The sequence below is a fragment of the Chanodichthys erythropterus genome, chromosome 18, assembly GCF_024489055.1.
Source record: "Chanodichthys erythropterus isolate Z2021 chromosome 18, ASM2448905v1, whole genome shotgun sequence".
Taxonomy (NCBI): Eukaryota; Metazoa; Chordata; class Actinopteri; order Cypriniformes; family Xenocyprididae; genus Chanodichthys; species Chanodichthys erythropterus.
The window spans coordinates 11,668,882-11,813,060 of NC_090238.1; the positions used below are offsets into that span (position 1 = coordinate 11,668,882).

The window sequence follows — 144,179 nt, forward strand, 5'->3', positions numbered from 1 at the left end:
TCATATTTGGAACCATCCTCAAGGACCCCAGAATAAAAGTTGTTTATTGGTATCATTAATTTCTTTGTGACGACCAAATGCAATAAAGTAAAATTTACTACTATATTAGTTGACTTGTCCTATATATTTAGTCATATCATCAGTTTTATTAATACATATATTACCTTTTTTTATGGGAACATGTCAAATGTCAAAATATACAAAAATTCATATTCAGATAAGTGATATAAGGACCCCCTGGCATTATGTCAAGGACGACTAGGGGTCCATGGAACCCTGGTTGAGAAACACTTCCATAATGTACAAAAAAAATATTTAAATCAGTTCATGTGTGTACAGTGGTTCAATATTAATATTATAAAGTGACAAGAATATTTTTGGTGCACCAAAAAAACCAAAATAACGACTTATATAGTGATGGCAATTTCAACACTGCTTCAAGAAGCTTCGGAGCATAATGAATCAGCATATTGAATCATGATTTGGATCACGTGTCAAACCGCCAAACTGCTGAAATCACGTGACTTTGGCGCCCCGAACTGCTGATTCAACACGCTGATTCACAATGCTCCAAAGCTTCATAAAGCAATGTTTTGAAATCGGCCATCACTTTATAAGTCATTATTTTGTTTTTTTGGCGCTCCAAAAATATTCTCATTGCTTTATAATATAATAAGTATTATTACGTAAACTTATTGTTTAATGTTTTATGTTTATGCTCACTGGAAGCAGGGCTTGCTGACATCTTTGAAGTGACGTTAAATGACGGGTATCGATATCGATATATATCCCAAGTTCACAGGTAGAATGTCTGACTTTGAGTGGTGTTCCAGATGTTATTTCCAAGAATGAGGTTGGGAAAATCCAAATCCCGAGCTGTCTGGAATACAGCATAATCACCAGGAAAAACTACAACAGACTACAAACATGGCACTCGGGACAAGAAGTAACATAAAGGTCCAGGGACAAACACAGAGAAAATATGACACGTCGGTGAGAATAAAAGACATCTTTCGAAAACATTAAAAAAATCTTAAAGACCCCAAACTGTTGAATGTTAGTGTAAACAAAAAAAAAAAAAAAATATATATATATATATATATATATATATATATATATATATATATATATATATATATATATATATATATATGGTGAGGCTATATTTCATAAATATCAGGGCTATTTGTTTTTACAATTTTATTGGGGGAAGTTGTCACATGCATTTCATATTTTGCAATTTTATCCAATTGAATACAATTCTAAAACAATAGTTGGATACTAGTTGGAAAAACAGGGCTTAGATTGAGCCAGGATTAGGCCATAGTTCAATTAGGACATTTAAGTAGGCTAGATTTTATAAACATGCTTTAGAAACAAAAAGATGTTGCTTTCAAGTTGCTTTCAGTTAAAACAGTGTCAACCTGTGAAAACGTGCCCCACTAGTATCTTGTCTTGTGGATTATAAAAGTTAAAATGTAATTTTATTTTATTTAAATTTTTTTGGCAAAAATCTTTACAAAAATGTACAGTACTTGATTCAGGAAAATAAGTAAATAAATCAAAGTCAAGGTTGGTGCTATAACTAAATCTTTGCACTGTAACTATTAGGAGTTAGTTTTCATAACAACAAACAAAATGTCTTTTAAAATTAACTAAGCCACGCAGAGTGAAAACTCTCTGAGAGGCAATGAGTGAAAAGAGGAAGTGAGGTTTTTGGCTTGATAGAGCCTCCAGAGTCATAAACACTCAAGGTTGTCGGCCTTATGCACGGATGAATTCACTCAGGTCCACTTCACTAATGAAAGAAGTCATGACTATTCTTGAATATACACACACACACACACATGTGAACACCCAAACACAAAAACTCACATAAACACCAGAAGCTATCAAATTAATTTCTAAAGCAGTGCAGTTTAAATCTGAATCCCTTCTGCAGCCCTGACCTGCTGCCAATGTATATTTAATCAAGATGAATGACCTTTTTTTGCAGTCTTTGTGTTTTCTGCAGCCCGACCAATGAAATACATGGCCTTCGCTTTAAGTGATTGCTTCTGGAAGGCGAGGGAGCAGATTCATTCATTTCAGGACATTGAAATGTTTTCACAAGCACGGATTCACTGTTGTGGTAAGAAGATTATCACAGTAACCATTTGAACCAATAATGCAAAGAAGGTTGGGATATGTCTGAGGAATCTCATATCTGCCATCTCCCCCATTCTGCTTATAAGCTTAAAGACATGAAACAGAAAAACATCCAAATATAGCTGGGTGTTTATGCATGCTATTGCATGTCTGGAGAAATGTAGCCTACTCCTCTGCTCTACCCTGTCAGGGTTTATTTTGTGATAATGACAGGCTGACATTCCCTTATCCAGCTTATTACATGGCTACTCACCAAATAAATAAATATAAGGACATGAAATATTGATTTGAATTGAAACTGGAAAGCGAGGATTGAGTGGATATGACGTCATTGACATGGTCTGTGTCCTGGTTAAAGTCGCTGATTTCTCTGGATTTAAACATTGTTGGAAATGTTTGGTATAATCCAATTACACAAGTCAACTAAATATGTAACATTGTTCCAGTGGTTTTTGGATATTTTAATCTAAAAATCTTACATATTGTACCTTTAAGAAAACAATTTTGAAGGCGCAGCCTAAGCCTCAACTTGCCAACATGTTTGCGTTTGTTTTGATGGTAATTTTTTTTTATTTACAATAAAACTAGCTAAACTGCAAAATACATCAGCACTGTACAATTACAAAAAAATATATCACTCCATAAATTGAATAAAAACATAAAAATGCAAAAACACCTAAATGCACAATCTTTATTCATCATTTTGTAGAAGTAGATTTTTTGGAAGGAATTGAATGCACCCGACATCGTAATTACGACTTCCCAACTCGTAAATACGAACTTCCCAGAAGGAATTTAATGCACCTGACATCGTAATTATGACTTCAGAACTTGAACGCACCTGACAACGTAATTACGGCTTCCCAACTGGTAAATACGAACTTCCCAGAAGGAACTGAACGCACCTGACATCATAATTATGACTTCCCAACTCGTAAATACGAACTTCCCAGAAGGAATTTAATGCACCTGACATTGTAATTATGACTTCCGAACTTGAACGCACCTGACAACGTAATTACGGCTTCCAAACTTGTAAATACGAACTTTCCAAAAGGAATTGAATGCACCCGACATCATAATTATGACTTCCCAACTCATAAACACGAAGTTCCCAGAAGGAATTGAATGCACCTGACATCGTAATTATGACTTCAGAACTTGAACCACCTGAAAACGTAATTACGGCTTCCCAACTCGTAAATACGAACTTCCCAGAAGGAACTGAACGCACCTGACATCATAATTACGACTTCCCAACTCGTAAATACGAACTTCCCAGAAGGAATTTAATGCACCTGACATTGTAATTATGACTTCCGAACTTGAACGCACCTGACAACGTAATTACGGCTTCCCAACTCGTAAATACGAACTTCCCAGAAGGAACTGAACGCACCTGACATCATAATTACGACTTCCCAACTCGTAAATACGAACTTCCCAGAAGGAATTTAATGCACCTGACATTGTAATTATGACTTCCGAACTTGAACGCACCTGACAACGTAATTACGGCTTCCAAACTTGTAAATACGAACTTTCCAAAAGGAATTGAATGCACCCGACATCATAATTATGACTTCCCAACTCATAAACACGAAGTTCCCAGAAGGAATTTAATGCACCTGACATCGTAATTATGACTTCAGAACTTGAACGCACCTGACAACGTAATTGCGGCTTCCCAACTCGTAAATACGAACTTCCCAGAAGGAACTGAACGCACCTGACATCATAATTACGACTTCCCAACTCGTAAATACGAACTTCCCAGAAGGAATTTAATGCACCTGACATTGTAATTATGACTTCCGAACTTGAACGCACCTGACAACGTAATTACGGCTTCCCAACTCGTAAATACGAACTTCCCAGAAGGAACTGAACGCACCTGACATCATAATTACGACTTCCCAACTCGTAAATACGAACTTCCCAGAAGGAATTTAATGCACCTGACATTGTAATTATGACTTCCGAACTTGAACGCACCTGACAACGTAATTACGGCTTCCAAACTTGTAAATACGAACTTTCCAAAAGGAATTGAATGCACCCGACATCATAATTATGACTTCCCAACTCATAAACACGAAGTTCCCAGAAGGAATTTAATGCACCTGACATCGTAATTATGACTTCAGAACTTGAACGCACCTGACAACGTAATTTCGGCTTCCCAACTCGTAAATACGAACTTCCCAGAAGGAACTGAACGCACCTGACATCATAATTACGACTTCCCAACTCGTAAATACGAACTTCCCAGAAGGAATTTAATGCACCTGACATTGTAATTATGACTTCCGAACTTGAACGCACCTGACAACGTAATTACGGCTTCCCAACTCGTAAATACGAACTTCCCAGAAGGAACTGAACGCACCTGACATCATAATTACAACTTCCCAACTCGTAAATACGAACTTCACAGAAGGAATTTAATGTACCTGACATTGTAATTATGACTTCCGAACTTGAACGCACCTGACAACGTAATTACGGCTTACAAACTTGTAAATACAAACTTTCCAAAAGGAATTGAATGCACCCGACATCGTAATTATGACTTCCCAACTCATAAACACGAAGTTCCCAGAAGGAATTTAATGCACCTGACATCGTAATTATGACTACCGAACTTGAACGCACCTGACAACGTAATTACGACTTCCCAACTCGTAAATACGAACTTTCCAAAAGGAATTGAATGCACCCGACATCGTAACTACGACTTCCCAACTCGTAAATACTAACTTCCAAGAAGGAATTTAATGCACCTGACATCGTAATTGACCCTTCGCAAAGACCCGCCCCCCTTAGTTACTGTTGTTTGCCCGACAAGCCGTGGCGCTGTCACACCACACGCAGTGAAAAATACATGACAGAGCAAAGAGGACACTGACAACACGCCAACAGACAAAGCAGGTTACTTATGATATTAAACAAAGTCCCAGCTTTCAAACTGTGTAGTTTTTTTTTAAGAAATTCAAACAATAAAAACTGTTTTGTGGCTCTTTAATGTGTCGAGACAGATTGCTGTAGTGTCTCAGATCAACAGGCTCGTAAACCAGTCATCTCTTCCTACTAGTTAATTTATAGCATCAAATAAATATGAAAGAACATCAGAATGAATGTTGTTTCAACCACGGAAAGACGTCAATACACACCATTTTTCAAGTTTAAGTCCACCGAGGTTAATCTTCTAACTCCTGACTACTTTGTCGGACAAAATGGCGGATTCGCCGTTCTGATTGGTTAGATCGCTTGTCAATCAAACTCCCTGCAAAGGGTCAATTACAACTTCCCAACTCATAAATACTAACTTCCAAGAAGGAACTGAATGCACCTGACATCATAATTACGACTTCCCAATTCATAAATACGAACTTCCCAGAAGGAACTGAACACACCTGACATCATAATTACAACTTCCCAACTCGTAAATACAAGTTTCCCAGAAAGAATTGAATGCCCCGTATATAAACTTCCCAGAAGGAATTGAAAGTATCATGATTTATCCACCTTATTTTGCAATGCAAAAGAAAGCCATTTTATAGCTTATAGATAAGCTATAAAAGATAACAAGAAAAAAAAAAAAAAACTATTTATGTTACAAACCAGTGGTTTTCTAACAGCAATACATTAAAATAAGAAATGGCAGTTTGCAATATCATCAAGCAGCATAACAAGCTGTTTAGTACAGCTAAAATTAACTAAAATTGGATGACACTGGAAGCCAGTCACATTCAATTTACAAATGGTCACGTCTGCACTTACATTAAAAATAAGGTGGACACAGCGTTGTCATGGGAGACAGTAAATATTGGAAAATATCTGACCGCTGAATACCGCCACTGACCAATCAGAATCAAGCATTCAAGCGCTTAAATAATCCAGGTGGCATACAGCATACCTCTTGCAATCCCCTATGCATTTAACCATCCATTCTAAAGATATTCTAGTCACACCCTATGCTCTGTAGGGAAAACAAGAGGAACATGACCAGATCTCTGAACCAAGTCATAGGCTCTTGTATGGATACCTATCACTTCCTATAGTCTTCTGTTGCTCAGTATAGTGTAATTTCACACCAAGCCAGACAGATTACCCATGTGCATAAAAAAAATAATGAAAGGTATTTCTATAACATCTCTATTCCTATTCCTATTGTCCACATTCAATTGAGCTCTACACAGTCAAAAAGGAGATAAGGCTAAGTCTTTCAAAGCTGTATCCATGTAGATGTACAGAAAGGTTACGACCCAAAGGGGGAAGAAAATGTGCCACGAATACATAACCACATAAGCAGAGAATAAAAAAGACAAATAAGTGCCAGTGTGAGCACAGAAAAGATGTCAGGCTGACATTAAAACATTTATTCATATTCAAGTGGAAACTGCTTCTCTCTTGCGCAACCCGCCTTACTTGCATACAGGGTCAGGCAATAAATTGTTGACCAACTGTATAATGCATCAATGTCTGACTTGAAATGGTCAAAGAGATCAAGTCGACTGTCTCTGGAATAAAGAATAACCTGCTTTCTTCTGCAAGCGTGTTGCCATTAACATTTGAAAAGGGCACAGAGAAAGAATAAAACACACAAAAAAAAAGGTGAAGAATGGATGCAAGCGAGGTCACGCCGGTGATTTAAGAGCCATGTACACCTTCATGCTGCTAAAATTACATGGCAGAGGTTTTTATTTTTGCACTATGATATCAAATAGATGAGATGTAAAAAGACACGCCCTAAAACCTCATCTCAGCAAGGTAACATGGTGAAGTAATATAGTCATCTACACCCAACAAAAACTGAGGCTCAGTGTTGACCTGGGAAATTACCACAAAAATATATATTTCAGTGCATTAGATAAGCCAACTGCAAACATGAGATGCTACGGGGGTTTTTTTCCCCCCAATACTAGTTATTTTTGTTCTGTTTTTTTTTTTTTTTTTCTCTCTCTCAAAAAAAATATGCTGATTTGAATATAGTATCAGTTATGGTTTGGTTTGATCTAATGCAATAGCATTTATACATTTTTAGGTGTCCAAATATTTTTTGGGGTCACAAAAAAGCCATTTAGAGAACCTAAAATGTCTTTGAAAATATCTGTTTCAATCATTTCTGATCTAATCTAAGTGTTTTAATTTGGCCTTGTGTTATACAATTAAAAGCATCTGTTCTCTGAAAGTCATTGTAAGTACTTCCCAAATCACCACTGTATAATTAAGCTTCCCCTTTGCTTATGCAACACAAGTTTTTGTCCTCTTCTTTAAGATATCCCCAGCAGGATAACATTGTGTGAGCAATTAAAGGAACCCCTGATGTAATTAGGGAGCTTGATACCAATCCTTGATCATAAAAATGAAGACGCAGGTTGGAAGAAGCCTGTGGCAATGTCTGTGTAATATCAGTTACGTCGCTTGTAAATGGCCTACTAAAAAATAAAAAATAAAAATAAAAAAGACAAAGAAGAAGAAGAAGGGGGGAAAAGAAGAAAAAAATCAATTGTGAGTCACTTCTGCCCCCTTGTGGTTAGACCTTGCATTGGATTTATTAACTTGATATTAAATACATGATTTTTTTTGTATAAAAAGACATAATTATGCGTTTAAGCATAAATAAATATAGTTAGACATCTGAGGGAAAAAAGGGTATGTATTCCTTTTACAGTATTTCAGTATTGAACTTGAAAATATACAATATAGCCTAAAAATCTATAATCAACTACATGCTACAACAACAAAACAATTCAATTCCTATTGTCATTTTGCAACCTAAAAAAGATAAAATAGTTAATCTCTAGAAATAAAACTCTGCAGCTATTTTTCTTCCTACATTGCTATCAGATAGAAACTCATATTTCTAAGATATCAAACCATCAATCAATAAACCAAAATCCTATCTCTGATGACCTTGCTATTCCTTCCCCCAGAGAAGGCTGATAAATGAGGTACAGATTGTAGAAGTTTAAAAATCAAATATAAGTAATCAATGTATGCTTCCAATTGTATTATAAGCCTCCATAGGAGAACGCTGTAAATAAAGTAGTCTGTAAAGCTGACTTGGCAGCCCCACAAATCTGAGAAAATTCTTACCATCTATGAGAACTCCCTTCACATCTGACTCGCAATGAAAACGTAGACTGAGAAATGAAATGGTTTATGAAAGATGACATGTTCTGTGTGGATACTATCAAAGAAAGAAAGTGAATATTAAATTTATGCAATGCTTTTCTCTCCTCTGAAATTGTTTCCCAAAAAAACTGAGGAAAGACCACATGGCTCCATCATGCCTTACATACAGGAAAAAAAACAAAAAACATATTACCACAAACATACACCCCTTATGTCACATAATAGGATGGGCAAGGTGAATCTTCAAACTGCTATTAGATTTCAACCGGCATTGTATATATTTTTCATCAAAATCGACCAAAGAAATTTCAATATTCAGTTGTAAGTCATCATCTGACATCAAGCATTATAGTATATACATTTTCTGTTCATATGCTGATCGACTTTGATGAAAAACGTGTGAGCCCAGAGGAAGCACAGCATGACTTTTCTGTCTTCCAAATGTCTATCAAAGTCCATTTTAAGACAAGTCATTTCACTCGGCGGCCATCTTTGAAACGCCTCTCTGGCATTCAAGTGCAGCTCCTATCTCTTTGAATGGAGAAACATCAAATTCTCCTGAGCTGTTTGCCAAGCTTTCGATTAAATTTCATATTTGAAATCACCAATGAAATCTGACAAAAACTGTCTCATAAATTGTGTTTCTAAATGCTCGAATCATAATTAAAAAAATATATTTTTCAGGCTGGATCAAGCTAATGCGCAGTCCTAAACGCACGTCTCTTGTGTCGGAGGCACGCGTCTGACTGTTTCTAAAGGAACCGGAGCTTTTAACGGCCGCTGCAGTGACACGATGACTTTACCAATCGGCGATTGGCTCTTATTTTTGAAGGCAGGACTTATTCCGCCATATTGCGCGTTGCACTTTCTCCCATTCAAAACAGTAAGAGTGAGGTGTATTGTGTTATTCTATAGTCTTTATGCCTATGTAACCAACCACAAAGCAACAAACCAATAACAATTAACATAATTTCTGTATTTATTTTCAAAGAGGACTGCTTTACAGTGACAACTACCACAAAACATATCTACACACAAAAGATATCTTTTAATAATTAAAGGGATGTTGCAAATGAGACTACTCGGATAAAAAGTGGAAAGAAAACATGATTCATTTCAAACGTTTGACAAGAGAAAGTAAAAATGAAGAAACCTAGTTCTTAATAAATTATTAGTTTACCATCGAAATGTGCATAGAACAGGGAACATGGCAGACATAACATCAAAAACATTTCTTCAAACAAAATGATTAATTAATGTTCTAATGATATTAATGTTCACTAAAATTTGTTCAATCTTTTCATCTTTAAAAACAAGTATAATATTGTTAATAATATTATTTAATAGGTCTATATTAACGTATGATGGAGTCATGAACATCTACATAACAGAATGACTTCTTTCTGAAAGCAAACAATCTAACAAAATTAATCGTTTTCCCCAAAACGAATCATTTGTTTCCCCCGCGACAAGCCACACCTCCGTAGATGACGCACGGCCACTGTGACCACAGACGCTTGAGAGGGGCGGTGTTATGGGCGTGGTTAGGCTCATCAAAGCACCACCTATCGCGGAACACGCAAGTCAGCTGATAACGCTGCAGGAGCGCACGAGATAGAATGAACGTAGAAAACCAGCGTTTTGTGTTTTTGAGTATTTTTATCTTTATCAGCATTTGTTTAGGCGAGGATTACGATATAGATGATAATACTGGATTTGGACGATCGTTTGATGGAATTGGTGGTTTAAGCGGTGGTGGGGTGAGTGTTTTACTTTAGTGAGCTTCCTTTTTCAGAGTTTCTGAAGTGCTTAGTTAGTAAAACTGCTCACAAAAAACGCTAACGTCTGTGTGAAAACCGATGTGTTATATTCGTTTTTTACAGGCAACCTCGCGTTTACTTGTCAATTATGCTGAACCATATCGGAGTCAGATACTAGACTACCTATTCAAGGTGTGTTTGCTTAGAAAAGAATTTTAATATTATCTGATTTTAACATTATGTGTATAATATATTTACATCATGGACATGTCAATGTGTATTTAACAGCCTAAATGTGGAGCCTCATTACAAATACTGAAGGTTGAAATTGGAGGCGATGCTCAGACTACAGGTATATAGAGTAGTTTCAGTTTTAAAACCTCTGTATAGTGAAGGTATGTTTGCAGTATCCATATGACCTATTTAATATAATGATTAACAGATGGAACTGAGCCCTCACACATGCACTATGAAGACGATGAGAATTATTTTAGAGGATATGAATGGTGGCTTATGAGGGAAGCCAAGAAGAGGAATCCAAACATCATCCTCATAGGTAAAAATGACCTGTGGTTCAAACAGGGAAAACATGTAAAAATACAGCTTTGTATTAATAGCAGCTTTGATGAACATTCAATCTCAAAATGTATTTTGTATTGTATTTACCTTTTTTATATCAATAGGTCTTCCATGGGCCTTTCCAGGATGGGTTGGGAATGGTGAAAACTGGCCTTATGATTTCCCTGATATCACTGCCTCTTATGTGGTGTCATGGATTCTTGGGGCCAAGCAGTACCATGACTTGGATATTGATTATGTTGGGGTAAATGCTTTTCATATATTCCATTAAAGGGTTAGTTCACCCAAAAATGAAAATTCTGTCATTTATTACTTACCCTCATGCCTTTCCACACCCGTAAAACCTTCATTTTAGTTGAAATCCGATGGCTTTGTGAGGCCTCCATAAGGAGCAATGAGGATCTTGATGGATCTTGAGAGAGGAAGTGTCATTGCTCCTTATGGAGGCCTCACAGAGCCATCGGATTTCAACTAAAATATCTTAATTTGTGTTCCGAAGATGAACGAAGGTCTTACAGGTGTGGAACGACATGAGGGTGAGTAATAAATGACAGAATTTTTATTTTTGGGTGAACTAACCCTTTAAATTGTCCTTTTTTTTCTGTGGCCATATTCCTCATTAATCTGAATTTTGTGTTCATGTTTGTACAGATATGGAATGAAAGGAGTTTTAACAGTAAATACATAAAGGTAAGAGCTGTAAACATGTCAGATTCATAATAAACAATTTCCATAATAAATGTGTTTTTGTTGTTGTTATTGTTGTTGTTTTACATTTAATCTTTTCAGCTGTCTGCATTCTGGCTTCTTAAATTCTTGTTCTGTTGCTCCCCTCAGAATGACATGGTTTAGCAATAACTTGTTTGTGCTAATATAATCTTTTCTGCAGATTTGAACAACGTTTGCTAAAGTTCTGTGGGACAATTTAAATGTAGTTCATCTGAATGTGACGGTTGTAGACTCAAACCTACATTATAATATTACAATATGAAACAGTTAAGTTGATGTGGATGAAAGCATATGTTAATTTAATATATGTATACTACTGTTCAAATTTTTTTTTATAGTTCTATTCAGCAAGGACACATTAAATTGATCAAAAGTAGCAGTAAACTAAATGTATTATGTATTATAACTCATAATGTGTGTTTATTTTAAAAATTATATTAAAAATGCTGTGCTTTTTGAATGTTCTGTTCACAAAATTATCACAATTATCAATCAATAAGAGCAAATCAGCATATTAGAATGATTTCTGAAGGATCATGTGACACTGAGGACTAGCGTCCTACAGCTTTGCATCACATGAATAAATTACATGTTTAAATATTTTAAAATAAAAAAGTAATTTTAAATTGTAATGATATTTCACAATATTACTGTTTTACTGTATTTTTGATCAAATAAATGAAGCTTTGGTGAGCATAAGATACTTCTTTCAAAAAACGTAAAAAAAAAAAGTACAGACTTTAAACTTTTGAATGGTGCCTCGTCTATTGTTGTCTGTTAACATTGGTGCATATACAGCATATGAAATTTAAAGTGCTCCTATTATGCTTTTTCGAATATTGCCTTTTATACAATGTGTAACAAAATCTTTACGATTGCATCTCAAATCTCTGAGGTCTAAATGTGATTAAGATAGGACAATAGCCACTTTATTTAGAGCAACTTGCTCCTCAGAATCACAGCCTGTAAGTGTTCAAATTTCGTAGTTTTGTGTTTTATATTGTGCTTTTTTATATTATATCCAGCTAATGCACGTTATGACTGTCTTACTGAAATACTTCTACAAATCAGCTGTGGCTCACTATTACCTAAAATTGTGTCCATTACTAATGTTCTTACTACTCTGAGCAAGATTTGTTTTACAAACTTTAATGTTACATCAGTCATTCATGTTAGTGCTTGGCTAACCTTAACACTATTATTGATACAGTTAATTATACAGTTCCCACATGTGCACCGCTATAAATTAGAAATATACATATCATTTTGTTGATGGACATACACTTGTTAATGATGATGTAGAGCAGGGGTGTCAAACTCATTCAAGGTTGAGGGCTGGATGGGAAAAATATAACCATGTGCGGGCTGAAATGTTTTTTTAAACTTTAGTGAGCTGACAATTACATTATAATTAACCATACAAACTACACATTAGTTTGAAAAAAAAAAAAAAAAATCACTGCTCTTTGAAAACTGCATTTGTTTTTACTGCGAAAAGACTTTATTACATTTCTAAAATAATGTTTATTTAATATTTTTTATTATTGCTTTTTTATGGCCAATTGTTGTTTATATGTTCTAAAAATATGGGTAGCCATTTGGTATACAGGCACCACTGCATTTTGAGCATGAGCAATTGTTTTTTTATTTAAATTAGATTGTATAATTTCAAGATTTACAGAAAAAAAAAAAAAAAACAGCATGCTCTGACTTTATAGCTTTGTGAAATTATGCTAAATAAGACAAAGATCATATTATTATAGGGAGATAAGAGGGTCTATCTCTTACCATTGGAGAAAGCGTAACGGCTAACTTAATCATGTGCGGCACCTCTCAGCCTATCGTGTCGGCGTTCAAAACTCCTGCCTGCGTACCGCCAGTTAGCATTAGCCATCACGCTTTTTTGGCTAAAGGTTGCTGACTTGCTTTCCAGTGGCTTTGCATAAGACACCTGCACAAATCAAAAATAACAGACGGACTGAATGAAAATGCAAATTCACTCTCTAACAGTAGGTGGCGCTTGTGGAACAGCAACGATATAGCGTTTCCTTGGTTACAGCTGTACACAAAGCAGCGAAACTTTTCTCATGACAGTTCCCTTCTAAGTTACATCCATATAAAACCCAATTCAATATTTTTATTTTACTTCCTATATTTCACAAACTGAGCTTGGCAGTTTACAGTTTTTGCTCTGCTGGCACGTCCGTGTTCTTCTCTTTGCGTCCGTATTCAACATGTGGCTGTGTTAACATTTACAAACTTAATATTGTAATTTTCCACACAAATGACAGTTTAGGAAATTATTGCAAATCAGTTTGTTTGCAAGTCAAGAATATATATTGGCCAAAATAAAACTAATTACTGTTTGAACATAACTGTTTTATGTTATTGTTCAAATCATCCCCCAGGCTGGATTGGACACGTTTGTGGGCTGTATTTGGCCCCAGGGTTGTATGTTTGACACCTGTGATATAGAGGAATTACAGTTGCAACATCTCATAATATACTTCAATCAGAGTATCACTGAGAAACGTCCTGCTCAAGTCGTTCTTGCAATTGGAGGTTCATGTGGAATAACTAGTTCTGCCAGTGTGTCATCATCGGACTCGTGCTCGGATTGATATGGTAAAATCGACGCCATCGTTACTGTCTTTACAGTGTGTACAATTGCTGAGCTCCGGAAGCCTCCGGAGCTGAATCAGTTATGGTAATGGACTTTTGTTTCCGCACGCGGTGTAAGCGGTAGACCAATCGCAACAGACTGGGCCGTCTGACCAATCAGAGCAGAGTAGGCTCGCAGAAAGTAGGGATTTAGAGAGGGATTTAGCATCGGGCGAGTTTTTTTTGAGAATCATTGAAAAATGTGGTGCTGTGCAATGTATATTATGAGAATGTTTTTGTTATAGGAGGCCTCAAATACGAAATTAAGAACCTTTAAAATAGAATAATGGGGCACTTTAAATGAAATAATTTCCAGTCAGAAATTACTTTTTATATCTTCTCTCTCTGACCTGTTTGCTAGCTTTTGCGATACACACTGGATAAAAGTGGCTTGGAGAGAGTTAAAATCATTGCCAGTGATAACCTCTGGGAGCCGATCACTTCTGTTCTAATTGATGACAAACAGCTACAAGATGCTGTTGAAGTCTTAGGGTATGTTGATTTTTTATTTTTTTTTTTTAAACAAATGATTACTTATTAAAATGTACACATCCCATTTTTAAATATGAGTGAATGGAAATAAAATACACTTGCAAGACATGTCAATAAATGTGATGAAAGATCTTGCTGTTGGAATTGTTTGACTGACAGGGTTCATTACCCTGGAACCAACACTGTGCCTGAGGCCCTGAAGACTGGGAAGAAACTGTGGTCCTCTGAAGACTACAGCACCTTTAATGACAACGTTGGCGGAGGCTGTTGGGCCCGAATTCTCAACCAGAACTACGTCAATGGCAAAATGACAGCGTATGACAACTCTAAGAAGTCATTTAGCATTTCCCTTTTTATCATGCATTCATTTCACAGAGATAAACGTGCATTCGACATTGAGAAAAGCAATAGTTTGTGTTCTCTTATAGGACCATATCTTGGAACCTCATTGCTAGTTATTATGAGGACCTTCCCTTTGGAAGAGATGGACTAATGACTGCAAATGAGCCATGGAGTGGAAATTATGTTGTTGAGTCCCCGATTTGGATAACAGGTAATGTATTTTTATGTACTCTATATATGCATTAATTTTATATGCAATCTATATAAGATCATTTGTGATGTGACTAACAACGTATATGATTCATAAAATCCTATAAGCCCACACAACCCAGTTTACTGAGCCTGGCTGGACGTACCTTCAGACAGTGGGACACTTTACATATGGTGGGAGTTATGTTGCACTGACTGATAAGAGAGGAAATCTAACAATAATCACTGAAACTATGGTGAGACTTTTTACAATTTACTTTCTAAACAATTAGTATAAGATACACTACTGTTTAAAAGTTTGGGGTTGGTAAGATGTTTTTGAAAAAAGTCTCTTTTGCTCACCAAGGCTTTTTGATTAGAAATACAGTAAAAATAGTAATAACATAACTTTTTTTCTGTTTTAATTTATTTTAAAATGTTATTTATTCCATTTATTTTCAGCAGTCATGATTTAATGTATTCTTGCTGGTTAAGTGTTTATTAATTTGATACAGTGTTAACTAATTGGATACATTAACAAAAGGTAGTGTACATACATCTCTTAATAGTCACACATTATAAAACAATAAAACACATTAATGTATTTTACTGGCTTTTTTTTTTTTTTAATAGAGCCATGACCATTCTGTGTGCATAAGACCTCCTCTGCGTCCTTATAATGTCACAGTCCAAATTGTAACATTCCATCTGAAAGGGACTTTTGTAAGTGCTTGTTTTTTATTATTATTATTTTTTTTTTCCTAAATGAGTTTATAATGGATAAAATTACTTTAAATTTATGGAAATACATTTTTTTAACAGGCTTCAATCAGTGAGCTGCAGGTGTGGCATTCAAAGTTTGATTTCAAGACAAACAAGACGGTCCTCTTCCAAAATCTCAAACCTATTAAAGTAAGTACATACTCAAAATCAAGAAAATTAAAGAATGTTTTCATGATATAGCCTCTTTAAAAATACAGTATAAGGAGATGTTTCATGATGGGTTTCATAAAAAAATATCAATTGGTTCAGTAGATTGATTTTTCTAATAATTACTGATGTGTGTTTCACAAAATTATATCTGATGTAATATTTTTGTGTGTGAATTTTGAATGCTGTAGGTAATTAACGGGTATTTCAGCATTGAGATTGATGTTGACGAGGTATACACATTTACTACTGTAACAAACGGTCAGAAAGGGAGTTACCCAGATCCTCCACCCTCTGCTCCCTTTCCTAAAACATACAAAGATCATTTTGATGTTCGTAAGTAGCTTTGTTGTCATTTTTCCCCTTATTTGATAATTATTGTAATACTTTTCACACAACAGCATGTGTAACTCTAACAACTTGGCTTCCTATCTCTTAGCTGGAAATCCATATTTCTCAGAGGCTCCCAACTTTGCTGACCAGACTGGGGTCTTTGAATATTTCATTAATGTGTCGGATCCTGGACCTCATGTTTACACTCTGCGACAGGTGGTCACTCAGCGTCCGGTGACCTGGATTGCAGATGCTGATCAAACAATAAGTGTTATCGGTGATTATAAATGGTGAGTGCAGCACTGTTCTATATGGTATAGATGGGCGCTTTCGAAACTCTGCTTCATGAAGCTTTGAAACCTTACGAATCTTTTGTTTCGAATCAGTGAGCACCCTAAACCCTCACGGTCTTCCTCTGAGACCGCACTTTCATAACGTAATGCCGCTTTGACTGCCGGGTAATGTTCTCTACGTAGCTCACAGTCAGCAGGAGTGGGCGCATAGCAGTCGCAAAGGGGGCGCTCACGAGCACCCTTCTTTAAGCTTAAATGATGAATGGGACACCCTACGGACTTAATGAACACACACACGCGTCCACAAGACAGAAAAGTGCACATGAAGTGTGCCATTTGGGACAGGGCCTTTGTCGAATGCACGAGCGTTCTTCTTCATCAGCATTTGAGCGTGTGGTTAAAACTAGCCTAGAGCACCATCTGCTGTTAAAAACTAAGCTCAGAATCGATTCGAGAGAGAATCGTAAAGCATTCGGAAAATCTCAGAATCGATCCACGAATCGAGATTAATCGATTTATTGTCCCAGCCCTACAGATTATGTTGAAGAAACATTGCAGAGCTTCCAGGCTCTACGTCAGAATGCAGACATATTATTGGCCGGCAATTGCGACATAACATTGAGCTTGAACCACTGTAGTCACATTGACTATTTTAACTGTAAAGGTGATGATACACGGGGCAACTTTTTGAGCAATGTTGCCGAGCAACGTTGCTTGGGCACTTTCCCATTGAGAATGAGCAACAAATTTATATCTGGATACGTTAGATCGGTTGTGGGCAATTTTTTGAGATCCTCCAATCAGAATGTTAGCAGCCGATCACGTGACCGGTTCGGAGATTTCAGAAAAAATTCAAACAAGATGGCGGCCTCTCAGCGGCAGTGGAGCGGAGAAAAGGAGTGTGAACCTTTATCTTTTTACGCTAGTAAGTTGTCATGCGTCAACCCAAAACAGGGAATTTACCTCATATATTGCTTAAAATACCAACAACTGTCCGAAAGTAATGTGTGTATGCTGTAATGAAGCTATTGAATGATTTCAGTTAAATACTAAAATGACGGTATTTTTCAACGTCTGTAGTAGCGTAGGCTGTAGGGCGTTTGACATTTGAATAGCTTTTGATGCGATCGACGCGGGTTCGAATCCGCCTTTTGCCGAACTCGCTCTTCTCCCTTTTCCTGTCACAAATCAGATCGAAAGGAATTTATTTTTAATAAAAATGAAGAAAATATTTGAAAAGTTGAAATAAAGTGCCTAATAAGTGTTTATAATAAAGTATTTATTGAGTTGGCAATAGATTTGCTCCTCTCTGATTGGTTGCTACCAACTGTCTGTTTCCCTAATTAGTTGCCCTGTGTCTCATCAGGTTGCCCGTTGACGGCAACATTGCCCAGCAACATTGCTCAAAAAGTTGCCCCGTGTATCATCACCTTAAGGCCCGCCCAATCGTCCCAATGGCGGTTTCCCACAGGATGGGGAAGGTTTTTTGCGTGTTCCGTCTTTTCAGCGTGGCAAAGTAGTTTAATTCCAAATAATCTTTTATCTGACTCCATGTTATTGTGACCTCGAATTTAGTTTAGAATGTCAATTGATTATTGGTCAGTTGTATAATAATTTGGCTTTACATTTGATTATTCTATTTAACTCTTTACACTTATTGTACTCGTTCATTCGGTTCTCAGTGTCGCACAGGGTCCTCGCACTGGCCATTCATTAATATGCGGGCCCACGATCACAAACTCGTCAGTCTTGGTCACTAGACAGAGGTAATTGACTATACTAATAGAGTGCCGCTCTCATGCTTACTTTCTCTAAAAGTATTTGGTTTAGTCCTGTAGATCCTTATAGTCCTTTTAGATCTGTATACACTTGAATTAAAGTAACACTAACTCTAGTCAGAGGTCATAACCACTACTACAGATAAGCCGACCAATATTACTTCTCTTATGCTAGCTTTGGTTTGGTTATGCCATGGTTTCCCATGTACACTTAGCTAGAGTAACGTTACAATAAACAGAGGTAAGGCTCACCCTATTTAGGTTGGTCGATCAACATTTTGTTGTCCTAAATGGAAATTCCCTTTTAGCCTTTACAGTCTAAGTACACTTGAACTAATGCCAAGCGTTAGTCGGAGCTCTAAAATCACCTTTGGTGTGCCCCATTCTCCACTCAACTGGACTTTAGTCCGTTACTAACCTGACGCAGATTTGCGTTAACAATGGATACATCGTAATCTACTGAAGTCAATAATTTCAGAGCAAGTCAGAATAAAATCAAATGTTACAATTTATTAGTCAGGTAAATGTATCATGCCAATTACATAATCAATTCAAAGGTGATCAATACAAACATCAAATGCTCAGAAATAGAGTAAGATGCATGCCTGACATTATAAAAATACACATTGCTGAGTGTCCTGGACACTCAGCTACGTGGGCTTCATCTGAATACAGAGTCGCGCCGAGCCTTTTGCAACATTTCTTTAAATACTCAGACCAACCCCCAATGTGGGGCATGAACTTACAATCGGAATTTGCATTTACTAGGGCCACAGACCTAGGGGCTTCGCACCTTGCTGTGGAACAGGAGGTAGTTTGGATGAAAGACCCTGGGAAAGGGGCACACCCACAGTTGTAACCAAAGTATCTGTAAACTCTTAAAACCTTTAATACCTTTGGTTTACTTCCATGTAGACGAGACCATTGTACCAGTTGCACTGAGACATTTCGAATGATACCAAACATGACTGTTAATTCATTTGCATTGACAGAACATTATAATTTGCATATAATCTTAAGTGAACTGAGTGATGGGAAGAATGTGTAAAGGGAAGGAAGTGGGGGAGAAGGAGCAAATGCGAAGGAAGGACAGGATGGAAAGACGCTTTCCCGCAACTTCACGCTGTGGGGTGTGGAGACAAATGGCTGTATGCGTTTGTGCTGTCCATATCTCAGGAGATCAAAGTATCTGAGGATCTGTTGATCTTACATAAACAATGTCTTTACTACTTTTCTGGACCTTGAATGTGGTAATTGAATTGCTTTCTATGGGAGATAAAAAAGCTCTATGTATTTTATGATTATCAGGCATGACCTGATGGTGTCATGTGACGTGTATATGGAGGCTGTGCACACTGGTGGAGTCTTCATTGCTGTCAGAGTGGATAAAGGTGGAGGAGAAGTCCGAAATACAAAGGGAATCTTTTTCTGGGTGTATGCAGATGGCACCTACAAAGTCACCAATGACCTCAGTAAGCATCTAAAAGAATAAAAGCCTTTTTCTTCCCCTACTGCTGTAAGTTTGACTAGGCCAGGTCATATATGCAAAACCTTTGATCTAACAGGTGGAATGACAGTTCTTGCTGAGGGACTGTCTGGAACTAAAGCGTATGTATGGTACACACTGACCCTTACAGTCAAGGTTTGTTGAATTTTTTAATATATATATATATATTTTCCTAAACACATTTATTGCTGAGTTTTTCATCTACTTTAAGTCTTATCTGCTGTGACTTGAATCTCATTTCCCAGCACTGTGGAATGAGACTTTTTCGGAAATAAACGCAGCTGATTGGTTATTTCTTCTCTGTTTTTAGGGAAACTATGCATCAGCAGATCTCAATGGCTATCCCCTGTGGAAGAATGCAGTCCTCTGGGAGCCACGGCATGGATGGGCGGCCATTGGCACTAGTTCTTTTGAACTTGCACAGTTTGATAATTTTGCTATACAGGCTTTTGCCTGATCTATTTTGGTTTGGCACTGTACTGACACTGTAAACAAGCAGACTGGAAACAAACATATTGAGGTGTGTGACTAATGTGATTTTTATGATGCTACACATAATGTGCCTTAATAATAATAATAATAATAATAATAATAAACATAATATAATTTAAACCACTTCTGAAAATTGACAATAAGTATTCTAAAACCTTTTTAATGTTATTAATTTCATTTGAATGCACATTTTTTCCATGTAAATATGACTCTAAACTGTAAAAAAGGTCTTGCATTAATTGTCATTTGAAGTGGAGTGAGCAGTCCAAAACTGTGAGTTTTTGGTACAGGTTTATTCAGAATTAAGATGAATATGATGAAGTACTGTATGATTATGATGACACAACCCTCCTGAATGTAAATGTATAGTGAAGCAATATTTAATTTAATGCATATTTGATGATAATGATAGATTTTGAACACATTTTTAAATAAAGACAGTGAGAGAATGAGCTTAAATTTTTTTTTGTGCTGTTTAAATCTGAAAAACTAGACCCCCCCCCCCCCCCCCCAAAAAAAAACAAAAAAAACAAAAACAAATATATATATATATATATATATATATATATATATATATATAATACATGTTATACCTGCTCTAACCAGATTGTCTACCAAGTCTCTGCCCAGCTTTGACCAGATATGACCATATCATACCCGTCTGCCATCAGAAATGTATGTAATGTCATGTCTTAGGAGAAATATTCAAGCTCTACCTATTGTTTTACATGTTAGCTCATAATAGTATGATGAATATAATCTTAGGCTAAAGCTTGACTTAAACAGACCTTATTTACAGCAGTGCCATCTTTAATGGGAATGACATTGAGGCCATGAGTAATTCACCATAGACTCCAAGTGGGTTGTACTGTTACTTAAAAGCACAAGATTTTTAAAAAATTTGATTAAAATTTCCAAAAACCACTAGAACAGTTATATTTTGTTGACTTGTGTACTTACATTATCCCAGATGTTTCTAAAAATGTTTAAATCCAGAGAAATAAGCAATTTTAACCAGGACATGGACTGTGTACGTGCGTTGCCTATCAATAGCATCATACCTTCGTCGATTTCCGGTTTTATTTTGTAGAAACCATGGAAACGCCAAAGATTTAATATATATCTTTGATTAGACAAGGGAACAACTGTTTTGATACATTTATAGACAGAAAACTAATCACTGTTATATAGCGCAACATGTTTAGTCTTATTGTTTGAATTTTGTTTATATTTAGAATTTTGTTTATATTGTTTATATTTTGAGTTTTGTTGTTTATATTCATGTGATATTCTAAAATCGATCTATCTTACTGCAGTGTGCAACAAGTGTCTCATAGCAGCAGCCAAGCGAACGCACAGAGTAACGTTATAATTTTCCACTCACTCAAATGTATGTAATATGATGTAATAGCGCTGCGTTACCTCACATACGCTTGACAAGAAAAAGCGGAAGCGGCGCCTGTGATATTATAATAGGTTCCGCCCTGCTCTGCTTCATACTACAGTACACTCTAAATAATGCTGGGTTAAAAACAACCCAAGTTGGGTTGAAAATGGACAAACCCAGCAATTGGGTTGTTTTAACCCAGCGGTAGGGTTAAATGTTTGCTCAACCTGCTTGGTAGTTTTATTTAACTCAACTATTGTTTAAAAATTACTGTATTGCTTAATTAAAATTAACCCAAAGTATGTTGGAAATGAACATGTATTAATGTTCAATGAATAATTGTTAAACAATAAACATTTATTAAATTGCTTATTAATAAATTTATATTAATAAACTATTAAATTTATATTAATAAAATATTAAAGCTTATTAATAAACATTCACTTTTTGTCTATTATTGTTTTCTCTAATTGCATCTGGTTTTTAATTTCCCAACTATTTTGGGTTCATTTTAAGCTATAGCCATATAGCAATTTTTAAATAATAGTTGGTTTAAATAAAACTACCCAATCGCTGGGTTTGTCCATTTTCAACCCAACTTGGGTTGTTTTTAACCCAGCATTTTTTAGAGTGTTAATAATTTCATCCATGAATGATTTCTGCCTGAGTGAGTCCCGTCGGATTCTTTTCCCCTCGCTGTGAGGTGAAGATGACATCTCCCATGATTCCATGCTTAATCTCGACATCATCAAGCTATGCCTATGTTTTGAATAGGCGACCTCTAGCGGCGAAAATTTACATATTGTGCCTTTAATGTGTTTTGAGTTGATCTGCTGATGAGACAATGCAAACATATCTTTCCAAGAAATTTCAGTACACCAAAAAAAAAAAAAAAAGAAAAAATAATAAGTGATCTTGAGCTTTATACTGTTTTGTTTTTTTTGTTGTTTTTTTTTTTTGAACAGCGGATGCCATTAAAAAAGCCTATCCCTCACACACAGTTTTCATACCTGTAATGGCTCTGCTCAAAATAAGGGTTATTGCCATATATATATATGTAAAAAATAGAATAGTTAAAAATTTATATATATATATATATATATATATATAAATTTTTAACTATTCTATTTTTTACTATTCGTTACTTTAACTGACTATTCATTACATAACTGACTATTCATATTCATTTTTTTTTTGTAGATGATTTATATATCATTTATATAAATATTTATATATTAATTTTAGAGGCTTTTAAGCGCCTAGGCAAATTAACTACGATGCGTTCAGTTTTATATTTTAGTTATGTAGACTGCGAACCATGGGGTGCGAACGCATCCGTTTCCTAGCAACAGGACAACAGCAACACAGGATGGCGGACCAAACTGAGAAGAGACCGCCAAACTCTAGACGAGTTTTTATTAATGATGTTGATCACTATGCAACGAAAAATATCGCTAAGGTAAGATATTTGATTACTTTAACAATATTGTATCATTGCGCCGTAGGCTAATTGTTACAAGTGTTACAAATGCATTCCTCTAAATGTACCACATAGTCGATCAGTTTATTTGAGAAAACGGCATGTAATGCCTAATAACGTTACTTAAGGTGGAGTTTGAAGAATTGGGTAGCTAGTTTCAGATGAATTATAACATGTCGCATCAAGACACTGCTTGAAATTAGGGCTATTATGCCCACACTTTATTAACCTGTCTGTGTTTAGTTTTTAGACTCGTGTGTAGTTGGTGCATCTTTTGTGGAGTTCGGAGAGGCTGATGTTGAGGAAGAGGACGACAGGCTTCAGGATGAGCAACCAAAAATCAAAGATGCAACCTTCCAGATTGTGGGAACAGTTTCCAGCCAAACAGAGGAGAAGTTCAGTTTTATCTCTGAAGAGTACAGCGTAAATAAATCAACTATTTTACACAGTATTATGAAAAAGAAGACTTTTATAAGTTGTACCTTCTGTCACTTTACTTTATAGGCTTATTTGTTTTTTTATTAAATTCCTTTTCCTTCCTACCAGCGCTTGAAGCGTGAAGAGCTTCTCCATCATCTGATGAAATGTGATGTGATAATTTATGATATTACTCAGCATCCCAATCAGATAGATGAAGCACAGTGGGCTGTCTCAGGTATCACATTTTTATTAAATCCATGTGCTGCTTACTGTTATGAACCTTTTTCTTGAGCAGATGCTAGTTTAATTATGATCCAATCACAGCTCTTCATGAAGAAATTGACACGTTTTCTGGGCACAAGATGTTTATCCTGGTGTCAACCATCATGACGTGGGCTACGACTAAACCAGTCGATAAAGTAGGAATAATTACATTTAAGAACACTGTTGTCCATTAAATACTTTCTTCCGAAAGAGGATAAGGGCCAAGCAATAATATAAAAATAAAACCATCTCGAGATTAAAGTTGTTATATTTCGAAAAAAAATTGTTACATTTCAAGAAAAAAGTTGAGAGAAAATGGGAACAAATTCGTAATTTAACGAATTTGTTCTCGTAATTTAACGACTTTTTTCTCGTAATTTAATGACTTTATTCTCAACATTTTATCTCGAAATTTTTCTCTAAATTTAACGACATTTTTCTCATAATTTAATGAATTTGTTCTCATAACTTAAGTTTTTTCTTGTAATTTAACGAGTTTATTTTATCTCGACTTTTTTCTTGAAATTTAACAAGTTTTTTCTCATAATTTAACAAGTTTATTCTCAACATTTTATCTCAACTTTTTTCTCGAAATTTAACAACTTTAATCTCGAGATGGTTTTATTTTTTTACTATTGCTTGGCCCTAATAGTCTTCTGTACTTTCTTGATCAGCATGTAAACATGATTAAAATGTTGTACTAATTAATATTTTAACTTCTCAATAGGATGATCCAGATATTCCTTTTACAGACGAGCACTACAGGAAAAGAAACTCATTAAATTTCAAGAAAAAAGTTGACATAAAATAATGAGAATAAACTTGTTAAATTACGAGAAAAAACTTGTTAAATTTCGAGAAAAAAGTCGAGGTAAAATGTTGAGAATAAAGTAATTAAATTATGAGAATAAAGTCATTAAATTACACGAAAAAAGTCGTAAAATTATGAGAACAAATTCGTAATTTAAGGAAATTGCTCTCGTAATTTAACAACTTTTTTTTCGTAATTTAATGACTTTATTCTCAACAATTTATCTCATTTTTTCTCTAAATTTATCGACATTTTTCTCATAATTTAACGAATTTGTTCTCGTAATTTAATGACTTTTTTTGTAATATAATGAGTTTATTCTCAACATTTTATCTCAACTTTTTTCTCGAAATTCAACGTTTTTTCTCGTAATTTAACGAGTTTATTCACAACATTTTATCTCGACTTTTTTCTCGAAATTTAACAAGTTTTTTCTCGAAATTTAACAACTTTAATCTCGAGATGGTTTTATTTTTTTATTATTGCTTGGCCCTAATCCTCTTCCGTACTTTCTTGTTCAGCATGTAAACATGATTAAAATGTTGTACTAATGAATATTTTAACTTCTCAATAGGATGATCCAGATATTCCTTTTACAGACGAGCACTACAGGAAAAGAAAAGCACACCCCAACTTCCATGATCATATCAGTTTGGAGAAACTTGTGGTCAAATTAGGCAAAACTGTAAGCAAGAAGCCTTGTGGGATAATAATTTTTCAATTTTAGCTGAAAATGAATGCACTATTAAACACACTATTTATGGTAAAATAAACACTTCAAGTGAGCAGCTTTTAAAAGTGTGAAGTTCATATTTATTCATGAATGATTTTCAGAAAAGCTCCCAGTTCTCTACATACGTTATTGCATCAGGGCTACAATATGGAATGGGAGAACATATGTTTCACTTGTTTTTTAAGGTAAATCAGTGGATAGACTTTTTTTAAAAAAAATACTTTTGTTAATACTTTGAAACGTTGAAAACAGTTCGTTGTGTTTTGTTGCGCTATGTAGATGTCATGGATGGGTGAAGTCTCCAAGGTGCCCATCTTTGGAGATGGTTCCAATATTATCCCCACTATTCACATCAATGATCTTGCGGGGTTAGTATAATTGTGGAGCTTTTTATGACATCATCCATGCAAAAGCTAAGTTACCGGGCATTTACCTGTACATCCGTTTGATTCAAGGGTCATCCAAAATGTCATTGACCACAAGCCAAAGGCACAATACTTTGTTGCTGTTGATGACTCCAAAAACACAATGGAGGATATCATAAAGGTGAGATTTTACACATTCAGTATGTTTTTGTTTTGAAAATTAATGGTTCTCATGCAAGGAAATCTTCTTCCTCAAGGCAGTAACACTCGTGCTTGGACCAGGAAAAACACAGAATGTTTCAAAAGAGGAGATTTATCTCATACGGGAGCTGACCGTAAGAATCAATGTCAATATTGTTCTGACATTCTACAGCGAAGATTATAAATATTTACATTTCTGGTTTTGGATCAACTATGATATTTTTTTTACTTTCTTCAGCAAACAGATATTGATTCTTTGCTTGTCAACCTTCGTATTGAAGCACTGTATGTGAAAGAGAATTTTAACATCCATTGGGTGTCAGAAGATGGCATGGTTGAAAACATTGAGCAGATCACTGAAGAATACAAGCAGACCAGGGGATTGTTGGTATGCTGAAGGTTGAAATGCTCTAGTTGTTATTTTTGATACTTCTTTTATGTTGAAAATCACTTTGTGCTATGTTGGGCTTTTTGAGTAAATCTAAAGTTTCACAGTACAAGCACCTATGTTTGTGTGTGTCCCAGCCCCTTCGTATCTGCATCCTGGGACCACCTGCTGTTGGAAAGAGCACTATAGCAGAGAGGATATGCAAGCATTACAAACTACATCATGTTAAACTTAAGGAGACAGTCACTGAAACATTAGACAACCTGGTCAGTGTTATACAACACACAGCATTTATTCAGAAGAATCAAAGCATCTTTAAATAATTCAGATTTTATATAAAAATTAATAATAGTATTGATGTAAATAGCTCCTGCAGTGACCTTTTCTGTTTTTATACATTGAAAATGTACAAATTGTATAGATTTTCTACTGATGCTTAACGTTAGTTGAATTATTCAGGAGTTGTGTGTTCATACGGAGGACGTGGAAAATGATGAGGGTGAAGCTCAGGAGTTTCTGGACACTCTGAAGGAAAACATGAATGAGAATGAAGGTTGTATGTTTGTAATTTTTTAGGTGCTATATATGTTGAAATTATATATATAATTTGAGAGATCTTTGCAATTTTGTGTGTATATATATATATATATATATATATATATATATATATATATATATATATATATATATATATATATATATATATATATATTTTTTTTTTTTTTTAGGACGACTGGATGATCAATATTTGATTCGTATAATGAGGGACAAACTCAGAACTAAACCCTGTATGAACCAGGGCTTCGTTTTAGATGGTTTTCCGAAGACATATGAGCAGGCGAAGCAGTTATTTACTGGTGAGAAATTTGCCTTTTTTAGGTGATATATTAACAAATTAAATCATGATTCTGATTAATAATACATGAGTTTTGATTTGCTGCATTTATTTAAATATTCAACAGGTGATGAAGAGCCTGAAGACTTGCAATCTAAACATGAGAAAAAGATCATCCCAGGTCTGTAATTTATTAATATAATGTATAATGCAGATTAGAAATGCCTCCCTCCCCCCAACTTTTCCATCATAATTATTAGCCTTAAGATTTGAATCTTGCATGATTGATTTGAACTCATTTACTATTCAAAAGTTTCATGCTCACTTTCATGCTCACCAAGGCTGAACACAGTAAAAACCATAAAAATACAGTAAAATCAGTAATATTGTGAAATATTATTGCACTTTAAAATAACTATTCCCTATTTTAATATATTTTCAAATGTATTGTATTCATATGATGGCAGAACTGAATTTTCAGCATCATTACTCCAGTCTTCAGTGTCACATGATCCTTCGGAAATCATTCTAATATGCTGATTTGAAACTTTTCTAATCATTATCAATGTTGAAAACAGTTGTGCTTCTTTATATTTTTGTGGAAACTGTGATAAATATTTATTTTTTCATGTTCTTCGACGAATAGAAAGTTCATAAGAATAGAATCTATTTGAAAAAACCTTTTGTATCATCATAAATGTCTTTACTAACACATTAAAGTATCCTTGCTGAATAAAAACCTTATTGAGCCAATTTAGCTCTATTTTTACTTTTTAGAGATCTTTGCAATTTTGTTCAGCTCAGCTTTACATAATAGTACTAACTTTTGTGAAAATGCTCGACAAGAGATGTTGTATTTGTAGACCGAATACCCCCAACTATTTTAAAAGACTTTAAAAATCACTGTAATACTAGAGAGACAATCTTCTGTCTGTTCTTCAGAGTTTGTGTTCTCTGTTGATGCCACTGACGATTTCCTGAAAAACCGTGTTCTGAATCTACCCGAGACTGTTGTAGAGGGAACTTCCTACACCCCTGAACAGTTCCTACACCGCTTGGCCCGTTTCAGAGAGAGAAATGTAGAGGATCAAACAGTGCTGAACTACTTTGAAGACCTAAAGATTCATCCTGAGCACTTAGGTAACACTGAAGGAGTAAATCAAATCATGTTTTAATGAATTTTAGTAATACTACATCTGTTGAGCTAGCTAATACAGACCAAGCATAAAGGTACGGTCACATTTACAGCAAATTTTGCATAAGGGCAAAAGATTTACACATACCGGTTTTGCAGTGTGTTCAAGAGAAAGGTTTGTTTGGTTTATTAAACAGAAGTGACTTCTGTTTAAGATGCACTTCATAGGATGTGTTTACACTTGGCAGTTTGGTTTGATTAAAATGAAATCTAGTGCAATTTCTCTGTTAGTATGCTTCATTTGAATAAGTGTGAATGTTGCCATCCAAACCATGGTGTTAACATCAAAATGGAGAAAAAACGTGGTTTAAGTGACTGAATGTGACATGTTTATTGGTGCCAGACAAACTGGTCTGAGTATTTCATAAACTGCTGATATACTGGAAATTTTACGCAAATGGTCCAGTGAGATGAAGTCGGGTGCCACTCCTGTCAGCCAAGAACAGGAAGCTCAGGCTACAATTCGCACAGGCTCACCAAAATTGGACAATAGAAGATTGGAAAAATGTTGCCTGGTCTGATGATAACAGCAGGATAACGCCATGTCACAAAGCTCTAATCAACTCAAACTGTTTTTTTGAACATGACAATGAGTTCACTATAATCAGATGGCCTCTGCAGTGTGAACGTTAAATGAACCAGGACTAGATGTATCATTATCTTTTTTGGTCCGGACCAAAAGAACCAAGAGAAGTGAACTACAAGTGTGAACACACCCTTACATCGCTACACTGACAATTAAAATAGACCTTTTTGCCGATAAAATTTCAATAATGTGACCTCACCTTTAGGAGTGGTATTGAGATGTTTCAATAGTTTTTACAGGCATCTCACATGATACCTTGCTTGAAAAGTGTGCTTGTGCTATATTTCTTTACAATAAATAAGACTTGATTTGATTAACTAATGCCATTACTGTATATTAATTTAGTAATTAAAGTGTGGTCTAAGTTAAATTAAAAATTTTTAGACCTCTGTATATGTATTTTCCTATACTGTTATTTCAGACATTACAAGCAATGATGACAGTGAGTACCAGCTGGTCACAGAGAAGATTTGCAAAAAAATAGGCAAACCGAAGAACTATGGGCAGATCTCAGAGGAGGTGGAGGAAGAAGAGCGACGGCAAGCTGAACAGCAGCTAAAGGAACAGGCAGCACAGAGGGCCGAGGCGGAGCGACGGGAGGAAGAAGAGGCGCAACAGAGAGATCAGCGTTGGGGAGAGTGGGTAAGCACCTGCCATTAATTATCTGACAACCACTGTGGATTCAGTACTTCATATATACAGCTCTGGAAAAAATTAAGAGACCACTCCAAGTTCAGAAATCAATTTTAAGTGGTCTCTTAATTTTTTCCAGAGCTGTATATATAAAGTACTTCGGTTTGAATTATATATACACAGTACAGTCCAAAAGTTTGGAACCACTAAGATTTGTAATGTTTCGTCTGTTCACCAAGGCTACATTTTATTTAATTAAAAATACAGTAAAAACAGTAATATTGTGAAATATTATTACAATTTAAAATAACTGTTTTCTATTTGAATATATTTCACAAAGTAATTTATTCCTGTGATGCAAAGCTGAATTTTCAGCATCATTACTCCAGTCTTCAGTGTCACATGATCCTTCAGAAATCATTCTAATATGCTGATCTGCTGCTCAAGAAACATTTAATGTGTACAATTGTACAAAATATTTGTCAAATATTACTTTGTCAAATATATTTAAATAGTACACAGTTATTTTAAATTGTAATAATATTTCACAATATTACTGTTTTTTACTGTATTTTTAATTAAATAAATGTAGCCTTGGTGAGCAGATGAAACTTCTTTTAAAAACATTAAAAATCTTAGTGGTTCCAAACTTTTGGACTGTACTGTATATATATATATATATATATCATAGATGCAAACTCCTCACCTTTCAGTGACAACTCACCTTTTTGAGATCAAAATAGGTCACTTATGGGATTTTTTATAGATCCAATGAGAAAGTGTTTTTATAGGGGTGGGAGGGGGTCTTATAAGGGTACTTTGTTGTTTCAATAAGTACTGTATATTGTTTCCTTTACTCTTACTCTAAAAACAAATTACTTTAAATGTGTCTGAGGTGTGGGAACGGTGAAGAGAGAGAGGGCAAACAATTTGCAGCTAAGCTCAGTATTGCTGTCTAATCAGCCAATATTGTCTTAAATATCCTGCGTTACAGTATTGGATATATATACGATATTAAAAATAAATAAAAAAATCCCTTAAAGTAACTACAAATGAGCATGCAAAGCAATTTTTAATTTTTTTTTTAAACATATTGTGCGAAGCATGCCCCCGCCCCACGCGATGTTCTCACCTTTTTTCCCCCTTACCTGTTTGCAGTAATTTCACTTTGATGGCATTAAAAGGTTGTTAGTCAGTTATTGAAATGCCTTATTTTCAAAAATGTCACAGCTAAGTCCATGTGTGGTTTTTTTCGCAAAAACCTTTAAAGGGTTAGTTCACCCAAAAATTAAAAATTGACCAAAAATATTCTCGTCGCTTTATAATATTAATATTGAACCACTGTACTCACATGAACTGATTTAAATATGTTTTTAGTACATTAATGGATCTTGAGAGAGGAAATTTCATTGCTCCCTATGCAGGCCTCATGGAGCCATCAGATTTCAACAAAAATATCTTAATTTGTGTTCTGAAGATTAACAAAGGTCTTAAGGGTGTGGAACAACATGAGGATGAGTAATAAATGACAGAATTTTCATTTTTGGGTGAACTAACCCTTAATTTGTCCACTTTAGAAGATCTGCAGGAAGATCTTCTATATATATATATATATATATATATATATATATATATATATATATATATATATATATATATATATACTTTGATTTGCATTAATATCATTTTTGCCATTTAAAAGTACTTTTTTTTTTTTAAATTGTCATTTCATGTTTTGCAGTTGCAGAAAAAATATGTTAGGCTAGCTCATCAATAAGATTTTGGTGGTGTGTGTTTTAAGAATCAGCATCTTGAGGAGGTGAGGAGACAAGAACATGACTTGTTGGAAACTCAGTCAGGACATTTCAGAAACTACCTGATGAGGGATGTGATGCCCACTCTCACCCAAGGGCTCATCGAATGCTGTACGATACGTCCTGATGACCCCATAGACTTCCTGGTAGGTTGGTCCTCCTAATAGCTGCACCTTATTAGTTTACTTGAAGGTATTTTCTGGAAATTGTAAAATTGTCTCCGTTTGTCATTTGTATCTTTCAGGCTGAGTACCTTCTCAAAAATAATCCTGAAGCGCAATAAAATGCGGACGTTTTTTTGTCCTTGGTTTCGTCTGCAAGTATAACTTCTGTTGTTTTTTGTTCTAGAGAGTTTTATCTCAGTCTTAATGTTAATTTAAAGTCTAATTCTTTAATATACAGTCCATGATTTTTGAATAATAATTATGCAGTACTGCGTTAATTAATAAATACAATGCAAATCAAATATAAAAACTCCTTTCTTCTTATTATGTTTATCTACTTGTGCATTTAAAATGCGGAAAACATCATAATAAAATAAAAGCTTGGTAGAACGAAGCTGGTAATTGGAAGTTCATTTGTGAAAAGTATGTCCATCATGTCATGATTACTCTGATTTGTCCTCTGCTAAATGTTAAGGATAATTATTACAAATGGCAGATGATTAACAGACCCTTTTAGATAGAACATTATAAATTTCATTAGTAAAATAAACAAAATACTTCAGTTAGAGCCTTTTTATGATAATAAATGAACATACTCCTTAGCTCTAGTTTCTCCTTTCACAAACAGAATACTAAATAATACAATTATACAATGCAGAAGGTCCACAAAGTGTCCAGTTTACGATAGGCAATATTATTCTCCAAGGCATGAAGAATTATATGGTAATCGTTTGCAGAAGGTGGAGATTAAAAATAAAGTAGGTAGGAATTTACAACAAGTCAAGTGGAACGATAATAGATGTACAGCTGCTAAGGATGAGATTGTGTATGACAAAGCACAGGTGCATGAGGTTAGGCAGAAATATTGGCTTTCTGTAATATGGATGGGCCCCAGAGTGGAAACTGTTTATGAATCTGTTGATCAGCACTTTTGATGCTGCACAAACTTTTAAAACATCAGCCCTTTGGGTCTGTAAGAGTGTCAGTATTAAATTCAGCTACTCAAATAGGCAGACGTCAGTGATCGAAGATATGATAATTTAACATTTAACCTTCTTTGACCTTTAAATGTAAATATTGCATTAGGAAAAATTAATCATACGTAATATGCTAAAGATAACATTGTTTCAAAGCCAAAATACTTTATTTTTATAACAACATTTTATTGTAGCCTACATTTGCTTAGTTTACATTAAATGTTTACTCAAAAAATCTGTACACTTTCATATATACACTACCCTTAAAAACTGTCTGACCATTTTTTCTCTTTTGAAATATAAGATTATATTTGAAATATAGCCTTTTATGCTCACCAAAGCTGCATTTATTTTATTAAAATAAAATTAAAAACAGTTATATTCTGATATTACAAATAAAATGTAACTGTTTTGTATTTGAATGTGTATTTGACAAAGTAATTTATTCCTGTGATGTCAAAGCTGAATCTTTACTCCAGTCTTCAGTGTTGCATGATCTTTCAGAAATCATTCTATGATGATGATTTGGTTCTCAAACATTTCTAATAATTATCAACATTTAAAACTGTTAAGCTGCTATTTTTGTAGAAACCATGCTATATATATATATATATATATATATATATATATATATATATATATATATATATATATATATATATATATATATATATAGTATCATAGTAAAATCTGTACTGTATACTTTTTACAGCCACATTGTTTTCAAGACAGGCAGGTTACTGAACATACCACTAGATGGCACTCCTCCCCAAGCAATATAAGACATTTATAGTCTTTTCCTTTTAAGATTCCCTCCACAACCACTGAGATTGAGACTGAGTTGACCACATTCTGTACAAACATTTATGTACAGTATGTTGAACAATTAGGCCTAAAGAATATATATCTATAGCAAACTTGTATAAATATCAACATCCACTTTTTTTTTTTTCTTTTTGCAGTATTCAACTATTTGCACCGTTGTATCTATAAAACGTGTCTATTGATCATTTAATAAAATAACCAATTCAGCAGCATGTATGAATTGATCAGTTCTGAATATTATACCAAAATGTTACAATTAATAAATACAATGCAAATCAAATGGAAAAGCACATTTACTTAGCATAATATAATTATGTACAAGTTGCTTTTTTGTATTAATTATATGTATTTAATTACTTATAAACAGTGTTTGGGAAAGTTACTTTTAAAAGTAATGCATTACAACATTGCATTACTCCATAAAAAAGTAACTAATAGTATTACTTAGTTACTTTTTATGGAAAGTAATTCGTTACATTACTACTTTGTTACTTTTTCTCACCTGGTCTAGGCTTGCTTATTTGTTTTTAATAACATGTTTTATGTATGTATTGTATATATATGAAATTATCCTTCAATGATCCTGTGCACACAATGCACTCTACACCTTACTCCCAATTTTTCTCAACATGGGGACAAGAGAGGTGTGAGAACATTGCTTATATATATATATATATATATATATATATATATATATATATATATATATATATATATATATATATATATATATATATATATATAAACTAAGAGTAACAGGAGCTAAATGTCTCAATTTAAGTACAGAAGTCTGTACAGTTTTGTGTTTACCCACATCACTACATTGGAGGCCTGAATATCTGTGGCTGTAAACAGTCAACCAAAACCCTGTCTTCATTTGGAGGGGGGAAAGTGTTTTGTTGCTTAGGAACAGTTGTGTCTGTGTCGCAGTGGGGGTCTCCTTGTGAATATCATTATGTTCCCTTCAATCGACAAAAATGACACATTTTTCTTGTCTGCCAATATTTATCATTGGCTGCACTCACTTGCGGGCCTGAAAAATGTATTTTTATTGATTATGGGGCAGAGTCTGGGATTATAACTAACTTTGTATCAAAATAATATTCTAGTTATCTACAATAAAAGGTTTTTTCATGCTGACAAACTACGAGAACATAAGTAAAAGTAAAATGCATATAATTCTTATGGTTGTTTGGTTCAATATACCTTGTTTTTGCCCATAAAAAGCTTGGCAAGTCAACAAAGTAGTTTTACTACGTTAACTACTAATAACTCTCACTGTCTGAAAGAGTGAAAGAAACAGAGATTGATCCATTTTTCCCTGCAACAATACAAGAGTGATATGAATTAAGCATCGTTTTGAAGTTGTAAGATGTAATTGCAAATATTCTGTTGATCACAAATAAAACAGACGGAGCAGGTGAGGCCAGAGGACGTGGCGAGGAGCGGAAAGGTACCCGGCGAGTCTGCACCCTGCGACTGATTGTGCGCAGGATCATGTTGACAGGAGGAAGGAGGAGATGCAGCCACACATACAGCAGGGATGCTGGGTGCCTAGGCCGGAAATTCATCAAAATGGGGGAACACCTCCAAGAAATGTGCGTCAGACGGTGTGTGCTCCTCTCGCATCGTCCCTTTGGAAAGTCAGTGAAATTTTCCAGTGATTGATGATGGCTTGGAAGGGGGTCAAGTAAGAACAATGTACATTATTAATGGAGTTGGACTGTCCTCTATAATTGCTTACCTTGAAGTAAAAAATATGATAACTAGAAATTTACCTCACCAACACATTTTAATATACCTTAACATATCCTAACAATATATATATATAATATTGTTAGGATATATATATATATATATATAGAGAGAGAGAGTATTGATGAATAACGATTTCTGAAAAATAGATTTTTATATATATATATATATTTATTAGGAAAACTTTTAGGAAATCTTATTCAGCAAATCTGAAACAAACCAAATTTAAATAAAACAAAACTTTTTTTTTCTGTTTTTGTATCTTTTAGGGTTTTTTTTAATGAATTTGGTTTCATTTTTGTTGATTTTTTTTTTCCTGAAAAAAGCTATAATATATTTATTAATATATTATTATATATTACAGATTTTTTAGCGAAATGTATTTATAAAAAATCTCTATATATTCATATTATAATATATTTAGGGTAGGTTCTAATTGTGACAACTTACCCCACATAGTGACAACATGTCCTGCTTTTGGCCAACGTGTTAAAAAAAAAAAAAAATCCCAAGTCATGACAGTAGCTACATTTTATTTGTATTTAATAATTTTTTTTAGCCATGATTTTATTGAATTGACTTTCAAAGACAAAACCTACACTGAGAAATATTCACTGAAGTAAAAAAGTGTGACAACTAGCCCCAGTCTATATATATAATAGAAAACAAGCCCCCAATATCCTCCTGTCAATTACAAGTAGGTGCTCACTAACAACTGTCCAATTTCTTGGGCTCCGACTGAAAAATGTTTGACATTTTATCTTTGAGTACAGCCGTACACGCTGCATCATTCCCAGCGTCTGTGCATCTGTTTCCAACATCCTTGCGATCAGGTTTCAAAGTCTGTTTGTTCCAGAGCCGGGGTGGGTTGAAGCTGGCTGGGCGATGTTCGGCAGCAGAGTTGGTGAGATGGAAGCCTTTGTTAAAAACATCAGGTAGAGCGTGGGGGGGCTGTTGGCACAGCGGCGCTTGCCCCCATGCTGTTCTGTCAATCTGCCCCTGCCCCGTGCCGAGAGGAGGAGGGGGGCAGACACCAGGGGGGCCAATCCTCCATGAGACCCAAATCACGCCAGATGAGGAAAGATGGTCCCTGGCTAAATACAGTTATCCCCCCTCATCTGTCAATCAAGAAATCTTTGAGTAATTTGGGATTTGCCAAGAAAAGCATTCAAATCTCTGAGTGATATTACTGTAGTTTTTGATATGCTGATATGCAATGTGTGTGGAACAATTCACATTACTGACTTTCTTATTTTAGAAAGGTCTTTATTTTATTTGTATTTTTTATAAAAATATCTTCAGTTGCATTTTTTTTTTTTTTTTTTTTTACAGTTTAAAGTTTTTCTTTTGAAAAATTAATAGGTAAACAGAATTAATTAGAAATAAATGAATGGCATGTGTTGGAGAAATTAAATCTAATTGATTACACACACACACACACACCAAAAAAAAAAAAAAAACAAGCCTATTTTTAAACACTGTAATTACACACTTTAGTGTGGAAATGTTAACGGAAATTCAAATCAAATTTACAAACCCAATCTCACCGTTAACTCATTTAATGCATTTCACAAAGGTTGTTTTTCATTTACCAAACATATTCTTAATTACTTTGAATTTAAAGTCACGGCAGATGGGCAGATTTAGTGTGACTTCCACAAAAGCCGCCTATATTTTCAGATATAACACCTTTTCATGTGCATCCACAACTTAAACCGCACAAAACGGCGATTCGTCCTTTGTTGTCGGCTAGCGCCGAGTAGTGCATGTAAACTAAGACCCGCGCAGAGGTAAATCCCAGCTTCTTAAATTTAACATATGTTCTCCTTCCCACACATTGTGAGAAGCTCATCGATGTCGTCTTGTCATCCAGACGACGATACGCTACATTAGCAGACGCAGGCAGGGAAGGGGCCTCATACAAGAGTGTGAATATTAGGGGAGATGGAACCCGAGCAAACAGGATTTAGAGCACACCTCTGTATCAACACAGATTTAGTCAGCGTCACCCTCCGGGGACACGAGGAGAGATGGAGGGAGATGCTTCTCTTCGTTTCGAGATGATTCACGTTGGGAGTGGGCTTGCAAAATTGCTTTATGGAAAGTGGAGGAAGCCTCGGCGGGAACATTAGGCAGGAAACAGCAGGAGGGCCACTGTTTCATTAGGGAGAAAGGCTTCGGCTTTATTACAGGGATTTGGAGTTTTATGGTTATCGTTATTTGCCATAGAATTATTATGCTTATATGTCTTCTACTCAGCTGTTTGGGTGGGGAGTGAATAGGTGGTCTCGGCGCAGTCGGCCGGGTCCGGAGGAGCAGGCGGCAGAGCCGTCCCCTTGGCGGCCGTCGCGTTCACCACGCACAGATCGGAGATCCTGCTCAGCAGCGTCTTCTGTGTTTCAACCAGGAAGTCCTCCTATGAGCAACAGAAAGGGATAGAGCTGTAGCTTATTCATATTTAATGCAATACGGCCCTGTTTCTTCATCAGTGCTCCATCTGACATGACTTTGCCATTAGCTTGTGTGGAACTGACATGCGAGAGTGATAAGCGAGAGTAGAGAAACAATCCCTACTCTCGTTGGCATGTTCAATTTGGTGGTGACGGGCTACAAAATATGGGAAGCAAATCACAGCTGGCTTGTGAGGCTTCAGATGCGGTCACATTTACCATTGCTCTGCGAAAATTTGCGGGCAAAATCCAGTCATTCCAATAGGAATTTGAGCAATCGGGAGTTTTGTGTGTGGGCTAAAAAGTTTGTCGTACAGATTCTGTTCATATTCAACAATCGTGACACTAAAGAATGCAGTAATGGCTGCTGAAAATTCAGCTTTGAATTCACAGGAATAAGTAAAAAAAAAAAAAAAAAAAAAAAAAAAAAAATTATATATATAAATATATATATATATATATATATATATATATATATATATATATATATAGGCTACACCGATTCACCCCAACCCCCCCAATCTGACGATTTTATATCACGATTAATTTTGAAGACTTCCACAATCTACTTTTTAAGCGAATCGTGGAGATCGTGATCTTTATGACCTTGTCATAATGTTACAATACAGCAATGACTGCCTACTATGGCTGTGCTGACTAGCCAAATTATATCATGTGTTTTTCATGCGTGGTGATGCGTTTGAAAAATCGACAGCAGTAAAGCTGTGCAATTAATCAAACTTTAGTTTCGATTTCGATTTTGGCTTTCAACGATTATGAAAATGTGATAATCAAGATATAATCGTGATCATTGTGCCACATGCCGTTCCTTTCCTTTTTGCAGTCTACTGCGGAACATGCTTTATTTTAAAAAAAGTTATTAAAAGCGCATTAAACTGCAAAAGAGACTGATCCCCACACGCTTTTTGTGTGCGTGCTGCGAGACGGAGCGAAACACGGATGAGCAAAGTATACTTGGGGTTTCAGGCGCACGCCTAAACGGTCAAATGTACACAAAAATATGCCAAAATGTTCCTCTTGGCAAGTATTTACATAAAGACAGTCAGATATGTTTATTCAGATATGAATAAACAGTGTAATAAACAGGGAAGGAAATCGGATGCTTATTGGTCTTAAAGCCTAAAGCCACGGTCACATTAGACTTTGAGCATGCAAAATTTCTTCGGACACTGTAACAGTCGTGATATGATGTCACTCTTTGCAGCATCTTTTTTATAAACATGAAATCATGTAACAAATAGTAATACATTCAAAATGTAAAAATATACTGCAAAAAAACATTGTTCTTTTAAAGACCCCCTGTGGTGAAAATCAAGTTTTTAATGTTGTTTATATGTCTATGTGGTGTTTTTAATATGCTTTAAGACAAACCATGAGCAAATTCATTGGACAGCACCATTGCTGAGTATTTTATGTTTAAAACTGCAGTAAAGACTCGCGGTTTGAAATAGTGGGTGCTTGTGATGTCACCGACTACCTTGTAACCAATCAAGACAATATGCCGGCAGGCTTTAGCATATCATTAATTATGACTGATCTGAAGCAGAAGAGAGATGCCAGGTTATTTACTGTTGATATGAAAAATTGTGTAGATTTTGTAATATAGCAAGTCTATGATGTATATTATGATGTTATGATGAACTATTTGGTGACTTTCTCCACTGACGTTCAGAGTTGTTCAAAGCATTTGGGATACTGATTGTTAGAAGTCAGTGTCTAAATATTTATTATTAGCTATTTGATAACGTAGTCAAGCAAAAGGCTAATAATTTGAATTAATGTTATGTGTCCGACAGAACCGTTGCAAGGGCTGTGCCAAGTGTGTGAGCGCATATCACGGCAAAGCAAAGTGACAGCTGATTTTAAGTAAAGCCAATAAAGCTCATGTTTTTGACCTTCAAAATATTTTAATACTATAAAACATAGCTAAAACAATATTGGACGTGTGGCCATAATTCGTGTGCATATGTTAGTCAGTGTGGCATCACACATCAAGTTCGGTCCATTTTAAATTCTTATTTTGGCTAGGTCTGGAATGGATCAAACCATAGATATTAGCCTACCTGATGAGTTCAAGTAAATACGCTGGAAATCCTCGCTCATTATTGCATGTCGGCTACGGAGAAGGCACAGGCGCCTGCAGGATTTCAGATGGTAGGCCTAACGTTTTTTTTATTTAACACTATAAAGTTAAATAAGCATATATAGCTTATTTTGCAATATATAAGCATATATATATATATATAAGCAATATATAAGCATATATTGCTCGTCACTACAGCAACAGTAGTGGAGGCGGGGCTAATATGCATATTTATTGACCCATGAATTTTAAATTAGGCAAGGGTGTACAGTTATATTCAAGCTATTTTAAGGCATGAAGAAAAATTTTTCACTGGAAATTTTTTTTAAATATGTCATTTTGGTGATCAAAGATGAGTTTTAAGTGATAAAATAATTGACTACAGGGGGACTTTAATTCAGCCAAGGGGTCACACCATGACATATCAATCTTCTACTGGTTACACGTCTTCACATGATGCAAATTCGCAGATCAGAGTTCATCAAACTTAAACTTTTGAATGCAGCGAAACTGTTCGCATGAGCTTGCGTTTTTGGTCCGACGCATTTGCATACGTTTGAATGGAAGTCAAAGGAATGACATCTGCAGTGTAAACGCTCCTTAATGCAAATACCTGCTGCTACTGTGTCATTAATGCTACACAAAAGACAGACAAAATCACTCACTGCTCTTGACTGAAGAACTTTAGTAGTTTTAATGAGAACAAATGTATGTTTAATTAAAGACTATGCAGTGTTTTAAAGTTTAACTCAGGGTTTAAAAGTGCCATAGAACGTCTTTTTACAAGATGTAATATAAGTCTAAGGTGTCCCCTGAATGTGTCTGTGAAGTTTCAGCTCAAAATACCCCATAGATTTTTTTTTTTTATTCATTTTTTTATTCATTAAATATGCTCCGATTCAGCGTGCGGCCCCTTCAAATTCTCGTGCTGCCCGCCTCCCGAGCTCGCGCTTGCCTTAAACAGCATTAACAAAGTTCACACAGCTAATATAACCCTCAAAATGGATCTTTACAAAGTGTTCGTCATGCAACATGTCTGATCTCGTAAGTATGGTATTTATTTGAATGTTTACATTTGATTCTGAATGAGTTTGATAGTGCTCCATGGCTAAAGCTAACATTATATACTGTTGGAGAGATTTATAAAGAATGAAGTTGTGTTTATGTATTATACAGACTCCAGGTGTTTAAAAAATTAAAATAACGACAGTCTTGTCTCCGTGAATACAGTAAGAAATGATGTTAACTTTAACCACATTTAACAGTACATTAGCAACATGCTAACGAAACATTTAGAAAGACAATTTACAAATATCACTAAAAATATCATGTTATCATGGATCATGTCAGTTATTATTGCTCCATCTGCCATTTTTCGCTATTGTCCTTGCTTGCTAGTCTGATGATTCAGCTGTGCACAGATCCAGATGTCCTGCCCTTGTGTAATGCCTTGAACATAGGCTGGCATAGGCAAATATTGGGGGCATACATATTAATGATCCCGACTGTTACGTCACAGTCAGTGTTATGTTGAGATTCGCCTGTTCTTCTGAGGTCTTTTAAACAAATGAGATTTATATAAGAAGGAGGAAACAATGGTGTTTGAGACTCACTGTATGTCATTTCCATGTACTGAACTCTTGTTATCCAACTATGCCAAGGTAAATTCAATTTTTAATTGTAGGGCACCTTTAAAGACTATAGGCTATAGACTATATGCTCCATAGGCTTGTTCCAGTCTGCATATTTTCGATAGTACATCTCAAAATTTGGAATATCGTGATTGAGATTGTGAATCGTGATTGTTTATTATAAGTTGAAGTGATTTTTTTTTTTTTTTAATTTTTGGAAAGATCACCCCTAAGATGAGCTAATAAAAATTTGGGAAGCAAATCACAGTTGGCTTATGAGGTACGGCTTCAAGTGCTGTCACATTAACCGCTGCTCACCGAAATTTTGCAGGAGAAATCCAGTTATTGCAATAGGAATTTGCGCAATCTGGAGGTTTATGTGAGGGTGAAAACTTTGGCCACTCAGATTTCGCTTATGTTCAAGTTGGTCATGCACATTCTGACCAACAGAAAGCTGCTTGATTTGAAAATGCTTTATACACGTCTACGCTATTGACAATGGACTTTTCTTTGCACATTAAATTTCCCCAATGTGACCGCACCTTTCCTCTTCATAAATTATGAATGGGGAAGATCGGGCCACACCGGTGCGATTCCTAAAGGCAACGAAGATGGGCCCTGCCTGGAAGCAACGGTGTCTTGCGGTGCCAACCTCTCCGACCCCAGCGGAGCACGGTGCTGCGGTGTACCGTGCAGGCTGCCCACCCTCCCTACCGGGCGGGCCGTCTGCAGCAGAGCAGTTAATAAAGAGATTGATTATCAGCCTGTCAGGAAGTGACAGTTGGACAGAGCCACTCCCCATGAATGACAGAGGGCACGCACCGCTCGCAGCAGCCAAGAGCGCCAGAACCAGCACCGCGCCACCAGCACCTCCACACCGTGCCAACCTTGCTACGGGGAGGAAGAGCCCCACCGCGAGCACAGCCATCGCCTTCTGGAGCAGCAGCTACACGGCTGCTGACTTCACTTCCTGTGCCAGAGTCAGAGTTCAACGCCGCTGCCTGCAGCATAATGACTGCCGGGCTCCGAACACAAAACATGAACATTTTTTTTTTTATGAGATGCAACATTCACACAAGAGTAAAAGAAAAGAAGTATTAGTATTATCTACAAAAGTATCTTCTGAGTAAATATCTGAAGTGTTTCTTCAACTTTGGGTATGTAAAGGGTGGGGTTTTATTAAAAGTGTAACATTTTATTATATGAAAGTCGCATTACAATGGCCTGGGACACCTTTCAACGCTTAGTTTATTTTTGTAACTTTTCAAATTACTTTTATGCATTGATTTTATTTTTTCCAGTTTCAAATGTCCAAAACCATCATTAATTTTTTTTTTTTTTTTTTTTTTACACAAATCAGCAGATTTGTCATTTTGATCACAACTAATAATTTTGCATGTTTTTTTTTTTGTTTTTTTTTTTTAACCAAGTTAATGTACTTGAACCTGGGTGACAACAGTGGCAGTGAAAAGCATTATAATTTTAATAATACATCATGAACTCTTTATTTCATAATAATCAATCTCTTCATTTTCTAAAAATTCACAATGACAAAAGTCCTTGTTGAAGAAACAGGAAAATTTATTTACAACAAAATGTTGAATAAATGGTTGCAATTTACTATACACACTCACTCACACACATGAGTTTTCAGTCAAACCATTGGCCTAAAAAAGAGCTGTTATATATACAATGACACTGCTGGTTACCCATCATGCATTTGGCAGGAGTTAAATCAGATAATGTTTGATATGATTACCTGCTAGGACTATAAAATGCTATGAAATGTTTTTGTTTTTTCTAAGTTTACATTTCTCTGTAATATTTTTTAAGTCCAACAGGTTTATTAACGCGACTTCCCAGTCATGTTCATTACTGTATTAGTGTAACTTCAATGAAATAATCTAAAATGCAGAACTTTAATACATTTTACATTTAAATACTGTTCTTTTGATCTTAACATTTATCAAAGAATCCTAAAAACAATATATCACGATTTCCACAAAAACATTAAGCAGCACAACTATTTTTTTAATATTGATAATAATAAGAGATGTAAGTAATGGATGCTGAAAATTCAGTTTTGCCATCACAAGAATAAGTTATATATATAAATATAATAATAATAATAAAAAAAAAAACATTTTAAATTGTTATAATATTTCACAGTATTACTGTATTTTGGATCAAATAAATGCAACCTTAGTGAGACTTTTTTCAAAAACATTAAAACAATCTTACCAACCCCAAATTTTTGAAGGGTAGTGTACATAAGAGACTGCATTCCTACCAACAGCCTAAAAAGAAAAGTTAAAAACTGTAGCGGGAGAGACACTTTTGCTTGCATAATGAATTATTCATATCCAAAAAAATGTAGCCATGCCAATAGGTGTCAGTCCAACAACATTGTCATGTCACATTGTTTCCAAGTGTAATTTTAATTAGTGACACTGCTAATAAAGTTGCTTGTGTGTGTGTGTTTTTTTTAAGTCACTTTGGATAAAATAACATTCAATAATATTAAATAAAGTTTCTTGGATAGGTGATCTTAAACATATTCTAATTTAAACATCTTTATAGTTCTGTTTGTTCTTTTTTTTTTTTTTTGCTGATTGTATGCTTCAATGTATGGTGACCTCCACGAGTATACATAACTGTTGACCCACTCAGCCTGTTGGACTAGCTCGAATGTGGGACCATATGTTTCAATGTTCATGGATTAGCAACAGTGCATTAGAGAGGCAGAAGTGGCTTCCTTCTAATTAATGATTTAGCACCTCACAGGTACACACACACACACACACACAGTTCTACGCCTCATCCGGCCCTGCTTTGTCAGTCCTCCCGAATGAAGGGCTGTCTGCACGCTGTGGCAATCTCTAGACTGACTTTGTTTGAAGTCACTCTTGTCTGTCTCTTCACCGGTGCGCCTGTCTGTTGGTCGCGTCCCCCTTTTTTAATGAAACAGAAGCGTTAATAGAATCACTGGGAAAAGCAGGTGATAAAAGTCGATCCGTCGAGCGCGCCTGTATCCTGAGTTGCGAGCGCACTGTTCAAACAGAGCATTGTTCAAAGACAATGCATGCAAAAGACACACGCGCTGCCGAAGGAATAGAAAAAAAAGAGAGGGAGAGAAAGGGAAATGGAAAAAAAGCTGCTCCCTGTCTTCAGCGAGATCAAAACAACTCCAAGGTAAAATATACAATGAAGGGCCCCCTGATCTGACCAGCATCTCAGATGAGAGGAGGATGCAGTCTTTCTGACATGTTACAGAGGGAGAGAGAGACGGAAAGCAAAATAAAGAGGCCTCACAAAAGTTTGAGATATTCAGGCCTTATGAATGCATTCATGGAACATTGTACATGCATTACAAATGTCAAATTAACGCCCGCTTGAGCCGAAATGATATTCTGAGCATATGAAATGACCCTCAAAGAGATGAAAAACATCCAAAATGGGAGGTAAACGCGCTCGACTCGGTTCATTTCAGCCCTAATAAAGATATCGCATCCCGGCCTGACAATACGAATGAATTTCGGTCACATTCTGAGACGCATTTTTGAAACGTCACCCCGGGATATTTGCGATCGAGTGCTTTTTTCATACGTCGACGGAGCGAGCTGTCATTTTCTCATTGCGGGAAAAACAGAAGTCTCTTTCACACTTCATTGGCCATCGCGGAGATCAATACAGGCGCCGGTAAGAGGAATATCAACCGGGGATGGTGCAGAAGTATCTGTAGAAACGGCACCGGGGAGAACAAAACGAAAAAGAGGAGGAGTGGAGCTGCGTTAGAAGGCGACACAGATGGACAAGAGCCTTTATGGTGGCGGCTCCTGCTGGCATGGTGCCACCAGCCCCAGACTCCCTTTGTTTGCCAGGCTACTAAACTAATAGAGATAAAAGCAGGTTCCCGCTGGCCAGGAATTATAAAGTCATTAACGAATACAAATAAGGCTGAGAAAGAAGGGGCAAGGAGAGGAGGCTTTCTCTGACCAGCTGAGTCTGAGAGGAGGGACGCAGTTTTGGCGAATCTGTCCGAGGTTGGACGTCTCTGAGTGTGTAAACAACCCTGATTTCCTCTTCTGCTATTCGCTTGTCTCTAAAAACATGGGTTGTGTCATGTGGTGTGACATGATAGACCTAAGTTCAAACAGCATTTTTGCAAATTACTGTACTGTACTTTGTAGTGAACCGTGAATTGAGAGAATACCTGGAATATTTATGCTAACTATATATAAATACCTTTAAAAAAAATGTAAAAAGTTAAAATTTGTTAATTAAAAAAGAATAAAATTTTATTAAAAAGTAAAAATGAATAAAATAATCTCATGTACGCATCAGATTTCCATATACACTTAAGCAAAATGTGAACAAAAATTCACACACACACACACATATTATATATATATATATATATATATATATATATATATATATATATATATATATATATATATATATATATATTTATATGTGTGTGTGTGTGTATATACATATAATGTATATACATATACATTATATATATTTTATATATATATATATATATATAAATATATATATATATATATATACACACACACACACCTATTTTAAAAAAATTGAGAGGATATATGGAGTATTTATGCTAACTGTATATAAATACCTTTAAAAATGTAAAAAAGTTAAAATGTATTAATTTAAAAAGAATAAAATTTGATTAAAAAGTAAAAATAAATAAAAAAAATCTCATGTGCATGTCAGATTTCCATGGATACTTAAGCAAAATGTGAACAAAAATTCACACATACACACACACACACACACACACACACACCTACTTAAAAAAATACCTTGAGAAGTAAAAGTGATTAAAATTGGTTTAAAATATTATTACAAATAATAAAAAAAAAAAAAAAAAACATAAAAAATCTCATGGACATTCCCATATACATTCAAGCTAAATGTAAACAAAAAATGATCTATTAATCATAGCAATTTCTGGTTTATATCAGACAGATCAGTATATATCACCATATCATACATAGACAGTATTCTGTTTCATTATCTGGTCACACAGGCATTCATTTCTATTTTCTTTCTCCTAAAATCTTTTAATTTCCTTTTTTACTTTTATCTGCACAATAGATCCTCAGCATGTCTTCCCTTCCCTCGAGTAATCTCAATATTATTTAAGGTAGCCATTGCACAATGGCTGTGAAAATGGGAGTCATTTAAGCCCTTCTCCCCAAGCAGTGGTCTTGGCAACTAAACTAGCTCATTTGTTCACTCTGCATTCCCTTGGACAGCCTTATAAATGGAGGCACTATCCAATTATTACAGGGGATAAAACTAGAGCTCCAGCAAACCATAGCAGAATCTATTACCAGCGAGAGTTTGTGTGTGTATGTGTGTGTGAAAGAGAAAAGCTGTGCCCATATGCCTCAAAAACTACTCCATACAGGACAAGTGACACATCACCGAGACCTAAACACATGAATATTCTTCAACCTTGATGGCAATATGTTGGCTTATGATGTATTGGAATAAATCACTATGATGCTTAATCTTTAGTTTACCTTAAATGTTGTGGTTTATTTTTTATTTTTTTAATCCCAAAATTAAGTGCCCAAGAGAGCTTAGCACAAAAGTTCATGATGATATTTGACATCTTTCAAGATATATACAGTATGCTTGCTAAAAGTTGCGTTCATGTGCGCACATATGAAGGGATTTTTGGGAATGAATATGGATTCATTGCATATCTGTATGAAGCTGGCTTTAAGTTGATATTCAATGATGAAAAAAGGGTTACTTTGAAAACTCTCTGATAATTGGCTTCTTAAAAGCATCTCATTTTTAACAATGTCACTGTGGCTGGTGGATGACAATTAATCTGTTTTCCAGTGTTTTCTTGGCATCTGTGCCAATTACTTTATATGCTAATATATGTAAATTAGTCAGCATTTGAGATGCCAGTAAAAACTATGCTTGTATTGTATATTATTTTTAATTCATGCAATACCATTGAAGTCTATTTTCAAAGATAATATTTTAAATCTTAAATAAATCGTTTTTTAAAAAATATATTAGGATTGGAAAGTAACACTTACATGCCTTAGTAAAACAAATATAGCAGCAACTAAGCTCTTAAAAATAGTTTAATACTTTTCAAATAATAATTTCATACAACACAATCAGCTAATGCTTTGCAACAGAAAGAATCTTTGAAACAATCGGACTTGCTTGCATCATTTCTTTGTTTACCACTATGACAATGAGAATTAGTCACTCCACGTATGAACGCAGCTCCAAACGCATTTATTTCTGACTCGAACAGTCAAACTGCATTTTCACACTCACCATACATCCTATTTAAGTGCGTCCTGGATTTTGTATTTGTCATTGTGTCGGCACATTAATATTTTTTTTTTTTCTTTTCTTTTCCATCTCTGTTAGTGGGAAAGAGGATAATGACTTCACCGCTAAGTAAATGTTAATGAATGCACTTCGCCATCTGACTAGGTCTTTTCTCTTAACATAAATAGCTATAATTACCAACATATTCTCTCTCACTCCATCTCTCTCTCTCTCTCTCTCACACACACACACACACACACACACACACACACATACTATGACCTGCATCAAAAGTATGTTCTTCAGTGTCCTGCGTTAAGTAAAGATGCTTCTCATCTCTGAAGGTAGATGTCACTCTTGCACACTAAATGGATCTGTAAGCTTCAGCCTGAGAGATGATGGATGTTTAATGTTGGGTAAATTAGTATTAGCTAAAACAACAACAAGAAAAAAAAAAAACAATTGTGATCTCAGAAATATATTAGAAAGATGTACAGAATGCTTATTTATTGTGAGCAATATTTTAAAATAAATTATTAAAAGTATTCGTTTAGAAATGTATACAAGTTTTAACATTTTAAATTCATAAAAATAGACACTGGACTTTGAAAGAAATATTTTAGCTGCATTAATGAACGCTTTTATGTAATATTTTCCTTGCTAATTAAGATTTAAAATTCACTAATAATTTATTTGAATCTGTGTTCTCTTTATCTGCAAATAATCATTAATTAAATCAATGTTTAAAAATGAATTAATAATAAAGCTCCATAATTTTGCTTATTAACATCTTCCACCAATATATCAATTCCTTTTAGACAAAAATCAGCAAATCATTCACTGCCAGTCATATGGAACTAGTTGGTTCTGTCATAGACTACTAAACTAACACATATGCGTTCATAAATCCTGATACGCTGTTCCAAACCTACTGATGCAATAATAAAAACAAAAATCATAAATATTTTGTTCTGTGCAAGACTGATACATTATAAATTATCAAGTTCTTGTTTTTTTACATTTGTGTGAAACTGCAAAAATAATTATTCGATTTAGCTTAACAACACATTTTCATAATTACCACATATTACTCACGAGAAGTACAATGAATGCGCAATCTGATAATTATAATAAGCACACTCATATTGGAAGTGTATCAGACAAATGTGACATTGTGTCAAACTAAAGTTACAGTACTAAAGATGAGTGGCTCAGTCCTGAACATCATCATAAACATATTCAAACACACACACACACACAGTGAATCATATGAATATATATCTCCTGTGTCAGTGCCTTGGAGGATGGCAGCGAGCTCTGCGATCCGCAGCTCTCCCGGCTGATTCAAAAATGTATCTTTCAGGCGTTTATTATCAATTTGACTTTATCTTCTCTTTACCAGAGGTGTGAAATCTCAACCTCATACGTGTAATTAAGGTGGGCCGCCGTGCTTAAGAGAGGCTTGATTTGAAGCGATTACCAGAGGCGAGAGCTGAAAAGTACACCGCTGTGACCTCAGGGGCAGTCTGGAGAGCTGCTGGCTGAAGCCACAGCTAATTTAATTGATCTCCTCAGCTTTACATTTAAATATCATCACAGTAGCGATGAGCTCCAGATAGGCTTTGTTCTTGTGTGTGGCTGAAGAGAGATTATTCGCCGTGCAGATCTGACCTGATGGCTTCCCTCCCCACTAAACTCTTCTGTTTGTTCAGCCTAAGAGCGCACGAGACATCAATCCAGCCGTTTGGAAAGATGCCGTTTGGGTGATAGTGGTTTCAACTGTTGTTGCTACATGAATATGATTGTTGCTCTAAAAGGTGGATTTGCAGATGGAGGACAAGTCGAGTCAAGTCATGTTTGTTTATATAGAGCTTTTTTTTACAATACAGATTGCTTCACAGCAGCCAACTCTTTATACAATAAATTATTCTTGGACAGTACTAAACAAGAAAATAGCTGAATCAATGATGCAAACGTCATCAAATATGAGACTAGAATCTAATTCTGCTGTAAAGCCAGTTTTGAAATGATGGTTAATGGACAAAATTAAAATTTTGCCATAATTTACTCACCCTTAAGTTGTTCCAAACCTGTATGAGTTTCTTTCTTTGGCTGAACACAAAAGAAGATATTTTGAAGAATGTTGGTAACCAGACAGTTGATGGCACATGTTGACTTCCATAGTAGGAAAAAATGGGTGCTTTCAACTGTCAAGTTATAGACAAACTTTAAAATATCTTTCTTTGTGTTCAAAAAAGAAGAAAGAAACTCATACAGATTTGGAAAAACAAGATCATTTACATGAGAAAATGGTGACAGAATTTTCATTTCTGAGCAAACTATAACTTTAAGGAAACATTCCATTTAATCATTCTGCAAAGATTACGGCAATGTTACTTTTGAATGTTCTCTGAACATCCTGAAACAAGTAGAACATAAAAAAATTTTTTTTACAAAAAACGCTCCATGAGTGATGTATAAATAACGTTTTTGAGCTAATGTTTTGAAAACTTTCCATCAATATTACAGGAAGAATGTTCATTTGTAACTTGGTCGATTTTTGTCAATCGGATCACAAGTGGATGAGGGAGACACATACCCTTTTACACCTGGTGTTTTAATCCTCTTTTGTCCAATTTTGACCACTTCTGTCCTGATTTCTTCAAGCGGAGTTTCTATAGGCGGGTAAATGTATGGGTTTTTTCAGATCTTTCAATCTAATGGACAAAATAAACTTGCGCAATTTACAAATGTACGCGCCTGGAGACAACACACGGAGAGCAGCAGCTTTCATTTTAGCTGACAAAGTTTAAATCCTGTCTAGCTAGCGTGCTTCCCATAATGTTTACACATTAATATTTAGGCGGAGAGTCTTTAGTGGCTGTTCGAAAACATTCGACCACATGAGCGTTTCCACTATGAAAGCAACCTGGTTGAATATGTTTTCGACTACCTCTGGATTTGGTCGAAAGTGGACAAGTTCAAAAGGTTTCACACCCCATTTACACATGTATTTAGCGTTGTCCACTTGTGATCCGATTGACCAAAACGCATCTTAATACCAGGTGGAAACAGCGTCTTTGAGAACCCTAACCCTAACCTTGAAAGTTTTGAGAATGTTCACTGTTAGCTGGAAAGCTCGAGTCGATGTTGACTCAATTCAGTTCAATAACAATGTCGATGTCGCAAAATTCGTCAATTATGAAACAAATTAAATTTATAATATGATATAATTATTTAATAATTATTATATAATATATTTATAATATTATCAATTATATAATTTTAATTTATTTATTAATAGTATAAAGCAGCTCTACAGAATGGGGCTTATGCGCAACAAACTTCCGTATTCTGTAAAACAGGCTGCATCGCTTTCACTTCAGATCTTTTGTATGTGCTTCATTAAATATAGAGCTGTTTTACTCAAGATGCCTTCCAAATACCAAAGCATAACCGATATCCATCACATACGCAGACTGATATCCAAAAGATTTCGAATTTTCTTCTTCTCACTAACGTTTGGATATCAAATATGAATAAAACAAAACGATAAAAATAACTATCTAGATTAGCTGATTACACCAACAAGCGGATGCGATGAAACTTGTGACATTCAACATAAAGCCTATAGAGTAATTATCCAGCTCAAGTTTTGTTCTCATTCGATAATATCATAGTAGACAAAACAATATTATAGAATATTTAGTGTCTTTTAAACCCTAAGGAAGTCGAAGGCAACAGTGGCAAAGAATCGCTTCATCAGGTGACAGAAATAAAAAAGCCGAACTGCATAAATATGAAGCCGTGCTGTTGCATTTAAATATAAAAACAGAAATGAAACACAGCCTCTAATTCAAAATGCATTTCCCTCTGCTCAACTATGACAATAACATTCAATCAGACAAAGGGGGAAGCATTGAAATTCCACATTAAAAGAAAGAGAGAGTGAATTTAATAAAAGGACTAAGACATAGTAGAGGAGGAAGGAGAGAGGAAAACAGACACTGCCTCCCGCACTAGCCGCATTAGCCCGCGTAGTGCTGGGCGTCCTCTCTGCCGGTTTTGCCTGTGCTGATTTTAATGAGTCATTTCGATGCACGCTATGAAGATTAGGTGCCGGTGACGGCACTGCGCCATCTGTAAGGTAGCCGAGCGGTCACAGTAATCCATCTCACGCTCTCTGTCGAGAGTAGAGAGACGGCGGGACAAGGTCACCACAGGTGGAACCGTTAACGCAGTGACAGAACGTGGACCGGAAACCTTTTCTGAGAAGCCGCTTCTCAAAACCTCCAGGAGATTTGTTTTTATTTACCGCGAGGTGACTGTGTTTGAGATCAAAAACGAAAAAAGCAGTGTTTTTCTTCTTTTCAGGATCATTGTGCATCAATTTAGGGTCTGGGTGACCAGTTAAGATGAGATGTTATGAAAAGTTACAGCTTGAATTTCTTTCAAAGCACTAAACTAAGCCTCAATGTATATATGGAGTGTTTTTCAGTCGCTAAGTGGTGTCAAGGATCTTGGAGCAAGCTGTAAATCAAGGGTGCACCTTGGCTATTTACAGCAAATTATACAGCATGAATGATTCAGTGATTAGAAACATTCTGGCATTCATTACTTTCGCAAGGTCTGAAGGACTTAAACACTGCTAGCTCTTCACACTGTACAAATGCCCAAAACCTTGAGAGAGAGAGACGGAGTGAATCACAGGAACAAATTTATTTAAAATATGTGCCTGAAGCGGTATTAATAACACTTGAGACTACAGATCCTCCTTATTAGAAAGCGTTAAAGTTTTTGTTAGTAAGAAGCTTGCAAAGCTTACTTTTAGACTGGCTGTTGCTTAATGTGGATGTGTCAAAAAAAAAAAAAAAACTCACTTTTACCCACATGTATGTGCACTCCTAGTGGAAGGTTATTAATTTTTTTTTCTTTCTTCTTCTTTTTTTTTGTGTGATTAAAAACATGAGGAAGAAGGTAAGACAACAGCGGTAAAAGACGAAACCCTGACTGTCTGCGTAAATGCATACAAATTGCTGCTGATGAGGTCTTTACTGGGACAGTGTTTATCTCGTAATACCTCTAGTTTTAAAACAGCACACTGTCCCCGCTCTTCCGGTGTTTATTTGAATAGACCTAGCTGAATGAGTCTTTCTGTAATTGATCCCTGGGGGACGGGAATGTCTAGGCCCACCGAATCCACATTTCCCCCAATTACGGATGCCATCGTGCTCCAAAAACAGAATCAGAGCACACATCACAGTCAGAAACCCTGTGTTACTGACACAACCTCACAAACACTGGCTGCCTTCACAGGGTCCCTACGCAGTGTTCACTGCTGCCTGCGCACTAAGCAGAGTATAGATTTAGAAGTTAAATTGTTTAAACACACAAAACACTTGATTCACACAAATTATGGGTTTTGAGTAAGATGACAGACTTATAAGTAATTAGTACATACTTAAATATGCATATAATACATGTATTGTTTAATATATCAAATATTAAAGTATTATGTTTTTTACTGTATTATTAGTATTATATATACATATAAATTATTCATGTCATTCCTCCAGTCTTCAGTGTCACACAAACTTTCAGAAATCATTTTATGATGTTGATTTGCTGCACAAGAAACATTTTATTTATTAGCGTCATTTATATATTTTTTTGTGGAAGTTGACACATTTTTTCAGGATTCTTTGATGAATAGAAAGTTAAACAGAACAGATTTTTTTTTTTTTCTGTAGTAATTTAGGTCTTTATTTATTTATTTATTTGCTGAAAAAGTATACATTTCTTTAAAAAAAAGAAAAATGTACTGACCCCAAACTTCTGACCAAATATTAGGCCTATACATTACTTAAAAATCATTAAATATTATTAGTATTATAGAGTATATAATATTATGACATTAAAATAAATTATATTATACAAATTTGAAATGAAGTAAATGTACAATTTAAAGGATTAGTTCACTTCTGAATTAAAATTTCCTGATAATTTACTGCGTTCTTCAGTCGAAAAGAAATGAAGGTTTTTGAGGAAAACATTCCAGGATTTTTCTCCATATAGTGGAATTCAGTGGGGTTCACTGGGTTGAAGGTCCAAATTGCAGTTTCAATGCAGCTTCAAAGGGCTCTACGTGATCCCAGACGAGGAATAAGGGTCTTGTCTAGCGAAACAATTGGTCATTTTCTAAAAAAAAAAAATGTATATACTTTTAACCACAAATGCTTGTCTTGCATTAGCTCTGCGATCTGCGCTCATCATGAAATCACTTTACAGAGGTCATGCATGACGTAGGCAGAAGTACCGATCCAGTGTCTACAAAGGGAACGTGCAAAGATTAAGGTAAAAAAAAGGTAAAACAATGATATGGGACGATTTTGAAGTTGGAGAAGTTTTTTGCCCTACCGCAGTACTTCCACCTACATCACGTGTGACCTTTCAACGTAATGTGTGGCGCATCGCAGAGCAGTGCAAGACAAGCATTTGTGGTTAAAAAGTATATAAATTTTGATTGATCATTTTGCTAGACAAGACCCTTATTCCTCGTCTGGGATCGCATAGAGCACTTTGAAACTGCAATTTGGACCTTCCACTCAGTGAACCCCAGTGAAGTTCACTATATGTATACAAATCCTGGAATGTTTCCCTAAAAAACCTTAATTTTGTTTTTTATTGAAGAAAGAAAGACATGAACATCTTGGATGACTTGGGGGTGAGGTCAATTAAGCAGAATAAACTTTATGTGCAGTGATGTATCAATATGTTCTGCAGTGCCATATAAACTAAACATATACACCCCCCCTATACTTTGAATTGACTTGATATGGTGAATACACTGTGAAAACTTCTAAGGGCACTATTGTACTATCTCCATCTGCCAGTGTTTAAATGACAGCGACAGTGTGCTTACTGAATGGGTATGAGTAGGCTTGCACTGGACGACAAAAAAATGGAAAACAGCATGTGTGGATTTTTGACTGGAGGTCAGTCAGACAGTGGCAGGACTTTCAGTTATAAATATAATTCACCTTGCCGTTCCACTGCAGCCACTGAACAGCTCTTCACTGAAGTCAGAACAGAGACAATCTTTCAAAAGTCCCTTGAAAAGTTCTTACACATGTGGAAAAGGGTTTTTTTCCCCTCCAAGACTGAAGCTTTAAAAATAAGGCCAGAAGCCCTCGCTGCCACTCTTTGCTATCTGGACAGTCTTGCAAATAGACTCCCAATAAAACAAAAAAGAAAAACATATTCAAACAACCGATAACATATAAAAAAACAAACAAAATAAAACAACCTGATGTTATCGGGGCATGTGCAAGGAGTGTTTGGAGGGCATTAATGTCTGTAGGACATGGCAGCGGTACTCGATTCAGGCCCAAAGCTGTGGTGATGGAGTGGCTGTGAGTTAATTACTGATTACCTCTGGGGCTGTTCACCTGTGAGCCCATCATTACCTCACACCCACGCCAAGCAGGTGCCATCCCTGGTTGTCCGCCACGCTTGTCTGCTGTGGCATGATTCCCTGGCCTGGGCCTAAAACCCTTTCGCAGGAACCACAGGGGCACATGGCACAGCTCGAACCTTAACATCTAGCGCTATCCGGCCAGAGGTCAACTTCTCATTTCTCTCCTCCCTCTCGGTTGGATGTGGAGCTCTCTCTCTTTGGCCTGGCCTGAAGTCACGGGCAGGGAAACAGCTGGCCAACGCCTGCCCGCTTGGACATGGCAGTTCTAGAGCATCGATAGTAGTGCCCACCACACCAGCTGATCCTCTCCCAGGGTCCCTGTCACGATGATGTCTTCATCGCTAACCGGAGCAGACGCCCGCTCCTGGCAGCAACTGGAGGTGACAACAAATCCAATTATCTCCCCTCCATGGAGCCCAGGCAGCCCATGCCGGTGTGACAGAGATGAGGACGGGGACAGGCAGTGCCCTGCCCACCTCATCCCACCCCTCCCCCTGATTTTAGTGGGCAAACACACAGACTACTGCCCCGTCACTCCAGTCACAGGGACAAGAGGACAAACAGAGGGCTCCTGTGGTCTACACACGAAAACAATGAGAGAGAGTTTTTTCCTTCATTTTTGACTCATTGTTTTTTATTGTAACTGCATGTACTTTCTTCAGACATTTTTATCCTTCTTTTGAACAAGAAAGAAAGAAAGAAAGTCCTACTGGCTTAGAACAACATGAGGATGTGTAAATAAAGACAGAATTTTCAATTTTGCGTGAATTACTTATTTAATTTTATTATTTTGAGCACAGCATGATAAATTGGTCGACCATAATCCTGTTGTAATCCTGCTGTCAGTCATGGTGGCTTGTCATTGACACAAATGTCCCAACACATGGATATATGAATGTATATAAAGGCATTAGCCAGAAAACTTGATTTGTGATGAGTGTTTTTTTGTGACATGCCCTGAGTTAACCTATATAAACCAATTAAATATCCATATACAAAATGAGCTTATACTGGAAGCATTAGAGGTGTTTTAAATGCATATTAAAGAAAAAGTATTGATTGTTTATAGGTCATCTTCACCTGAGAGGATACGATAGAGTGAGAAGGGCACTACAAGACTTTTACACTAGTATGCAGTGCTAGCGCTGCACAATTATGACACAATTGATTATTTTTCTTGATACTGTAATCATTATTAATTTTGATTACCACAATTGGCATTAAAATGCTTTTTTGTTAGGCTGTATATTGGTGGCTAATGGGTATTATCAAAGTCCCTTTCAAGGAAAGTCTGTTTACTCCGCAGCCATATTTGCAATGCCTCCGCTGTTTCGGGCATCCAAGACCAAGTCCTATCTATTTCAATGGGGGAATCCTGAAATTAACTCACAATTAAATAACACATTTCAAATCAACAAAATCTGACATGAATTGTCCCATAAATGTTGCTTCATATGCTCAAATAACATTAAAAAAGCTTATTTTTCAGGCTACATGCGCATATGCAGTCCTAAGCGTGAGTCTCAGGTTTCTTTGGGGACCAGAGCTTCTAACGGCAGCTGTAGTGACGCAATGACTTTATCAATCAGCAATTGGCTCTTTAACAAATGTATTGTTACCAGTTGACCTCAATCAATAGGTGGTAGATGATTTTACAAAAAAAAAAAAAAAAAGAACATACAAAAAAAATCATCTTCTTTACCTTTAATCATTCTCATTTCTCATAGTTGTCACTATTCTATAGGCCTAACAATAATTGAAATGCTTCATTCATGCGCACAACACTCAACTGTTGAAGGTGTTAACAGAAAATAGAAAGAGCACTGCACACCAACAAAAACCTAATAGATCCTCCATATTCATATTCAGGCCATGGCACTGCAGTCTTGTTTATTTGAAAGGGAAAAGAAGATTCTCTTGGCCAAAGTCCTTCTGATAAAGGCAATGACTCACAGGTTTCATGATATTCAGATGAGCTTTCAATGTGGGTGACTGATGACACAGGGCGCTTAAGCATGGAGTTGGTGGACATGCCCAGAGAAAGATTCTGAAATTCTGATGGACCAACTCATCCAATGGGCCATTTCTAGTGGAGTAGAGGGAAAAGATAGCATCCAGTCCCATCAAAATATGAGCCAATGTGTTCCAGGCAAAGGCTTCTGAGACAGCTCAACAAAGAACCACTGAAGCAAGGGCTTCTCACACTTTACTCTACGTTTACCGCACCTGTCTATATGGACACGTACAGTGATGACACTATGCATTAGTATAGGAAATCAAACAGAGTTTTCACCCTAGAATGAACATTCTGTCATTATTTTCTGATCTTTATGTCATTTTCCTTTCCGACAGAGCTCTCAAATTTTATTAGGTTCAGATTTGTTGTTCAGAATTTTTATTTTTGAGTGAACTGTCCCCACAAGTGGCTATGTCAAGGCTCAACAAAAAGAATAGTTGCGTCCCAAATGAATTTCTATACACTATGCACTTATACACTATGTACTTGTGCACTATGCACTCATCCATGTAGTGTGTGAATTGTATAAGGTTATTTTGTCACTTAACAAGGTTATTTTGTCCTCCCTTCCCCTCCACTATGTAATTAAAGCTGCGACAGTTGAGTGCACGAAGTGTCCAACATTCCACACTTTGTTTTTTCCGTTAATTTAGTGCATCATGTCTGTCAGTTTAAATCTAGACTAAAAACACATCTCTTTGCTCTTGCATACACATAACACATTATCAATACATTAACATTTTTCAAATCCGTTAAAGGATTGCTACGCTGCAATAATTAGGTCGGCCGGAACCGAGAACATTTCCTATAACACTAGATATACCTGTACATCAGAATAAGAATGGCATCTACGCTAATATCTGTCTCTCTGCTTATCCTTAGGTTTGCCGGGTGCTGGATCCAGGCCGTATCCAGATCAGATGGAGAACCTGTGTCTGGACCTGACTACAACGTAGCCCAGTAGACAATGGGCCTACAGATCCAGTTCTGGCTGCATCTATAATTCTGATTTTTAATCCCCGTATCCGCTTACATATATTTATATATAATCTATTTTCAATCTCTATAATAAAAATGTATAATTCAGATTTTGATCTCCATATCCATTTACATATATTATATATATCTTCCAAGGGGTTTTTTCCCTCCTAGGACTTTTTCCCAGTGCTAGCACGCTGGGTTTTTCTCCTAGGGTTTTTTTTCCACCCCTGGGAGTCAGCCGACATTGGCTTAATGTAGCACCATCTTGTATATGTTACATATTACCACGCTTGTTTGTCCAGCTTATTTTTAACCACTTCCCTTTTTTTCTGTGCTTCTAATATGTAAAGCTGCTTTGAAATAATTACCAATTGTAAAAGCGCTATATAAATAAATCTGACTTGACTTGACATCATCCGGGTATTTAAAGTGTACTTTTTCTTTTTGGAAATTTCAGTGTGAACGCACTACTCGCACTATTTATACTTAAAAATGTCATAGAATAGTGTGCACCTAATGTTTTGACAGTCAGACCAGTCGTTCTGATTTTTACTTGCTCTGCATGCCATCATTTTCACTGGAACCACTACAAAAATGTTAAGCAGCACAAATGGTTTTCAACATTAATAATAATAGTGTTTTCCTGAGCACAAAGTCAGCATATTAGAATGATTTCTGAAGGATCATGTGACACTGAAGACTGCAGTAATGATGCTGAAAATTTACCATCCCAATATATATTATATATATATATATATATATATATATATATATATATATATATATATATATATATATATATATATATATATATATATATATATATAAAAAATAACATAGAAATATAAAAACATAAAAACAATTTAAACAAATATTTTAAGTTGTAATCATTTTTTATAATTTTAGTTTACTGCATTTGATCATATAAACAGTCTTGGTGAGACTTCTTTAAAAAAAACTTTAAAAAACATCTTACCAATGTTAGTGTATATTTATTATTTTACAAAATGTAATTTTTCTTTTACAAAATTTATTTATTTATTTAAATAAGCAAGCAGCTGGAAATGATATAACTACAGTATATTGTACCTCCATAAATTCATAAACGCACCTTGCTGAAAAACAATGGAATATGATTATTCCTTGGTTTGTTGACTTTTCTGTCAACTTACTGTTGAGCCCTGTCTGTGTGTATGTATGTGTGTGTGTGTGTGTGTGTGTGTGTGTGTGTGTGTGTGTGTGTGTGTGTGTGTGTGTGTGTGTGTGTGTGTGTGTGTGTGTGTGTGCTTTTGTTTATATTACATTGTGGGGACCAAATGTCCCCATGATGTAATATAAACCTGAGTTCACCTACATCGTGGGGACCAGCCAGCGGTCCCCACAATGTAAATGGGTTTATAAATCATATAGAATGAGTTTTTGTGAAAAAGTAAAAGTTTGCACAGTTTCCTGTGAGGGTTAGGTTTAGGGGTAGGGGCAGGGTAGGGGGATAGAATGTACAGTTTGTTCAGTGTAAAATGCATTGAAGTCTATGGAAAGTCCCCACAATTCACAAAAACAAACATGTGTGTGTGTGTGTGTGTGTGTGGGTGTGGGTGTGTGTGTGTGTGTGTGTGGGTGTGGGTGCTTTTGTTTATATTACATTGTGGGGACCAAATGTCCCCATGATGTAATATAAACCTGAGTTCACCTACATCGTGGGGACCAGCCAGCGGTCCCCACAATGTAAATGGGTTTATAAATCATATAGAATGAGTTTTTGTGAAAAAGTAAAAGTTTGCACAGTTTCCTGTGAGGGTTAGGTTTAGGGGTAGGGGCAGGGTAGGGGGATAGAATGTACAGTTTGTTCAGTGTAAAATGCATTGAAGTCTATGGAAAGTCCCCACAATTCACAAAAACAAACATGTGTGTGTGTGTGTGTGTGTGTGTGTGTGTGTGTGTGTGTGTGTGTGTGTGTGTGTGTGTGTGTGTGTGTGGGTTAGTATATTCACTTATTGGAATCTTACTAATAACAGGGTTCGTAGACATTTTTACCACTAAATTTCCATGACTTTTGAGGCAAATATTTGTATCCAAACAAATATTCCATGAAAGCCTATGTATACATGAAAAATAAGAATAAAAATCCATGTTCACATTTATCATAGCATATCTTAACTAAAATTAATGACTATTAATGCTTTTTGTTTGCTTGCTAGTTTTTTTTCAATAAGCACAAGCTTATTGTTAGAATTCATAAAAATGTTACCAGTCATCTGGCGAATGACAGAGTTTCATACATACTCGCCAACACCGATTTGATGCTTGGCAAGTGTTAATTTTAGGCCTTGTACATGGGAATTTCTCACATTATAAGCCTGCAGGACCTGATTAAACATATATTCTATTATAAAGATATTGTGAAACAAATTTCCATGACTTTTCCAAAACTTTCTGGGTTTATTTCTTCAAAAAATGTCCAGGCCTGGAAATTGCTATTTTAAAATTCCATTACTTTTCCATGTTTTTCATAGCTGTACGAAATGTAGTTCCAAACGTAGGTTCAGGAGGAGCCTAAACATTCAGTCCTGTGTATAATCATTACGAGCGTAGATAAACAGCAGTCACTGCGTCATCCCAGTGACAATACTTCCAGCATCCCTCCTCCTCCCCATCTCCTCCTCTATTTCTCTTATTCTCCCTATGTGCAGTACTGTTATAGGGGGGTTTAGCTTGGAGCTTGAGCCTCCTTCGAGGACAGCAAGCCAAGTGTATTTACAATTAACTATTAAAACTGAACGGGCAGGCAAACTCGTGAACCCTGTAATAAAATTAAGTGTCATGTTCAAAGTCACTTATGTATTTGAGATCATCCACATGATTTGTGTCCATTTTGTATTGCCGCCACAATCTCTGGAACCACAACCTCATAAAAGGCCTTAGCATTTCGTCAGTTTGTTTTTCATATGCTCTACCCACAATCCTCAACCCCCGTTTTACCCTCAAATGGAAAAGAGGATGAAAAAAAAACAAAACAACAACAACCTCTACTTCCTGTGAAACTGTTGGTCGCACCTCTGACTGCACTGACGGGGGAGAGTAAAGCCATTAAAATGACACGGAGACAGATCATGTGTGACACTTCAAAGGGTCTGGAAAAAGCTGGAAAACTGAGCAGCGCAACCTCCTCATCCACCCTCCGGCGGGGAAGAGAGAAAAGAAAAAAAAAACACAAAGCCGACAAGCACGCGCCGCATGGTCAACACAAGCACCCAGAGACTCCCGCGCTCTCCTCTCGGCCTCCCCCCAGACCCAAACACAGACTCGTCCCCCGCGACTACACGTCCAATGATTACACTATTCCCGCTCTTGCGCTCAGAGGGGCTAATTAATGCTTTAATATGCAAATGAGTGCCACAGTAAATTACACAGCTGGCAAATATGCCTGTTTTGCCCCCAAAACTACATCAGGAAATGAGCAAGACTGTGTGTGGATTGTGAATGCAAAGAGACAGAAGGTTTATTTTGAAACCGCGAAGATAATTTCACCTCAAAGTTTTGATGGCAAAAGGGTAAAAGTTTATCTGCAAGATCTGAACAGGTTTTAACAGCGGACGGGTCTCGGATGGCAATAATTTAGGACAGTAGAAAAGTCACTTCAGATGCTACATCAATAAAATGCCGTATTTAATTTAACAAAAATGAAAGCAAGGCTGTAAGGGAAGTAGATATGGTCTGTTTAGTATGTCATACAGCTGATAAAATGCTCAAAAAAAATATAAGATTAGATGTGACCTACAGTAGGACCTAATTTTCAAACAATAGTGCAACACATTCTCATTTTTGCTCACATCTAGTTAAATATAGTGTCTAGTAAGTATATAGTCTAGTTTCTAAGCAGACTGATTCTTCAACAAGATATTGGTGACAACTGCTATTTTTTTCCATGACAGTGAGAGCAGATGCAAAGAAACAGAGAGATGTGAGAGTGTGATTTGGTTTAGCTTTGATAAACATATACTTGACTGCTTTGCTATATACGGCTGTTATTCTCATGCCCTGCAACCATGTGAAGTTGATGGGAGAAGATTCTGTGAAAGTATCACTAAAATATTGAACATGTTACTCACAAACTCCAATTCTCTAATTAAAGTTCAGGCCACAAAGAACTTTAAAGGCATTTTTTGCAGTCACTGAATCTGGAAGGTAATGGAGAGGTAAAAGCAGAAACAAATATGAAGCTGTGGAGCAGAGGTAGCACTTGCAATGCATAAGAGCTTTGAGTTTTATTCAAAATAAATGGCATAAAAAGCCTAGAACTACAAATTAAAATGAAATTAGACATAGGACACAATGATGAGACAAGCACATGTTTGTTTCGCCATGACTCTCAGAGGCACAAATCCTATATTTAGATATGTTTAATGCATATCACACTGGCGGTTAAAAAACAAAACTGCATGCACTTTGTGGAAGAACATTGTTTTGGTTGTGCTTCAGTTTTGCGTGACTGTGTGGATGAATATGGTTATCCTACTGCTCATAAAACATTCACTACTACACTTTAGACATATAACCAGCAATATTGAGTGCCGAAAAAATAAAAAATAAAACAATAACGACTTTATTCAACAACATCTAGTGATGGGCGATTTCAAAACGAAAATTTACGAATCTTTTGTTTCGAATCAGTGGTTCGCAACGTGTATCAAACTGCCAAAGTCACGTGAACCATTGAAATTTCGAAACACTTGAGATGTAACGAAGCCTCGTTTACTGAATCTGTCATCTGTCATCACACGACTTTCACGCTCCGAACCACTTATTCGAAACAAAAGATTCTTAAAGCAGTGTTTTGAAATCGCCCATCACTAGATATTGTTGAATAAAGTTGTTATTTTGTTTTTTTGCCACACAAAAATTATTCTCGTCGCTTCATAATATTAAGGTTGAACCACTGTAGTCACATGAACTGTTTTAAATATGTTTTTAGTAGTAAAAATTTGTAATTGGGGGCCTCACTGAGCCATCAGATTTTATCAAAAACATCTTAATTTGTGTTCCGAAGACGAACGAAGGTCTTATGGGTGTGGAACGACATGAGGGTGAGTAATTAATGACAATTTTCATTTTTGGGTAAACTAACCCTTTAAAAGGCACAATATGTAATCTTTCACCACTAGAGGTCACCTAGTCAAAACAAAGGCATAGCTTGATGACGGCAAGATTGAGCGCGGAATCATGGAAGATGTCGTCTTCACCTCACAGCTGGAGGAAAATAATCCGATGGGACTCGGGCAGAAATCATGTTCACAAATGAGATTATTAACATTACTGTAGTATGGAGCAGAGCAGGGCTGAGTGATGTTGGAGCTGAACGAGACCGCTGGAGCGATTTCTAATGAGAGACGAGCCTATAGCAAATTATCAGTTCAGTAAAATAACTTACCTGCTGAGTAATAAAAACACCATCTCCACGTTGCTTTCACAACATTTCAAATCCCTAAGTTCTCGTCATCTCTGAAACGCCAAGCCATTGTTGATTCTTGTTTTATTACGAGCTCTGTCGCGTTATCTTTTTGCCACCATACTCTCCTATGTTCAGTTTTTTTTTAAAAAAACAGGTGATTCCCCTAAGTTTAGCTGCTCCATGTCAACCTTTCTCTCTCATTGTGACAACTAAGGTATGTCACTTTCACACCATACACGCATCAAAGTAGCCGGAGCAACCTTTCTCTATTTACAGCTACACGCACAGGCGAGTGATGAATGTATGCAATTTCCTGTGAAAATGCATCCCGTTAGGTCTAAAAACACTTATAATTGGCTTACCTTAGCAAGTCAGGGTATGACAAAAAAAAAAAAACACGTTTTAGAAGAAGGTTTGATGATGATAGAAAATAATGTAATCATTTTAAGAGTTTCAGGCATTACTTTAAGTCCTATTCATGGAAAGTGCCAAAAGAACAAAAAAAAATCTGAAAACAGCAATTTAGTGCCAAAGGTTGTAGCCATGTTATTATTCACAAAAGTTAAAAAACTGAGCTTGCTGCAACAGCGCGCGTGTGTGTGTGTGTCATAAGCAGCTCATCAGAGGTCCCATGAGCAGGACCTGCTCTCTGTCTGCTCACTCATTCAACTCCAGCCATCATAGAGTCAGACACCATGACCGACCACAAACACCAACCCACTCTTAGTTCCACTTGGAGTCTGTCCCACAAGACCACCTGCCCCTCTACAGCCCTACCTGCATCTCTAATGATCCTTAATGAGAGACATCAGAGCAACATGAGTGTGCCATGCACAACAACAGTGACTTTAGGCAAACAGCAAAGCAAATAATAAAATACCATTGTTGTATATCATTGTCTTAAAGAGACAGTTTACCACAAAATAAATGTAAATCAGTGGGGTCAAATGTTGTATTGGGCCCCATTGACTTTCATTTTATGGACAAAAACTGTTCTTCTTTTTTGTTCCATAAAGATGAGTGAATTATGACAGAATTTTCATTTTGCTGTAAATTGTAGCTTTAAGACAAGAATGTTTTTTAAAATTTTTAGGGCCAGAGCACCGATAGTGTGAGGACCCTATTGTAATTGCTCGGTCAATTATTCTTCCTCTCCAAAATGAATAGCGTTTTTGAGGGCCTAAACATGCTCGAAAACTCATGAAACTTTGCACACACATCAGAAGTGGTAAAAAATTATGTCCGATATGGGTTTCAGAATTAAGGCCCCGGTATACTTCAAACGAAATTGAAGAAAGAACTGACGTGACGTCATTTCAAACAAAATCAGGCCAAAACGAAGTTCGTTTTGTGTTCTTTTTGGAAGCTCGAAACGGCTTGCCAAAGCGAATTTTCAGGAAAAGTTCGTTCCAGCACCAAAACACCTTCGTACTACCATTGGTCCATGATGATAACATAATAGGAGGTGTGTGCTGAGGCTCCGCCTTCATTCACGTCTGACTCATTTGATCTGTAGATTTCGTTGAGGTAAGAGCTCCGTGGGTGAAAACATGAACACACTAGATAGCTGCTTCATAGTACAAAATGAAGTTGTGATTGTAAAAAAATGAGGCACTAACACTGTTTTTCATGTTTGATACTGTAACGCTGCTTGATTTTAAGAAATCTATTGAATAAAGTGCTATATGAAGACGTGACGTGACTGGAGTGCTACTTTGCAGAGCTCGTGCTAACATTCCCATGTTGTTATGATCAGACACTTTTCTTATGCTTTCTATAATAAATGCTTACTGTTTTCTCATTTTTGTTGTGTTTATTTTGTTACTGAGAAGAAAGTGCACAACACATATTTACATATTCATCTAAACGTCAATCTTAGCAGTGTGGGCGGCGTCAGATGTTTGTTTACAGTATATCGCTGGTCACGCATTTCGAACTTCGTTTTACCCCTAAACGAAGAACAAAAAAGAATTTTGTTTGAAGTATACTGGAGCCTTTAGCTGTGGAAAAATGGCTCGATAGTGCAACCTACAAAATTTCAATTAAGTGCCCTTCGCACTACATTTCACGTACAAGTATGAAATTCGGTACACACATGTAACAGCTCAACACCTATAAAAAAGTCAGAGGGAGCAAAATCTGAAAACCCAACATAATGTCAGATATTCAGAATTTTCTCTGCAAATTTTTTGCAGTTTTTGCCATTTCCAGATGTTGTACTTTAACGAACTCCTTCTAGAGCTTTAATCAGACCAATGTCATATTTGGTCTGTCTAATCTAAAGGCCTTAGCGATGTTTCATTGCGAAAATCTTGAGTTTCCACTGAAGGGCGTGTCCGTGGCGGCCTGACAAAGTCTGATGCTTCACCATGAAACAGGAAGTTGATGTAACTCAGTCAAGCAATGTCGGATCTGCTCCAAACTTCACGTGTGATAAGAGTCCTGGCCTGAAGACATCTACATGCCAATATTCAGTTAGTCATAGCACCACCTGCTGGCAACAGGAAACGGCATGCTTTACACTGCAATTCAATCCCAGGAATACATTTCAAAATGCCATGAAGTACCACACATGCTAGAAATAAGTTAAATCATGCAACACTTGGCTAAGTGCTAAAGTATGCGATTAACGCTACGAAAGAGGAAGTTGTTGTAACTCAGACATACAATGTCCGTTCTGCCCCAGAACACGTTTGATAATAGTCCTGACCTGAAGACATCAACATGGCAAAATTCTGTTATACTCAAAGCGCCACCTGCTGGCAGCAGGAAGTGTGGTGCATCAAAATGACTGCCATATTTCTTCTCTATTTATCCGCTTAAATGAATATCACCCGTTTTTCACTGTTTTCCTAAGGCCACCGGGTGGTGGTGAGCCCGGGTGCGAGGGCCCTTTCATCACTGCTTGCAACTTTCCTTAGGAGAAATAAAAAAGTGCACATACAGTAAAAGTATACAGCTGTTGACAATATTATGACATTTATCTAATTAAATTATATTTATCTTATTTAATATAAATGATATTTCAATATGTATATAGAAATATCTGAAACGATACCAGTACTCATTTTTGCAGTTATCGATACACCGATACCAGCTGCATGTTCTTGCCCTCCACTCCGACAGCGAGTTGAGATGCACGCGCCACCTCTCATTCAATCATCTTTTGCTCTCCACTCCAGTTAAATAGTGTTGGTGTGTCCGTGTCTGAATTTCGGTGCGTGATTGCGCATACTTCGACTCATTCCCGCAGATTTTATGGTCACACGAAGCACAGACACATAATAAAGCCGCCTTTGATATAAAAGTGCCAAAATGAGTTTTTTTCCGTGGCTTATTAATGGTAAAATACACTCAGAAACAATGTCACAATGCCCATCTTGGTGAGTATTGACGTAAACGCAGTCATAAACAGTGAAGAATGTGTCCGTGTGTGCGTCAGGCCTTAAAGGGACAGTAGCCAAATAAACGTGCAGCTCTCTATGTTGTTAATGTTAATCAAACAACAAAAGACAAAGAGAAAATCACTTACTGCTCTTGACCGATTAACTTCTGTAACTTTGATTATTTCATTTTTAGACTATCCAATGTTATTTTACATTTGATTACTTTATTGATTTATTCAGTTTCTTTCCTGAATACTACTGTTAGACCTACCTGAAAAAAAATAAAGCAAGTCTATTTCATTTATATCTTTATTATATTGTATTTATTTGCACTATGGTTAGTAATTTGTTTATTTGTTCTTATTTTATTACTGTTTACTTGTCTTTTTTAAATTCAATTTACCATTTGAAATCAAGCTTCCTTGTGCTGTGTGTAAGATATTGCAACAAAATTGTAAAAACAAATAAGACAAGTACATTGATCAACATTTATATATGAGAAAAAGTTTAAAAGCTTTATCATATAAAGTTATCTCTGCAGAAGAAATGTTTGATTGCCTAGACTTTCAATAGATGGGGAAAAAAAGAAATAATATTAAAAATATCTATATGACATTATGTACAGTGTTTTTTCCCCGTGGTATCAAAAATGGTATTGAATATCGATATTTTTCAAGGTATCGTATCGAAGTTAGAAATTTCAGTATCGTGACAATACTACTTCTTACAAAGTATGACCTTAAAGCAAGGGTTCCCAACCACATTCCTGGAGCATTCAACATGATATTTTTGTTAACCACTAGCTGATGACGTTTCATTCTTCTATAGAAACCTGCATCGTAGCCTACGAGTTAATAAGTGTCATCAAACGGTCTACATGCATGTCGTGCCGGAGTTCAATGGATCCATGTCGCACAGTGTGATTTGTAATAATCTTAAAGGATTGCAAAAATCATGCAGTGTATCCCGGGCTTTAATCAAACACACCTGATTCAGATCATCAGCTCATTAGTCGAGAGTCCAAGACATGAAATGGGTGTGTCAGACAAAGGAGACATGCAAAATGTGCAGTGTTGGGGGGCTCCAGGAACATGGTTGGGAACCACTTCCTTAAAGGATTAGTTCACTTTAGAATTAAAATTTCCTTATTATTTACTCACCCTCATGTCATCCAAAATGTTCATGTCTTTCTTTCTTCAGTTGAAAAGAAATTAAGGTTTTTGAGGAAAACATTCCAGGATTTTTCTCCATATAGTGGACTTCAATGCCTACCAATGGGTTGAAGGTCCAAATTGCAGTTTCAATGCAGCTTCAAAGGGCTCTACATGATACCAGTCGAGGAATAATGCTCTCATCTAGCAAAACGATCTGTCATTTTCTAAAAAAAAAAAATTTAAATAAAATGTATATATTTTAACCACAAATGCACTAGCACTAGCTCTGCGAAACGCATCCACAACTTTAACGTAATCGCGTCGGAAAGGTCACGTGTGATGTAGGCGGAAGTTTAAAATGTGAACGTGCAAAGACTAAGTCAAACACCTTTCCAAGATGATTACGTAATGCGCATCACAGAGCTAGAGCAAGAAGAGCGTTTGTGGTTAAAACGTATATACATTTTTATTTTTATTTTTTTTTTAAATGACTTTTCACTAGATAAGACCCTTAATCCTCGTCTGGGATCATTTAGAGCCCTTTGAAGCTGCATTGAAACTGCAATTTGGACCTTTTGAACCTGTTGAAGTCCACTATATGGAGAAAAATACTGGAATGTTTTCCTCACATGGGGGTGAGTTAATTATCAGGAAATTTTAATTCTGAAGTGAGCTAATCCTTTAACTAAGAGAAATAACTAAGCACCTTGCTAAAGAGATGGAAAACATGGTCCCAAATTTCTGAATTTCCTAAGAATTCGACAATGAATATTTTAGATCAGTAAGTAATCAATAATTAACACCAAATAGGCCAATGATCAAATGGATTTGAGCTTCAACAGACACGCCAAATCAGATGTTGTAAACAAAGACCCAAGGACCTACATTCCCTCCCTACCACCTTCCTCTCGTTTAAATATGCGCATGTAAAATCGTGCCACACACACATACTCGCATACACTTTTCTTTTGAAGAATGAAATTTTCGCTTTTCTCAGTCCCAGGGAATTTTACGAAACTGAATCAGAACACTTGATCTGACCACCCACTGATTTCTGATGGAAAGATTTGCTTTTTAATACAATCGTCAGTCGTTCTGCCACGTTGTGCCTGGCCCAGACAAATCCCAGCAGTGTGTCTTCTTGTTCTGCCACAGTGAAATGTCTCATTCTCCATCGGTTAAATACCACCCTGCTGTAATCTATCACGGTGGAAATGTTAATAACATCGTCCTCTGTTTCAGCTGAGCTTAAATATGACACATTTATACACATTTTTAGACACATGGCATGTTTTCAGGCCGTTTATCGATGAAAATATATTTCGAGGTGTACTGATTGACAAGGTAAAAACATCAGAATCCAAACTAATGACTGATATAAAAAATAAAACAAGTTCTGTCAAGCTTCTAGAATCTGTTTTAAAGAAAGCATTCTGTCCTTTCATGATTTTAATTAACGCTTTAATATGCAAATAAGATAGAGGAGATAAAATCATGACAAACAGATGGCAAATGAACTTTTTCTGTTCTGGCATGTTCTGAAGATCCAATATCTTTTTTTTTTTTTTACAACAATGTGTGAAGCAGCAGCTCTAAGAGATCAGCAGCAACTTGTATCTTTGCCTAACTTGGATGGTAACCTCTGTCTTTTGAGTTGAAATCATTGATACAGAAACAACCAAAGTCATTAGATTTACATCATTAGATCTAGGCTGACAGGGCTGTAGCCACCAATTTTTGGGGGGGACGGGTAAAGAACGTACAGAAAATTAAATTTGACTATTATTTTTGGGTCCTCAATTATGGAAGCAAGCTTCCGCCACTGAATAAAATGTAATTGCAACTTTTTATCTCACAATAATATTTTTCTCGCAATTCTGACTTTTTTTTCTCAGGATTGTGTTATATTAACTCGCAATTGCGTTTTATAAAGTCAGAATTGCGAGACGAAGTCACAATCGCATGTTATAGTCAGAATCATGTGATATAAAGTCGCAATTGCGTGTTTTTAAGTCAGAATTGTGAGACAAAGTCGCAATTGCGTGTTATAAAGTCAGAATTGTGTGATATAAAGTCGCAATTTCATGTTATAAAGTCGGAATTGTGCGATATAAAGTTGCAATTGGGGGTTTTTAAGTCAGAACTGTGATATAAAGTCACAATTGCGAATATAATAATAAACTCAGAAATTGTGTGATATAAAGTCGCAATTACATGTTAAAAGTCAGAATTGCAAGATAAAGTCACAATTGCGGGTTAGTTAAGAATTGTGAGACACACAATTGCGTGTTATAAATAAAATATAATATAAATATAAAGTCGCAATTGCAGGTTTTTAAGTCAGAATTGAGACAAAGTCGCAATTGTGTGTTATAAAGTCAGAAATTGTGTGATATAAAGTCACAATTTCATGTTATAAAGTCACAATCAATAGACCATACAAAAGTATACAAAATTAACTGCCAATATTACTCTTTTATAGCCCTGAAAAACAATGTTTCAATACTTTCTGACCAGTGAACCAATTAATGATTGATTTTATAATTTTTATAGGATTTGCTGGGCAGATTTTAATGTGTCAGATACAAACCCAAATCCAAAAAAGTTGGGACTCTGTATAAATTGTGAATAAAAACAGAATGCAATGATGTGGAAGTTTCAAATTTCAATATTTTATTCAGAATACAACATAGATTACATATCAAATGTTTAAACTGAGAAACTGTATCATTTTAAGGGAAAAATAAGTTGATTTTAAATTTCATGGCATCAACACATCTCAAAAAAGTTGGGACAAGGCCATGTTTACAACTGTGTGGCATCTCCTCTTCTTTTTATAAGTCTGCAAACATCTGGGGACTGAGGAGACATGTTGCTCAAGTTTAGGAATAGGAATGTTGTCCCAATCTTGTCTAATACAGGCTTCTTAGTTGCTCAACTGTCTTAGGTCTTCTTTGTAGCATCTATCAATGTTTTCTATGGGTGAAAGATCTGGACTGCAGGCTGGCCATTTCAGTACCCGGATCCTTCTTCTACGCAGCCATGATGTTGTAATTGATGCAGTATGTGGTCTGGCATTGTCATGTTGGAAAATGCAATGTCTTCCCTGAAAGAGATGTCTGGATGGGAGCATATGTTGTTCTAGAACTTGGATATACCTTTCAGCACTGATGGTGCCTTTCCAGATGTGTAAGCTGCCCCTGCTACACGCACTCATGCAACCCCATACCATCAGAGATGCAGGCTTCTGAACCGAGCGCTGATAACAACTTGGGTTGTCCTTGTCCTCTTTAGTCCGGATGACATGGCATCCCAGTTTTCCAAAAAGAACTTCAGATTTTGATTCGCCTGACCACAGAACAGTTTTCCACTTTGCCACAGTCCATTTTAAATGAACCTTGGCCCAGAGAAAACGCCTGCGCTTCTGGATCATGTTTAGATATGGCTTCTTTTTTGACCTATAGAGTTTTAGCCGGCAACGGCGAATGGCACGGTGGATTGTGTTCACCGACAATGTTTCCAAAGTATTCCTGAGCCCATGTTGTATTTCCATTACAGTAGCATTCCTGTATGTGGTGCAGTGCCGTCTAAGGGCCCGAAGATCACAGGCATCCAGTATGGTTTTCTGGCCTTGACCCTTACGCACAGAGATTGTTCCAGATTCTCTAAATCTTTGGATGATATTATGCACTGTAGATGATAATAACTTCAAACTCTTTGCAATTTTTCTCTGAGAAACTCTTTTCTGATATTGCTCCACTATTTTTCGCCGCAGCATTGGGGGAATTGGTGATCCTCTGCCCATCTTGACACACTGCCACTCTGAAAGGCTCTTTTTATACCCAATAATGTTGCCAGTTGACCTAATAAGTTGCAAGCCTCCAGCTGTTCCTTATATGTACATTTAACTTTTCCGGCCTCTCATTGCTACCTGTCCCAACTTTTTTGGAATGTGTAGCTCTCATGAAATCCAAAATGAGCCAATATTTGGCATGACATTTCAAAATGTCTCACTTTCAACATTTAATATGTTATCTATATTCTATTGTGAATAAAATATAAGTTTATGAGATTTGTAAATTATTGCATTCCTTTTTTATTTCACAATTTGTACAGTGTCCCAGCTTTTTTGGAATCGGGTTTGTACAAATCTTTCTCATTCATTTAAACATCTATAGTTAGAATTAGTGTAATAGTTAGAGTAGTTAATAGTTAGATGTCTCCAATTAAACCCTCAAATATATACACACACTTTAAAACTGTTCATGATTGTTACATGAGTTTTTAAGAGTGAATTTATTTCCCTGATACTCCAGTCCTAAAATCTACAATTTCAATAAGTCCCTGTTATTTTCAATTCGGATCCAAGAACCACCTGTATGCAAAATTACTTTTCTACACACGGAGATAATCAGAATTAGACATCTCACCTTTTCCTCTTTCAGGTGTTGGTCCAGATCCAGTCTGATGAGTGAACGGTTGATCTTTAGGGCCAATGAGAGAGCCATGAGGCCCCCAGCGAGCACCTGGTTCTGCCGTACGTCCAAACGCTGAATCTGTGGACTCTCTGCAAGGATCTCAGCCAAAGTCACAGCACCTGGCACGATGGGTAGAAAATACAGGCATAGTTATAAGGTGAAACAGAAATGAATTCCAGAAAAAAGCAAATCTATAGAGAGGATGTGACACAGAGGTAGAAAAGCAATATTACGAACCCTACCCTCGCATGTTATTCCTGTGGCAGCTAGGCCAAGTTGCAATAAAGAGCGATTGATCATGAGGGACTCCTTTAACGTGTGAATGCCTCTGTTCTCAAGGTTGTTTTTGCCAAGGTTTAACGTTTCGAGGGTTTTTAAGCGGGGCTGAAAAAAAAAAAAAAAAACAGGATGTTTAAGAAAACATGCACTGATGAGCTTGTTTTTAAATCACTTTTTATAATTCAGAAGTGTCCTTTTTTCTGTGCATTTGAATCCAATTATGGATGGTGAATTTGTGTCACTTTGAGAGCTTTAAGTGTCACACGCCGTGCCATGGCAATAGATTGGCTCTCAAGAGCATATTAGCCGCGTCATTTATGAAGCACGATTAGCAGCCATATAAAGCAGGAGATAGTGGAGCACATGAGGGAAAAGCCATGTTGCATAACAGAACGTACACCATGCCAGCTCGCTACACTCATTATTCTCATTTAGTCTCCTGCTTTAAATGAAAAACCAGACAGCTAAAAAAAAAACAAAAAAAAAAACAAGCTCAGAGATCAACTGACAGTTCATTTGCGTCACTGTTACAACACTCAAGCATGTAAACACCCACACATCGATATATACAGTATACGTACACAGACACAACTAACAAGCCTAATCAAAGATTCAGAGAAAGAAACAAACTAAAGAAAATGTCATTTCAAATGCAAAATACTTAATAATTCAACAGTTTCATGTTATCAGGTTTTGTTTTTTTTTACCTGTAAATACTAATACAACTTTATGGGATAGTTCATCCTGAAAAATTCTGAAAATGAAAATTGTGCCATTCATGTCGTTCCAAATTCCAGAACATACAAGGAGATTTTTTGAGAAATGTCTCAGTGTTTTATTTCCATTACAATGGAATGGAATGCCCATTGTCAATGGGCTTTAAAACTGATTGGCTACCAACAATCTTCAAAATATCTTATTTTGTGTTCCACAGAAAAAAATCAGTCGCACAGGTTTAGAATGACATGAGGGTGAGTAAATGATGACAGAATTTTCATTTATGGGTGAACTATATAATACATAAATGTATATTATGTATATTTTACATAAATAAGTGAGCCTGAAAAAAATAACAAGGTATTTTTAAAAAAAAAAAGCAAACCATTGAAAACAATCAATCAATTAATTAATTTTTTTTTTTTAAAGTCCAATTAATTTTACTACAAATATTGCAAAGTGTTAACTTAATAAATGTGGCAAGTTAACTGAAGTAGCATCATTCCAACAGCCTATGGTTGACAGTCATTCGATTTCCAATTGGTCAGACAAGGATCCGCTGTAAAATGTGGATAACATTGTGATTTAATTATGTTCCGCTGACATCAGAGAGTTCTGTGTCTGCCCAAATAACCCATTTATTCGCGCTCTCTCTTCTTCTGCCTTTAAAGAAACCCCAGGGGGAAAAAAAGAAAGAAAGGTTAATAACAACCCTTCCTGTGTCATATTCGACACGACCAGCCATTGGACTAATTATATTCATTATGGCCGCATGGATGTCTACTTATCCTTCTTAATGACAGACCACATGAAAAAGCCCTCTAAACACATATCTATTATTTAATCAAACTGTTCCCATTTGGTACAGGCAAAATGGAATGAGCAGGCTTTATTTTTGGCCTGAATGAATTCTCTGTGAACACGCCAAAGGCCGAGAGAAGAGAAAGCGGGCCTTTAATTTGTAGCTTTTGATTTGAATCGCCATTCAGATGACAGAAAGGTACAGTTTATTCTGACAATCAGAGCTGCTGAAGAGGAATAGATATTATTAAGGATTAGAGATGAGCTTTCCAGTGAGGATGAGACAAGCCATTTTCTTTTGTTCTCTTCTCTTTTCTCTCTGTGTGTCAAACTCTGCCGTAGACCACAAAAAAAGAGAGATATATCCAGTAGCTGTCGTGTTGACGGCTTGGGTACTTCCTCTCCACAGCCAAGCAGGGGCCACATGCAGTGTCACTGTTCGTCTTTAATCAAAGCAACACTCAGATAAAATAGGAATGAATAAATAGCTGAAAAACGTACTGAGTGAAAATCATTGTATTTACTATTATGTGCAACCAGCAGTTTATTCTAGACCCACTCAAAAACGAAACTTTCCTGGAACACTAAAGGTGGATTTTTTTAGGTGAACATCCCACTCTCAGGAATTCCTATCAAGAATAGGGCTGTCAAGATTTACAAAGCCATATGATAGCTTTTTGTAAGGAAGAGATTGAAATTGTTATACAGTGAAAATCTTGACATCTGTTCATGAATGAATCATTCTTTTAAGTCAGATCTTTTCAATGATTCAGCTGATCCAGTTCACAAACCCATTGTGAATGAATCCGACTGATCTGGTTCACTGGCTCAGAGATCCGCTTGCAACAGTACACAAATTTATCAGTGAATTAAAATTTGTGTCTGTAAGTCACATATACTTTAGCTATTGTATGGTTTCAAGTGACTATAGAACAACACTAATAAATGCTGGGTTGTTTCAAACCAAATTTGGGTCAAATATGGACAAACCCAACCATTAGGTTAAAATTTTAATTTAGGGCGTGTTGACACTTGTCATGTTTGGTTCGATTAAAATGAACCATGGTGCGATTGCTCTGTTAATGTGGTTCATTTGAACGTGTGAACGCTGCCATCATAGGGAACCATAGTCGCACCAAACAAGCGGACTGAGATCGCTGAAAATATGGGTCTTGGTTCGCTTCCAAACAAACTCTGGTGCAGTTTGAAAGATGTATGAACGCAACATGGACCAAAGACATGTAAACAAACCAAAAACAGGAAGATGAGGCCCTAAAATGGACAGAATCCTCATGCATATTACTTTTTCTTGTCAAAGTCATGACTTTGCCCATTACAGGCATCAGACGCATGTCTCCATGCAGCAGATCTTTGGTCTTTGTCACGGAGGGATTCCTGCCGCTGTTTTGACTCCTTTACACATTTTATAAGCTCATCAAAAATACCAAAATACCATCATATGCAAGCTACACACACACAACAAGCGCATTTACCTCAGCACACAGCATTGTTTTGGATGTTCAGTAAGTTCCGTCTCAAAATAGGCAATACGTCATAAAATCCAACCAATCAGGTTTGAAGTATTAAAGTGAACGTATCCCTATGCCTTTAGGTTCAGTGTATTTTGGTTCACTGATAAAATTGCCAATCTGAACGCTTAATCGGACCAGGACTAAATGATTTGGGGGTTTTTTGGTCCGGGCCAAATAATCCAAACAAGTGTGAACGCACCCTTAAAAATTTAACCCAACGGTTGGGTTTGACCATTTTTGACCCAAATTTGGGTTGATACAACCCAGCATTTTTTTTAGAGTGAAAAGTCATAAAACTACATATTGGTACTTCTGCATCTTTTTTTAATCCTGACACCTCCAGTCCCCATTCATTATAATTGAATAGAAAAGAGTGAATTTTGAATTTCTTCCAAATTTCTCCTTTTCTGCTCCATACAGGTTTGGAATGAAATGGAAACGAGTAAATGATGACATAACTTTCATTTTTGGGGAAGCTTTTTTCTTTAAATATAACTCTGAAAAGCAGTTGTGAAAATGTTCCAGCAAATTACTGATGCACAATCTTCCATATGTGTTACTTTTTTTTTCTTTTTTCCTCTGCTTTTTTTTTTTTTAAATCACACTTCTTAAGTCTAGAGGTGCTGTTGTAATGATTAAAATTGCACATATCTCTATTATACTTCCCCGAGAGAAAATCTCACCAAAACATTCTGTAGATGGCCCATGCCAAGATGAGTGATGTGATTGTTACTCAGTATCAAAGTCCTCAAACCAGTCTTCTGAAAGCTCAAAGCATCACAAATCTCCTCCAAACCTGTGGAACAAAGAGAGATGGCTACACAAGAACTGAAACAAATTGCGCATTTTAACCACATTTTTTTTTTCAATCATGCTATTGGAAGTGCACAATACATTCTCAAGCAAAATAGGTGTACCTGAGTCAGATGTGGAATTGTTGCTTAGGTCCAAGGTTCTAAGAGTGCAGTTGTATTTAAGGAGGTCGGCAAGTTGCATGGAGTCCTGGTAGCTGTTGAGGTTGTTTTCAGAGAGGTAAAGCTCCTGCAAAGCGACGTTCCTTTTCAGAGCACCGACTAGGGCAAGAATTGAGAAAAACCTTCAATAAGCATGGTGCTTTGTCCTTGTCCGAGATATGTGTACCACAGTGCAACAACAAAAGATGTCATGTAAGACAATCTGGAGGAAAAAAGAAGAAGAACGGATTTCTGTGAATGCCCACAGCGGTTCATCCAAATGACAACAAAGGCTTATTGAAAACTTTGAAGTTGTATAGGACTAACCCCATTATCATTTTTATTTACATCGCTGTGATTATCACGGTCATCATTTTAATCGTCAACATCATTACGTGTCCCTTTTAGGGCCGAGAAGCTTTCATGGGCTTTTTGTCTGTGGCCTCACAGAGCCGCCTGTCCAAATCAATGCGGCAGATTTGATCAGACCCTTTCGGTTGCATGCGGAATGCCAACATCGTCATCATACACAGTAGGAACCAAACAGGGGGATCGTTGAATTGATCGGAGGGACTCCACTGTGCGAGTCAGCGAGTCCCGCAATCAGGGCCCCACCGATCGATAGCAATGATCAGAAGCTGGGCGTCCCGCTGGGATGAATGAGGGGGGCAGCCGAGTGGCCCCAAAATATCAAATGGATCCACTTGCTGCTTAAAGAGACAGAGCCATGAAGACACAGGATGTGCCACTCCACTCCTCTGTCTCATTTAAGGTCATTTTACTTGGGTTCTGTTAATGGCCTATGTCTGCAACATCTCTTTATCGTTCCTTTGGCCAGTCATTTTCAAGGGCTGCAATTTCCATTCAGACATTAGCGTAAAGATACAGCAGTGACAGCAAACTGTTTCTATGCATAATCTGATTACCAAAAAAGAGCAGTATAATATGCTTACTGCATATTAATATTAAATCCCACAATGCAAAAACATTAATAAGTGCATTGACCATTCATCCTGATGAATGAATTTAGCCACAATTTTTCATATGTACAATAGGTACAATATGTAAGAAGGTACAATATGGTATAATATGTAAGAATTCTGTCCGCTAGAGGTCACTAGAGGCCTATTCAAAACAAAAGGCGTAGCTTGATGACGCCAAGTTTGAGAGCGGAATCTTGCGACATGTGGTCTCCACCTCAACAGACAGTGCAAAAGAATAGGGATTGGAGTCGGGAAGAAATCATGTTCATGGATGCAATTATTAACATTACTGTAGTATGAAGCAGAGCAGGACCGAGTGTTGTGGGAGCTGAACGAGGCCGCTGGAGCGATTGCACAACACAGGAGCAGCGGAACTTTTATTATGACACAGTCGCCGGCACCGTTTCCGCTTTTCCGGTCATGAGTGTGAGGTAACACAGCTCTGTTTATCATATTAGATACATTTCAGTGTGTTGAAAACTATGTTATAACATTTCTCTGTGCGTTTGTTCGTTCGGTGGCTGCTGTGTGACACTTGTTTGAGACACACTGCAGTAAGATAGATCGATTTTGGAATATATTAAATGCTGGATGGCATGTGTTGATAAATGGCATGCAATTAATTTTAAAACGTATTGTGGAGAAAAAAAGAATAAACGTGTTGAGCTATCTAACAAAAATTAGTTTTCTGTCTATAAATATATCAAAACAGTTGTTCCCTTGTCTATTAAAACATGTAAATATTAAAGCGTCTTTGGTGTTTCCATGGTTTCTACAAAATAAAACCGGAAACCGAGGGTAACGCGAGTATGATGCAATTGACAGGCGACTCCTCACACGTCCCGGAGCCAGAGAAAAAACAATTTTCTCACAATTAACAAATAATTGGAAACATTTGGGATATTGTAAGTACTCAAGTGAACAAAATATATAACACTGGCCTAGTGCTTTTTGGATATTTTACTGCAAAAATATTACATATTGCAACTTCAAGACATTTTTACCTAGAACTGGATTAAATTGCAAAATAAATAGATATTACAATGTGGTTGCACCCTTTTATATTAATTATAATGACCTTTTTATGTTGATGAATCGTTCTCTTAATTTGTATATGCTGGTTTTGCATAGATGTAAAGATTGACAGTAAATAAAAGCTTGATATTTGCTAAATATTTTAATCTAAATGTAGCATAAATTTAACAGACAAAACATTTAAATATTATCATATAATATTTTATTGCCATGAGTGATATTTTATTAATTATTAATATTATGTTCATGGCAACGCATCATTCTTGTCTTATGACACACATCAGCCACAATAGCAGTGTTTGGCAGATGTATTGCTTTTATTTAGTTTTTTCTTTTTTATTCAAAATATTCACAAACTCGTTGGCTATGTCATCAACTACCTAATATTCTGATTGTCAAATACATGTAAGTGAATGGGTTTTGTTGTAGAAAAAGCTTTATAATGATCATGTTGATCTATAATGTGTGATGGGTGCCGCCATGTTAGTTTGCGCCGTGGTTCAGAGAATCGGATTTGTCGGATTTACAGCACATCAATTCATCCACTTCTACCGAAATGCATGAAAGTACGTGGCCGGTGAAGTGGGACAAGAACAGAGTAAACTTTATAGTTACTTACACAAAGTGTATCTGATATGAATGAAACGCTTTCAATTTATATTTGAATGGATTGTTACTGCCACTTCCATAGACATCAGTGTGTATTTTTACAAACTATAAATTTATTGTTTTGCTAGTACTTATTTGTATGTAAATGTCTGAAACCTAAAAATAAAACTTATGTGTTTGAAAACACTGAACAGTTGTCATGTCATGTCATGAGCTTGTCCGTCTCTGGCTCAGCGCCAGCCAAAGCACGAAAGCACATTTGAGCTTAGCAGTCGATCATGTGATGCACGGAACGTTCTAAATCACACCGGTGTGATCGTACACTCCAGGGACCAGCCAAGACTGATCACACTGGTATGATCATATGCGTCAAAGAGTTAACGGAATACATGTGCCAGCCATGTAAACAACCTGTACAGTTTGCACTCGTACCTTGTGAAATTTTGCAGTCTAGAGCCCTGATGCCATTCAAGAGGACAATTCAAGAAAGATGAGTTTTGTTGCATTGTTTTGTCATTTTATGTCATCAAATTCAATTCAGATTGTAAACTGTCATTCAGAACGAGAGTATATGATTTGTTAGCGGTGGCCTTGGTGATTGAGCAAAGTGGAAGCAATGCAGGAAACACATACTGCACATAATTCAAGTTGTAAGCAAATACTACATTAGGAAAAAGCTTGTTTTAAAAGTGCTACTTTTAATGGAAAATATTAAAGTTTAACCAGAATGCACTGCTTGCAGGTGTAGACTATACCTCAGCCACACACCATTTGCACTTGTAGACAGCTCAATGATCTAGCTCTGTTGTTTATCGCCACTTTCTTGTCACACACAATGCATGCATAGGCCTATGGGGAAGTTTTCATGGAAGTCAGTTTCTGCCTCATCAGTAAAAAAAAAAAAAACAGGATATTATCATTGTAAAATATACTACATAGTTGACTTTTGACCTACTGTAAGTCACACTGTAAAATACAATGTCAAAATTGTAAGGAAATATGGAAAAAGCCAAATTTATACATATAACATATTCACAACTCTGATAAAACAAATTGTGAGATCACAAATACAATAAATAAATTCACAACTACATTTTTTTATTTTTCTAAAGGCTTCCATAGGTTTTACATGTTTACATGTATAAATGACAGTTACTTTCACTTGACTGAAGGGCTGCCACAAAAGCAGTGGCTGTAGAAGTCCTGTGTCCTTTTTAGGAGGCAAGTTCTATATTGCCGTGGGAAAGACTCCATCTCACAGTGAGCTGGCCGAAGTGTCCTGAACGGATCGGTGCAGCAATGTGTAAAGTGACAGGAAGAAGATTACGACATCTAATCCAAGCCCAGTCTAGCTGTTAGGGTCACTGGGCCAAAATCTGCCACTCCTTCCCTTGTCCTGCTTCATCTGTTCCTGCTGGCCAGGGCCGCTCATGGAGAACGCTCATTTCAAACACATGCTATCTGTACTTTAGCACTGACATATTGCAGTATTCACACTAGATCAAGTGAAGCAACTCGTAGACTGATATTAGCACTTTCTGCATTGTTAAAAAAAAAAAAAACTTTGAGAATATTAGGTGTGAATTTTGAAGATAACGCACCCTTTGGGACAGTATGTTGTGCTGTCATGACATGACTCAAAACTCTGCCTGCCCTTGGGTAAATGTACTTATGCAGTGGGAAATTTTGCACAGCACTTGCTAGACCAAAACCAGGCCAAATGCCACAAAAAAGCCCTCCCTAATATGAGTTTATATTAGCACAGAAGCAGTTTGCTGCGTTTTTTATGATTTAACCACTTGGTCGAACATTAAAGTTACCATGAAATCAATTTTTTTTTTTTTTTTTTTTTTAAGGATTATTGCATTTTTTATCAGTGCATATTAGGGGTGGGAGAAAGAAAAAAAAAGATCCATCAATGTATCGCTATTCTCTCTCCAACGATTCTGAGAATTTAAGAATTGATTCTGAGCTCAGTTTTTATTCAGATGCACAATGACGCTGAGTGTGCTTTAGAAACACCGTATTCTCTCACACACATACACCACTCAAACATTCTGTAAAATAATATTTCATAAAGTTCGGAAAGACTGAAGCATATTACAAGGACATTCACAGGCTTCACTGCACAGGCGCTGTGAGAGACGCGCACTTTGTTTGATGTTACATTTGCAGTGCGTGGCCGGTATTTTCCTTACAGATGCTCTACGAAGGCATCATTTATGTCATTTGGAATGCAGTGGACTTTATATATAAAATTATATTATACTATATTTAAAATCTGAAGCTCACTTACAGAAGGCTGCTTTCAATTTCAAATGCTGACACTTTGTTTGTGAAGAGTGCTTGCGTATGCGGCTGTGCGCAACTCAGTGTAAGTGGTTTAAAGGATTAGTTCACATTCAAATAAAATTTTCCTGATGATTTTCTCACCCCTATGTCATCCAAGATGTCCATGTCCTTCTTTCTCCAGTCGAAAAGAAATTAAGGTTTTTGATGAAAACATTCCAGGATTATTCTCCTTATAATGGACTTCAATGGCCTCCAAACGGTTGAAGGTCAAAATTACAGTTTCAGTGCAGCTTCAAATAGCTTTAAACGATACCAGACAAGGAATCTAGCGAAACGATCAGTCATTTTCGAAAATACATGTAAATGTATATGCTTTATATAAACAAATGTTCACCTTCCAAGTGCTTACGGCAAAACCGCATTTTTGGATTCTTCAAAAAAATTGAAAAAATGGATCTGGCGCTGCATTCGTTCCGTAAGTAGAATAGGGAAGGCGTAGGACATAAAGCGTAAGCTTTTTGAAGAATACAAAAGTGTGGTTTTGGCAGAAAGCACTTGGAAGGCGATCATTTGTTTATATACATTTACATTTTTTTTTTCAAAAATGACAGATCGTTTCACTAGATAAGACTCTTATTATTCGTCTGGTATCGTTTAAAGCCCTTTGAAACTGCACTGAAACTGTAATTTTGACCTTCAACCTTTGGAGGCCATTGAAGTCCATTATAAGGGAATAATCCTGGAATGTTTTCATCAAAAACCTTAATTTCTTTTCGACTGAAAAAAGAAGGACATGGACATCTTGGATGACATGGGGGTGAGTAAATTATCAGGAAAATTTTATTTGAAAGTGAACTAATCCTTTAATGTACTTGCATTTCAAAATGGTTTTATGACGCAAAATTAATGTAACCTCAACACAGCCAGTTTTGTTTTAAGGGATTAAAAGGACAGGACAAACCGCATTACTTATTATATTTCAAAAGAGATCCGTGTGTGAATGCAACTTATTATCTCCCGCTATCTATGATGTAACAATCAAACGACAATAAACATGACAAAGAAAATGTTCAGATAATCTTAAATACTCAAAGCACTCTTTGTTTATTGCTTGTAATATGTTTTGTTGCTCCTCATTATTTGCTACATGCTTGTATGTTTTGAAGTTATATTAGTTTAAAATTCTTAACATACAATTGTTTCATTTACATTTTTTCGATTTGTGATTATTTTAAAAAGTACTTATAATTACTTATGTAAGGATATGTAAATGTAAGGATTTTAAGATTTTTAAGTCGGTAAACTAATTCATCATTAATAATAATAATAATAATAATAAAGTTGATCAAGAATCGTTTTGGAATCAGATCGTCACTCCTGGAATCGGATCGGATCGTGAGGTGACTAAAGATTCCCACCCTTAGTGCATATCATTTTTTTTATTCATGTGCCCTCATAATCTTTATTCAAAATACCTTCCTCTTGCAACCTCTCAACCTCCCTCTCTTCTCTTCACTGCTGAAGTTGATCGGTGAGAGGGCAGGACAACCTGTCACTCACATAAGATCCTAGCAATAGCAAACCACAACGATCCAATCAATTCCTTAATACTGATGGACAAAATCAAGTCCCATCCAACATTTTTTCTTGTCCGAGAAGCCGTTTCACTTGGATATACGTCACAATAGAGAAGAAAAGACTATCGCAACTTAGGGCTGCATGATTATGACAAAAATCATAATTGTTGATTATTTCCTTTAAATTGTAATTGCGATTATTAATTATGATTATCACAATTACATTGAATGATGTTTTAATAGCTTTATACCATTGTTTGAAACAACTGCATGCCATATTTTTATGTAAAAAAAAAAAAAACCATGATGAAAACACTCTTCCTAATTTTTTTTATTATTATTAGTGCGTTTCTATAGCATTAGGCCTCAAATGTCAACTATGTATTGGTTTGGTTTCTCCTTTAAATAAAAAAGTAAATATATGCATGTAATAATAATAATAGGGGCTTTCACATCACGTTGTTCTGGGAACTTAAGTTATAGGAAGTAGCCACCAGGGTGGTTCCCTGAGAACTAATGTTCCCAGAGGGCCATTTTCCTGGTTGCATTCGCACCGCCAGTAGGAACTCTGAAGTGACGTAAACTGCATTTTTTCTGTGACTTTTATTTTGAAGGCACTGAGAACAGCTCAGCCAGAGCCTGAGCACACAGTGTTCGCATTCTCAGTCTTCATTAGTTTATGATCTGTTTAACAGTCTTGTCGAATATGTTATTAGATAGAACTGTTATACAAAGAAAGTAGACAGTATATGAAAATGCATTAGCTTTTGCTGTGTTGTTGATGCCCAATGTGGCTAGCTGAGCAGAAATACATAATCATGTTTCGCTTGGACCGTTCAAAGTAGCGCTGGATTTTCTCCATAGCGTAAGCTTGAGTGGTCCATCTATCACCATTTTCCATGTTTTTAGAGTTAGTTCGTAGAGTAAATATACTGTGTACACAGCTTTTTAAAAATGGCGGGTACTGGTGTTTTGTGTTCATTTGACCAATCAGCATACAGCATACACCTCACAGCATAACATGCTCTAAACATACCTCTTATGCAAGCAGAATAATGTAAGTAGATATTTTTTTATGTAATCGTGCCTTTGAATGATTTATATACATTTACATTTTTTTTTTTCAAAAACTGCACTGAAACTGTAATTTTGACCTTCAACCTTTGGAGGCCATTGGAAGTCCATTATAAGGGAATAATCCTGGAATGTTTTCATCAAAAACCTTAATTTCTTTTCGACTGAAAAAAGAAGGACATGGACATCTTGGATGACATGGGGGTGAGTAAATTATCAGGAACATTTTATTTGAAAGTGAACTAATCCTTTAATGTACTTGCATTTCAAAATGGTTTTATGACGCAAAATTAATGTAACCTCAACACAGCCAGTTTTGTCTTAAGGGATTAAAAGGACAGGACAAACCGCATTACTTATTATATTTCAAAAGAGATCCGTGTGTGAATGCAACTTATTATCTCCCGCTATCTATGATGTAACAATCAAACGACAATAAACATGACAAAGAAAATGTTCAGATAATCTTAAATACTTAAATACTCCATGTTTTTAGAGTTAGTTCGTAGAGTAAATATACTGTGTACACAGCTTTTTAAAAATGGCGGGTACTGGTGTTTTGTGTTCATTTGACCAATCAGCATACAGCATACACCTCACAGCATAACATGCTCTAAACATACCTCTTATGCAAGCAGAATAATGTAAGTAGATATTTTTTTATGTAATCGTGCCTTTGAATGATTATGATGTCTTGGCACCCGTAATCGTAATCACGATTCGAAATTTGATTAAATGTACAGCCCTATCACAACTCCATTTCATGCCAACTTTAATGGAGAGTAAACACATTAAAAGTCAAATAATGTAGTTGACCCCATTTCCCACAATGCACCTGTTAGCATCATTTGCATTTCACAGCACAGGGTCATATTCTCAGGCCGCTGGCACCCAAACTTTCTTCAATTGTTAACTCGCATACACTTCAAGTGGATGGTGTGTGCTGGGCATACCAAGTGTGAAGAGAGGTTTGCCGCTCAGGCAGGTGTTTTCAAGGTGTAGCACTGTCAGCCTGCTGGTGAGAAGGGCTTTTGACAAGGCCTGTGCGGCGTAGTCCACCATGGGCATGTTGCAAGCATCTAGCCTCCACAGGCATCCACTCTGAAGAGACCAGACAGCAAACCATCAGAGAGAGAGAGACAGAGAGACTCAGAGGCCTGGTTTTGCCCTCGCTGCGGACTGGCCTCTCTGTCTCACCCTCTCTCATCAAAAACCACCCTGTCTACAGAAGCAGAAATGTCAAAACCGGAAAACAATTCTGACGGGAGGTTCCCAAAGATCTGCAGGCCATTCCGGAGTTTCATTTTTAAGTCCACCACTTCAAAAGTGTCCAGATTTTTTTCTTCTTTCCCTTTCTTGGGAGATTTTGATTGATCTCATATAATACTGCCTGAGAGCATGCCTTTGGTTTTTACCATTGAAGTCCTCATCACCATAAGGTGATGCTGTCTTTCATCTAGAGCTGTTTCTAAATGAACACATATTGTCAGGAGTTTTATGAGGACTATAATGATGTCCATTAAAATCAAAGTGTGAATGAGGCTTTATTCAGCAGTGCGGACATTTTCATCTTTGATGCATGGTAATTCATTGCTTCCAATTCAATCTGAATACTACTATGAGGCATCGGTTCACACTTGATGACACATTTAAAACATGAGGTGTTACTGAACTTTAAAAAATAAAGGCAATGTTTACATAGCATTTTTTTGTTGTTGTTCAATTCATTTACTTTTAAGATAAAATATCAATTTAAGTTGCCATAACTTAGAATCTGCCATAATGTTAACATAAAATAGATTGAATATTAAAAAAAGAAAATTTTTAAAAAGGCGTTTGAAATGCAATTCGTTATAAGTACTTACATGGTTAAATTATTCAACTTATTTTGTTTATTAACACTCTTTTAAATGTAAGACTCATTTACACTCATTTTCAATTACACGGAATTATTTCCTTATTTATAGAAACATTTGCACCGTGTAGTGTAGGCTACTTATAAAATGTTTAAACGTTTTAGCATATAACTTATAACTGAATTAACCAGGTGAAAAAAAGTACATTTCAATAATGTACTTAAAGTGCTCTAAAAGTGCTCTTAAAGTGCACTAATTTTGTACTTAATATACAAAAAAATCTTCTTTAGTACTTCTTAAGATAATCTTAAGAACATCCAAGTGTCAACTCAACTGTGCTATTTTGAGACACCATAAAATATGAAAATGTGCTTTTAATATACCATCTCTGTATTTAAAAAATATATTTAGTTACCACTTATAGTACACTATGGGTTCAAATGTATTATAAGTAGTATCTAAATATATTTTTTTAAATACAAAGATAGTATATTAAAAGCTCATTTAAGTTCATATTCCATGGTGTCTCAAAATAGCACAGTTGAGTACACTTAGATGTTCTTAAGATTATCTTAAGAAGTACTAAAGAAGAATTTTTAGTATTAAGTACAAAATTAGTGCACGAAAATAGAGCACTTTAAGTACATTATAGAAAAGTACCTTTTTTTTTCATCTGAGTACGTATGTCACGACCCATTGGGCAGTAGGATTATATGTGCAGTGTGTAAATATTTCAATCTTACCTGTCGAAGGAGGTGTGACAGTGAAAGCCAACCTGAGAATCCCATGCCTGAGTTTGAGGACACGTCGAGGTGCGTGGCTGATTCGTAGTACAAAAACATATCCAGCAAAGATGATGCTCCCTTATATGAGAGAACATAAATCAATATCAACAAGTAAACAGAAGCATGACATTAAAAATTAATATTTTTGACAAAGTGTTTGGGGCGGACACGAGTCTGGCGTCAGAGTTTGGTTTGCTTTGGTTGGCGGCGGCGGCGCGGATGCTGCAGGGCACATCATCGGCACGCGCCCGCTGATGATGAATCAACAGCGCCACTGCAAAAAAGGTCCTATTTTACCCGATTATGAAATCCTAATGTAATATAACGAGATAACATGATCGTCTAGCGTGAAATATTGGTAAGAAAACACGTCTCCCAGTAGCACGCATCACGTAGTCAAATGACTCGAGCCGCTGGCTCTTTTAATGAATCGTTCAAAAAGACTCTCAAATTCGAGACCATTGGAATCATCATCAAATCAAGTTAGTAGTCTACTTTTAATGATAAATTGTAAATGTATCTTAAATAAAATTAAAATTATATATTATTAATTTTAGCCTTTCATATTTATTTAGGCCAATTAAAAGGTGGTAGTACTTGATGATGCTATCATACTGCAGTTCAGAAATAGGCCTATTTTTGAAAATTAAAATATAGCCTACACGTGACCCACCAATTGAACAAAGTGTGAAAACAGCCTTTGTGAAAAGGAAATGTTCATATACTTACATTTTCCTCAAGCTCGGCCCCCTGCAGACTGATAAAATCAAATTGCACTGATTTCAGGATCTCTTCAAGAGATTCGCAGGAGCAGTAATCTAACCGTTCACCTGGAAAAGCAATCAAAATGGAGATACCACTTTTTAGACTTTAAGTGACCCCTGGACCAAGTATCAAGCGCATTTGCTGTGATAAATTTCGTATAGCACTGGATAAACTAACATACACAGTATACAATCTCTGCCCCTCCATATAGTGAGACATATTAAACACTAACATGATCACGTCTGATCCCCTCCCTTCAGTGGAGGAGACAATCAAAGAGCTTCTGATTATGCAGGAACAGATGACTTTTAAACAAAGCCCTGAGAAATACTTTGATGGCCACAGCAGTCCGTCTATATTAGACACGCGTTGCAAAGGCCCCCTTCCCCTCATAAACTCTTATCTTCCTGGTCGGGGAGAAGCCAGATCGCTCAGAGCTGCATGTTGGGGAGATAATAATTTATTCATCATTAGCATAATCATTTGTAATTTTTTTTTAACAATAATCACTTAACTGTACCATAGGAAGGGGGGATCAGAAATCCCATTTTTCTAATCCCCTCTGCCATGTGCAGATAATGACACTGAGACTTGGAGTTAGATGCCATCAGTGTGTGACAGGGCGCAGGAAGCCAGAACATGCTGACCCGCACTTCAAGCTCACTTCTACTGGTATCAATAACCGCTGTTTCAGTCATCAAAGGGACAGCATTTTAATCCCAAACTAATGCCCTTCAGCATCGGCATGTACATTTCAATTAACAGGCTCGTCAAAGTTCTGATCTTATCAAAGTGTGTAGCTAAAAGTACATTTGCGGTTCACTTAAACCACACTTCAGGGATAATGGGAATAGGCTCTCTTTCTACAGCTAAGCAACTTAAAACACACAATACAAACTAGTTTAAAATACAGATATTGTAAATATAAAAATCAGATATGGAGCATAAATCAGTTTAGGTTGTCAATATGATAATAGTCAAACTTATTACAGGGCTGTCTGAAATATGTGATTCTGTTTAGTCAATTGTGGCATTCAGCCGAAAAATATTTACTAATAGAGTACCTCAGAGATGATGTGTTTTTGTAGGCAAAGCCTGGAAGTGAGTTAGCATTTTAGGACTTCCGCTTCCATCGCCCTAAAGTCTATGGGTTTTTTGAATGGGTTTTTGCTAAATCACCTGAAATAAGGTCTGTGGTTAACAAAGCCTCTAAGTATTTTCACCTTTTGATCTATGACATTATGACATATGACATATGTGATTTTTTAAACCTTTATTGTGTCTTAAAAACGGTGGTTTCCTAACAAGTTGCCAAAAGGGACTACTTCTTTGGTGGGGACTTTAGATGTCATCATGACAAACAGGACATTTGGACAGCATTTCCCATGAAAAAGTGGATAAGTATTCATTCACAGCGCAAATCATAATCAGCGAGCGTGTTTTTAATGAAAGTTGTTTTTTAAATAAAGTTTGAGGAAGCTTAAAGGTGCCCTAGATTCAAAAATTGAAATTACCTCGGCATAGTTAAATAACAAGAGTTCAGTACATGGAAATGACATACAGTGAGTCTCAAACTCCATTGTTTCATCCTTCTTATATAAATCTCATTTGTTTAAAAGACCTCAGAAGAACAGGCGAATCTCAACATAACACCGACTGTTACATAACAGTCGGGGTGTACGCCCCCAATATTTACATCTGCCAGTCCATGTTCCCAACATTATGAAAGGCATTAGACAAGGGCAGCCAGTATTAACGTCTGGATCTGTGCACAGCTGAATCATCAGACATTTAAGCAAGCAAGGACAATAGCAAAAAATGGCAGATGGAGCAATAATAACTGACATGATCCATGATAACATGATATTATTAGTGGTATTTGTAAATTGTCTTTCTAAATGTTTCGTTAGCATGTTGCTAATGTACTGTTAAATGTGGTTAAAGTTACTGTAAAGTTACAGTAAGTTTCTTACTGTATTCACGGAGACAAGAGCTGTCGCTATTTTCATTTTTTAAACACTTGCAGTCTGTATAATTCATAAACACAACTTCATTCTTTATAAATCTCTCCAACAGTGTAGCATTAGCCGTTAGCCACGGAGCATAGCCTCAAACTCATTCAGAATCAAAAGTAAACATCAAAATAAACAGCAGGGTTGCCAGGTTTTCACAACAAAACCCGCACAACTGCTACTAAAAACTAGCCCAAAACTAGCTGTGTTCCAGGGGGTGAAATCTGCTTTTTTGTAGGGCTGCATGATATATCGCATGAGATTGTCACACGCATTTCGTCAGTAAAGCCGGTTCCCTGATTACCGCTAAATCACCATCACCTGCTTTCAAATGGAGCGGCATTTAATAGACAGAGCCATAGATCACTTACAAGCCACGCAATATCGCGTTCATATCGCAGATGAATCGCCTTCGATAATGAACGTGATATTGCGTGGCTTTTCAGTGAACTACGGCTCTGTCTATTAAATGCCGCTCCATTTGAAAGCAGTTGATGGCAATTTAGCGGTAATCAGGGAACCGGCTTTACTGACGAAATGCGCGTGACAATCGCATGCAATATATCGCCCAGCCCTACTTTTTTGTCAGGGTTCCTCTTGTAAAATTCGCATTCCAGGAGCTAAATATCATGTTATTTGAGGTCACTTCAACCTGCGGACATGAAAAACAACTAGCCTCAACAGAGTAAAAGTAGCCCAATTCCGCGGGAAAACTGCAGACTTGGCAACACTAAGTATCAGACTGGTATCTAAAACTCAAACTCTCATGGACATTCACATTCATAACTATTTTACATTTTGGCTAATTCATATGAATTCGGACAATTTCATTTGTACGTTTTTGTACAATCTGCTTACGCCCCACAGTTTTTGAAGCATCGAAAATACATTTTGTTCCAAAAATAACAAGAACTACGACTATATTCAGCATTGTATTCTCTTCCGGAATCTTTTCCATTGAATTGATTCCATTGAATCCTTTCATCGGCGTTGGTAATGCACTTTTACGTCGTTGTTTTTGGCAATTAGGACATCCGTGACATGCACACTTAAGCACCATTTTAAAAAATATAGCAATACCAAAATACAAACAATTAGTGCTGTAGTACTCGAGTCCGGACTTGGACTCGAGTCCGGACTCGAGACGTTTTTCTGTTGTCTCGGACTCGGTGATATTTGCACTCGGACTTGTCTCGGACTTGGTCATTGGTCTCGCCACAAGTCCTAATTAGTCTCGACCGAGTCCAGTTTTTCAGTCTCACTTCTTACCGATTCCGAGCCGATCTTTTTTGTTACCAGCGTCACAGGCAGTAACGTCAGCTGCGCATTCTCGCTCTCTTCTCTCACGGTGAAGTGCAAGTATAGGTCTCTGCGGAACAAAAGAGGGGCGTCTCCCAATTTTGGGGTGTTTTCTAACTGAGAGAGGTGTTTATAACGATCCAACCAAAAAAGTACGGAAGCCGGGATATGCGTTTTTTTAAAGTACGAAAGGCCATTCATTATCATTTCATTTTTTTTCTTGTTTTCTTATGATTACAACTACTTTTTTAATGTTTAGATCCCGAGAAACAATTATGTCGAGATAATGAAAAATAAATAAAATATTGCTGCATGCTTGACTTCTGTAAAAGGGAAACTATGCGTTTTTCCCGAGTGCCTGCCTAGATATATTTTACTATAATGCATTCATTTATTTTGAAGAGTATTAACTATTTTTACAGGACCTATAGCTCGAGAGGGCGAAATATATGATTTATGCAAGTTTTATTAGCCTACTCCGTTTTTTTAGTGCTAGTTATTTATTTATTTTATTATTATTATTATTTTGCATAAACTAGCCTACGAATTATAATGACACGGGATGTAATTTTGTCACAATGGCTATATATTTTACATAGACAAATAGTAATTTGTCTGAACTTATCCAATCGGCAATTTTTTGGACATGGGGTGGAAAAATACTATATTGATATAGTGTTTTTGAACCAGTAAATATACTGTATATTATAGTATTTACAACACTTTGTTAATTATTGCTAATTAATTACAGCATAGGCTGTAGTACTTTAGTTTGTACTATAGTTAACTGCGTGTGTATAATATAGTTTAAAGAAAACATAGTACAGTATTGGGTAACGTAATTTGTTTATATTACTATAGTTGTTATATTACCACAGCAATAGCCTATAGAATTACCACAACAAATTAATTCAAGTATGGTTCAAAAACACTATAGTACTTACTATAAATTACTACGGTATTTTTTCACCTCACCTTTTTCACCTCAAATAGTTTCTTAAGGCTAGATCCTTCTTGTGCTACAAGTCTTGTTTAATAATTGATGCTCTTCAATATGAATAACGCAGAAGAGCAGGCACGCTATCAACAGCCTATTTTATTTAATCTCTCGCATGCCAAATTTCACGTGCATAATGTAAACCTTCGTCATAAAAGCTATTTTAATATTATATATATTATATAATATTAAAATGACATAACCACTGCACTATCAACAGACAAGCAGAGAGAATACGTAGGCTAGACAGTGCTTGTGATATAATTAACTTTAATTTTAAGTGTTTGTTTTTTATAGGCTATCAACCACAGAAACACATGACTGCCTCAGCGTATATTGTATAAGCTTTATATGCATTAATAAGACTACTGACTTACTGACCTTGTGTAAACTTTAAAAAAAAAAAAAACCTGAAATGATGACTCTGAAGACTTTAAACTTTATAATCATTTTATTGACCACAGACACTGTAGCCACAACCTTATTGCAAAACTAAATCAAGTGACTAACAGATAAATCAAATAGAATAGCGAATGTTAGCTAATAATAGTTATCGCTAGAAGTGAGTGGAAGATTGCTTGGAGCTTTTTACAACGAGCTAGCAAGCATATTCACACAAAGAAACGTTAAACAACCGTTAAACAACTTAAACAATACACTTACATTCATATACAATACATATCTCTTATTGTTTTTCCGGAAATATCCCACTCGATTTGAGCAAATCAGGTAAAAAAGGTTGAAAAACACCTATTCCCGTGTGATAACACCACAAAGTTGGGAACCGCCCCTTTTTGTTCCGCAGAGACCTCCTTCTCGTGAAGTGACACACACTCGCGCGGGCGCCTCCTCTCTCTCACTCGTCTCATTCGCTCCGGTTCCTGCAGGTTTCGTGCTCACACCGAAAGCGCGCGCACCACTGATCACGCGAATAAGCCACGCTTAGTCTCAAACAGAGACAGAAGTCAAACAGAGTCACAACAATTACCAAAATGAGTGGCTTAATGCACTTAAAATATTAAATACATACAAAATCATGTCAAAATGCTCGTCTTGGCAATTATTCAGATAAACACAGTCAGTTTTGGATCGTTAAATAGCTAAAAAGAGAACGCAACTCTTAAAGGGACAGCAGTCCAATATTCCTGCTGCTGTCTGACATGTTAGGCCTATATATAGAACAAAAGACAAAGAAAATCACTTTCTGCTCTTGACTGAATACGTTTTTAACTTTAATGGTAAGAATAAGTCTGTATTTAATATTTACAATAAAAAATAGAAATTAAGGTAACCAACTTTTAATTGTAATTTCTGTAGTATTTCTTATCTAAATAAAAACCTACTTAACCTGAAAAACTTAGTTTCATTGCTCTCTATTCTATTGCATTTATTTGCTGTTTGGAATTTTTTTATTTGTTCTTATTTTATTACTGAGTTTTACTTTTTTTTTTTTATGAAAATAAAACTTTGTGTTGAAGAAAGGTAGATTTTTGTTTGTATATGCTGTCAATTATAGTTCTTAGAAAGAAAACCAGAATCGGCAAAAATGGGTATCGGCAGATCACACTATCCAAAAATCGGAAATCGGAATCAGCCAAGAAAATTGAAATCAGCGCATGTCTAGTTCAAACAAAAGCCACAGCAGAACTGCGATTCATATCGATGTTTTGTGAACAAATCTGTGGCTGTGTAAAAACCATGAGAGTCAATGATTCAATTACCCTTTCAAAAATACATCCACTTGTGTCGTTACTGAATGAATGAATGAATGAATGAATGAATGAATTGAATGACTCGATGACTCACTCATTAAGACAGTGACTTACCGCCACCTACTGGCAGTTTTAGTTCAATTTAAAAGTATCACACATTATAACATCATTGCTTATTTTTCTTTTGGACATTTTTAATTTAAAACATTGATTTATTTTATAAAGGTATTTATAGAGGTAAAAAAAAAAAGCACTGTAATGCACAATCAGTTTAAAGGGGAAAATATTGTCCCTTAATGGAAAAGGTGTGATTGCAGCAGTCTAAGTGGAAGAGAAGGGGTATGCAGAAGAATGTTAAATGCCTCAGGGTGTACGCGACTGTAAAATGTTTGGGAACCACAGTTGTAGAGAATTTAAAAACGTAATAATGCAAAAAATAATAATGCAAAATTATTATTTTAGAATCTAAGATATGCTGTCTCTCACATCACATAAATTATCAATAGTTATGTACGAAGGTCTTGAAGAGGATTCTTTTGTTTTCTGTCTCTGTCTTGACTGTCTCATTTGGACTCGGACTTGACTTGGACTCGAACCTTTTGGACTTGGACTTGACTTGGACTTGAACCTCTTTGGACTCGGTCTTGACTTGGACTCGAACCTTTTGGACTTGGACTTGACTTGGACTCGACAAAGGTGGACTTGACTACAGCCCTACAAACAATGTAGAATAGCTTGAATACAGCGTGCGTCTCCCTCAGATTGTAAACGAAGCTCGGGCGCACCGGATAACACGTCAGCAGCGTCACTGCGGAGTCGTGAACCCGGATTGACAACAGACCCGGAAGACAATACAATGCTGAATAAAGTCTTAGTTTTTGTTATTTTTGGACCAAAATGGATTTTCGATGCTTCAAAAACTTCTAACTAACCCATTGATGTCACATGGACTACTTTGATTATGTTTTTATTACCTTTCTGGACATGGACAGTAAACCAAACATACATTTTCAATGGAGGGACGGAAAGCTCTCGGACTAAATCTAAAATATCTTAAACTGTGTTCTGAAGATGAACGGAGGTCTTACGGGTTTGGAACGACATGAGGGTGAGTCATTAATGACATAATTTTCATTTTTGGGTGAACTAACCTTTTAATTTGGCTCAGTCAGTCATTTATATAAGGTCAAACAATCTCTCAACCAATGGCATTATAGTTTGGGGTGCACTATTATTCTGGGACGCCTCAAACTTGATTGAGACAATGTCATTTTGTGAAGATGTTTATTTGTCCTCTGTCTTGTTTTGTCTCAATTCCAAAAGTAAAAGGTGTTTGGGGCAGTGTTTTACTTATTCATCGTGTTTACAATTCTGAAAGAATGAAAGCAGTTATGACTACATATTCTTATGGCCCCGTAGATTCCCAGAACAAAAAGACTCATAGGCTACGTGATTCCTCATTTTTGTACAGCACAAAAGGGCAAATTACTTGAGTTTTACAACTGAAGAAAAGATAAACAAAACATCTGATTGCTAAAATGCATGTTTGAACCTTCCATTATGTTGTCACGGTTGGTGTGCGTCTCCTCCCAGAGTTGTGTCTATGAATTTGAAAGATGTTCTGTTTGTTTTAGGATCGCGCAGTAGAGCATTTACAGCGGGTCAGACTAGTGATTCCAAATACGTGCTGATGGAAAGATGAATAAAGCTGAAATACCTGGACGGATGAAGGAATGAATGTCTCAGGTGAAATGATAGCACTGAGGGATTTTTTTGGTGGTGTTTAGCTTTAAAAAAAAATAATAATAATAATAATGCTGTTCAAGAGGAATGGCAAAATAATAAATAGTGATTTATTGAACTTACCTGACAGGTCAAAACACCTGGCTCTGTCTGTAACACAAGTAATTTGCTGCATGAAAAAGAGACAGACAGATCAAAATCAAGAGATGTTTGTACTCAGAAAAGATTTTAATGGTTTCAATATTTGCCATTATTGAATATTTCAATACTGAAAGCAAGAATTATGAATTTAACCAATGCTTATGACCAGTGTTGGGGGTAGCGCATTACAAGTAACATTAGTTTCATCAGATCAGGTTACTTTTTTCAACTAGTAAAGTAATGCATTACTTTTAAATTTACAACAAAATATCTGAGTTACTTTTTCAAATAAGTAATGCAAGTTACTTTGTTTTCCCATTTACTGATTGACAGCTCTAGTCTCAGAGAGAAACGGAAGTGAAGAGGTGCTGTGTGTGTAAACATCTAGACTAAATGTGAGTATCCATTTACTCATTTACTTCTGCTGCATCCTATTCTGTATTTCAAAATGGCAGCACAGCTGAAAGTCTTGATTGTTTGAGCTGCGCCCTCTAATGTACAGGTGTGAATTTGCATTTCCTACAGTCTGACGCTTATTCATTTCACTTTTGGCCTGAAAGGGCCTTAACATTTGCCAAAAATATAGATTTTTGTTGTTATAAAAACAAATAAACAAACAAAGCCCAGATGAGAAAAAGTAACGCAAAAGTAATGTAACATTGCTTTCCATAAAAAGTAACCAAGTAACACAATTAGTTACTATTTTAGGGAGTAACGCAATATTGTAATGCATTACTTTTAAAAATTTACTTTCCCCAACACTGCCTATGACAGCTATACACTGTAAAATGTTTGGGTTTAACAAACTATGATTTGTACAGTAACATCTAAATAAAATTAAAATAAAATTTTATTAAAATAAAAAAAAGCTGCAGTCTGTAAGTTTTGCCTCTTTGTCGCCATCTCTGTTTGAAGCCTGCGATTGCAGTTATTTGCTGAATTATCATCTTTACGTGGGTTGTGCATCGGCACAGCTTCTCAACGCAGATGAATCTAATGTTTCCTGTCAGCCTCCGCACCAATGGATACGGTACTTCGAAATCACAGATTGTAGTCTTAGAAGTATGACCAAAATAAGAATTTCCACCGGAAAATGTCATCTGAAGTAAGTAACAAATCTGCCACTTTTGTTCTGTCTAACTAAGAAAAAAAACATTACAATAAATCGCGCTACTAGTGGTGATTAAATCTAACTATCAATTAGCTCGAATCACGTCAAACCGTGCAAATTATTATTATTGTTACTTTGTTCTCAAATTGTTAATGTTAACAACATCAGCATTGCGTGACTATGTGTATTTAGTGTGTATTAGTGTTACATGTAGATTTCAATTTCTGTAGCCACTCCGCAGTCTGAAGTCTTTTGCTTTTGACAACGGGTGAATCTCCAGTTCTCCTAATGATTGTCATTTGGAATCGTCATTTTCTGAATTACAATCTGCCATCAAAATAATAAGTTTAATTATTCAGCTTCTTTATGTAAACAAACATGACGTAATGACGCAAAGACGAACGGCGGCATGCTCGAATTTCCTGCGGAAATCTACCAGTACCACTTGAATTAGAAAACATTTTTACAAGCTTACCATTGTGAATCAGGCTCAGGTAAGGAGATAGTTTTGAACACTGGCTATAGTTATTGCTCAAAACTTGATTTTGGATGATTTTTAACCAAAAAAAAGTTACAGACTGCAGCTTTAACAAAACTGCATCAACCTGACTACACTGACCAAAATAAGAATTTCCACCGGAAAATGTCATCTGAAGTAAGTAACAAATCTGCCACTTTTGTTCTGTCTAACTAAGAAAAAAAACATTACAATAAATCGCGCTACTAGTGGTGATTAAATCTAACTATCAATTAGCTCGAATCACGTCAAACCGTGCAAATTATTATTATTGTTACTTTGTTCTCAAATTGTTAATGTTAACAACATCAGCATTGCGTGACTATGTGTATTTAGTGTGTATTAGTGTTACATGTAGATTTCAATTTCTGTAGCCACTCCGCAGTCTGAAGTCTTTTGCTTTTGACAACGGGTGAATCTCCAGTTCTCCTAATGATTGTCATTTGGAATCGTCATTTTCTGAATTACAATCTGCCATCAAAATAATAAGTTTAATTATTCAGCTTCTTTATGTAAACAAACATGACGTAATGACGCAAAGACGAACGGCGGCATGCTCGAATTTCCTGCGGAAATCTACCAGTACCACTTGAATTAGAAAACATTTTTACAAGCTTACCATTGTGAATCAGGCTCAGGTAAGGAGATAGTTTTGAACACTGGCTATAGTTATTGCTCAAAACTTGATTTTGGATGATTTTTAACCAAAAAAAAGTTACAGACTGCAGCTTTAACAAAACTGCATCAACCTGACTACACTGACCAAATTTAGAATTGTTCAAAAGAACATAAAACTGTCAAAATACTTATTGCAGTGGTCTCTATTGGTTTCTCTATTACACACAGGATGTTTCCTATACTTGAAAAAAAAAACATACAGGTCCCGATTTATATTACAGTGTTCATGTTATTGTGCATTTCTGTAGTAGGCTACCAATGAGCTATTGTTTTGAAGTATTTTGTGGAGCCTGTAATTATACAGTCGCCATTATACCTCAAACAAAATGTAATCATCAACATTTGAAAGTGACACGAACAGTTTATGTTAATTTCAAGTACGTCACAGCACAGATCATTTTAGCTCAATCTGGCAATCTAGCCGCTAGACTGTAGCTAGCAGATGGCAGTTAGCATCTATCAGGCAACGGACTGATGAAGTCCCTCAGTCAACCTGCTGTAAACACGAACGGGACGTCATATGGGATTTTGCATTTAGAGCAAAACAAATTAAGCATCACAATGTGCGAACGAACACTCTCACGGTTTAATGTTGTTCCGAAAGAAAAGTCTGAACAAGGATGACTTAAGGCCATGGATTTGTACCTCTCTTTCTTTGTTTGATGTTTTCCATCTTAATAAATGTGGAAACTTCTGAAGCCCTTTGCTGCTAAGCAATGTTCTGTGCTGTGTATTGAGGAAAATGAAATGACAAAGTACAAAATGCATTGATGTGTCAGGAGGGAGAGGACAAAATGAAGTGATAAAAAGAGCTTTGCTTCCTCCAGGCAGAACGGGACACAGCTTATAAACTTGACTTCCACAGACGGCATCTCAAGTGCATTTCCAATTCTTCACTCGAAGACTCCTGGAGACCCACTCCAGCGCTCTGCAGTCTGGGTGGCTTTGTATTAGCAACTGTTTGAGAGCATATATTTCTCCTTTTTTCTTCATTTAATTAGTTGAAAAAATGATTTCGAAACATTTTATACAGTAAAAGCTCTCAGGGATTAAAATCAGCCGCACATTTTCCTTTCAGCATCTTTTCTGCAATAAAGGATAAATTATTTAAAATAACACGACCTTTTATCTCACACCCTTTGAAGGCAGCAAATTAAAAATGTAAATTGGGATCTAATTAATATGCAAATATATTCATTCCCAGTTAACAATTAGCAATTAAACCTGCAGTGTCTAGAAAGAGCATAGACCAAATTAATAACTTAATTTATCATTAACAAAATGAAAATGTACACAATTTTTTTTATTTTTAAAAATGTTACGCTGTCTCCCTGGCTCTTCATCAGCACCAGAGCCAATAAAAAAACACACACACACACACATTTAATTGAACAATTTGGTGCTTGTCAGAGAAAATGATAAATAACTAGCCCTAAAAACAACATGATTGGCTACATTGACGGTGACTGCAGCGTTGCATCTTCAGACAACTGGGAAAGAAACAAACATGGCCATTTCATGCAGTAAAGAAAGAAATCATTGTGAATCCTCATAGGGTGCGACGGACATTAAAGATTAAAAGTGTGAAAGTTATTTATACTCTACGGTGTTTAGTTGTGAGAGATTGTGAAATTCTACTCTGTATCGGGGCGGGGGGAGGACAGTTATTTCACTTCAGACACTCTGTGGCTTTCTGATGAATGTTCAGCGCTCAGAGCTAAGCAGCTCGACAGAGTCAGGCTGGGAGCAAGGATGTTTTTGGGGAGCTCTGCAGCGCTGCATTCGCTCTAATGGGAGGACGGTTCAGTCTGAAATACAAACTTCTCACAAAATCTACGCCTTATACTGCAGGGAGATGTGAAATGCTGAATCGTTTGATGATGCTTCCTCGGCTTCTGAGGCGAGCACTCATACTGTATGGGGCGCTTCTGTAAGTCTTTTCTCTTTGTTATTTTCTGTTACTACAATTGCCACCACCTCCGACAGGATTTGCACTTCAGTGGCGGTGACACTTCAACAAACGTTACTCATTTACAAGCCCCTGGGATAGTAACTCATATCAAGAAGTTTCTGTGTTCTGAGACGGAGTGGACACGGAAAACTTTGAATGAGGAAACTTCAAGACCGAGCTTACGAAGCTAAACAAAGAAAACGGGGGATATGTGAGGGTGAGGGTGAAAATAGTATTAAGCGTTTAGCCTGTGTTGAACTAAGGAGGCCTGGGGTCCTTCGCACAGGCCTTTTGTTTGTTTACCGCTTCTATGAAGACGTAACCAAAAGCAATACTGTTTTCTCAACAACAAAAAAGAATAGAGAAAGCCCACGGGTACAATAAAAGCTTTAAATAGATTTCAGGCAGCCATCCTCTTGGGATGATCCTGCCTGAAAAAAAGCACCTAATTTGATAAATATGCTCTTTAAGCAGCAAATTTCATTTAGCAGTCTCTTATTAGAAATTCACACGCAGTTCTCAACTAAATATCCTTCCTTTTAGCTTCTGCTTAAGCATACATATTTCACCCTTTTAGGGGGACCACCTACATTCCTTTCAAATGCAGTGGGGTTCATTAGCGGCGTGGAGATAATGCCGAGAGTCTGTTTAATGTAAGCACTGCTAAGTCCCTAATTTTCCACAAATAATTCTCCTTGATCTAATCGTAAATTTATGCAGAAGAGAAACTGATGCTCTTAACGTTGCTGGTCAATGTAAAATAAGTGCGGAGCTTGAATTATGCATGCATGCTTGTGTGTGTGTGTGTGTGTGTGTGCGCGCGCTTCTCATTTTCTTTCATTTACCTGTTTGTTATTGTCTTGCTTTTTTAGTTCAATAAAACGTGGTTGGCTAATTAACCTGCTCCCTAAGAGGGATTAAAATGTGTTTATTTTCTTTTCATCCTCTTTCTTTCTTTCATTTCAAAGTTATTTTCACCAAATAATGTTCATTACACATAGCTATTTCAAACCAAATCTTCTGCACAAATAACCTAATATTAGCAAGAAATCAAAGCGTGAGAAGTGCTGTGTTTTTTTAATGCACATTATTCCACTGTACAGTACCTTTAATTGATCAAGGGCCTTCGGGTTTGGTTTCACCTGGTGCTTTTCACAGCTCTGCTTGTAGGCCAGAATTATATCTGTCAGACTGAGACTGTCAGCTTAAACAGAACAAACGTTAAACACACATATTAGAGCCACATCAAGAATATTCCATTTTTAATTTTAAAAAAAAAAAAAATGGAATGAATTAACTCCATGAGACATGCATGCATATTTTTGTTGTACATTCTTTTCTTTACTAGAATATACATGTATATTATACATAAGATTGTTTTAAAACAAATTACTAATTTTAGTCATCAAATATTGATGAAAAGTGACAGTATAAAGAGTTTGCTACATTACTACAAAAAAAGTCTATTTCACATAAATTCTGTTTTGTTGAACTTTATGTTCATCAAAGGATCCTGAAAAAAATCCTGGTGTTCTCATATAATGGAAGTCAATGGGTGCCGTATGGAAGCCCATTTCCGCCACTAAATAAAAAATAAAAACAGTAATTGCGACTTTTTATCTCAGAATTCTGACCTTTTTTCTCACAGTTGCGAGCTATAAAGTCAGAATTGCGAGATATAAACTCGCAATTGCGTGATATAAAGTCACAATTTTGACTTTTTTACTCACAATTGCGAGTTATAAAGTTGGAATTCTGAGATATAAACTCGCAATTCCGTGATATAAAGTCATTTCTGACATTTTTTCACAATTGTGAGATATAAACTTACAATTGTGTAAAACTTTTTTCTCGCAATTATTTTTTTCTCGCTATTGCAAGTTTATATCTCAGAATTGTGACTTTATAACTCGCAATTATGAGAAAAAAGTCATAATTGTGAGGAAAAAAGTCGCAATTACATGATATAAAGTCACAATTCTGACTTTTTTTCTCACAATTGCGAGTTATAAAGTTGGAATTCTGAGATATAAACTCGCAATTGCATGATATAAAGTCGATTCTGACATTTTTTCTCGCAATTCTGACTTTTTTTCACAATTGTGAGATATAAACTCACAATTGTGTAAAACTTTTTTTCTCGCAATTATGATTTTTTTCTTGCAATTGCAAGTTTATATCTCAGAATTGTGACTTTATAACTCGCAATTGTGAGGAAAAACGTCAGAATTTTGACATAAATTCGCAATTGCGAGATAAAAAGTCAGAATTCTGAGATAAAAAGTCGCAATTACTGTTTTTATTTTTTTATTTAGTGGCGGAAATGGGCTTCCATAGTAGTGCCGTAAAAAAACAAACAAACAAAAAAAACAATAACATTAAGACAAAACAAAATGAATACCCACAGATGATTGAGGTCTTAAGAAGAGAAACGATCAATGTGTGCAAGAAACTGAACATTATTTACAGCATTATTACCTGTAATCCACAGCCTCAGCAAATAGCCCTGAGTGAATTCACAAAAGTCCGGAGTGAGAGCTTCATGTTACATTATGACGCAGGAGCTCAAATGTTGAGAATCTATGAAAAGTCAAACTTCCCAATTGAGATCATGCAAAAAGGTTGCGGTAAGCACAAGTAAGTACAATTTTGACGAACAATACAACACATTTGTGTCTTCCCTCCTGTTGTAAACAAACACAACGTCAGCTCACGTGTGAGCTGACGTGACGTTCAGTTTCAATAATGTTCAGTTTCTTGCATAGACCGATTGTAGATCTCAATGTCATTAGCCACAGGTATTCATTTTTGTTTTGTCTGCATATGTTTTTTTGAATCTCAAAGTGACGGCACCTATTGACTTCCATTATATGAATCACAGAGGACCACGGTTTCAGCCAAAAATCTTCTTTACTGTTCTACTGAAGAAAACAAGACACCTACATCTTGGATGGCCTGAGGGTGAGTAAATTAACAGCGAATTTTCATTTTTTTGGGTGAACTATCCCTTTAAGCAGCACAACTGTTTTCAGCACTGATAATAATAAGAAATATGTTTCACCAATATTAGAATGATTTCTTCAGAATCATGTGACACTGAAGACTGGAGTAATGATGTTAAAAATGCAGCTTTGCCAACACAGGAATAAATTAAATTTTATAATATATTGAAAATTGTAATATAGCCTACAGTATATTAAAAATTCACAATATTACTATTTTGAATGTATTTTTGCCAAATACATTTAGCCTTGGTGAGCATCGAGGCTTCTTACAAAAACATAAACAAAATTTACTGACCCCAAACCCACCAACTATTAATATATAACTATTAATGTTGCTTTTGTGACTTATGTAACAAAGTCAAGCACAGCTGTCAGCATAACATCAATGCCATCTCACCCTCTTGAAGCTGAACCCTGCTCTCCACAAAGTCAGACACCATCTCCTCATCAGGGGGAAATGATACACGTTTTTCTCTGCCCTCCTTCACAGACAGAGATGTTGTGTCTTCCTCTGAGTGCCCTGTCATTTTTCTGCAATGAGCGATATCCCGCAAAGTTGACTAACCAAAATTTCCATCAATATGTAGCTCTGATGTCATGTACTTCTATGTCAGACAGCCCATTAGCTCAGACGTCAGTCCTCTGAACTATAAAATCCATCATATATGATAACATCTCTGGACACATCATGTTTCCCTTATTGCTGCAGAAACCAAACCATGAAATGTCCTCCAAAGTCTGCTTCTGTCAATTCTTGTGTCATTCTTTTGTAGCCTAATAGTCACTAGCCAAAAGAAAACCTAAACTCGCAGCATAGCACTTCTACAAAACAGTTACAGGATACCACATTACATACTCAATTATTCATGAATGATGTGCCTCTCAACGCTAGTAGAACTCTATATAAGTCAACATCAAATATGCACAGGGGGAAACAGAGCCTAAAATATTTTTTGAGGGTTACACACTGTTGTAAATACACTTTAGATTAAATGTGTAACAGTACGAGAGAGTAAGACAAACTCAAATTGGACTAATATATATATATATATATATATATATATATATATATATATATATATATATATATATATATATATATATATATATATATATATATATATATATATATATATATATATATATATATCTTATATTTTATGTTTAAAGTTGACACAAGATTGTATTTTTCTCTAGCCACATGTAATGTTATTTGTAAACTTTCTGAGAAATAATTTATGCTAAATTCATATTCATGTTATGTTCATATTATTACAGAGTTCCACCATCTCCAAAAACACAATTGAATCAATGACAATATAATACAGTCATTCGGTAAAGAAAAAGAAACACTGCAATACATTTACTAAATGACATTTTTTTGCAAAATAGATCAAATACTTTCCAGCACTTTTCAAATGTTCATATTTATTATTATATACTTTGACTACTGTAACCGTTTGTGGAAAAACAAATGAAAAATACATATCCCATAAGGCATTGCCAAAACCAGGAACTACGCAGCTCTCTTTCCAACCAATCGCATTCGCTGAGCTTCACTCTGAAGAGCCGTTTGCGGGAACTTTGGAGAGGAAGAGCTGTTACAACCTGCTACTTACGCGCGGAAAGGTTAGTAGAATATTCTCGATCTGCACTGATAAAGTGTCATGTCCGTATGTGTTTACTAGAGGATTATGAGTACAAATCATCAGCTCTGCTCTGATATAAAGCCGCAATAAGGTAGCTAACTCTGCTAGCATACCGAGTTGAAATTAAGTCGCAGTTTCCCCTCAAATGCAATATAAATAACTCAGCACCACTTACATTGATTATATTGTGTGACATCACTGCGTGTTTATCACTCTTAAATACTTGTATCATTACTAAACAAAGTAAAACTATGAAAAGCTATTAATGCCTGTGTTTCTTTTAAATATAAAAGTGAAACAAACAGCATCATTGGCAGGACTGCAAACTGAAACCGTATCCCTAACACAAATGTTATCACTGACATTGTCATTAATTGTAGTGCTCATACGAATACATCCGTCACGCTGAAAGTCTGGCTATTCAATATATGTACTGTTTTAAGACAAAAACTTTCCCTAGTCTTGTTTTTACTTGTAGTGTAGGCCTGTATCTCTGAAAGCACATGTGTTCAGTGTAGCTTAAGATTCAATGTCCATAATCATATGTGACTACATTTGATGGTCAGGCTCATTTTTTTATTGTGATGTCCAAATGTCTAAGACCATATTAACAATCTTAGAAATTAGAAATTGTATATAATAAACAGGATTTATATAGACATTCTTTTTTTATTTGAAGTTTTATGTTAGATTATTCACTCTATATAAAATGTTTTAATGAAAAATGTATAAAATGAGAAATAAAGCTGGATAGCTGGAAAATAGGCTGGATCATATGGACAAAATAAATGTTTAGACAAAAAATATACAGTATATCTCTGTATTTTCTACTTATATTTGTTTGAATTAAAAAAAAAAATGTTATTTAAAAGATTAGTTCACCCAAAAATGAAAATAATGTAATTTATTACTCACACTCATGCCGTTCCACACCCGTAAGACCTTTGTTCATCTTCAGAACACAAATTAAGATATTTTTGTTGAAATCCGATGACTCAGCTTGGCCTGCATAGCCAGCAATGACATTTCCTCTCTCAAGATCCATTAATGTACTAAAAACATATTTAAATCAGTTCATGTGAGTACAGTGGTTCAATATTAATATTATAAAATGACAAGAATATTTTTGGTGCGCCAAAAAACTAAATAACGACTTCTATAGTGATGGCCGATTTCAAAACACTGCAAAACACAAGTATCTGTCAGAGCAAGCCACTTTAAACTATAAGCATTAACTATATTTATATCTTACAAATTATTTTGAAGCCCTTAATATAAAGCATGTCTCATGTTTAGGACAAAGAGGATTATGCACTTTCCCCCGCAGCAGCTCACTCTGTCCACTATTTTTCAGATGTGCAAACTACTGTATATATAAACTTTATCGCCTCATTCTATATCGTTTATATAAATATATCGATGTATCGTGCAAACTCGATATATCGCCCTGTTCTAAACCAAATGGTCCTCAATTCTGTTGTAATAAAGCTTGGGTTTCTCTTGTTTGATACTTTAAAGCATTTGGTAAAATGCCACCCAAGTCCAAGGCAGGTGGGGTGAAGAAGGCGAGAGCTCCAGCCAAGAGGAAACTGGCTGAAGAATTCCCACCTGGAGAAGTCCTGACGGATAACGGAAAGAAAAAATGGAAGCTTGGATCTGCTGTTGGACAGGGAGGTTTTGGCCTGCTGTATCTCGGTAAGATTAAAAAAAGTAGGAGGTTCTAATGCTGTATTTGGATTTATCAGTTGGTCAAATGCAATTTTGTCATATATCCTTTTAGCTAATGAAGACTCTTCAAGAACCGTTGGCGCTGATGCACCTTATGTCATTAAAGTGGTAAGTGATGATAACTTGAACAAAAAAGTGCCATTGACATACATTAAAGGTAACCATACTAATATCAAAAAGAAGCATCCATCCAGCAATACCCTAACAACCATCTAGCTTCCTAGCAACTTTTGCATGTACCAATCACATTTTCGAGGTTTACATTTTACAAGCAAGCCAAATAAGATAATTAATTTATTGCTTTGGTAAAATGACATATGTAATAATGGATGTACACTTTCCTTCTGCTGTTTTTTTTTTTTTTTTTCTTCTTCTAAATGTCAGATATTTTTGGTGTGTCTTGCAGGAGCCAAGTGACAATGGCCCTCTCTTCTCTGAACTGAAGTTCTACATGCGGGCTGCCAAACCTGATCTAAGTATGCCCTTGTGACTGCAAACACACCCTCATATGCATGATGAGCCAGACTGAAAAAAGTCGAAGAGCAACTCTTTTAATTAAAGAAAGTTCTGAGCTCACCATTGAGGGCCTTATGGAGACAGACAAACTGCAACTCTCTGCCTTTAGTGGCTCTTATGGCTGCCCCAAGGCCACAGTATTGCGCTTTATTTAATAACAATCCAAATGTCAGTCTCCCTTGACAATTAACTGCTATATTACTAAGGAATGCTCATGTTTTATTCATTGGAATATTGTAATGTTGGTAAATATTTGTCCCACCAGCAGATTACCTTGCGGCACACTCGCAGTTTGGTCCCCAAGGAATACTCTTATATTACTTTGAGCACCAACAAGTTTAAAGAATAAAAGTTTTCAATAATTTGCCCACTTTATGAATTGATCATGTGATTGCAATTAACTGTTAGTGTGATTGTCTTAGTTCATTTTGAACTGATGTCTCACTGTAGTGTTCCTTCTTTTCACTGTTTGTGTTTTGAATCATGTTTGTGACAGATTTTTTTTGATATTTTGATTCAGTTGGGGCTTGGATGAAGTCAAGGAAAATTGAGTATTTGGGAGTTCCAAAATATTGGGGCTCTGGTTTTCATGAGAAAGGTGGTAAGAGGTAGGAAACTTCACCATTTTACATAATGATTAACATGACAATCGTTTTTTTTTTATATATATATGTTTTATTACTATTAATAAAATGTTTAGGAAGTTACAAACGTCTTTGATCTTTTGAACACACAAGAATTCCACTTAAAGGGATAGTTCACCCAAAAATTAAAAATGTTCCATGATTTACTCACCCTCAACTCATCCGATGTGTATATGACTATCTTCTTTCAGACGAACTCAATTGGAGATATATTAAAAAATATCCTGGATCTTCCAAGGGGGGGTGTGTTTTGAAGCCCAAAATAAATGCATTCATCCATCATAAAAGTAATCCATATGGCTCCAGTTGGTTAATAAAGGCCTTCTGAAGCGAAGTGATGGGTTTTTGTAAGAAAAATATCCATATTTAAAGGTGCCCTAGATTCAAAAATTGAATTTACCTCGGCATAGTTAAATAACAAGAGTTCAGTACATGGAAAAGAGATACAGTGAGTCTCAAACTCCATTGTTTCCTCCTCCTTATATAAATCTAATTTGTTTAAAAGACCTCCGAAGAACAGGCGAATCTCAACATAACACCGACTGTTACGTAACAGTCAGGGTGTACGCCCCCAATATTTGCATATGCCAGCCCATGTTGTTCTAGGGCACCTTTAAAACTTAACATAACTAGCTTCCGCCAGACGACCGTATGCATACTGTGCAAGTCGACTTGCGCCAAATGAGTAACCCCCTGACGTGATGGCTTCAAAACACACCCCCCCATTTACTACCATTATAAAGCTTGTAAGAGCAAGGATATTTTTAAATACATCTCTGATTGTGTTTGTCTGAAAGAAGATAGGATGGCTTGAGGGTGAGTAAATCATGGGATAATTTTGAACTATTTGAACTAACCCTTTAAATGTAATGATTTCACATTAATCTTGACAGGTACAGATTTATGGTCATGGATCGATTCGGAACAGATCTACAGAAGAAATTTGAGGAAAACGGAAAGAAATTTCCAAGGAAACTGGTTCTTCAGCTGGGCCTCAGACTTGTAAGTTTCTTCCAACTGTACCTTTATTAAAAGAAGTAAACTATGCTGGGAGGTTAATGGTGCACCAAGTTTTGTTTGTTTTGCTGATCTTTATAACAGAGGTCTTGGTACTTCACTTTGACTTTTTAACAAAGCAAATATTTCTTGTTACTGCTGTCATTGAAATACCCACTTCATGTACGTATATGTCACTCATGATTCATTTATTTCATTTCAATATCCAATAATAGGTGGGGTTACCAAAATAAAATGAACAATGAGGGAGGCCACTGTTCTGTACAAAAATATACTAATAATTATCAAATATGTTGGTCAATAAGCACAATCAATTTGTATTGCTATTAAACTTTAAGTTTAATATGCACAGAATATTTCAACATGACTGTTGTGATATTGCAGGCAGTGGAAGGAAAATCTTATATTCCTGTTTAGGTATTATTATTATTATAAAATCTCATATTCTAACAAATCTTTCATCTCTCTAGCTTGACATTATGGAGTACATCCATGACCATGAATATGTGCATGCAGACATCAAAGCCTCCAACCTTCTTCTGTCCTACACCAACCCCAATCAGGTTTGTTTCAAGCCTTCCACATGTTTAACAGATCTCTGTTGCCATGGCTGTACAGCTCTAACTGTAGAGACGTAGAAAGCAGTGTGTGTAGACTGCAGGACTACTTCTTTTAATTGGAGTACCAGTGATTTGCAATGTAAGAAACTACTTGTCTTATTTTTTTTTCCATCTGTTAATGAGATTTGGGTGGGAAAAAACGCAAAACAATTTAAGCCTTTAATGCGGCTCATAAACTGGAGAGATTAGAGACAGTATTGAAGCTGTCTCTAGCAAATAAGGTTTGGGGGCTGGGCAGGGGCAAATATTTAATTTGAAGATTAATAATGTATCAGTGGTGTATTATTAAGCTGCTATTTTTAAAGTCACAATTTAAAACTCGGCCTCTTGGGATTAGCTGCTGTTTACTTGGTGACTGTGTGCATCCTTTTTTTTTTTTTTTTTGTCAGTTGCTTCTTTGCTTCTGAATACATGTATTTCTGTGTTTTATAAATTTGTGAATAAAGTGCACAGACACTAAAATGCACCGGTTGTAGACTAAATAATACAAATGTCTAATGATAGTTTAATTTCAATCAGATATAGGAATTTGAAATATTATTTTGTGATGGGAACATAAGATAATGGTTTTTAAAACTAATTGTAGTTTTTTAACATCTGAAATAATGTTAACATACAGTTTAGTAAGTCAGGTGATCAATCAGTAATGGATTTGAGTTTTTTACAAAATTATTTACAAAATTATTTCTTGAGATTAGACACATTTGCAGCTTAAAAAAAAAGATATATATATATAATATATTTTATATTTATTATGCTTACACTTTATAAATGAAGGATGGACGAGGGTGCAAAATCAGAATTCTGTGTCTAGAACTTCCTGAAAAGTTCAGTAAAATGCAGATCTTTAGATTACACTGGAAATAAAATGGTTTGGCTCATATAGAGCTGCATGATTTGAGAATCACATTTTTTTTTTTTTTCAAACAAAGATCATGATTTTCAACAGACAGCTAAACAAAATAACATATTTTATTAGAGATTCTGACAAAATGTTAATTGCTGCAGTCTATTTAAAACGTAATTAGTCTGAATATATTATTTAAAAAAAAAAACACATTTTGAATGAATGATTTAATGACTCACTCATAAGGACTTCACTTGTTTTATTACTGGGTGAATCAGCATTTTTGAATGAATTTCTTGAATGATTCAATGACAAATACATTTTTAACAGTCACTTGTTGCCACCAGGTGGAGATTGTAATGATGTAATCGATACAATCATTATTTAAAGCACTAAGTTTCTTTCAAAAGGTTATTTGCTCTATTTTGATCTCTACCATAGACATCAGTGTTTATATCCGAACTATAAACTTTAATAGAATAGAATAGCTTTTATTGTCATTGTACAGCTATACAACACATTTTTTTTGCCTCTCACACTGAAAGTACACACACACACACATACAAAAATGTAAAAAATGGTAAGAAAGCAATGCGAACAGATTCTTAGTATTCTCACACCCTCTGAAGCTTGTGATTTATCCCTTTATCCCATTTAATATGAATATATGTAACACAGAAATAACAAAACTATGCGGTTTAAAAGACTGTGAAGCTGTTTCATACCTACAGTACATGATAACTGCTCTCTCTGGTTCAGTGGCAGCGCGAACACACATTTGAATCTTCCGGTGCGATTTTGTCAAATGTTTAATAGACACAAGCGAATCGTTGTCTTTTAGGATGAGATCGTGTGGGTGTTTGAATCAAGATCGCAATCTTTTGAAAACATTTGCAGTATTGGAACATCATTAAGGAAGAATGTTAACCTTGAAGCATTCACCTGATCCAGTAAAATGGTGTTATATTTGTACAACCATTTGTGCAATCTTGTAGAGGAATAATGTCTCATGTGAGATAACTGACCATCCTACAAACTGTTTAACAGTTGGCAGTGTGGGTTGAAAACATTTTGATCTCCAAATGTAAGCATGTCCAGATGTAAAACGCAGAGTATAAAGTGACTCATCAGACTGTATAAATTTTAAGAACGCGGTGTGGTTGTCATGCAGCTTTGTAGACCGCATGACATAAAGTTTGTTTAAAAAGATTTTCTTAAAAGTTAGCGATGTTTGTCACTGTAGGTGAGCTGTTAATCTTGAATGTTGCAAATTGGCATATGCAGTTATTTTTGAGACACTTTACCTGGACACATCAAATAATTTTGCACTTTTTGGGGGTGTAATTGGTGCACCTGCAATTTGTGCACTGACTGTTTTAGTATCTTTGGAACTCTGTTAGCTGCTTCCTGTTGCTTTGAAAACTCTGCTATCAAAGTGCTAATTGTCAGACCTCTTTTAAATGTGACACATACTGCTAATTGGCAATCAGTCTGTTTGCAGCTGCATATGTGAATTATTTGAATTAACCTTAAAGATTCTGTTGACTTTATTATCTTGGATGTGTTGGATCGGTAAATAATATTTATTTTCCAATTATAGCAATGATTTACATTTGTTGCACAGGAAGCATTTGATTCTGACTTGTTTTGTTTTTTTCTGTCTCATTTGTTTAACCCAGGTATATTTAGTGGATTATGGATTGGCCTATAGATACTCTCCTGAAGGAGTGCCAAAGGAGTACAAAGAAGACCCAAAGAGGTGTCATGATGGGACCATTGAGTTTACTAGTATTGATGCGCACAAAGGAGTCGGTAATAAATTAGAATGATCAAATCTATCGGTCACTCTTTAACTTTAGACTAGGCAAAAAATTTATATTTTTTAACCCCTCCCCTGCAGGACATCCTTGCTTAATTTTTTTCATGAAGCTTGTGATGGAAAAATTATACAGAGAAATTATGTTTTTAAATGTTGATGTAATGATACTTTGCATCAGATACTACAAAGTTAGGAAACCCCTTAAAAATGGCCTGTTAATGTTCCTCTCTGTGGGGAAAAATGCTACATTTCAGCCCCTTCAAGAAGAGCAGACCTGGAAATCATGGGCTACTGCATGATCCAGTGGCTTTGTGGCCGTCTGCCCTGGGAGGACAAACTTCAGGACCCACTGTATGTCAGAGACTCCAAACTCCGGTGAGAAACTTTAATCTCACTTTAAGGTTTTACTTTTTTTCTGAACCAAAATGTAATATACCTTATTTTTTGCCATTGGCTAATGAATATTAACTTGCATGGGGAAAAAATGCCTCTTTGCAATATAACTAATTTTTTTTTCCCTTAATTGCCTTACAACAAATTTCTGGATACACATAATAATGGGTTAGATTTAATGAATTATAATAGATACTTTTCCAAGATGTTGTTTCATTTTTAAATATTGTTCTCCTCAGGTGTAGAGACAATATTGATGAGTTCTTGAAAAGCTGTTTCACTTCAGAGAATAAACCAGGTGAGAAAAAAGCTTTCATATATTTAAAAAGATGAATGCAGTTTGGTTGTAAAATATCTATTATATAGTTTGTATTACAGTTAATAGTATTGAATCTTAAGCAGTTTCTCACAACTAAATGGCAATTAAGCATATTTTTATTTTTAACCGTGTTGCGACCGCACAAGCACCTGTGAATTCTGCAGTAGTACTTTTTGTTTGTCTGCCAAGCTGTAATTGGAGTGACGCACTTTCAAGCTCTGATGTACAAACAAGAGCGTGAGGGCCTCTTCTCTTTTATAATGAGTGTGGACCTGGTGATTTAGCCTTAATTAGAGCTAATCTATCAGCTCTGCGCTAATTCCTGCAACTTCTCACGCTAACTTTAAACTGGAGCGTGATTAATTTCCACTTTTTATACATATACACATTTTCTGTTGACATTTTAGTGAAATGTTAAGTAAATCTAAAAATAAAGTGTGCGTAACCATCGTATCAGCTACCCCTCTCGACCACAAAGCAATGAAATAATAAAAGATGAAGTTTTTAAACAAACTTGTTTTTCACCCATCTCCGCTCTCGACCTCTGCATTGCCTAGTTTTGCAGTCAGTGTGTGGCAGTCTGTACTTTTGCAGAACTTTAGGGCGTTCTTTCTTTGTGTCATTTAAAAATCAAAGATGTCATTGGCTCCCTTTGCTCAGTCGCTGATGTGATGGCAGTTCTTAAGCCCTGTGACAGCCGCGCGGCAGACGGCGAGATCCCTCCTCAGGCTGTTGTCTTGTGCGTACACGGTGCATCACAACACCGGGGTGATGGGAGGCGGCACTGTTAGCACGGCCATCACGACTAATTCTGTTTGGTGTGACTATTTTAGCAGCCGACAGTAAACAACAGTTTGTGAGCGGAGAAGTATAAGGAACAAAGTGACAAATGTCAGCCTCTCTCCTCTAAACTTAGCCTGAAGGTTAAAGTGTGAGCGTCTGCTGTGAAGACCTTGCCCTACAGGGACTGTTCTGTCTATGCTAAAAGCACAAACCTACATGCACATGCACCTTAGCTCTCGATGCTTAGCTTTTCTTATAAACGTTGGACTTCTTGCGTGTTCGTTTGAGATGAACCTTAAGACAGAGGTCCAAGTAACTTGCGCTTAATCACACACATAATTGCTCTTCATTTGTTTATTGACCCAAAAGTGTCTTTAACTGTGTGCGTCTGTATCGCTATGTCTGAATAAATAAATCCATCTGCATTAAGATTTAAATGTTGTGCTTAATGTCTTTTTCGATTTTAGAGGAAATGGGGAAGTTCATGCAAGAGGTCAAGGCTCTCGGATACACAGACAAGCCAGATTATGCAAAATTGCGAAGTATTTTCCAGCAAGGCCTGAAGACCATAGGGGCAACAGATGACAAAAAGCTGGACTTCACTGTGTCAACTAATGGCACTGGCCTGCCATCTGTCAAGGTGAGAGCCACCTTCAGTAGAACATCAAACAGCCGACCTCTGTCACTCTCCCTCGTTCACGGCGCATTGAAAATGCTCCGACAGTCCCTTTTTGAAGCCCAGCATTTAAAACAAGCCATTTCAACATCCTATAATTTGTTTACCTGTTGAAAGCAGATTCAAATTTGAAAATGCCCACACACGATCCAAGACTAATTGCTCGGGTTAGTAGGAAATGCGGTCGAGTGCATTGATTTTCAAATACGATTAACGTGCAGTGCTTTTAACAAGCTTTTCTTGAGCTTATTTGGATCTATGAGCCGACACACAATTGTGCCCCTCGCTCACCTCATTTTACCTCGGAAGTGTCACAATGTTAATATTTTTATGAATTGTTAGTTTAAAATCTTCATTTTTAGTATTTATCTCTGCATTTCAAGTGGAAGAATGTAATTTGACCTTAGTTTCTTATCTTATAGTGCAGTCAGCACCCTCAAGGTGTCAGCTGGTATGAGATCTCACTCTGAAATAATACCGCATCTCTGAAGACTTGCAAAAGAGGTTGTTAATCATTGAATCGTGTTATCTGGATTTCAAGCGAAATGATCTTTAGATGTGAATTCTGCAGCCGTCACGTATTTTGTGTAAAACAAACTGTCCGAGCCCGCAAAGATGCCCTCGATGGCATATACTTTGTGAAAATGATAAGACTGTGGCTTCATTCATGGGGTCCGGCACAAAGAGCTCTTGGCAACAAAGCCGTCTGCATCTCAGGTTCTCTCCAGCGCCCGGGTGTTTATCCCAGTGGCCCCTCCTCTTCCTCCCACAGACAGGTCCTGAGTGCCTGTGTTTATTCCCTGCTAATGTATCACAAATTTGCTGACACGGTAACCTTGGAGTCGGCGCGGGCCGACAATCAGCGAGCCGCACTTACGACGGGAGGGGACGGACTCTCCTCGCTTCCCACAATGCAGTTTGCATATGGAAGGTGCCACCAGGGAGCTGGCCCATGCCAGCTGAGGGTTACCTGCCCACTGCCGTTATTGTATGTAATTATCGAGCCAATCTGTTCAGCTCAGCAGGGTCTGGATGGTAATCATGAGGCAGCAATTGGCAAAATGGAAGGGAAATGTGAGGGGGTGTTGGGGGGGGGGGCTAGTAAGGATGATAGTTCAAGTCCGAGAGAGGGGCGAGCATTCATTATGCAGTCTGAGTGAAGAAAAGGGAGAATTTGATTGCTGTCGTTAAGTGCATCTTCTTCATAACCCCTGGTTCGGTTAGCATGATTTCCTTGAATTGAGGACTTGAGCTTCTATGTTAGAGTTTTCATTGAGGAGAAAAAAGGATTTTTGATTGATGAAACTGTTCATATTAACTCATAGTAGGTTTTATTATTTGGAGTTTTAAGAAAGATTCTCAATATTGAATTCAAAAGTTTGGGTTTGGTAAGTTTTTGAAAGAAGTCTCGGTTGCACTTTATTTTACAGTCCGTGCACTTACATGTACTTACTGTGTACTTACCTAAGAAAGTACTGGGATTTATAAGGTAACTACATGGGTTAAGGTTAGGTTTAGGGGTAGGTTCAGGGTTAGTACCTAGTTATTGCAATTATGATAATAAGTACATAGTATGTACATGGGGAACAGGACTGTAAAATAAAGTGCTACCGAAGTCTCTTATGCTCACCTAGGCTGCAATTATTTGATAAAAATAAAATTGCAAAATATTATTGCTGTTTTAAATAACTGTTTTCTGTTTTAATGTTTTTAATGTATTCCTGTGATGGGACAGCTGAATTTTCAGCATCATTACTTCAGTCTTCAGTGTCACATGATCCTTCAGAAATTATTCTAATATGCTGATTTTCATTCAACATTTATTTCCAGACTCAAGGTCCATTAGAAAAGAGACATACAACATACAAACAAAATGTTTAAAAAAGACAATTATACCAATATTTTCTCATAGATGACTGGTATCGGATCACACTTTGCCTAGGATTCGACAACAGCATAATAATAGCATTCTGTGAATTATCCAGCTCACAAATAAATGTATACATCAGATTTCTCATTAAAGCCATAAAAGTTCTTACTCTTGACATACAAAACAGATTACTTGCACTGCTCCACCTTAGTTTTTTCAAGAGAATTCTCATACAATCATTGTAAGCAGTCTGAAGCTCACTTTTTTAAACTTCATCCATAAAGGAGCAGTATAAAGAGAAGTACAAAATGTTCTAAAAAGGTTTATCTTAATCTAATCTGAACACATATAAAATTTTCTTACCAACATATTAGCTTAGACATATAACATGCGGCGCTGCCTGTACATATCCTCATCACCCATTTCATCATTAATGATATGTCCCAAATATTTTATTTTAGTGCATATATTTAGTACTTGCCCTGCCAGATAAAAACCTGGAAAATTAAGATCCATATCACCTTTTGTTCTATACATCATATTTGGTCCCATAATCAGAACATATATTTAACAGCTGTTGAAAACCAGCACTGCTTGGAGAATAAATAACCAAATCATCAGCGTACAGCATACAGAAATCATTCGGTGCTCAAGAAACATTTTTTATTATAAATGTTTTAACAATTTACTGACCATACATTTTTGAATGGTAGTACACATGTATCGCGTGTGACATTCAAATAATATTATTTGTTCCTGTCAGATTTACTGGATAGCTGAATCATAATTAAATCTCCTCAAGCGTTCACAACGCTGAAGGCGCATGCAGTCGTTTTCATGTGCATGTAGAGCAAAGGGTCCCTTCTTAATATTTGATTTGAACTTCCTCCAAGGTTGCTGTAGGCAAGTGAAATGACCACTGCTCTTCCATCTTTTTCATCCCCATGTTTGTGTCTTTATTTGTGACTGGTAGACTCCCAAGCGAAAGAAAGCCGAGGAGAAAGACCAGCCTGCTGATGAAACCGAAGGCGCTCCCGCAAAGAAGAGGCGAGCTCCACAGAAGAAGGGTAAGCCATGCTTATGGACCTTAGAGTAACCTCTAGCTGAACTTTTTTTAGCTGTCTTCGTCAAGTTTAGTAACAATGGATGAACATGTAACCTGTTTAGAAGTGAATGGGGCTAAAAAGGCGGCGAGTCCTGCGAAGCGGCCGGCGAAGAAAGAAGCTCAGGCCTCCTCTGAGCCAGCGGTGAAGAAAAGCAGAGGAAGGCCTAAGAAGAACTCTTAATCCCCTTCGCACTCTAGTTCAAGTTGTTTCCTTTTTGTATCTTTTAAATTGTCTGGTCTGTATTTGTTCTCTGTGGTTGCATTTTCTTAAACTTTAGCAGGGTGTTGGGCACGCTCTCTCGAAGTGAAATGATAATAAATAAGGGGTAAAAAAAAAAACGACAGTGGCTTTGAGTTGTGAGTTATTTTCATTCCTTTGTAATGCCTTGAATAATCAAGCCTATGCGGATGAGGTCCAGAGGGGATTGCTTTGCCCCCGATAAGGAAATCCCTGAAGGAGCTCAGAGTCCCGACTCTTCCCCCGCCACATTTTCCCCTTGTTGTTGTGCTATGAAAGCCGCCGTGCGGCTGGCACTCCGACGTCTGTGGGAGAGGCGAGCTGGTCTTTGATACCTGCATCGAGGCAGGCGAACGTGTGGCAGACGCCACTGAGCCGGGTACGTGCGTTTGGAGAAGGGGGCTCTGCGCCTTTCCGCTCGGCTGCCATTTGATCAGGTGGAGACAAAAGACTAGCACTTGGGTCCTACTTTCCATGTCACTCTCGCTTGAGTCTTTCTTAACTTCCTGTTCTCCGCTAGGAAATGGCTTCAAAGAGCTATCATTAAAAGTTAGTTGTGGCTGCACCACTTGTTATGCATTGTAACTTTATCGCTGGTTTTGATAACACACGACAGCGTTCGCAGGCGTATTTTTAGGTCCAAATGTCATCTTGAATTGTTTGCTTTGTAATCGCAGTAAAATTGATATGACATTGAGGGGACAGGAATAATTTGATGAGGACAGGTTAGAATACATGAATAATAGATATGGCATGTGTACAGGGTCGTGATTGGAAGAGCAGAGTTATGTTTTCCAGGAGTTTGGGGAAATGCACTTGTAATAAATAAAACCAAACTCAGGCATTTTTTTTTTTTTTTTTTTTTTTTTTTCAGCACAAGAAAGTTGCCACCACAATTTAAGAAAGAATCAATGCATTGTATCAATACAGATCTGCTGATTCATTTCTGATTCACAGGGTCTAGTTTATATTTGATACTGATTCTAATTTATTTGGTTAAATTTCACTTACAAATGCAGTTTCATACTGATTCAAACTGGTAACTTGTAGTCCAACTCATGAATAGCTTTACGAGCCAAGTTTTTAAGTTAATGGTTCAAAACACATTAGTCATGTTGCATTTTTGGTTTTTGAAAATAGGCATATATATATGAGCAAATATTATTTTGGATTATTTAAATGAAGATCACAATTAAAGGATTAGTTCACCAAAAAATGAAAATTCTGTCATTAATTACTCACCCTCATGTCATTCCACACCTGTTAGACCTTTGTTCATCTTCAAAACCCAAATTGAGATATTTTTGATGAAATCTGAAAGGTATCTGACGTGTCCATAGACCGCAATGTAACCACCACTTACAAGGTCCAGAAATGTACTAAAGACATAAAATAGTCTATGTGACTACAGTGGTTCAATTTTATAATTTCATCAAGCGACGAGAATACTTTTTGTGTGCCAAAACAAAAATAATGACTTTATTCAACAATATTCTCTCTTCTGTGTCATTCTCCTGTTCAGTTGATGCAGTACAGGCAGTGCTTCTGTGTTTACATCAGAACGCTGACTCATTATTGGCCGGCTCCTGCGTCAACATCACACAAAACGTGGCACTCGAGTTAAAATCAATTTCATCAAATTTTAGAAAACAGTTTTTCCCCATTCCACTGCCACTTCTCGCATTTTTCAAAGCAAAAATGCATTCTGTGTGAACGAACCCTAAGAGAATGACACAGAAGAGATGTTATTGAAAAAATTTTGTTTTTGCGCACAAAAAGTACTCGTCGCTTCATAAAATTAAGGTTGAACCAGTCACATGGACTATTTTAATGATGTCTTTAGTACTTTTCTGGACCCTGAAAGTTGGTGGTTAAACTGCTGTCTATGGACGAGTCAGATACCTCTCAGATTTAATCTTAATTTGTGTTCTGAAGATGAACAAAGGTCTTATGGGTGTGGAACAACATGAGGATGAGTAATTAATGACAATTTTAATTTTTGGGTGAACTAACCCTTTAACTAGAAATGAAGTGAGAAATGTATTATTAATTGGAAAATAAGACTGTGGCTGAGCCCCAGATGAATTTGATTTCTCAATGCTTCAGCATGCTCTGTAAAATGTGACGTATAAAGTCAAACCGCTAAGTAATCAAAACCTGGGCGAGGCACGTTAAATGGATGCACTTAAGTTTCCAAACCTTTGCAACTTGTTTAGTTTCCAAAAACAATGAGTTGTGCTTTCTTTTAACACTAAACTGATTGCAGTTGTCCATCATCATCTGCTCTAGGGCCAACTTAGCGATTCTCTCTCATGTACACAAAAAACATCTTTGATGCTGTTATATACCCAATTTGCCCATTTCATAGCTCCTCTGAGGCCAATCTCCCACCTTTCACCCTCTCTGGTTTCCTTGCTGAGGGGGACCACAGCCTTGGTTGCCTTGTTAACTCTAGTTAGACTCAGTTGGCCCAGCAAGAACAGTGAAAGGGGAAGATGTTTCTCCTAATGTTTGTTTTCAGAGCGGAGCCGCGTGAGCCCTGAGCTGATGCCGGCATCGATTGTTCCAACAGTGAGGACTAAAGTGCACCCCTGTGCGCTTTCTTCCCCTTCCTCACCACTGACCTTCAGGGCGCACAGCCATTGCTCCGCAGTAGGGGGCAGTAGTACATAATGATTGCACAGCTGGGGGGAGGAAGGTGGGTGGGGGAGGCAAACCTTAAACACAACATTACCACCTGTACCTCACCGGAGGACATGCTGCTTTGATGGGCCTGACTGTGGCCATTGATTGACCTGTGTTTAGATCCACTCTCTTAGTTTCTAAGAGTTTGGCTTGGGCTGTTGGGGTTTGCTGGAGGGCTGAATGCTGGAAAATAATTTCTCCTCACAGAGGTTTCACTGGCTCTCTGCTTTCCTCAACGTTTCGGAAGGGGGTTGGTTGTTATTAACGGTAACTAGTGCTCTTGTTTTGAAACTGACTTTTATTGGCTTGCTGCACTCTTGAAACTTTACAGATTAGGGAATGGCAAGATGGTTCTCCATTTATTACACTAAAACAGGGACTGGAAAAAGGGGAAATCATTTTAATTAATTATTAGGGCTACATTACTGTTCAAATGTTTGTGGTAATTAGGAGGGATTAACTTGATCAAAAGATAAAAGATAAAAAAAAATATATATATATATTTTTCAAATAAATGCTGTTTTTTTTAACACCCCCCAACCCCTCCCCACCATCAATAAAAAAAATTAAAGTATCACAGTTTTAACAAAAATACTAAGCAGCACAAGTGATGAAAAGCACAACATTAATAATAAGAAATGTTTCTTTAACACCCAATTAGCATATAAAAATAATTTCTGAATGATCATGGGGCACTGAGGACTGGAGTAATGATACTGATAATTCAGCTTTGCCATTACTGGGAAAAAAAAAAAAAAAAAGATTTTTTTTTTAAATACATTCAAAAACATTTAAAAAGAGAAAATGTTACTTTAAATCGTAATATTTCACAATATTACTGTTTTAACTGTTTTTTTTTTTTTTTTTTAAATAAATTCAGCCTTGGTGAGCTTAAAGGGTTTGTTCATCCAAAAATGAAACTTATGTAATTAATTACTCATCCTCATGCCGTTCCACACCCGTAAGACCTTTGTTCATCTTCAGAACACAAATTAAGATATTGTTGATGAAATCCGATGGTTTAGTGAGGCCTCCATTGCCAAAAATGTAACTGAACATCTCAAGATCCAAAAAGGTACTCAAAACATATCTAAAACAGTTCATGTGACCACAGTGGTTCAACCTTAATATTATAAAGCAATGAGAATACTTTTTGTGCACCAAAAAAAATAAATAACGACTTCAACAATATCTAGTGATGGGCGATTTTAAAACACTGCTTCATGAAGCTTCGAAGCTTTACGAATCTTTTGATTCGGATCCCGTATCAAACTGCTGAAATCACGTGACTTTGGCGCTCTGAACAATTTATTTGAAACAAACGATTCGTTAAGCTTCGAAGCAGTGTTTTGAAATTGGCCATCACTAGATATGTTGAAGTCGTTATTTTGCTTTCTTTTGGCACACAAAAAGTATTCTCATCGCTTTATAATATTAAGGTTGAACCACTTTAGTCACATGAACTGTTTTAAATATGTTTTGAGTACCTTTCTGAATCTTGAGAAGTTTGGTGACATTACTGGCAATGGAGGCCTCACTGACTGCCATTGGATTTCATCAGAAATATCTTAATTTGTGTTCCAAAGATGAACTAATGCCTTACGAGTGTAGAAAGACACAAGGGTGAGTAATAAATGACATAATTTTCATTTTTGGGGGAACTAACCCTTTAAAAGACTTTTAAAAGTCGCTGCCCCCAAACCTGAATGAAAGTGTGTGAGATATGTGTATATATATACTGTTTTACAGGAGCATGTAAATGAACCTGGATCAGATCCTGTTGGCTTCATGTTGGAATACAAACCACATTCACACTTATTTTACATTTCTGGTACAGTGGCATTTTCTGTTCTACAAAAATCCAACATTCAGAGCCACAGGTTAGTATCAGAATAAGAGAAGGGGGTAGTTAGCAGTAATAGAATGGAAAAATTAAAGGTCGTCAATGATGGTTCCAAAGTAATTATAATCGCAGACTTCATACTTTTTTCTGTTAGGGCATCTGATAAATTTGTCCAGCTCTTATCTTCATTTGTGTTTTGGGGGTATAAAAGACTAGATTCTTCTGTCTGATTTATCAACACCAGCTCTGTTTTTTTCTATCTTTCTCTCCTCCTTTAGATGAAATAAATTTCACTGTTATTGTGTTTGTATTTATTCCCGTCCCCATGTGCCCCCATTCTGAAATACCCACACATGGAAAAAGAAATATACTGATTTTACATGGCCGAGAGAGAAAGAGCTCTTTCAATGCAGTTATGGTACATTTGCGATTCTAGTTGTGTGTAAATATTAGAAAACAGCAGGTTCTCACATTCACCGAGGAAAGGCATAGCAATGGGGCTAAGACGCGCGTTCTTATCGGTATTGTATTCACACTACACCGTCCTCCTGCTGTTTCTAATCTGCCGCCGCCGCTGTGAGCAAAACTGGACAGGCATTTATTGTCCCAGCAGGGGTATGCTTGACAAGAGAATGTTAAACACTCCACTACCTGCAATTTTCAAAGGTGATACTACACATGATAAAATGTAGATACACGCTTAATTTCTGTTTTGGGGAAAACAGGGTAGAAACTAAAAAAAAAAAGAAGTAACTGATTTTTCTTTCTTTTCCATATTATGAGCTGGATTCAGCCAGTGTAGTGTGTGCTTTTACTCTTTGTAAGTTGAAAAAGCTGTGCCTCGTAAGCCGTTGATCCTCCAGGCGAAAGACTTGTCCAAAACGAAAGTGCCAAGTCCAAGTCTGCGGGCCAAATTGCAATCTTTAATTCGATTTACCCTTGGCAGCGGCATTGAGTGGGTTTAGTGGTCATCAAAAAGACATGTTCATCAGCGTGAGGCGAGCTCTCTTACTCCAAACTGTCCGTGCCATTCATCAGGGCTCTCTCAGACGACTCCCTCAACCTCTCCATGTCTCAGACAAGTGAGGAGTGCCAAGCACAGGCCCAATAACTGCCTGTGACACCGACGAGAAAATAGAAGAGGCAGGAGTCTTAATTAATGTGACATGGACACGTATCTCATGCCCACTGAAAGATATCTAATGAAGTGCTGGTAGATGTTCTAATGAACTCTGAAGGGGTCCTAAAGAGGATGTTCAAACTTGCGTTCCGCCCCGTTAGCCCATGATCGTTGTCTCTCAGCGATATCAAAATCACATTGCCTAAAAATACGCCTGGATGCTTGCTTGTGAGCTATGGGTCTTCGATTAGGTCTCACTGTCTAATGGTCTTCATGCTGGGTGTGTCGTTTAAAGAAACAAAACGTATTTATTCAAGCAATTTATGGGACACTGAACCTCATTTTATTAACAGGGAGTCAATTATCTTTCTTGATAGATGGCTGCAGTGATGGAAATGTTTGCAATGATACTGTCAGTGCTTTGAAGATCAGCGATGTAAGGTTTGGTTGCCCAAGTGCAATTAATACGTTCAGTCCACCTTAGTAGTTTTGTCCTGGACCATCAGTGTTGCTGCAGTAACTGTAGGCAACGGTTGAGCAGGGAACCGAGATCCTTCCTTGAACACAGGGCCCATGGGATGCCCGGGGCAATGTCTTGCATGTGGCTTATGGAACATGGCGTGCCTATTTTGGGACAATCAAACACCACAATTGTGGTCATTTTGTGGCTGGATTTGTCATGGCATTTTATGTTGGATGACTTTTGCAGCCCCTTATCAGGAATGTTGTTTTCAGCTGTTAAAATAAGAAATGGTCCTTCTTAAAATCATGGCATAGGTAAGAAGTAGGGCTGTTCAACGATAAACGTGATTATCATGTACAAAATAAGAGTCTGTGTTTACGTAATATGTGATTGTTTTGTGTATTATGTATATATAAATACAAACACATACATGTATATATTTAAGAAATGTATGCATGTATAAATATATAAATATATATATTATATAAATTAAATATTTTTTATAGAAATATAAGATATTTTTCTTGTATGTGTGGGTATTTTATATATACATAATACACACAAAACAATCACACATATATTACGTAAACACAGACTCTTATTTTGTACACGGTAATCATGATTATCGTTGAACAGCCCTAGTAAGAAGCAGCAATATTTATTTATTTTTTTGCAAGGATATGTAAATATCACATTCTATTTATCTATCTGACTCTCACAAACTTTATTTTCTGCAAGCTTTTTTCAAGGTATATTTAGGTGTTTTTCCATAAGGATACTTTGAGCCTGGAAAAGGACACCAAATAAGGAGTCCATATAATTCATAAATGTATGCACATGAAAAAATTACAGGAAAAAACAAAAAAACAAACAGAATTCACAGTGTATAGTATAGCCTCGTTTCCACCGCAGGAACTTACCCAAGGAACTAGGAACTTTGGGCTAGTACTCGGTGTGTTTCAACCACAGGAACCAGGGTCTAAATTAAGTTCCTGGTAAAAATTTCCCCATCAGAAAGCCCCTGCTCATGTGGTAGTACTTTTTCAAAGTTCAGGAAATTTCAGGGTGGGACTTGGGCGCTGAACATGCTGATTTGAGTTCACGCAGTTAACATGCAGCATTTCATTTCATCCACCATTTTTAAAAGTTGCGGTGCATGCAGTAAGGCCGTGTGTCCACCAAAGCGTTTTTTCCTATGGCTAGCGTACTTTTGACCATAATGAATCAGCGTATCGAATCATGATTCGGATCGCGTGTCCACCATCAAACTGCTGAAATCATGTGACTTTGGCGCTCCGAACAGCTGATGCAACACGCTGATTCATTATGCTCCGATGCTTCCTGAAGCAGTGTTTTGAAATTGGCCATCACTATATAAGTCGTTATTTTGTTTTGTTTTTTGGCGCACCAAAAATATTCTCGTCACGTTATAATATTAATATTGAACAACTGTGCTCACATGAACTGATTTAAATATGTTTTTAGTACCTTTATGGATCTTGAGAGAGGAAATGTCATTGCTCCCTGTGCAGGCCTCACGGAGCCATCAGATTTCAACTAAAATATCTTAATTTGCATTCCGAAGATTAACGAAAGTCTTACGGGTGTGGAATGGCATGAGAGTAAGTAATGAATGACAGAATTTTCATTTTTGGGTGAACTAACCCTTTAAGGGGAAATACACACTGGAATTAATAATTAACTGAATACGCAACGTGAGTCTCTATTCTCTCTGCCATCTTTGATGAAATAAGCTTTTCCCAGAACTTTTCCAGAGTTAGCGGCTTAAAATGATCTGATCGCAAACAGAGAAGCGAATTCAGGTTAAAAAGGGTTAGAATATAAATTTCCACCTACCAGGATTACAGGTGCTTGTGCTATTGACTAAACTCCTGACTTCTAAGATCCTCAAACTGTGATGTAAATGACGTTAATTTGATGTGCTTCGCTAATTTGTGTTAAATTATTTTAACGTGTTAAGGATTTTGAATTAATCACATTAATGCTGACAGCCCTAATATATAATATATTGTGTATTATAAAAATAATTTATAAAACATTTTATATATATATATATATATATATATATATATATATATATATATATATATATATATATATATATATATAATATATACAAAATGTTTTATAAATTATTTTTATAATACACAATATATTATATATTAGGGCTGTCAGCATATAAATAAATATATATATATACAAAATGTTTTATAATCTTTTGCAGATTTGTTTAATACTATGATTTCTGATTCCCCCCCTCCCTTATTTTTGCAACATTATGATGATGATGATGATGATGATGAACCATAAGGTTGCGAGACCCCTTTGAGAGAGTGGTTCCCATAAGATAACGTCATCAGCTTCTCCAGCTCCCAGCAGCAACTAATGCTTGAGGGCTTCAAACAGCCCTGCGGGTTCTATTGTGGTGTCCGGCTTGTGGGGAGGAGAAGAAACGACCAGCTCAGGTTTCATGAAGCACCACTCCTCCTTGACACAAAAAAGGGCTAACCTTGCTGACCCTCTGCCCTCTCCCACCATTGTGTTCTTTCTCTGTTGCTGTGGCTCCAGCCACCAGATTGGTTTGCTCAGGAATGGGAGAGGATGTGTCTGCCGCTCCATCTGTCAGACCGAGGATCAAATAATAGGATTTTCTGTCCTGGAATTGAAGATAATTGCAGTCTCTATTCCGCTCCCTAACCGTATGATATTAACCTTGCACTCCTGAGCCCACACTGGGGGCAGAACTTGGGCCAGATGGCACTGTGTTTTGATATCTGATCCAGGCGAGGAGGTCAAGTTGAAGTTCAAGTCCAAAGGACCGCTGTCCCTGCCTCCGCTGACACAATAGAGGTGTCATTCAAATAGGACGTCCTTAACATTACTGGTTCTTTGCTGGGAGGACAAAAAGTGGAAGCAAAAGAGCAGTTATACATACGGTGCGCTGCTGAGGGTGAAGACGTAAACCATTTATACATACCGGGGGCACGGCGGGAGAGGCCGGGGGTCGGAAGTGGCTTGCTTTGGGAACGTGAGCAGTGTCAGCGAATAGATTCAGTATCAAAGGTTTTTGTTGTCGTACGTGGGTCAAGAGTAAGATAAGCTACAAAGCCATTCAAATGTCTCATTGCTGTCTCTTTGCTATCTGGACTTTGTAAGGGCTTTGTGGGAAAAAACATAAAGGGAAACTGTCCGAATGAGAAGCAAAAATTTGCTTTATGTGACCGACCAACCCCATCACCAATTGTAATGAATGAGCCATTTCGAACACTTTTGATGATAAGTCTGCCTGCATGTGGTACGGTGGCCTCCTGTGGTGGCTTTGAGCCGAATACACAGTAATGATGTTCCCCTTCTCCCATGGTGCTCCTGAGCGTGCCCTGGTTACTGTCCCCTTGGTAACATGCACACATTTAGAAATCCTTATATACACACTTGCTATGATTATATTAGTAAGGAAGCAACTAATTAAATAATATCAACAAAAAAATAATAATTTAATCAGATGAATATATATATACAGAATATGTGTCATGATATACACTTGGGTGAATCTCCGATTCTTGTTTCACACCAATATATATCACATATATATATATATATATATATATATATATATATATATATATATATATATATATCACATATATATATATATATATATATATATATATATAATATATATCACATATATATATATATATATATGTATATAATAATTATATAATTATAATTATATTGTATATATATATATGTGTGTGTATATATATGTGATAGATAGATAGATAGATAGATAGATAGATAGATAGATAGATAGATAGATAGATAGATAGATAGATAGATAGATAGATAGATAGATAGATAGATAGATAGATAGATGGATGGATGGATGGATGGATGGATGGATGGATGGATGGATGGATGGATGGATGGATGGATGGATGGATGGATGGATGGATAGATAGATAGATAGATAAAATAAAAAAAATATATATAAATGAAGCTTATTGGAGCCTAAAGATTTGATTTCTTGGCAAAATTTACCCCCTAATTCTCATTATCACAATGAAAAATCAATCTGATTATTATAATGTGATTTTAATTTATATATCATTTTTATATAGTGCACATATTATATAAACATTGAGAGAAATCAGGGAGAAAATATACTTAATTTTCATGAAAGTAATGTCACAATGCTAAAAATGGGCTTCATTTTCTTTATACAAATAGTTTTTGTTTTTTTTTCATTTGATTGTTTATAGGGTGAGCCGGATATCGCTTCTAAGGAATCTTCTTTTCTTAAAAAAAAAAAAAAAAGGGATTTTGTCATTTTACTCTTAAGACATAAACTCTTTCTTAGAATTTTACCTGGACTTGTTTTTTTTTTTTGTTTTTTTTTAGATTCACCCAAATACTGACCTTCCCGATTTCAGTTCACAAACTTGAACAGTTAATGGCATGATTTGTTTTTATAATACCAAAAGTTTTTTTTTCTCCTTAAAAACCAATTTTCCCATTTCTTTAATATGTTTTCTTTACATAAGCACCTCCACCTTATATGCTCCTTTTGTGGATGAATGTCATGATTTATATAGTCATGCTCTCTCTTTCCCCCTCTCCCTCCCTCTCTCTGCACCTTGCATGGGATGGCGTGAAGTTATTGTAATTTAGTGATGATTTGTCACTGTCATCCTCCAGGTTTCCACCGTATCCCGAGATCAGCGCTGGGCCCCTCTCTGGCTGGGGCGTTCAGGGGTCTGCCGCGTCATCTATATGGAAGCCCCATTAATAAGGGTTAAATCTGGCTAATTGTAATCCAATTAATAACAGACACAATGATCTAGCGTCCGTTTGTTATTTGAGGACCCAGCTGAAACGCTTTTGAGGGTTCGTGCCCCCCAGGGTTCGCCCACCATTGTTGGCTTACTCAGTATGCAAGGCTAGTTTTTATTAAATCCGTTGACTAGCCGCCAATGTTAGGCTGCAATGCCAGTGGCCCTCTCCGGTGCGTCTCACCATCTCACTTCTTCAAAGGAGACAACTTAATGGCAACCCTGGTGTTATTATCCTTACCATATTTCTTCCAATTACCCCTGTTATCTCTCTCTTTCTTTACATTCCAATTTAGTACAGTAAATCACGAGAAGCGGACTTTTATTGTCAATGATATATGCCGTAGAACTGAGTGAGAGAAAAATAGGAGAGTGAACCTATTTGTGTTTATGGCTTTAGAGGGAAAGAGATAAATGACCTGGCTTTTTTATTTAGTTTTAATGAAGAAGGGATTGAGGGACTCCCTGTCCCGGTGGCATTAATGTGATTTTTTTCTCCTCTCCAAAGAAGCGCTTGCCTGTCCTCGCATTTGTTTGTGACCTAGTTGTGCTGGTCTCCGGAAAGGACATCCGGCTTTGTTTGCGTGAACATCCAGTGTCCTCCGTGCTCATAAACACACTAATGGGTTTTTCACAGCGGCAGCTGGACAGGGGTGGAGAAGGAGCGAGCACTTACAGTAAACGATCAGTGTCCCTCGATATTAAACGTCCCTCCGGCCACTAGGCTAAACGATGGTTCCATTTAGACCCTCCCCAAAGCTCCCTCCTACCCACTTAAAGCCCCCGCCTCCACCGTATCCTGCTCCCGTACAAGGCAGCACCAAACAATATTAGCCGAGCCACCTTATGCTCTCCACATGAGTCCCCTCAATCGTTCAGCGTTAATTGGATACTCAGTCCCCAATTAAGTTCTTGGCCCAAAAGGAGAGCATGAAAAAACAAGACAGGTTTAGCTCCCTTCTGTGGGACTTCATTAGACGGCTACTGCTGCAACATCCTTAGGGAGAGAGAGAGGACAGTGTCGTACGCACGCACACACTCACGCACGGTAAACACAATAGCCCGGTGACACGGCTCGAGCGAAGGGGCTGGAGCGCTGGGAGAGTGAGGCTGGAGAGAAGTTAATTACACACACTGTGTGTTTCTCACTCGCCTGAAATATTTGGAATTCATTAGCAAAATCAATATGCATTCGATATCCACGCAGAAACACAGAGTGTGTTGTTCGTCTAAACATGAACATTTTTAGTCGTTAACTCGTGCACCCTCATTGTGCTCTGAACCCGTGTCCTGCGTGGAACACAAGTTGTATTGTTTGAGGTGAATGAGGCCCTAAAAATGGACCCTAAAAGAATTATAAAAGTGGTTCACATGACCCACATGTTCACCATTCTCAATCCGAAGGTGTCGCTATATCAAAGAACTTGGAATGCCATTGCTTTTAAAAATGTATTCACACCTGTTTTTTTTTTTTTGTTTTTTTTTTCTGTTTTTTTTGTGAAGTAAAATTGATTACATATTTAATTCTTTGCATATATCCAAAAGTATGTAAGGTAGATCTCTTTTATCAAATCTTAAAAGGTTTTAATTATATTTTGCTACATTTAAATGTATTTTAAAGTGTCAAAAGGTCAAAGGCTAATACAGCCATTTCATTTGTGATTAAAATATCTTAAAATGTAATAAATGTATAATTTTTTTATTCTGGCATGATTTTATAACATTATATATCAACATAGTGTAAAATGGTATTAAAATTAGTTGTAGAAATCGTTGCTGTGTTATGAAAAAGAATGTCTGGAAAATGAATTTCATTTATGTCATTCGGAGTAACCAATATAAAAGTCATGTGGTCAATATCATGTGACAGGATGTGACATCATTCAGACACTTGCAAAGGACCACATGGTGATGAAGCAAAGTAATTAGGCTTGTTCGACTTGATGCAGCGCTGCACACACCGATCGGTGGCTGACTTGAAGCAGTGCATGCCGGTAAGAAATTTTGTCCGACTTGAGACAGCGCAGACGCCATGCGACTGTGACGTATGGCTTCAAAGTACTGCAAGAGCGATTCCAGGTCAGCCAGCGCAGTTTCTCGAGAGGAGCTGCATGAGCGCTGATGACGACACAGCTGTTTCATGATTGGCCGGATTCACCGCATGACAACGATCACGTGTGTTTCGTGTTTATTGTCACGCCTTTAGTTTCACTAATGCTCACAAATCTGTATTTTATAAGAGTTAAAGCTCTTTTCATGTAGTTGCAATGTTATATTGTGTCATGTTTATCAAAATAAAACTGATAAAAAACTTAGACCCCACTACATTAGTTTTTATATAGTATATGTTTATATTGAACTTTATTGTAGAACTTTATGATAGCAACCTGATTGTAACAAAGCACTGTTCACCAGAGGAGAACTGGCCCCCCGACTAAGCCTGGTTTCTCCCAAGGTTTTTTTTTTTCTCCATTTTAACACCTATTTGCCACTTGTTTGCCACCTGATGTCACCTGATGGAGTTTGGGTTCCTTGCCGCTGTCGCCTTTGGCTTGCTTAGTTGGGGACACTTGACATTTGATATTCAATAGTATTCTTGACATTTATTCAACAGTACTTCTGATCTGCCTGTGTTGACACTATTATTTAAGAGCTGCTGTGCAGCCAAATTATGTACCAGTTATCAATGTAAAGCTGCTTTGACACAATCTGCATTGTAAAAAGCGCTATATCAATAAAATGTCTCTGAAACATTGGTGTATTAGTCAAATATTGCATTTATTTAACTGTGATTAAAAAGTATGCAAACTCTCGCCAATCGATTGCATCCAGCCACAGCCGATGTCGAACACACCTATAAAAGGTGCTAAAGAGGATGTTTTGTTTATAAAATTTTGCAATATTACTTGAAACTGTCTTTACTAACTGATAAAAGACTATTAGGTGCACTGAAATTAATAAGATTAATATACATCATCTGTGCACAAGGTAGGGCCTTAAAAACATCAGCCAATCGTTTACGCGATCATCGCATAAACGATTGGCCCTCTGGCTTGTCAATCACTGCCGTGACGTTCCTTTTAAAGACGAGCGCGGCTGCGCGCTCCAGTAACTTTCCACATTCCACAAGCGCCGCATGCAATGTTTTTGTCATGAGACGGGAGTAACAACTGCAGATTATGAGTTACCTTCATAATGAATCCACTAACACGACACAGCGAATGCTGGTGGTAAACACTCGTGTTCCAGTACTCGTGCACGAGTTTTGGGAGGCGTTCCCTTGAACTGAGCTGTGAAGGAGGGGGGGTTGTTCTTACGCATACGCTCATTTCAAAAACTCACTAACAGCCTTTGGTTTCTCAGTCGACGAAAAGATCCTCTTTAGCACCTTTAACTTTCTTAACTATTTGAAAAATTCATGTTTTCACTTGATCATACGCATGTCCCAAAACATTGGGTCATTTGATACAACCGCTATAAAACATGGAAAATATTGTAATATTTTAAAAACTTGCACTAAATATAAAATGTTTGATTGTCCTTTTGCTAGCAAGCTAACTAGCTAGATATCACCCTGTTAGCATTGTTTGAAAATATTGTCATTTGGTATAACCGAAAGTGTCATTCGGTAAAACCGAAATTTTGGTGATACCGAATGACTTTTTTGGTGACAAATTTTGTCAATCTTGTATAAAATGACAAAAGCAGTGTTAATTTATTATATTTATATATATATATATATAACACAATCTCATTGTTAACACATAACAAAACATTAATTATATTATTTATATCTCCATTATGTTTTTTTTTTTTTTTACACTTTTAAAAACCTTATTTGTCAATGACCCACACACAGCTATCACATGCACTGTTAATTATTTGACTGTAAATTTACAATAAATTGCAGGTTAATAATTGCATGACTTTCACAGTAAGTTACTGTAACATTTTTACAGTAAATTATTGTGAAATGACAGCTGTATACTGTGACTTCACAGTAATTATGACATCGCATTACTGTGATTTAGCGGTAAGCTGCTGTAGAATTAATGTATTTAACTGTGAAATTACAGTTGGTGTCTGTATTACTGTAATTTAACAGTAAGCAGCTGTAGAATTCATGTATTTAACTGTGAAATTAGTCTATCTATTACTGTAATTTAGCAGTAAGCAGCTGTAGAATTATTGTACATAACTGTGAATGTCTATCTATTACTGTGATTTAGCATAAATGAAGGACCAAACAAAACTGATAAAAACAGTGACATAACTTTTATTTTTTAGAAGTAAAATACAATTTAATTACATGAATAAAACACTGGGCAACAGGGATTGACACTGGGTAACAGGAACGTGTGTCAAAAGAGAAAGAAGGAGACAGAGAAGAGAGAGTGAGGGAGAGAGATGTAAGAAAAGACAAAAAGGTGGGAATAGAGAGGGTCGCAGGTGTCTCGCTCCTTCCATCGCAGCTGGCACCTGCATAGTGTGGGTTCTATCCACTATATACAAAAGATAAGAAAGACAAAAAGTTTAAGTTACTCTGTGGTGGACTGACTCCCTGTAAGTATGGTGCTCGCATTGTAACACTAATCCTAAAATGTCTACAATTTAAGTAATTTCAACTATTTAAAAAAAATTATGTGAATAGTACTCTTAATTAATATTAAATCAACAAACCAGGACTCTTATCACTCCTGTTACTTTTACCCAGTCCTATTATTTTTCACTTGAGTAACAGGACTGAAAGTAACATGATTGAGGTTAAAAGGTTAGTTCACCCAAAAATGAAAATTCTGTCAGTAATTACAGAGCACAAATTAAGATATTTTTGATGAAATCTGAGAGCTGGATCACTCCTCCATCGGCTTCTAAGGGTTTGAAACTTGCTGGCCCAGAAAAATGTATTAAAGATATCTTTAGTCCAAGTGACTCCAGTAGCTCAATCTTAAGTTTATAAAGCGACGAGAATACTTTGTGCGTAAAAAAAAAAAAAAAAAAAAAAAAAAACTTTATTCCACAATTCATTTCCTTCTCTGTGGGCCTTGAGTTTTTTCTTGTAGTATAACAGCGTAGCGCTTCTGTGTTATACGTCACACGTATGCTCACTATTGGCCGACGCTGGTCATGTGTGTGATGCATGTGACATATTACACAGAAGCGCTACGCTGTTATACTACATGAATTCACCCGAGGCCCAGAGAGAAGGAAAAAATAGTGGAATAAAGTCATTATTTTTGGGGGGGTTTTGCGCACAAAAAGTATTCTCGTTGCTTGGTAAACGTAAGATTGAGCCACTGTAGTCACTTGGACTATATTAATGATGTCTTTAATACATTTTCTGGGCCAGCAAGTTTCAATCCCTTAGAAGCCTATGGAGGAGTGAGACAGCTCTCAGATTTAATCAAAAATATTTTAATTTGTGTTCCGAAGATGAACGAAGGTCTTACGGGGTTGGAACAACATGAGGGTGAGTAATTACTGACAGAATTTTCATTTTTGGGTGAACTAACCCTTTAAGTAAAAATTGCATGCTAAATTGCATAGTAATTCAACACAGTAGCAAGTAATGTAAATTTACACTTAAAAATATTGTAAAGTACTGTAAATTTGACGTTTTTTAGACGTCAAGGCATGTTAAATTCAAATAAACGTAAAAACAATTAATTTTACACATTTATTTTGCAGTCTATCTAAACTCTACATTGAATCAGGAGACACTATAGAACACATTAAAGGGATAGTTCACCCCAAAAATCTTTGGAACACAAATTAAGATATTTTAAGAAATCCGAGAGCTTTCTGTATCCTCCATGGACAGCAATTATTTTACTTTCAAGGCCAGGAAAGATTGTTAAAATAGTCCATATGTATACAGTGGTTAAACCTTAATGTTATGAAGTGACAAGAATACTTTTACTGCGCAGAAACAAAACAACACAAAATAGAATACCGACTTGATTCAACAATTTTTTTCCTTTCTGTGCCAGTATCCGATGCGTTTCACGTGATGTGTTCTCGATCATGCATGTGATTGCATTGCGCACAAAAAGTATTCTCGTCGCATCATAACATTGAGGTTGAACCACTGTAGTCATTATTATTTTAACGATGGTTTTACTACCTTTCTCGGACTTGAAAATGGTTATAACATAGTAGTCTATAGGTGGGATCAGAAAGCTCTCAGATTGCTTAAAATTTTCTTAATTTGTGTAGAACAAAATTCTTGTGTTTGGAACATCATGAGGGGATGTAATTAATGACAGATTTTTCAATTTTGGGTGAACTAACCCTTTAATAGCTTCAGTAAACTTCTTACTGCATAACTACATCTAGCTTAAAGGAACACGCCGACTTTTTGGGACTTTAGCTTATTCACCGTATCCCCCAGAGTTAGATAAGTCCATACATACCCTTCTCATCTCCGTGCGTGCCGTAACTCTGTCTGACGCACCCACCGCTAGCCTAGCTTAGCACAAAGACTGGAGGTAAACGGCTCCAGCTAGCATACTGCTCCCAATAAGTGACAAAATAACGCCAACATTTTCCTATTTACATGTTGTGATTTGTATAGTCACAGCGTGTACAAATAACAAGGTCACATGAGACACAGCCATCTTCTAACCGTATACATACTGGGAACTATATTCTCAGAAGGCGAAGCACTGCTACTTCCCCAAGTATATTCTGAGAATATAGTTCCCAGTATGTATACGGTTAGAAGATGGTTAGAGTCACTGTAACTATACAAATCACAACATGTAAATAGGAAAATGTTGGCGTTATTTTGTCACTTATTGGGAGCAGTATGCTAGCTGGAGCCGTTTACCTCCAGTCTTTGTGCTAAGCTAGGCTAGCGGTGGGTGCCTCAGACAGATTTACGGCAAGCACGGAGATGAGAAGGGTATGTATAGACTTATCGAACTCTGGGGGATACGGGGAATAAGATAAAGTCACAAAAAGTCAGCGTGTTCCTTTAACACAGATACTGTGTTTCATTAGTCCGTTCTTAAATTGGAACACAGCTTACATTAGATTGACATCCATTCGAAGTCAATGAGCTTCCTGATAAGAGTGCAGACTTGCTGGTTCATGTGACCTCTCTGCCTCTTAGATTTTGTGCCTGTCTCTGGGTTGATGCCCAAGAAGCACCTACAAACAAAAAGACAGAAGAAACCTGTTAGTTTAATTCAAGTGTGATGAAAAAGGTGTCAGTTCCCAGTCATCACCTTCAGTGGGTCACTGCTTTTGCAGTACAGAGTCAAACTAAAGTTAGCTCAGTTTAAACAAAGGTGTAATTCAGGTGTAAGTACTGTAATTCAGAAAAAAAAATGCATGGAACTGAACTGAAAAACATTTCCATCACAAACACAGTCAAGAATAGACCTTCACCAAAGTAGAGGTGTGTGATTTACCTAGGCAAAGCATTCGCACACAACAATTTACATAATTTACATGTTCCGTTTGCAGAGGATGGAGTAAGAGCCTGTTGCCTCTCCATCTCCCTATGGCTGTTTCTACTTGTACTCTTCCTCCTAGAATTATTACCCGTTCACAGATGATATGATAAACATTTCATTTCTTATATCTTTTTCACAATAAAGCACCCAGTTTTCTAGTTGTTTCTGACTTTTTTTAAGCTTTGTCTCTGGTCTAATCTGGTCTGGTCTCCAGCACAGAAACACAAATTAAGGCCCCGTCCACACTACTGCGTTTTCGTTTAGAAACGGAGAATTAAAACGAATACGATCTCCTGTATTTGGATCACCCACACCTAAATTACTAAAGACTACTGAACCACATAAAAAGTAATGAACAATATATACACATTAGTTAAAGATAAATGTGAAAATATAGAATCTATTAAGGACTACTCGGGTTTTTAACTTTAAAATGAACAGTGTGTAGTGTAGCTAGAAAGCTACATCACCACCCTGTAGGCTACTGGAAACTAAACTATACGGTTTGTATTTAAGTTGAATATACAAACACCATTACCAGATGACGATTAAAAGACAATAATTACAAACGTATATCCTACAGATACAAATCACTGCAATTACTTTGGACTGTCTAGTTATAACCAACATTAATGTACTGGCAAAACACAGATAAGTGCACATTGGTCTAACAGCGGGAAAACTGCCGCGCAAAACATTTATTTTGGCAGTGGAAAATTCCAGAGACAAGATAAAAAAAATAAAAAAAAAATACATGGACATGCGCACTTCATTTTTCTGTTGACCAGAAAGACAACGGTTGCTCCGTTTCACACACACAGCAGGGAAGAAAATTATAAAGTTACTAATTTTAGATGAATTTAATCCACCTTTGCCCAAATCCACAAACACCATAATTTATCTAGTTGATAATAACTGTCATAATACCCACATTAAGGCCACATCTTACCTTATAACTTTATGTATCGTCGGTCAATGTAGAAGCTGTGGTAAAAGAGAGAACGCTGTTAGAGTAACTAATATAAGCTTTAAGTAAAGCTAAAGTTAAATGTTCGACGGTGTATCTAATCAGACATCTCACAGTTAACTTAATACGGTATAATTAACACTACAACCAACGTCTTTTCAAATTTGCGCGCTTAAACGTCGACGCGAGTCTGCTCCAGCTAAGTTACAAAAACATGACAACAGAACCTACAACTAACGCTAATTTGGTTCATACTTTTAAATTACATGCACTATCATATAAAAAAACATCAAATTGATAAAGTTTGACATTTAAACACTTACCGCTGTCTGAATCCACCGAATGGGACCACGTAGATCAGAGAGCTCTGATGACGCTCTGATGACGCTGCCGCAGTTGCCACTCAAAAAAGTCAAAAAAGACGGCATTCACAGTAGTTTCTTGTAAAAGCCCCGCGCCTGCATTATTTTCACAGTAAAAGTCTAAATACGGTATTATATTGTGAATTATCACAGTTAAAGCCTGTGAAGTGGTAATAATGTAATTAACTGTGAAATATTACAGTTATATCTTGTGAAATCCTGGAAAAATTTTACAGTGTGTCTTTATAAGATTTGTAATATAAAATGGCTTATTCTATGGTGCTTTTACATCATTTCTAAAGCAGATTCATTGTTACATGAAAAAGAGCAACCAGCACATTAATCAAAATGTCTTTTTTTGTGTGTGTTCCAATGCAGAAAGAAAGTCTTACAAGTTTAAAACAACATGAGATTGAGTAAATGATGATTTGGGTGAACTGCATGTTGAAAATGCATGTTGAGTTTGCCCTCTGTGGATGGAAATGTGGCCCTAAACCAGTCCGCCTGTGTTTACCGCCTCTCTCTTTTGCTCTCGCATTCCCCTCTCCCTGTCTTTTTCCACAAGAACGGGGTTGTAGTTTACTCATAAATTCATCAGGCACAAGGTTTGCACGTAACAATTTGTGACTCGTGTGTCTTTTCGTTTTAGGGATAGTAGGACATGGACACCGCCGCAAAACAGCATGCTGTATACTGTAATGAAGTTGATTTTTTAATGTTCCTGCCACACAGGATAAAAGGCAGGCTAATCACAAAGACCAGCCCACCCCCCCAATCAGTTGCTATTTATTTTGACTGGAAGCTCCAGCTAAAAGCAATGGCAGTGAGCGTGAAGCAATTCAGTCGAATCAGAGCTCGCTAGGTTTTGATTTGGTGTTTGTGTGTGTATGGAGATGTTAAATTCCTCACTGAATGATGGAAAGCCATGTGTGCTTTTGTTCAGAGAGGTACTTTATCGTAACCTCCTCTTATTTAGTCTCTTTTTACAGGTACTGAAATGTCTATTAACAGATTGGCTGTTGTTCCCTGTGGTTGGCATGAAAGGAGTTATCAGGGTAACATTAACTTTTAATGCATCTATAAATTTACAATTAAATGGCTTCCTAGCTGTGGATAGTGCCGTCTTCTCTAGACTGTCTTTCCACAGGGTGGTGATAGCATGTTGGTGTTGTCCTGAAGCTTGCCTGAAGACTGCCTTAAGGGGAACTCCTCAGAGGAGGCCATGAGCCTACTGAACTTCCCTCCCTTCACCCTACATCAGCCAATCGGCTTCGAGCAACTACGCGAGCCCGGCTAACCGCTCTGGAAGATGTTTCTCTGAAATGTAGGTAGAAATACGAGTGGGTGTATTGGCTCGGTTTTAATTTTAATGAAGTGAAAATGCCAGAAAGCACATTTTCACAAGGGATGGGGAATAGTTAACCACATTATCCTTTTAGATTTTAACGGATTGTTTCAAGTTCAAAACAATTTAAGCTGTTGATCACAGACAATCATTTTCACTCAGTCTGTTAAAAAAATAATATTGCTTTTATAGTAATGCATTTAGAGTACATTAGAAGTCTATTGGGAAGGCATTCTGGATGGGTAAAGCAGTGTTGTAACTGTTAACTAAAACTTTTCATTTTTTAATAGAGCTAAAACAAAACAAATATTAGAAGGAAAATGTGAACTTAAACTTAAAGGATTAGTCCACTTTCGAATATAAATTTCCTGATAATTCACTCACCCCAATGCCATCCAAGATGTTCATTTCTTTCTTTCTTCAGTCGAAGAGAAATTAAGGTTTTTGATGAAAACATTCCAGGATTATTCTCCTTATAGTGGACTTCAATTGACTTCCAGACGGTTGAAGATCAAAATTACAGTTTCAGTGCAGCTTTAAAAGGCTTTAAACGATACCAGATGAGGAATAAGAGTATTATCTAGCGAAACGGTAATTTTCAAAAAAAAAAAAATAATAATAATAATAAAAAATTGGTAACACTTTAGTATAGGGAACACAAATTCACTATTAACTACGACTTTCCCCTCAATAATCTCCTAATTTACTTCTTATTAATAATTAGTAAATTAGTTGTTACATTTAGGTATTGGGTAGGATTAAGAATGCAGAATAAGGTCATGCAGAATAAGGCATTAATATGTGCTTAATATGTACTAATAAACAGCTAATATTCTAGTAATATGCATGCTAATAAGCAACTAGTTAAAAGACCCTAAAATAAAGTGTTATCAAAAAATTATATAAATTTTAACCAGACGCTCATCTTGAACTAGCTCTCTTCTTCTTCTCTATTAAAATTCCGGCAGTGTAGATGCTGATAAGTGTGTGGGGGTAAGAAAATTGTCAGGAAATTTGTATTTGAAAGTGGACTAATCCTTTAAATGAAAATATTGAAATTCAAAATGCTGAAGTGCTAAAATTACTAAAACCGAAGTATAAAGGGTAACGCTTTATAATAAGGTCTCAGTTGTTATTATTAGTTAATGTATTAACTAACATGAACTAACAATGAGCAATATGCTACAGTATGTATTAATCTTTGTTAATGTTAGTTAATAAAAATAAAGTAATTCATTATAAGTTCATGTTAGTTCAGTGCATTAACTAATGTTAGAAAATATGTTTTATTTTAATAATATATTAGTAAATGGAGTAAATGATGAAATTAAATTTACCTAAAATGCTGTAGAAGTATTGTTCATTCTTAGTTCATTGTAACTAAATTAGTTAACTAAAGTTAACAAATGAAACCTTATTATAAGTGGTACCGTAAATAAAAATACACATATATTAGAAAAACCAAAAATCCACGAAAATTATAAAATTTCATAAAGTTAGTAAAACTAAAACTGAAATAACAACGGAAAATATAAAAATAAAAACTAATTCAAGAAAAAAAATTTAAATTAGTATATAAGTAATACTTAAATGACACTTACTGATGATAAGTAATTATTTTAATAATTTAATGTTATAATTACCGATAAACCAATGATGATTAACATTACATAAAATTTTGTCTCAATAAATTTGAAATAAAACACAAATAATTCTCATTCAAATGCTACAGTGCAAGGGAATAGGCATCGCATTATCATAATAAACAGTTTGAAAAATGGATATATTTAATTTAGGATTTGCTTAAGATTTCATTTAAAAGTGTTATTAAATTACTAATCTTTTTTGAAGGTTGACTGCAAGTGAGCATTAAAAATAAGTGACAATTTAAAAATAGATGTTAGAGTAAGTTATTTTGTTTTTACAAGTCAAGAGATGAGTTTTTCATGGTATTTGGCATGATGACATGTACAAGCTTAGCATGAAAGAGCTAAATTGTCTTAATAATTTAAATAAATGGGGCACAAATCGTAGTATATTGTTGCCAACTTCATGTGATAACTGAAAGGCTGGCTAAGCATTTTGCACTCTTGCTCTTCACTCAGCCTGCTGAGAACAGTCAAACACACCCTTTGTCTCTCTCTCACACACACACACACACACACACACACACACAGGCACACATACAGTACACGAGTTAAGAAACCTCTGCCTCTGGTCCCCAGGCTAGAATCAACAGCTCTTCTTGATGACACGTATATGTGCGATCTCCCACCTATGTTAATCACCTCTTCACACAAACCGCTCGCTTCACAGTGCAATCACATCCGTTAACAGCCACCCTCACGCACTCTGTGCAAATGGAGCGCGACTTCAACCCGCAAGAACCCACCCACCCTGTCTCTGCGTACGCCGAAAACATGCCCCTGTGCCCTGCAGTAACTGGCATCGCATCAGACAGTGTCCGCTGCACTGTGGGTATAAATCTTTGCTTTTTAAAAAATCAAGAGGGGCACATTTTTGGCAAGACGAGGGCTATACATTTGCATTTATAACTCCCAACCATGTGTTAGAAATCCTGGTGCTTTGGTTTGGACTGGGCTTCAATTAAAACAAGATACTTCTGGCTTGTGGGACTCAGATCTTTGGTCAAACACATTAACCGCCATCTCTCTGCCAGGATATCCAGAGGCATGTCTTTAGGGCTTCCGAGCTGTTAGAAGGCAGTTCTTTCTATAAGACACTGAGGGAGAAATGGACATTATTGGCAAGCCCTGGGCAAGAATAGTACATTCTGCCACCATTTATTCATATAGCCTCAGAAACACTTTGAAAGACTCTTAACTTGTTATGCAATGGGTATGTACTATTTTACACATACCCAAAAATGTCATCATTCACTTCATCTTTTTAAACTTGAATGAATTATTTTTTTTCTCCCTGGAACACAAAAGGTTCTTAATTACTTTTTTGATGCTGTTCCATTAAATTGGGACTGCTCTTTCAAGCTTTTAAAAGAATGCAAAACACTGAATCATACCGGTTTTGCGAGCTCGATCAACTGATTCAATAAAAACACTGAACAAAAAGAAAAAAAGGAGTGATTTTTCTCAACAAATATGGCCGTGTTTACACCTGGAATTAAGATGTGTTTCAGTCGAACGGATCACAGACAAGGGAGATTCCCGTTTACACCTGGTATTTTGTCCACTTTCAACCCCTTCTGCCCTGATTTCTTCAAGGAGAGGGTCTATGGGCAGGTAAATGTATGGGTTTTTTCAGATCTTTCGATCTAATGAACAAAATAAGCTTGCGCAATTTACATATGAACACGTACGGAGACGGCAGAAAAACAAATGGAGCGCATCAGCTTTAGTTTCTGCTCTGATAGCCGCAAGACGACACCGAACGCTGACTGAGTGTTAGAAATCAGGAATGGTGAGAGAACGTTGTGCTTGGTACTTTTTTCATCAAACCAAACTTGGGTCTTTGGCCAACAAAGTTTAAATTGCATCTGGCTAGTGCGCTTCCCATAATGTTTAAGAATTAGGTCTGTAGCCAGAGAGTAGGAGGTCTTTTGGGGCTGTTCAATGCATTTGACCACATTGAATTTCTACAATATGAAAGCAATCGAATGCATATTTGACTACCTCTGGAAGTGGTCCAAAGTGGACAAGCTCAAAACATTTTAGTATGGTGGCCCAGTAATGCACAACACAACAAAATTAACAAAGTTCACAACACAACAAAATCAAGCCACAAAACAACAGAAACAAGCAACAAAACACAACTGGAAACAAGCCACAACACAACGAAATCAAGCCACAACACAACTAAATCAAGCCACAATACAATGGAAACGAGCCACAGCACAACGGAAACAAGCCACAACACAACAAAATCAAGCCACAACACAACGGAAACAAGCCACAACACAACAAAATCAAGCCACAACACAACGGAAACAAGCCACAACACAACAAAATCAAGCCACAACACAACGGAAACAAGCCACAACACAACAAAATCACGCCACAACACAACGAAATCAAGCCACAACACAACAAAATGAAGCCACAACACAACGGAAACAAGCCACAACACAACAAAATCAAGCCACAACACAACGCAAACAAGCCACAACACAACAAAATCAAGCCACAACACTACGGAAACAAGCCACAACACAACAAAATCAAGCCACAACACAACAAAATCAAGCCACAACACAACAAAATCAAGCCACAAAACAACGGAAACGAGCCACAGCACAACGGAAACAAGCCACAACACAACGGAAATGAGTCACAACGCAATAAAATCAAGCCACAAAACAACGGAAACGAGCCACAACACAGCAGAAACGAGCCACAACACAATGAAATCAAGCCACAACACAACTAAATCAAGCCACAATACAATGGAAACGAGCCACAACACAACGAAATCAAGCCACAACACAACAAAATCAAGCCACAACACAACAAAATCAAGCCACAACACAACAAAATCAAGCCACAAAACAACGGAAACGAGCCACAGCACAACAAAATCAAGCCACAAAACAACAAAATCAAGCCACAAAACAACGGAAACGAGCCACAGCACAACGGAAACAAGCCACAACACAACGGAAATGAGCCACAACACAATAAAATCAAGCCACAAAACAACGGAAACGAGCCACAACACAGCAGAAACGAGCCACAACACAATGAAATCAAGCCACAACACAATGAAATCAAGCCACAACACAACAGAATCAAGCCACAAAACAATGAAATCAATCCACAACACAACAGAATCAAGCCACAAAACAATGGAAGCAAGCAAAACACAATGGAAACAAGCCACAACACAACAAATTCAAGCCACAACACAATGAAATCAATCCACAACACAACAGAATCAAGCCACAAAACAATGGAAGCAAGCAAAACACAACAGAATCAAGCCACAACACAACAAATTCAAGCCACAACACAATGAAATCAAGCCACAACACAACAGAATCAAGCCACAACACAACAAATTCAAGCCACAACACAATGAAATCAAGCCACAACACAACAGAATCAAGCCACAACACAACAAATTCAAGCCACAACACAATGAAATCAAGCCACAACACAATGAAATCAGTCCACAACACAATGAAATCAAGCCACAACACAACAGAATCAAGCCACAACACAATGGAAGCAAGCAAAACACAATGGAAACAAGCCACAACACAACGGAATAAAGCCACAACACAATGGAAGCAAGCAAAACACAATGGAAACAAGCCACGACACAACGGAAACAAGCCACAACACAACAAAATCAAGCCACAACACAACGGAAGCAAGCCACAACACAACAAAATCAAGCCACAACACAACAAAATCAAGCCACAACACAACAAAATCAAGCCACAACACAACAGAAACAAGCCACAACACAACGGAAGCAAGCCACAACACAACGGAAACAAGCCACAACACAACAAAATCAAGCCACAACACAACAAAATCAAGCCACAAAACAACAGAAACGAGCCACAGCACAACGGAAACAAGCCACAACACAACAAAATCAAGCCACAAAACAACAGAAACGAGCCACAGCACAACGGAAACAAGCCACAACACAACGGAAATGAGCCACAACACAATAAAATCAAGCCACAAAACAACGGAAACGAGCCACAACACAGCAGAAACGAGCCACAACACAATGAAATCAAGCCACAACACAACAGAATCAAGCCACAAAACA

The 144,179-nt window shown here is 36.5% G+C and overlaps 4 protein-coding genes and 1 long non-coding RNA gene across 5 annotated transcripts; 3 read left to right on the forward strand and 2 right to left on the reverse strand.

The window, feature by feature from the left end:
- The first annotated feature begins 9,867 nt into the window (after positions 1–9,867).
- Positions 9,868–20,868, forward strand: galcb (galactosylceramidase b). The gene is made up of 17 exons (XM_067368096.1): positions 9,868–10,049; positions 10,173–10,241; positions 10,338–10,401; positions 10,492–10,605; positions 10,733–10,872; positions 11,280–11,318; positions 14,380–14,510; positions 14,670–14,825; positions 14,939–15,063; positions 15,171–15,298; positions 15,675–15,764; positions 15,864–15,953; positions 16,163–16,307; positions 16,411–16,594; positions 19,684–19,847; positions 19,941–20,017; positions 20,193–20,868. The coding sequence occupies exons 1-17, from the start codon at positions 9,909–9,911 to the stop codon at positions 20,337–20,339; spliced, it is 2,004 nt and encodes a 667-aa protein (XP_067224197.1). The 5' UTR covers positions 9,868–9,908; the 3' UTR covers positions 20,340–20,868.
- Positions 20,869–23,130: 2,262 nt separating this feature from the next.
- Positions 23,131–31,801, forward strand: ak7b (adenylate kinase 7b). Its single transcript, XM_067367972.1, has 18 exons — positions 23,131–23,220; positions 23,485–23,664; positions 23,788–23,896; positions 23,986–24,080; positions 25,311–25,421; positions 25,571–25,654; positions 25,749–25,837; positions 25,925–26,015; positions 26,092–26,169; positions 26,274–26,423; positions 26,561–26,689; positions 26,883–26,976; positions 27,152–27,280; positions 27,386–27,439; positions 28,201–28,398; positions 29,461–29,681; positions 31,474–31,632; positions 31,731–31,801. Exons 1-18 carry the CDS (start codon positions 23,131–23,133, stop codon positions 31,767–31,769), a joined length of 2,100 nt encoding a protein of 699 aa, XP_067224073.1. The 3' UTR covers positions 31,770–31,801.
- A 23,907-nt stretch (positions 31,802–55,708) lies between these two features.
- si:dkey-288a3.2 (protein phosphatase 1 regulatory subunit 37) lies at positions 55,709–103,624 on the reverse strand. Its single transcript, XM_067366888.1, has 11 exons — positions 103,495–103,624; positions 101,199–101,296; positions 95,818–95,863; positions 87,896–87,996; positions 87,125–87,244; positions 85,479–85,626; positions 76,920–77,075; positions 76,686–76,798; positions 72,916–73,057; positions 72,626–72,792; positions 55,709–55,786 (listed from the first exon to the last, which is right to left on the reverse strand). The coding sequence occupies exons 1-11, from the start codon at positions 103,622–103,624 to the stop codon at positions 55,709–55,711; spliced, it is 1,299 nt and encodes a 432-aa protein (XP_067222989.1).
- Positions 103,625–104,623: 999 nt separating this feature from the next.
- vrk1 (VRK serine/threonine kinase 1) lies at positions 104,624–117,444 on the forward strand. Its single transcript, XM_067367390.1, has 13 exons — positions 104,624–104,726; positions 106,265–106,441; positions 106,527–106,582; positions 106,881–106,950; positions 107,511–107,598; positions 108,528–108,636; positions 109,122–109,214; positions 111,798–111,930; positions 112,192–112,312; positions 112,570–112,628; positions 113,900–114,072; positions 116,952–117,045; positions 117,146–117,444. Exons 2-13 carry the CDS (start codon positions 106,276–106,278, stop codon positions 117,262–117,264), a joined length of 1,281 nt encoding a protein of 426 aa, XP_067223491.1. The 5' UTR covers positions 104,624–104,726; positions 106,265–106,275; the 3' UTR covers positions 117,265–117,444.
- Positions 117,445–132,650: 15,206 nt separating this feature from the next.
- Positions 132,651–137,291, reverse strand: LOC137007067 (uncharacterized). Its single transcript, XR_010892556.1, has 4 exons — positions 137,036–137,291; positions 136,695–136,729; positions 135,316–135,437; positions 132,651–132,787 (listed from the first exon to the last, which is right to left on the reverse strand). It is a non-coding gene; the product is annotated as an uncharacterized lncRNA (long non-coding RNA).
- Positions 137,292–144,179: the final 6,888 nt, after the last annotated feature.

Coding starts and splice junctions, on each gene's coding strand:
- galcb (XM_067368096.1), top strand. CDS start 9,909: ATGAACGTAGAAAACCAGCGTTTTGTGTTTTTGAGTATTTTTATCTTT. Junction 10,873..11,279: donor TGGATATTGATTATGTTGGG/GTAAATGCTTTT, acceptor ATGTTTGTACAG/ATATGGAATGAAAGGAGTTT. Junction 19,848..19,940: donor CAAAGTCACCAATGACCTCA/GTAAGCATCTAA, acceptor TTGATCTAACAG/GTGGAATGACAGTTCTTGCT.
- si:dkey-288a3.2 (XM_067366888.1), bottom strand. CDS start 103,624: ATGACAGGGCACTCAGAGGAAGACACAACATCTCTGTCTGTGAAGGAG. Junction 85,627..87,124: donor TGTCACACCTCCTTCGACAG/GTAAGATTGAAA, acceptor TGGTCTCTTCAG/AGTGGATGCCTGTGGAGGCT. Junction 76,799..76,919: donor CAATTCCACATCTGACTCAG/GTACACCTATTT, acceptor TTTGTTCCACAG/GTTTGGAGGAGATTTGTGAT.
- ak7b (XM_067367972.1), top strand. CDS start 23,131: ATGGCGGACCAAACTGAGAAGAGACCGCCAAACTCTAGACGAGTTTTT. Junction 24,081..25,310: donor CGACTAAACCAGTCGATAAA/GTAGGAATAATT, acceptor ACTTCTCAATAG/GATGATCCAGATATTCCTTT. Junction 26,690..26,882: donor CTGAAACATTAGACAACCTG/GTCAGTGTTATA, acceptor TGAATTATTCAG/GAGTTGTGTGTTCATACGGA.
- vrk1 (XM_067367390.1), top strand. CDS start 106,276: ATGCCACCCAAGTCCAAGGCAGGTGGGGTGAAGAAGGCGAGAGCTCCA. Junction 106,442..106,526: donor TTTTGGCCTGCTGTATCTCG/GTAAGATTAAAA, acceptor ATATCCTTTTAG/CTAATGAAGACTCTTCAAGA. Junction 107,599..108,527: donor CATGAGAAAGGTGGTAAGAG/GTAGGAAACTTC, acceptor TAATCTTGACAG/GTACAGATTTATGGTCATGG.